Source organism: Cupressus sempervirens, chromosome 2 (assembly GCF_028749045.1).
Source record: "Cupressus sempervirens isolate cs-2001-9-10 chromosome 2, ASM2874904v1, whole genome shotgun sequence".
Taxonomy (NCBI): Eukaryota; Viridiplantae; Streptophyta; class Pinopsida; order Cupressales; family Cupressaceae; genus Cupressus; species Cupressus sempervirens.
The window spans coordinates 76,576,414-76,720,592 of NC_143119.1; the positions used below are offsets into that span (position 1 = coordinate 76,576,414).

General features: G+C 35.2%; 1 protein-coding gene and 2 pseudogenes across 4 annotated transcripts; all 3 read left to right on the top strand.

The window, feature by feature from the left end:
- Positions 1-18,877: 18,877 nt before the first annotated feature.
- LOC149571119 (protein STRICTOSIDINE SYNTHASE-LIKE 7-like) lies at positions 18,878-20,777 on the top strand (annotated as a pseudogene).
- Positions 20,778-20,969: 192 nt separating this feature from the next.
- LOC149571120 (protein STRICTOSIDINE SYNTHASE-LIKE 6-like) lies at positions 20,970-25,435 on the top strand (annotated as a pseudogene).
- LOC149571121 (nucleotidyltransferase) lies at positions 24,530-108,656 on the top strand. Of its 4 annotated transcripts, none has more exons than XM_089812681.1 (11): positions 24,530-24,666; positions 24,801-25,757; positions 28,121-28,309; positions 55,149-55,241; positions 55,379-55,561; positions 55,685-55,787; positions 56,015-56,200; positions 104,270-107,151; positions 107,257-107,584; positions 107,666-107,918; positions 108,080-108,656. In XM_089812681.1, exons 2-11 carry the CDS (start codon positions 25,542-25,544, stop codon positions 108,087-108,089), a joined length of 4,443 nt encoding a protein of 1,480 aa, XP_089668807.1. In that variant the 5' UTR covers positions 24,530-24,666; positions 24,801-25,541; the 3' UTR covers positions 108,090-108,656. The 4 variants fall into 4 exon arrangements, with proteins under 4 accessions (XP_089668807.1, XP_089668805.1, XP_089668806.1 ...); XM_089812679.1 differs by having other exon boundaries at positions 108,102-108,656; XM_089812680.1 differs by having other exon boundaries at positions 107,257-107,918.
- Positions 108,657-144,179: the final 35,523 nt, after the last annotated feature.

A 144,179-nucleotide genomic window follows, 5' to 3' on the forward strand; every position in this document is an offset into this window, starting at 1 on the left:
TTCTGAAGACCACTCAGGTGATATTCTGACACTTGACAACACTGTCAACTTGCCAAGCTCTGACATTCATTTGACACTGGTGCTCGGTCCACATTGATCACTCTGGAGTAGCATGAACTTAGTTAGCATTGGGTGACTTGGTGAATACTGAAGAATTTGGTAGATACTAAAGGGCTTGGTTGACACTAAAGCTCCATCAACAATACTTTCATTCTACTTCATTAACACTGCCAGCTTAGTAGACACTAATAAGCTCAATTAACACTACAAAGCTCAGTTAACACTACCTCCTACATGGTTTGCACTGATGATATCGGTAGACTCTATGAAGCTTGGCAAATACTACTATTTGAATATGAGGCTCGGTAGCAACTGTAAAGCTCAGTAGTAATGTAGCCAACCAAACTGATTAAGTGTTTAGCCACTAATTGAACAATGATTTGACCATCAATCAACAAATGATGCTCACAAACTACATAGTTGAATCTTGATAACAATATCACAATTTATATTTACATATTATATTAAAAATGGTAGACTGAGTGAGAAATATACTTTGAGCAAAAAATGTAGTCAAAGCTAAGAAGGGTGAAAATACATACAATACAAACCCAAAAGTCAGGACATAATATGCGGCCAAAAAATACTATCCAAGAATAAGGGCATGCAACTAGAAATCCTCCCACTAAAGATCAAAAATCAGTTTGAAATCCTAAATAGAGGAAAAACACAAAAATTACTTCGAATTGACCATTAAGGCATATAAAGCCAGACAAAAAGCAATCACCAAGAACACCACAATTGAACATGTATGTGTATAGGATGAAGGAAACTAGAAGCAAGTAACAAGAAGGAAAAATGCCAAAAGTCCCGTTCAGAGAACCATAGCAAGGCCCTTAGAATTTACCTCTGAGGATGAACTCTATAGACAGAAGATCTTCTTTTGTAAAACACGGTGCACTTATAGTAGAAATAAAAGTAGTATATCCCCACAATCGAAGGAATAGGTGAAAATTATTAGGGCTAGCAATAATTTAAAGCTTGATATAATTTAAGAGTCAAATCACATGTCACTGTGTCTTAATCTGTGCAACAAAGAATTCAAAAATAAACAAAAAGCTCCTCCTACAGGATTGCAAAATCAATAGGAACATTTTATTAGAAGCAAAGATTATGACCCCAAAGATCATGACCCCATATCATCCTCATGTACCCCAACTAAACCTAATACCAATAAATCATGTTGGATGCCACAACCAAGTTTTGAACCATTATCCAAGCATATTTTTCAATTTGGCAATTTTCCTAAACAAGATTCCAGTAACCTAGGATCTCCATACAAAATGACAGAATCGAAGTACCAACGATTATTTTTAGCAACAAGGTAAGCAAGCAACTGTGGGCTGATTGTGAGAAGAAAGGGGTTTACACTTTTTGGACTCACCCTAAATCAGCTAACAAGATTTTATCAAAGAAATTAAACTCCCTCATCAGCAAACAAGTAAGTATGACCTCTCTCTCTAGTAATTTATTCTATTTAGAAAGTAAGGAAGCAAAATATAACAGTTCTCTATTAAAAAATCCCCTCTATTTTTTTCTAAGGACATAGCTTAAATTTTATAAAATGGTTTCCAAACTACAATGAAGAATCACTAATCCCCTACAGATTACTAGTATGGATAACATTAGACAATATTCCAGTTGAGCTCATTGATATAAAATTATTCATTAAAAATAGGGATGCTCTTGGTGGTTTATGGGGATATGAAGCCCATAATGACAACACAAATTCAGTTAAACTCTTGGTCTACCTAAAACTCTAATTTTATGGCCAAGATTTCATCAAAATCATCTCTAATCGATCCATTTATAGGATCAATTACTCACTATACAAAGGCTCAATTACTAACATGATGTTCCTCAAAGATAGACTGAAAGCTGCAATGTACACCTCTAATTTCAAAGAAGTGGATGTGGATACCGACATGGCAAAACTATACCTAGACATAGCAATTGAACCATATATTCCACCCCACAAGAGATATATAGAGAACCCAAAAAATGAAATCACAAAGGCTCTAAGCTCAATCATTATCAAGGAAGCACTAGAAGTTGGAGAAGTTACTTAACCTATGATTATGCAAAACTATAAAAAAAAGATCTTAATAGGGCTGAAAATTGTAAACATAGGAGAAGTAAACCAAATGGCTCAAGATAGATATAAAGAAGATTTAGAACTATTGAAAAGCATGGAGCAACAAGTATCAATCTTGAAAGAAGACAAGGATGACATATCAGAAGAGATATTTGAAATAATAGAAAACTTAGCACACATCAAATCTCTAGAGGCAAACCTAGCACTAAAAATAAATAATACTATTGACCAAATAGTACTAGCCTAGCAATGTATTCAAAAGAAGAAGACTGTAAAGGGTCCCAACAGTATTAGTGAACTAAGAAAATTCAATAAGAAGAAAAAGAATTGGAAGAGAAACACCCAGAAACTGGTTACAAACAAGCAGGACTGTCAGATCACAAAAAGTGGATCTCCAAATCAATTAAGGGAAGACACAACTACCATTGAAGAAATTGAGAATGAATGTCTCTTTTTAGCAATAGATCCTACAGAAATAGAGGGAAGGCCTGTTGACTATTTGAATAAAGTTCAAGCAGAAGCAAAACTTTATGAGACTAATACAAGACCATTCATTGAAGAAAAAAGACTTTCAAAATTTTGGCAAACACTTAGGCCAATGATAACAAAGAAGGAAAATACAAAAAATCAAAAGGAGGATGAACTAATGAGGGAGGAAAAATCCACAAGAAAAAGAGATATCAGAAGAAACAAGAGAAAAGATTGATTATTTGGATCAACTAACAGTTGACCTCCATGCTACATTTTGTGCAGAATTGGATGAAGAAGGCATGGATGAACAAAAAGAGGGGTTAGTGCAAAAAATTCTAGAACTTGGAGGTGAAAACTACACTTTTGAAGACTTGAAGAGATATGTTGAAGCTTTTTAGATGGACTCGAATGGTGGCATTGAACAATCAAAACTGACCATTGAAACCCCAAATGTTACAAGGACTTATGAGAAAAGAGCAAGGAAATCTCAATAGGAAATACAAGCCAAAGCAATATTAGCAGAGGGGCAGACTAAGCTAACTGACATTCTCAACATCGGGAAGGGGAAGATCCTTCCCAAAGAGGTATGAAGATTCTATCTTGGAATGTTAGGGACCTAAATGCCCCTAGCAAACAACAACTTTTAAAAATTTGTATTAATAAATTTTATCCAAATTTCCCTATCATTTAAGAAACTAAATTAAGTAACCTAGAACTATAAAAGCTCAAAGCAATAATGGGATGGTGGAAATTAACTGGAGTCCCCTCTGAAGGTGCTTCTAGGGGATTAGCCATCATCTGGAATCCAAAAGATTTCCAAGTAGAAACCTTAAGGGCTGAAAAGTACTAGCTGAACCTAAAAGTAGTGGATTGGAATGACTCTCTTACCTTTAGACTAATCAATATCTATGGACCAACTAACTACTTAGAGAATAGAAAAAACTAGGATGATATTAGCATACATATTCAGCAATAAAAAACCTTATCCATTTTAGGAGGAGACTTCAATGCTATAACATCCCTAAAAGAAAAATTAGGAGGATCAAGGAAATTACCATAGGTAGCAATTGACTTCAATCATTATATCTAAACCAATGCAGTAACTGAAATCCCATCAATAGATAATGCATTTGCTTAGAACAATAAATGACAGGGATGTTACCAAGTTGCTAAGAAATTAGATATATTTTTTTACAATGGTCACCTTCCATCAAACATATCCAAACTTACCTCAGAAACCATCCCTTATTCTAGTTCAGATCACTTTCCCATATGCCTAACAATGGTAGGGGAAGCACTACCTAAAAAGATCTCATTCAGAGTAGAGCAAAAGCGGTTCAAGAATGAAAACCTTTTGGAATAACTAGCACTCTGGTGGAAAACTGCTAAAATAGAAGGTTCAAGAATGTTTAAAATTGTCCAAAAACTTAAAATAACTAAAGCCAACCTGATTTAGTGGAACAAAACCCATTTTGGCAATATATTTGAGGTTAAATGGGATATTGAAAAAGCCTAAGACAATGTTAACCAAGTAGTAATGAGGAACGAGATGACTAAAGAAACATATACCCATGAAAAGAATCTTAGGTTAAAATTTGAGGATATCTTGACTAAAGAAGAAATATATTGGAGAAAATCAAGGGAGGATTAGCTAAGAGAGGGAGACAAGAACACTAATTTTTTTCACAATTGTACCAAAGTTAAGCGATCAATCAATAGTATAACCAAAATCAACTCAAAAGATGGACAAAGCTTAGAAAATAAAGAAGAAATATCTAGAGAAGCTTTGGATTATTTTAAAACCATTCTAAGCGAGGAATCATCCTTTTTGGATCAATCCAAATTTTTATCAACTATTCCCAAGATTATCAGTGACAAGGAAAATAAAATTTTAATGAATAAATTAACAAAGGATGAAGTAACTAAAGCCCTTTCAAAATGAACCCTGATAAAGCCCCATGACCGGATGACTTTCCAACCTTCTTTTTAAAAAAATGGTGGCATTTCATGGGAGAATAAATTACTGAAGCTTTAGAGAGCATGAGGAATTCTAGTAGTTTACTTAAAGAGATCAATAACACCTTCCTGGTGCTCATCCCAAAATCAGAACATTATGAATATTTTGGTAATTATCAACCCATTGCCCTATGCAATACACTCTATAAAATTTTTACCAAAACATTAGCTTCAAGACTCCAAACAATCCTCCCTCAACTCATAAGCAAGGAACAATAAGGATTCATCCAAGGTAGATTGATCTATGATGATATGATCATCGCTCAAGAAATAATTTACTCTTTAAAGCTAGGCAATAATTCGAGCATGCTTGTCAAATTAAACATCAGTAAGGCCTATGACAAAGTCAATTGGAGCTTTTTATATAAGTGCCTACAAGCCTTTGGATTTACAAAAGCATGGATTAACTTAATCTATGAATGTATTTCCACACCCAAAATATTGATCCTTATTAATAGCACACTCGAAGGCTTCTTCTCTCCTTCAAGGGGTATTAGACAGGGTGATCCTATCTCCCCATTTCTTTTTAGCCTACTTTCAGAGGCACTAGGTTGGTCTCTTAGATAGAAAAGGATGGAGTCTTCCCTTAAAGGGCTTAAGATAGCCAATAATAGTAAACCAGAAACTCACCAACAATTTTTAGATGACACCCTGCTTTATGGAGAAGCAAATGAAAAAGAAGTTGAAATCATTAAATCAACACTAATAGACTATTCTAAGGCCTTAGGACAAGAAATTAATAGGGAAAAATCCAAAATTTTCTTTTTTAATATTGAGGAAGCATTACAAAATAGGATTAGTACCATCCTTAACATTTCAATAGGGTCCTTCCCTTGCAAATACCTTGGTTTCCTATTTGATGAATCTTTGAACCAAGCAAGATTATGGGAACCCCTAGTAAAAAAAATTAGAAAGAAAATTCAATCATGGAAGGGAAAATGGCTCTCTCTTGTAGGATGAACAACTATGCTTAAATCAGTTCTATCAAGTTACCTATCTACTAATTATCACTATAAAATCTTCCCATCTATATAGAAAATGCACTAAACAAATCCCTTAAATATTTTTTCTCGCAAGGTACTAGTAGTAAGAGAAAATTTAACCTTTATGGCCTGGAATAAAATCTATCAGGACAAGGAGGAAGGTGGCTTTGGAATTTGGAATATAAAACTACAAACTATGGCTTTAGGGGCTAAATTAATCTAGAGAATGGTTTGTAACCTTGAACTATCTTGGGCTAAAGCTCTCTTTGAAAAATATTTATACTCAGTTGATCCCCTAGGTATCCTAAGAACTAAATCCCCCCCAAAAGGATCAATAGTATGGAATTTCATGTTAAAATGCCAACACATTATTTTCCATAAAGTATCTTGGCAATTTCCAAATGGTAAAAAAGTCAAATTCTGGACTGACTCTTGTTAAGGATTCCCAGCCCTATGTAAACTTGGAAATTTTACCGATGCTCAATTCATTCTCTCAAAAACACTAGGAATCTATTTAGCTGATTACTTGTGTATCACCTAGTTTAGTAGTGTAACATGAAAACTAACTATTAAATGAAAGCTTTAACCATACTAAACATGGAAAAAAATTATGATAGGACCAAAGAAGACATAATTGAGGAAAGTAGACCAAGAATGGTAAACTCCTCAAATGCTTCTCATGATGACGAAGCTATGTCCCTGATGGGAGGGGATGTATGCTCACTTTGTGCTCAAGCTTTCAATAGATGGGGGTTTTTACCAAGTGTGTGTATGGGTGAGGGTTTCAAACAAGGGAGTCATGGAGGTATTTCAGCATTATAATGGTATTTTGGTAGTTTCTAAGCTCTCAAAATAGCATTATAACTTTGCATGAAAAGGTGGATTCTTTTGTGAAGGGAGGAGGTTCAATTTATAGGCCAAGGGTTGGAGAAACGGAAGGCCAAGATGTAAGGATGGCAAGATGGTGAGGGAGGGCTAGGATGCACTCAAAGGGGAGCACATGGATTGTGCTAGTTTAGCACCAATGAGGAGGTGACAAGTGTCACAAGGAGGATGAGTGTGAGAGGATAGGACAAGAGTTGGTCAAAGGCTTGATGAGGGTGGTTGAGTATGTAAGAGTCATGAGTGAAAGTGTAAGAGCCATTAAGAGGAGTGTAAGAGATATTTGAGGGTCATTTATGTTGGAGGGTGAGGGGAAGATATTTGTTGACTTTGGTTTGGGTTGCAAGTCTTAACCCATGTTTATGATTGTGCACATGATTAGAAGAGGTTTAGGATTAGCTTAGAAGGGGGGTTAGGTGTTGAGTGATTTGGCTTTGATGGGATGGGTTAGTTAGGTGGCTAAGTGAGGTTAGGATGGGTTGGATTAGGGGTTAGGAAAGCTTTTGGATTTTAGACATTTTATTAAATGATTTATTCAATAAAATGGGAGTATGGAATTAAATTGAATAGATTTGATGATTTATCCAATTTAATAGAGGTAGTAGGGATTCAATTGATGAATTGATTTTGGGTGATCATTTGATTTTATCAACTGGACTATAGTTAATTAAATTAATTAATTAACTAGGGGATGACGATTAATTAATTAAATAGTAAATATTTAATCAATAATGTCCTAGGAGATGACTAAATATGATTACCTATTGATGTAATCAGATTTAGGTGTCTACAACTTGGAAGAGAATCTAACCACACACAGAGGATAGAAATGGAAAAACTTGGATAGGTTCAACATTCCTAACAATGAACTATCCATTCTCTTTGCAAGATCCTTCACCCTCTCTACTTCTAAGGATAAACTTGTTTGGATCAGCTCCCACACAGGAGAATATAAATCTAAAGAGGGATATAAGTATTTAACTAGTCTCAAATCAAATACAATTTAACTCCTTTCAATTGATCTTTTTTGGAACTCTATATGCCTGCCAAAAGCAGGAACCTTCTCCTGGATAGCAATACAAAACAAAATTCTTACTGCATATAAATTTTAAAAGATGGGCTATGAAGGACCAACTAGATGTATATTATGCAAAAAGGTCAAAGAAGATCCCAACCACCTCCTCCTTCATTGTGACTTTTCGCATAGGATATGGACTTGGTTTTACAAAAAGATGAATTTATCCTTCATCCTACATGAATCCATCTTAAAACACTTCCTATCATGGCCCAAATTCCATTATAAGAATATTTTCAAATGACTATGGGTCATTGTTCCATCTATAATTATATGGTAATTATGGAATGAAATAAATAGATGCATTTTTAAGAATATTGAGATGCCAATAGAGATAGTCATCCTTAACATCGAAAAATATATTATTGAGACCTTAAATAGTAAATTAACTTACACAAGCAAAGCTATGATTAGGATGGATCAATGCGAAATAAATGGATTGGGCTCAAGATCCCTCCATTCAATGGAAAAGGAGGGAATTCTAGTCAATCATAATGAAAAACTTGTGTCTGGACCCTCCTGGATATAGGGTGGGTCAACCTTAATTTTGATGAAGCCTCGAGAGGTAATCCTGGCCCGACAGAAGTTGGTTGTTGCATTAGAAATAGTGAGGAAGGATACTAGTAGAAAGATCAATGAAAATCGAACCAACCACCAACATGGCTGAACTTAAGGTCTTGCTAGAAGGCTTATGGATTTGTTCCCAACTAAAATTCCAATCTATAGCCATTGAAGGTGATTCAACAATCATAATGCCTTACGAAATAGATTCACCCCTAACTGGAAGTTGACCAGCCTACTTAACCAAGGATTAGATCTTATTTCAAAATTTGAAAAAGTCATTATTAATCATATATATAAAGAAGGAAACTTCGTAGCGGACAACTTGGCCAACAAAGGTGCTGATGGTATAGAGACTCTGCTTTACCATGATGGTTACTATCCCTAATGGATAACCTTCTCACTTTCTTAGCATGCATAGCTTTTTAAAAATATCTTAATAATGATATTTTGAATGTTTAATGTAGGTTAAAAATCGTGATTCTTGGTTCAGTTTTCTTGTAGCATTTTAGGCCCTTTGGCACTTTTTCAATCTATTATTCAACATATTTCTAGAGCTATCCTTAATAGTATCAATTAAGTTTCTTGCTTCTTTCAGAATCTTAGCTGGATTTTCTTCTCATTCTTTAAGTTCTTTACTATACTCTCCTATATATGTTGTATGGGCATCAACTAACATATGAACATGGATGCTCTGTTTAAAAAATCTTTCATGTATGTTTTCACTTTGTTTCTACTAATGGAACTTAACACTCCTTTTCATAATCTGTGCATCTAAACTAATGCTTATTCTAGTTTTGCATTTGTTAATCTTGTTAAGGACAAGGTTTCCTTTAACCTTGGCTAAGTATTATATATTAATCTGATTATTTCTAACTAGTTTTACTTCTTATCATGTATTAAGCAACATTATTCTAGCTTGTTCTAACTAGTATATTAGATACTTTCATAGATATCTATGATCTTTTAATTTATCTTTCTAACCCACCATCTCTAGATTAAAGATTTATACTGGTGGCAAAATGTTGGTTTTTTCGGCTTTGTTTTTGTTGACACAGAGTAGAGCATTTACAAATAATACACTTATGGAAGGAGGATTGCATTTCCACACTAGTTCATCTTCATATGCTAGAATTTCCCCTGCAAATGAAATCTGTAACTATACTAAAATATTATAACTGCAAAACCATGTATAACATTTGTATACAATAGTGATTCAATCAAACAAACTGAGGAATGCCCCTTTTAAGTATGTATAATATTGGACCTTGTTTCGAGCTAAACTAGAGGTTTTCTTTCTCCGTTCTTTCCTACCAGTGCCCATTTGAACAAAGCAAAAAAAATGTAAATTTTTATTCATTAATAAAATGTAATTCAAAGGCTTTAGACGTTTACTGATAAAAAAAACAAAACAATATCACAATTTGACTTGATGTGAAAAATATCTCCAAGTTTTCAATTATTTAGAAGTTTTAATCAACTTTGAGTTTGAGAACTTTAAAACACATAACTTCACAAAATCATTGAGCTACTTAAATAAATAAGGAATATTTTCCACAGCAAGCTAAATTGTGATATATCTATTACAATTTAACTATGTATTTTATGAGTCGAACTCATTAACCCATGTTTCTGATGGAGGGCCACACCACCCTTACCCACTCACAATCAAGAATGCAACAATATGGAGACCAAGAGAAATAAAAAAATGCTTCACAAGCAATTTTATTATACTTGAAAATCCTTACAACACCCACAAGATGATATAATAGATATGACTTCTTCAAAAAGAAGTTTACAAATTCTTCAACATAAGAGAAATCCCAAATAAGAGTCTTCACACCAAGAGCTTCACCAAAAAATTATACTTGAAGAGCTAAACCTTTAGAGCTTTCACACCTTGAAGTCTTCACGCCTTCTAGCTTCTACTTCTCAAACTTGATTAGAAATGCTCATATGCCTTGCTTAAATAGGCACTTACCACCCAATACATGACTTATCCACAACCTTCTAGAATTCCTCCACAACCTTCTACAATTTCCATAACTTTCTACAATATCCACAACTTTCTACAATATTCATAACTTTCTAGAATTCTACCCACACACCTCAATAAATGGAATGACAACCATTTATTTTTTAATTTTTTCTATTATGCCACCTATGCACCTCGAAAATAGAAATCTCCTCTTCCTTTCTTTTCTCCTTTTTATTTTTTTATTATTTCTCCTCTAATTTTTGTCACTTTCTCTCTCCTCTTTTTTTTTCTTAAATAATTTTTTTTACATTCAACATGTCTCCCCTTTATTTTGGATGCAAGATTCTCCTGCATCAATTTCATGAGTAGTGATTCGCATGAACCCATCTCTCATGAGAATAAATTGGAAAACTTAACACTCATTAGATCTAAATGATGCTCATTGTGGTGAAACACCAAGACTTTCTAAGAGGTTACGCATGAGTTTAACTAAAAAATTGCATTGTTAAATCATGATAGCAATATCATAATTCAAACCACGAGATTTTTTATTGTGGAACACAATGGTTAGAAAACTATTAGAGACTAAAAAACTATCTAATGCTAGAAATGTGTCTAATATCTGCCAGTCAAAAAAGTATCACATTTTGTAAATTTGTTTTACTCAATGGAGTGGTTGTTCAATTCGAGGAACATGTCTCACCATTTAGTGAGTGGATTTTAAAAGAGGAAAGATTAAAATGAGAAATGTCTACTTACTTGTAATTACTCATAAATTTAGGGAGTGGAGGACAAAGGTGATCATAACCCTTTATATTTAATTGATCCAACCAACCTTTATTTTGAAGTATTCTATTCAGCCGTCATTCTAGATATGGAGGACTGGTTTATAAGGAAGTTGAGAGACTCAAAAGTTGCAGAAGGATGACTTTATAGAGTAGAGGTGGAACTTATGCCAGTCAGCTGCAGAAGGAAAGGCTAACAAGTTGGTGCTCAAAGTCCATTTCCTAGTTCTCATTCTCTTTAGTAGGAATTCATTTCTCCTTTTTTTATGTTTTGACATGCTTTTTGTTTTATTTTTTATTTTCTATCTTTTACCATAAATCCTTAGAGCCTTATTTTTGTGCACTGGTAGTGGATGACAATCATGATCATCACTGACGACTCTAGACATTATGCCCACATAGAAGCAACACTTATTTTGGTGCAATAGTGTTGTGTTTGGTGGCACATGAGTGGTCCAAGCTATAGAGGTGACATTTTTGTGTGGAGGGTGAAACTGAATGGTTTGAGAGTCCTGTATGTTCACCATGAGCCATTCAGACTCAAACATGGATGGGGGTCTTTAGTCATTTGTTATGTTTTATCTTCTTCATGTGGCTTCATCTCATTCTTCACATGTCCATAATGACAAACTACTTGTGTCCCTGAAATCCACCATTTTTTATCCAAATGGGTGGGAAGTGGAAAATTCTAGCCACTATTGTTCCTAGGTTGGGGTTAAATGTGATGATTTTGATCATATCATAGGTCTAGATTGTTGGATACAATTGTCCAATTGTGTGTTGTCTTTGATGTTACATGAATGTCATATAAGTTGGTAGATAGTATCTACTAAGCTCAATTGGACAACAAAGCAAATTTCAGAGCCTATCGAACATTCTTGGAAATTACTCTATGGAAACAGTGTCTACCGAGCTCACTTGGGCATCAAAGGATTTTGTGGCAGAAAGTAGTATTAACCAAGCTCCCATGGTTAATGAAGGAGAGTCAATGTTTACCGAGTTCACTCGGTCTCCAAAGTATTTTGCAGGGTTCACAGTGTTAACTGAGTTTCAGTTGGTTAACATGGGAAATCATTTCTGGAATAGTGTTTACTAAGCAAGGTCGGCTAATGAAGGATTTTGTTAATTTGGAAAATAAAGTTTAATTATTTCAAGTAATGATTGTAGCCGACTGAGGTAATGATATTGGTAATTCTAAATTGTAATTGGGCCGACTTGATAATTTGTAAGGTATAAATAAAAGGTCAAGTTGAGAATTCTAAATCGTAATGACTGAGCATGTAAGTGTGTTGATTGTTTGAAGAGGAAAGTGTGTGCGAACTTTGAAGGATGGTCAGATATCCTTGAGGAGCAACAAAGTTTTATTTGATCAGGAAGGATCTAGTGAAGCAAAACAAAGATCTGCATTAGCAATTCAGTTGTATCTCATTCAGGTCATTTCATTGTTGCTTTCTCACCATTGTAGTAGTGATTCCTAAATCTCTTGACATAGTTGGTCTAACAACCATTTGTAAATCCTCTAACAAGGTGACAGTTCCATTGAATTGTTCTAAAGACCTTTTGCAAGGCCACTCCTGACAGGGTGATTAAATCCTCTAACAAGGTCACACCTAACAATGTGTTTTGTAACCTTTAACTAGGTTGACTCCTAACATGGCTCACTTCAAAAGAGTGAAAATCGGTAGCTAGTTACTTGGTGGTTTTTCCCATATTGGGTTTCCATGTTAAATCTGGTGTCTCATGTGTTCATGTTATTTCTTTTATGGTTGCATGTTAATCATTGCAAATGTTTAGGATTTGTAAAAGTTAACATACACTGCATCTACCGAGTTACAACATTTTTTTGTATGTTTACCGAGTGACAACAGTAACTAGTTTATCAGTTATCTAAGGGATCTATGGATTTATTTTTGTGGTAACTGATTCACCCCCCCTTTGCCTCTTAGTTACTCCATCTATATTTCCAACAATTGGTATCAAAGCTTTTGGTGCTTGTAGGAAGGGTTTCAAGGACCTAAGCTAAAGATCAGAATGTCTTGCAAAAGGGAAATTCCAAGGCTTAACAGAGATAACTTTTCACCATGGCAAGGTCTTGTGAGGATTCATCTGGCTTCCATTGGTGATACAGGATTGAAATACCTTGATGAAGAATACACAACTCCTTCTGGTAAATTATTTGTTAATGACATTGCTGAGAAGAAGACTCATAACACCATGATGATAGGCATTGCATCTGGTCTAAGCTATGAAGAATTTGATGATATCAAGGACTGCAAAACTGCCTTTGCAATGTGGAACAAGCTGAAGGATATCTATGGAGGTGATGACAATGTGAGGAGAGCCAAAGTAGAGAGTCTAAGAGGAAAATTTGATCAAATGAGAATGAGAGAGGACGAAAACATTGCCAAATATGTTGAGAGGGTCAAAGAAAGTGTTAGTGCAATCAAAGCTTTGGAGGGGACATCAGAGAAGAAACAATTGTAAGTAAAGTTCTTAGCATTGCTTCCCATTTATGTAGTTAGAGATCTGCAATTCAAGAAAGATGTGAAGCAAATCATAGGATAAATTTGGATGCCATAGTAGGAAGATTGACTGCATTTGAACTAGATAACTATGACAATTATGTTCTAGCTTCCAAGAACATTGAATTTGCATTTGAAGCCAAGCTTTCACTCAAAGCAAAAGGGAAGAAAATAAAGGACACTTAGTTAGAAAGTGAAGAAGAATCAGAAGAAAGTTTTGATAGTGATCTTGAAGTAGTTGAGGCTCTACTTGCAAGGAAATATTCTAGAGGCAAAGGAAAATACACAGGTAAAGTTTCCCTAATTTGTTTTTCATGTGAGGAAATTGGTCATATTGTAGCTAGGTGCCCAAACAAGCAAAGCAAGGATGAGAAGAAAGGTCATAAGTGCAATGGCAAGAAAGATTTCAAATCATTCAAGGACAAAGGTAAGAAAACATATTTTATGGCTAAAGCCTCTAAAGATTCTGATAATAGTGAAGATGAAATTGTTTACATTGTTGTGAAAGATGAATTTGATAATGATGAGGAAGATAAGATGGCACTTATCTCTCATGTGAGCAAAAATGATACATGGATCATAGACAATGGTTGTTCACATCATATGGCTGGTGACAAAACTAAGTTTGAACATTTTGAAGACTATGATGGTAGTAGTGTAAGGTTTGGTAATAATGAACCTTGTTGCATAAAAGGAAGAGGCCGAATCTCATTAACCAAAGAACTTGTATGTGATAATGCCTATTGGGTTGAAGGACTTAAACATAATCAGTTGAGTGTGACACAAGTAATCAATATTGGATTCAAGGTGGAATTCATGCATGGAAAGGTAAGACTATTGGATGAAAAAGAAAAGCTGATTGGATTTGGCATACAAACAAAAGGAAACTTGTTTTATCTTGATCTTGGTGAGTGCTCGTGTTTTATTGCTCAAGTTGAAGAAAGTTGGTTATGGCACAGAAGGCTATGTCATGTAAACTTTGATAACATGGTAAAGATAAGCAAATTCTGGAAAGTAAGAGACATTCCTAGTATAAAGAAACCTAATGATGGTCTATGCAACAATTGTCAGATTGGTAAGACGGGAAAGACTAGCTTTAAAAGTAAAAACTATTAGTCTGAAGATATTTTGAAAATTGTGTATACTGATTTATGTGGACCTATTGGAATTGAGAGCTATACTAGAGAAAAGTTCTTCATTCTTTTTTTTGATGACTACTCTAGAATGATGACTGTTATGTATCTAAGAGAGAAGTCATAAGCATTTGAGAAGTTCAAATGGTATTTGGCCAGAGTAGAGAAGGAAACAGGGAAAATACTGAAATGCTTAAGGTCAGATAGAGGTGGTGAATTCATTTCCAATGAATTCAATAACTTTTGTATTGAAAGAGGGATCAAAAGACAGGTATTAGCCCCTAGAACTCCTTAGCATAATGGAATAGCTGAAAAGAAGAATAGATCTATCATTGATTGTGTAAGGACTCTAATGATTGAAAAGAACATTGTTATCAAATACTGGAAGGAAGCTATCAACATAGAAGTTAATACCTTGAACTGAGTACAACTAAAGAAGGATAGTTATGGTATGGCAATAAATCCAATGCAAGTTACCTAAAAATATTTAGAAGTAAATGTTACATTTTGAAAGAATCTAGAAAAGGCAAATTTGATGTGCAAGGTGATGAAGGTATATTTTTGGGATATTCTTGCAAGAGTAAGGCATATAGATGTTTGAATTTGTCTACTCACAAAATCATAGAAAGTGCACATGTGAAACTTGATGAGTTTGCAGAAAGGACTGAAGAAGAAAGCAAAAAGGAACCAGAAGATTACAGGAGATTTGTTTTTATTGAACCTGATACCTTGCCAGACACATCTGTCAATCAAGAGACTTCTACTCTTGAGTCTTCATCAGTCATCGAGTTGCAAGAACTCGAGTCACATTCTGAAGCTACAAAGCCAATGCCTACCGAGTCTGAGCATTTAGAACCTGAAGTTGAAGTGCAAGAGGATGACAATGAAATTTATTCAAAATGTAAGGAACCTGTATTGGCCAAGTATGTTAGAAGGCATCATGCACCAGATCAAATTATTAGAGACAAATCAGAAGGTACTATGACAAGAAGTAAGTTAAAAGGTACTTGTTTACTTACTAATTTTGAACCTAGAAATGTCAAAGATGCATTGGAAAATGAAAGTTCGATTGAGGCTATGAATGAAGAGATAGAGCAAATAGAGAAGAACAAAACATGAACTCTTGTACCTAGGCCTAAAGATAAAAATGTGATTGGAACAAAATGGTATTTAGGAATAAGTTGAATGAAGATGGTAAGGTATTAAGAAACAAAGCTAGATCGGTATGTAAGGGCTACTCTCAAGAAGAAGGAATTGATTATGGAGAGACTTTTGCTCCTGTTGCAAGATTGGAAGGTATCAGGACCTTACTTACATATGTTGCATATAAAGGATTTAAGGCATATCAAATGGATGTCAATTCTACATTTCTCAATGATATTCTAGATGAAGAAGTCTACATTGAGCAACCTAAAGGTTTTGTTGATCTAGACAAAAAGGACATGGTCTGCAAATTACAAAAAGCATTGTATGGTTTGAAACAAGCCCCTAGAGCATGGTATGAAAGATTGCATAACTACCTTATTTAGATTGGTTTCTAGAGAACTAATGATAACAACAGTTTGTACATCAAGGAAGGACCAGATAACAAGATTGTTTTGGCAGAAATATTTGTGGATGATATATTGTTTACAGGGAATGATGATCTATGCAAAAAAAATTCAAAGCAAATGAACAAGAAATTTGAAATGTCTATGTTTGCTGAGATTAAATTCTTTGTCAGTCTTTAGATTCAGTAGAGCAAGAATGGTATTTACATCACTCAGTCTAAATACATTAAGGAGATACTCAAGAAGTTTGGTATGGAAGATTCTAAACCAGTTGGAACTCCCATGTGTACTGGACTAAATCTTACCAAAGATGATGATTCAAAAGAGCTAGATTAAACCTTATACAGATCAATGATTGGAAAATTACAATATGTAGTTCATACAAGGCCTAATATTGCTCTTGCAGTTGGTATAGTGGCAAGATTTTCAGAAAAACCCAAAGAAAATCACATGATGGCAATCAAAAGGATCTTGAGATACTTGAAAAGCACTGAAGATTATGGATTGTGGTATAAATTTGGAGGAAATTTGGACTTAAAAGTGTTTACAGATGTTGATTGGGCAGGAAACATTGATGACAGAAAGAGTACAAGTGATGGAGCATTATTTCTAAGAAAAAGGTTGGTATCATGGATAAGCAAAAAACAAAATTGCACATCCCAATCTATAGCAGAAGCAAAATATGTTGCAGTAGCAGTGAACTGTCCTAATATTGTTTGGTTCAAATAGTTGTTGGAAGACATGAAGGTTGAAATCAAAGAACTAGTTGTTATGTTTTGTGATAATACAAGTGCAATTAACATATCAAAGAATCCAGTGATGCATTCCAAAACCAAGCACATTGCTATAAAGTATCACTTTGTCAGAGAATTGGTGTAGGATAAGGAGATAAGGCAGGAATATGTCCATACAAAATAATAGATTGCTAACATATTCACCAAGCCATTACCTAAGGATGCATTCTTGTATCTAAGAGGTAAGTTATGGGTCATTCCCCTATTTGAAGCTCGCTAAAATAAAGTTTTAGTGATGCACCAGCATGAACCAAGTTGAAGATCTATCAGTTGATGCAGCATAGTCATGAGAACATTGCATATGAATTAGTACTCAAGGTACATTGTTACTCATTTGGTATGTGTTGTCTTTGGCATGTGTTGTCAAAGAGGGAGAGTTTACTGTCATATCTTTCTGAAATTTGAATTTGTTTAAGGGAGAGTTTGATGTTTAGAAAAGAAGTTATGTAATTCCTTCACAGAGGGAGATTACTGCATTAGAGAAGTTTGTGGCATCAAATCTAAGAGGAAGACAATTTTCTATCAAAAAAAAAACTTGTTTTCAAATTTCATTGTGCTATGACATGTTGTGTTGCCATCAATGCCAAAGAGGGAGATTGTTGGATACAATTGTCCAATTGTGTGTTGTCTTTGATGCTACACAAATGTCATATTAGTTGGCAAATAGTATCTACCGAGCTTAGTTGGGTAGCAAAGCAAATTTCAGAGTCTACTGAGCATTCTTGGAAATTACTCTATGGAAACAATGTCTATCGAGCTCACTCAGGCATCAAAGGATTTTGTGGTAGAAAGTAGTATTAACTGAGCTCCCATGGTTAATGAAGGAAAGTCAGTGTTTACCGAGTTCAATCGATCTCCAAAGGATTTTGCAGGGTTCACAGTGTTAACCAAGCTTTAGTTGGTTAACACAAGAAATCATTTTTGGAACAATGTTTATCGAGCAGGGTCGACTAATGAAGGATTTTATTAATTTAGGAAATAAAGTTTAATTATTTCAAGTAATGATTATAGTTGACTGAGGTAATGATTATTGGTAATTGTAAATTGTAATTGGGCCGACTTGATAATTTGTAAGGTATAAATAAAAGGTCAAGTTGAGAATTCTAAAGTGTAATGAGGGAGCATGCAAGTGTGTTGATTGTTTGGAGAGGAAAGTGTGAATGAACTTTGAAGGATCGTCAGGTATCCTTGAGGAGCAGCAAAGTTTTATTTGATCAGTAAGGATCTAGTGAAACAGAACAAAGATCTGTATCAACAATTCAGTTGCATCTCATTCAGGTCATTTCATTGTTACTATCTCACCATTGTAGTAGTGATTCCTAAATCTCTTGACAGAGTTGGTCTAACAACCATTTGTAAATCCTCTAACAAGGTGACAATTCCATTGAATTGTTCTAAAGACCTTTTGCAAGGCCATTCCTAACAGGGTGATTAAATCCTTTGACAAGGTCACACCTAATAGTGTGTTTTGTAACCTTTAACCAGGTTGGCTCCTAACAGGGCTCACTTCAGAAGAGTGAAAATCAGTAGCTAGTTACTTGGTTGTTTTTCCCATATTGGGTTTCCATGTTAAATCTGGTGTCTCATGTGTTCATGTTATTTCTTTTATGGTTGCATGTTAATCACTGTGAATGTTTAAGATTCGTAAAAGTTAACATACATTGTATCTACCGAGTTACAATATTTTTTGTATGTTTACCGAGTGACAACAGTAACTAGTTTATCAGTTATCTAAGGGATTTGTGGATTTATTTTTGTGGTAATTGATTCACCACCACCCCCCGCCCACCCCCCACTCCATCTATATTTCCAACAAGATGATTTTGATCATATCATAGGTCTGGATATCTCAAACATTAATATTTTTGGCCAAATTTCGCCCCTACAAATATGTTAGTTTTATAGTCATTTCCAATTTAGTCTTGCAACCAATACCTTTATAGGCTCATTCCCTATAGAAATTACCAATGTCATGGGTCTAAAATTCTTGGACATCTCCAATAATATGTTTGTTGGGTATTTTTCCACCAATCTGTCTAGATTGAAGGCACTGGAGATTCTGGACGATTATACAAACTACTTAATAGGGTCATTGCCTTTGGGCATATGCCAAATTCCTAATCTAAGACATGTTTGGGAGGGAAAATTTTCTGTGAAAGTATGCCTCCAGAGTATGGTGAGTGCGAATGCTTGGAGTACCTTGCAGTTAATGAAAGTGATCTTTAAGGAAAAATACTTGTTGAGCTTGGAAACCTTAGTAAACTTTGTGAGTTCTATGTAGGTTACAATAATGGCTACAATGGTGGAATCCTGACCAAGATAGGGAAGTTAGGAAACCTTGTTATTCTGGGTATGACATCTTGTGGGTTGATCGGTCCTATTCCCCTCGAGCTTGCAAATCTAAAGCGACTCCATGAATTGCACCTATTTGTAAACAACTTATCTAGGCCTATTCTTAGCTCCCTTTACATGGGATTTCCCCAAAACCCAAATTTCAAACTTGTCAAATAATACTTTCACTAGTGGAGTTCCGCAGGAGCTTAGAAAGAATTGTGGATTCCAGGAGAACATTTAGGACTCTTAAACCATTATAAAAAAGCCCTCTAAAACCATAAAGATACAAGCATTCTAAGTCACTCGTCTCAACGCACCCTACATACCCCATCCATTACGAGTTAACCGTGTAGCCGAGGCTAGTGCAGGGATGAATTGGAAATTAGGGGACATTTTAAAACATGAAATTTTATGCAATTAAATTTATGAATTGGACTTTATCTATTGTTGCTTCTTTTTTTAGCCATATTGATCTACTACTCTGCAAACCATGATAAAAATATTTATATATTTAAACATCCATCCTTTGGGGATTGCTTTTAGCCTCCACATAGAGCTATTAGAATGTGAATCTTCCAAGGTTTTTCTCTTGCTCTCCTCCATAACCATTGTCTCGTGGGTAGTTTTATGTTAAGTATAAAATAAGAGTCCAAAATTTATACTGTGGACTGCAGGGACTATTAAATGACATAAGGAAAAGTGGAGCTACTATTTGACAAAGTTGATGGATTATCTCATAGGTAACCATCTTTTAGATTGATAGGTATATTTGTTATTTTGGGGTTATGGAAATATGATGTTTTGGGACTTAAAAAAGGCTCACAGAAGGAGTGGAATTAGAAAAAGATGAGATCGTTTGAATGTAGTAGATATTATTGAGGGTCAACCTTGGGGCCGGTTGCTAAAATACGACCCTGCAACTAAAACTACTGGGTCCTCCTCAAAGATCTATATTTTTCCAATGGAGTTGTGCTCTCCCCCAAGTAGGATTTCATTGTTTTATGTGAAACATCGATGTTAGTACTGATAAACTATTTCACTAGTGATTTTTATAGTATGTGAATATTATATTACTAGGTTTCTATTAAATTATACTTGTGTTTTTTTACTGGAGATTAGAAATGTCAATTGCAGGTTTTGGTGTTAGAAATTCTGGCTTGAAGGGCCTAAAAAAGGAAACATGCAATCATTCATTGAAAATCTTCCTGGAATTCTCGATAACATATGATATGACAGACAAGGAATCTTTTGGATCGGGCTTCCAATGGTACGGTTAAGAGACCATAATAAATTTATTTAGTAACTATGAATACTAAGTCATGGTTGTGATATGGGTATAATTGTAATTATTTTTATAGAGTTGGAACATGTCTGGAAGTGCAATGATAATATATCCTTCTCTGAAGCACGTGGTTCTAGCAATGGCGGGGTTGACGCCATGTGTAATAGATGTGACCCTAATAAATGAATATGGCATTTTGATTGTGAATGAAAATGGGGAGGCAGTTGGTAAAACCATAAAGATACAAGCATTCTGAGTTGCTCATCTCAACGCACCCTTCATACCCCATCCATTACGAGTTAACCGTGTAGCCGAGGCTAGTGCAGGGATGAATTGGAAATTAGGGGACATTTTGAAACATGAAATTTTATGCAATTAAATTTATGAATTGGACTTTATCTATTGTTGCTTCTTTTTTAAGCCACATTGATCTACTACTCTACAAACCATGATAAAAATATTTATATATTTAAACATTCATCCTTTGGGGATTGCTTTTAGCCTCCACATAGAGCTATTAGAATGTGAGTCTTCCAAGGTTTTTCTCTTGCTCTCCTCCATAACCATTGTCTTGTGGGTAGTTTTATCTTAAGTATAAAATAAGAGTCCAAAATTTATATTGTGGACTGCAGGTACTATTAAATGTCATAGGGAAAAGTGGAGCTACTGTTTGACAAAGCTAATGGATTATCTTATAGGTAACCATCTTTTAGATTGATAGGTATATTTGTTGTTTTGGGGTTATGGAAATATGATATTTTGGGAGTTTAAAAAGGCTCATAGAAGGAGTGGAATTAGAAAAAAGATGAGATCATTTGAATGTAGTAGATATTATCGAGGGTAGACCTCAGGGCCGGTTGGTAAAATATGACCCTGCAACTAAAACTACTGGGTCCTCCTTAAAGATCTATATTTTGCCAATGGAGTTGCGCTCTCCCCCAAGTAGGATTTCATTGTTTTATGTGAAACATCGATGTTAGTACTGATAAACTATTTCACTAGTAATTTTTATAGTATGTGAATATTATATTACGAGGTTTCTACAAAATTATACTTGTGTTTTTTACTGGAGATTAGAACTGTCGATTGCAGGTTCTGGTGTCAGAAATTCTAGCTTGAAGGGCGTAAAAAAGGAAACATGCAATCATTCATTGAAAATCTTCCTGGAATTTTCGATAACATATGATATGACAGACAAGGAATCTTTTTGGATCGGGCTTCCAACGATATGGTTAAGAGAACATAATAAATTTATTTAGTAACTATGAATACTAAGTCATGGTTGTGATATGGGTATAATTGTAATTATTTTTATAGAGTTGAACATGTCTGGAAGTACAATGATAATATATCCTTCTCTGAAGCACGTGGTTCTAGCAATGGTGGGGTTGACACCATGTGTAATAGATGCAACCCTAATAAATGAATATGGCATTTTGGTCGTGAATGAAAATGGTGAGGCAGTTGGACTTTTCTCTTATCCTAATGTCACCATGATCACCAAAGGGATAAGAGTTGGATAAATTCTTTACTATGGGTGTCTTCATCTGGATTACATCAGTTGCCTTCATGTCAGAGCAAAACTATGAAAAACAACAATGATCGAGTGCCAAAATAGAACTAAATGAGTGGAGTTGATCTGGTTTATCCTAAAATAGCATCCACATTAAAAATATTAAAAAAAAAAAAATGTTATTGACCACATTGCATGATTCAAAGAGTCAAGAAAATAAAATTGTTCATGTAAATATTTTTGTAAAGCAATAAATTAAGTATATTTAATATATTTAATTATTAAGTAAAAAGTAATTTAGATAAAATTTAACTAATATGAATCATTATGATAAATGTTTAGAAATGAACGCATAAGGATATTTAATTAAATATTCAAGTTATATATTAAATCTCAATTGTTATAGCTTTGATCTAAATTTGAATTGTAACACAAATTCAAATTTAAAATTGTTTTCTATTTAAACTTCATTTTAATCTTTGATATCTCACAAGCTTGGGAAGATTGCAATGTCCAAAGACACATTTGAAGAAATACTTAATCACGCATCAATTTAATTACTCTAAACCATGTAAACCATATGGTATACATATAAATGAGGTTTTAAGAGAGTGTGTGGGTTTTCCTTGGACAAGAATAATATGTTTCACATTAATTGTAAAGCAATAGAAGTATACAAACCAACTAAATAAACATACTTATCGCTATAATCTCCATTCTTTCAAAACAATGATATTGAAAATCTCTCTCTCATATACTATTCAATTTAGCTTTCATATTAAATACATTTTTCTTCTCTATTTAATGTATAAATGACCCTCTCACAAAATATTAAAAAAAATACATTTTAGATACTATGTACAACATAAATGCTTCTATCAACCTAAAGAGTACACCTTATGGTTCAAATGCTAGTTGAATAAGGTTGCAAAACAACTTAGTTCTTGCTTGTTCAAAAAATGAAATAAAAAAAAATTTAGATTAAAAAATATAGATAATATATTTTGCATAAAAAGAATTTAAAATTTCAATGTACAACACAAAAATATTTGATTTATTTTAATTTATAGGAGACATTAGAATTTGTTAAAATTAATATTTTGTTGATGTGGATTTAGAAATATAAAATATTTTGTTAAAAAAGAATTTAAAATTGTAATATATTAAAAAAGTATTAGATTTATTTTAATTTAAAAGACGCACTTGAATTTGTTAAAAATAATATTTTGTTGATATGAACTTTTTTTGTTGTGATTAATTATTATTATCTGTTCAGCTCAAGTAGACTCAAACCCAAGACCTCCCACATAAGAGGCTCACAATAACCTTTCTATTGTAGGTTCTTGCCTAATTCATTGATATGAACTTAGAAATATATGATATTTTGTAAAATAATAAAATAAAATGTGAATGTATTTAAAAATATGTGATTTAAAAAAAAAAATTTGTTTATAAACAATAAAGAACAATTCACATTTAAATAATATTATAATTTAAAAAACTAAAAGAAATTAGCAACTTTCATATTTAAAAATATTATTGACCAATAACACTTGTGATCCAAGCATAATATAGTTAAACTCTAGACATAAATTTAAGATAGTGGATATTGTCAAATCCGTCCTTTAAGCATGACAAATAATTTAAAAAATTAATAATAAAGTTATATATTTTACACCTAACTTTACAAAATACATCAGCTGGATGCCTATATTCTATAGCCTGCAACAAGAACTAATAAATTTCACAAATTGTATATTTAAACATAAATACACATTAACTATTAAAACCCATCCTTTAAGAATGACAAATAATTTAAAAAATTAATAATAAAATTATATATTTTACACCTAACTTTACAAAATATATGAGCTGGATGCCTATATTCTATAGCTTGCAACAAGAACTAATAAATTTCACAAATTACATATTTAAACATAAATACACATAACTATTAAAACCCATTCTTTAAAAATGACAAATAATTTAAATTTTTTAATAAAATTATATATTTTGCATCTAAACTTTACAAAATATATGAATTTGATGCCTATATTCTATAGCCTACAACAAGAACTAATAATAAATTTCACAAATTGCATACTTCAACATAAATATGCATTAACCATTAAAACCCATCTCTTAAAACATGACCGAATCAAAGCAGAGTGAATTGAACAACGTATTAGTGGAGTGCAAAAATTGAATGAAGAGACCGATTGGGAGATTAACGATAAGATAATACTAGCGAGTTGCTATCGAACAGCAAATTGTAGTATTTTCCAACAACAATAATTGCTAAGTCATCTGTTCGTCGAGAGGAGACGTTCGAAGGTCCATTTGTCTGCCAACAGAGCACAATGTCCACGTGTCGGCGCTCCATATGCGGATTGGATAGAGCCGACCCCGTCAGCGTAACGGAGGAAGGCGACCTCCCCACACTCCAAACCCCGTGCTCCTGCCGTTCCGTCAGGCAGGTGGGCAACACCGTTTATGTATAAACAAGACCCTTCTGTGTACTTGCAATCTTCTCTGTTGCCGTTGTTAATGTTTTTTATTATTCCCTCGTAACATCTTACGCGATCTGAGGTGCTATGTTCGTATCTCAGGGTGTTTCAATTCTGTCACTCTGGTAAGTATTTTAATCAACATTATTTTTATGGCATGTCTTATTAGGTTTTTGAGTCGCTCTGGTACTTGTGTTGCTTTTTGGCCACATTGATTAACGCGGCGGCCCCTGGTCGTTGTTTGGCTTGTAATATTTAGAATTGAGGAAGGTGAATGTATATGTAGAGGTGCTCTCCCGCTGCCCCATCGGTATCCTGTCGCTCTCCACAGAGCCCTATACTCTGCTTTTTTTCAGGTGGGGTTACCCTGTTTTCGAACGCTCTGCTTATCTGGTGTTGAAGTGGCTTGGCTATTTTCGAAGCGGTTGGATGATCTGGCGAAGTTAGGGTTTGGTTTGAGTTTCGGACTATGTACAATGAGAGGCTGAAATGAGGGTTTTGGTTCTCTCAAGGAGTTGTTTGTCTCCTTATCTGACGTGTAGCTCTGTTGATAATGCACGAGGCAACGAGCCACTGCTTCGGAGTCCGTTTAGGAAACATTCATCGTGCCATGATATCGAAATTACAGTGCAGGGTTTATCTGGATGAGTTAGCGCACATAAATTTTGTGGCCCGAACGGGCTCCGTTTAAAATTGGTTGCGATTTTGGGGTTCTGGCCATTTTCTCGTAGGATTCTCATTTAGTAATGGCAATTTGTAAATATTGGATTTTATGGAATACTTTGTCGGAGAAGCAGTCTCCTTCGTGGTAGTGAATTGACACAGGTGTTGGAGTTGAAAGCCAGTGCAGCATTGCGGACAGATTTGTTGGAAGGTAAAGCATCTAAAGGCTAGTATTTTGTACAAAGGGTACACCTTAAAACCAGTTTGGCGTGGGCTTTCTCTCTGTTGAGGGAGAGATTAAGAGACGGAAGCACGGGGATAGCTAAGGAGAATTTGCATGGGCGATCATGAAGGCTGGGCACAGCCAAACGGCCTCTTGCCCGGCGAAGCAGCATTTGTCACACGACACTTGGACCCAGAAAGATGGACCAAAGCCGAGGAGAGAACCGCAGAGCTGATTGCATGTATCCAGCCGAATCGACCCTCAGAGGAACGGAGGACAGCTGTTGCAGATTATGTGGAACGCCTTATCCACAAGTGCTTTGAATGCCAGGTGAGAACTGGTAGTTGTTCTTTTGGTTACATTTAGATGCTAGATTATACAATTTAATAATTCAATATGATGGATGTTTCTTGATGCTTGTCGGGGAGCTTGATTCAAATAAAAATAATAAAAATCTGCAGCGTGAAAACTTTTGAATTATCACATGTATTATAATTAGGTTTCAAATTTTCAAACTCAAAGAAACAAACCGTGCTGGATCATGTAAGCACATTCCTGACACTTTGGGCATAATAGATATGCAGATATATCTCACAAGGTACTCTATATTGACAAATATATGTATGAAAGAGAGTGAGAAACATTATTTACATTGCATTAACATTTGATTTGCCTCCTAACGATTTTTTTCGAAGGTAGAACAGGGTTAGGTAAGCTGACATTTTTGGGATTATTACAAACTTTAAATTCAAGGTTGCTGCAAAAGCATGTTATTATATTCACTATGACATTGAGGTTATTCATAAGCTGAAATGTACTCCAAATAATCCCTGGCTAGTTTGTGTCAGTTGGATTCATACAACTTAAAATTATTATCATTGCATTCAACAAATTTTAGACGGTTCTTTTAATTCATTGTCAATTTTCATCCAGGGATTACAGTGGTTCTATAATCCAGTCTGGCTCAGAGGATGGTTTCAGAGCACTTTGGTTTATATCATCTTTACCTAATTTGTGTCTGTTTCCTGAATGGAATTCTAAGCTATAGTAGGGACAAGATATGATATAAAGCACATTTTGGTGGTTGTGTAAGCAGCTTTTTGTATATTTAATCCACACACAGGGCTCTCCAAGTGTGGCTTATTTAAAAATAAATTTGCGCTTTTGAAATGCCATCTTTTGTGAAAAATCCATGCAACCTTGAACGTGAAGAGTTTTTCAATGTTGGTAAGATTAGTAATTCCTTGTATGTTGTTTGGCCTAAATTTTCCTAATTCAGCAATCCCTTTGACAATTCTTATTGACAAATGGAGTAGCTTTGCTTGTTCTCAAAATCAATGAGACAATTTTGAGGTAATGAAGCTAAATTTAATTGAGACAACCCTCCACTTGATCATTCTCTGTTACGCATTTAGACCAAAAATGAATAACAGCATTGACGAAGATAAAGTGGTGACAAATGCCTAATCTCAGAATTGTAGATCTATGCAATTTGAAGAAGTATTTAAATAAGAAAACTGGGCTGTAATGTAAGCTGTGAAGTGCCCAATGGATTGTATCAAAGGTCTTGAAAGGAAAAATAAAGAATTGAAAGGGGCAAATCAATATCATCACAATGTATGAGGAGGGACACAAAAGTCCTGAACAAAACAAATAATTACAGGCATTTCCATTCACAGGAGTTCCTTCGTAATTTGGGTTCTATGATTCTATTTTTGTTTATTTGCTAAATGTTTTATCCACCAAGACAGTATTTTTAAATGAACCTGTTGGGACTGCGATTGAAAGAAATTTGCAACATGCATGTGCAATAAAGCTTGTAAAACAGAAGATAATATAGCTGTCATTGGACCTACTACAGTTGGAGGGGCATGGTTTGTAATTGCAACACTTCTTTTCCCAAATTCAAAATGAGCAAGTTTGTTGTTGCCATCATTAAAACGAGGTGCTGTTATGACACTGGACTAGTTTCACACTCCATTGTCAAATCCGAAACATTTATTTTTTCTTTCAATAGCAGTCTATAATTATGATGCTAATCCTATCGAAGTGTAGTACTATCTGTTAACTACGTTATGCACCTTCTCAGGACCAGTGAACTTGTATAAGAAACAAAGAGCATATGGAAGACATTGCAATAAGATTGCTTTTTAGTATTTGCTTATAAATTTACTAGTTATTTTAGTCAACAAAATACCATTAAACTTTAATCCTTGAATTTTCTCAGAAAATTTTAATGAATAGTAAGAAAAGGAATATTGGACCTTTGACATTATTGATCCTTTTATTATTTTTGTATTTCGATTCCCATTCTGGTTAATGTCATGCCTTGACTTTGCCTGATGAAAAGTTGAAACCTATACAATGTTCTATTAAAGGAATATCTACTTTTTCCTTTTTCTGAATAGTTGAGGCACAATCTGTAAATGAGTATTTGTTAGGCTGTCTTCGTCTGTTCAAAATTGTCATTTTGATTACTTACAAGCAGGTTGTACATAGTATGTATTTATGTATGACATCAAAATTTATCTTAAACCAAAGAGAGTAAAGTTCTCGGATGTTACAATGTTTTGGTACTTTCCATCTACCATTTATCTAATTGTTTCTTTAATCCTTTTGTGGTTTAGAGAAACTATACTGCTTTTATGATTCATATTAAATTGCTTTTAACTGAAACCCTTTTTGTCTTTCAGGTTTTTACTTTTGGTTCAGTTCCACTTAAAACCTATTTACCTGATGGTGACATTGATCTCACTGCATTTAGTTACCATCAAGCTTTGAAGGACACATGGGCCAATGAAGTACGTGATGTGCTTCAGAGTGAAGAAAAAAGTGAGCATGCAAAATTCCGTGTCAAAGAAGTGCAGTATATACAAGCCGAAGTATGTTTATGTTCCTTTTATCCGGATTGATATTAAATTCTTCTGTTTGCCTCTCATTGACACATTCTTATTGTATTGTAAGCATACTATGTTATGGTAAGAACCTTATCAGTTCTGTTAATTTTGCAAATTTTTCTTCTGGAACATAATTGGCTTAGAAACTCACAAGCAGCCTTATCAAGTTAAATGCAGATATTGTAAAATGGGGCTTATTTCTTTCCCAGTAGTTGGATCTTATTAAAAAGTTGTCACAGTCTTTTGCCCCGATCTGAGCAGCAAGTTCGTTTCGAGGACAAATTCCATTTTGCTCATTTCCTTTCTTATTTATGATTTGGATGCCCAAACCGTTGTTTTTGGATTTACGTTTTTTAATATGTTTTGATATTTACGAATTTATATCCCACAAGGGTTGATATGAAGACTATGCTGTAAATATTTTTGATAGAAAAGTCAACTTTTATTCTCCTTAGTACCTACCATCTTATTTTCTTCAATGCACCAATCACACACTTATTTACACACCGATTTCAACTTGTCAACAGCAATGATGATGTGTTCTTATCTGATATAATAATGGTTGTAATTTTTGTCCACATCTGTCCAACTCCTTATACAAGGAGAAATCCCATTCTTAAGGTTATTATATCTCAAGTTTTTCTCAGCCTCTTATACACCATTCATGGTTTCTATATCTCACATGATACATGTTATTTGGTATGCAAAATGCAGTTGGAGGCTGCGAAGGGTTATATTAAGAAATTTACAGTGATTAAATACATAGTCGTCTGGTCCTTGACATGGCTAAATTGACAGCCAAGTGGTGTCAGCAGAATAAAGGCCGATACACAACACATACTCATCTGGCCCTTGATCTAGTTAAATTGATTGCAAAGGGATGCCTGCAGAATAAAGACCCATACACCATTACATTTTCAAAATTACAAAAGGATCCCAATTATGGAGGTTATCAAAACCCACCACCTGATTGTATGAAAACAGAGAAAGCGTATAAAGCACAGGCCTGCATCAGTTGTTGTCAAAATTATGTGGGTTTCAGCCCAAAAGCACCCAAGGCTGAGGATGTGTCAAAAAGCTTGCTGTCAAGCTCACATGCACCTTTGAAGCCAAGAACTGAACCAAGGCACCAGAATGCCAAAATCCCAGAGGATCCGCCCTAATGACTAAAAGATTTACTTTTGAACCCCAGAGATTCAAAAAATACAAAACAGAGAGATAAGGAACTCAAGCCATCTCCCAATAGAATACTTTGTAGCAAACGCTTCGTGCAAATCTGTTTATTGCCCATCTAATCGATGCCCATTAGCTTTTGGAGAAAGTCCCAACTAACTGTTGCTCGCTGCCTATGAGGAGCCAGATCAGGCGTTATCATATGGTACTTTTGATGTTAAGTTTACAGTTGTTTTCTTTGACAAGTTCCTTGTAGAGTAAATATGCATGTACAAATAAAGGGTTGGGATATATTATGAAGAAATAGGAATATTATGTGATCTATGTTCATTTAACTGCACGATAAAAGTGATGATTTTTTTTGTAAGTAGGAAATATCTATTTATGAAAGCCAGGAGGTCTGTTGTCGATGGTTATGAGGGTTAGAGTTGACCATAACTTTTAAGTTACCATATTAATATTATTAATGCCCTTATTGCATTGCTGGGGTTAGTACCCCGAATTTAGGAGTCTACATCTAGAGCATCAGAATGTCTTGTTTGAAGCCCTTGGATGCCAAGGAAGAGTCTTGGTGGTTTGGAGGAGAACATCTTACTAAAAGGGCTTAAAATTGAACTTGATGTTTAAGATGGGGATGTTGTGATAAGATTTCCAAATGATGGACAAGAATCTTTTCTATTGTGATAAGATTTCCAAATGATGGAAGAATTGTTTTTATTGTGGGGCCTATGTGCTTTAAAAGTGGATAATCAAAAGGAATATGTGTTGACAAAGAAGAAATTTGGTTGCTTTTGATAGCATTAATCAGGAGGAGCAAGACATTCTTCTAGAATTGCCAAGCACCATCTTTATAATCCTGGCATCTGGTGATTAATTTTCTTTAATGCGAAGAGATACAACCTCAAGGCACCTGTCATAATTGTTGGTATTATGCTTCACAAATGAAGACAGGAGCCTTGAGGTTGATATCTGTATTTCACAGATGTTTGCATTTATCTCAAGAATACATATTACAGGACATGAATGTCCAAGATTTGATAAGCACACAGAAGTATGAACAAGTTTAAATATGCAAAAGCGTGATCAAGTACAAGCATGCATACGTATATGCAAAAAACTCTTCAGGTTGAGAAAATAATAAAACCTGGAAGCAATATTCTCAATAGTAGGCATTACATAGTAAGCTACATGATGACTAATTGCAATCTTACACTGTATAAGGATTCGTTAACCCTGAAAGCTTTTCAATGTCACTTTGTTAGAACCAAAGAAAATAAGGAATGATTTGACAAATCTGTGATGTACCCATATTTTGATTTTACTTTCTCAATGTACATTTATTTTACATTTATGGTAATCTCAAATTTTGGAATATAAAATGTGTGAGTTCGATGAATCTTCCTTGAACAGTTCTGAATAAAAAATTATTTTCTATGTCATCTTGATAAAAATTTCTTAACAAATGAAATGAGTTATTATCTGTCATTTTAAAAAAAGCTTTGTTACTGATTCGGGCGCAGATGCAGATGCGAGAATTGGGTGTGCGGATGCACGATTTTTTTATTTTATTTTTATTTTTTGGGATTTGGATGAGTATTGTTAATGTTAGTGTAGCTTCAGACGGATAAAACACATTGTATATATATATATATATATATATATATTCTTAATCATGACAATAAGCAAATGTTTTTGATAACTAATGAGAGTTAAAGAGACGTGTCTACGGAGACATGCCTCTTAATATCATATACATATGCACTGAGAAGGTAACTTGAAGCACATATAAAATCTAACAATGCTATTACAAGTTGCATCAGTGACAAATCTATTAAAATCAACATGGTATCAGAGCAGGTTCCTTACCAGGCCTGTGAGACTTCAGAAATCTTAAAATTGAACAAACTGTTGCACCGAAAATTTCATATAATAAGAATAGCTTTGGGAATTGTGGAAGATATGACTGAATAATAATTTCCCTTTAATTTGTGAAACAACATTGTTTTTCTGTGAGAATACAGTTTCACCAATGTGAGACCTGACCTAGATGGGACTTGGAGGGGTCAAATGGATTACCCAGTTAGGACATTTTATGAAGAGTTTACAGAGATTTCAGTGCATAAATCGCTGGAGATATATCTGAGCAGTGATACATTGGCCCGTATCGTATTGATCTCTGAACACCACTAGTATCAAAGTCAAAGTTTCATCATATGGCACAAAGATAGTCGCTACATGGCAACATCCAATATATCAATAATTATTTGTCATTTCTCGATGCCATAGAGATTCTATTTGTCCTTTCTAAAGCCAGAAGATGATACACGTGGTGGAAAAGTAGAATGGTGTAACTTTTACTACCAACTGCACCCTTTTTTTATCAAACGTGTTTATCCCTGATATTGGGCCTGGCCTCCTCTATATGGAGTTTGGCATTAGGTTTTGTCATCTTCTTCATTGTGCTCAGGCCTGGTTCTTTATATATCAGGATGAAAAAATAACAACGCAGAAAAAATATATTATTTCATCAGTATTTGGCTCGACCCATTAATCAAGGTGATGGAATATACAAATACAGAAAAAGATGACAGCTGATTGGTAATTGAACAAATAATGCATGGTGAAGGAATATTTGCAGAATAATATGGTCTGACATTATCATAGAAGGAGATTGAATATTAATGAAGGAATAGCCTTGAATGAAGCAAAAATATAAGTCCACAAGATCATTATTTCCCGACGACACATTTGAGACCGGAAAAGATTATATATAAAACAAAGAATAAGGACCAATCGCATCAAATAGGAAGGAGGAAAGAAGTCCCTGGCAATACCCAACATGCAGTGATGTCAGCAGACTGCCCGATAAACATACGAAGAAATATATATAAAGAAATCATATTTAAAAGAGGGAAGGAGATAGTAAAGTTAATGTGGGCGAATTCCATTGGTTCGAGCTATTGACAACTGATTCATATGATAGACAAAGGTGGGGAAATACACCTTTGTAACCTTGTCTTGAATGCCCATGCAGTGAAAAAGAAAATAAACAATATCGTCTTATAAAAAAGGCAATTAAATATTATTTGGAAGGGTAGCCTCTTTATTGGCCCTAACCCCATATTTATATGTGACACACACTTGACATTTCCATCGTGGGTCCCGAAAAATTTATAAATATGATAATATCCCACTTTCCCTTAGAAGGCACCCATGTGGAAGTAGGGACCACTACTTACGTTTATAAGGTGTATGTATTGAAATTATGGTATTAGTCGATTGAAGGTGGGAATAACCTTAGCTACTTGTTTGGAGGAAATATGAAGAGTAATTTCAATTAAGGATATAGGTTTAACTTGTGGACTCGACGACATTTGAAATTTATTAATTTTATTTGTGATTCACTGCATCACAGTGGTAGAAAAAAAATGTTGGACAAGCTTCCGGCTAGATACTTTATTCAATAGTGTTGGAAGAAGATTTGCCATCGCTATTTTTTTTTTGGAAATTACCCTTGGCAGGCCTTGTGTGGAGACACAAAGAAAATGAAGTCAATAACAGTCTGAACGGATGCATTGAGTTATCATCCCCAAAGGCCTTCTCCTATGATACTTTGTTCTATGACAAATATTTGTTTTTGAGCATGTGAATGTTCTCACAACATATTAGCTTGTGTGATTGGAGAAACTGAATCAGGTGTGCTATGTTTCCAATCTGCATAATCTGGTAATCTCTGTTGTGACCACCATCCCTTCGGGGCGAGGGTGTGTTACACTTTGATTTAAGAATAGGGTGGAGATCTGCGGATATAACCATTGGCTTCCAATGTGAGGACATTTATTGATATGGAGATATTGGCTTCTCTAAACTCCACAAAATATTAACTCAGTGCACACGAGTCATTTCTGAAGACCATTTCCATTCACAGCTTCTATTTATACTATGTGATAGTTTGGAGACTTTTGTTTGAAAGGGGGCTGCAGGATCTTGTAGTCACAAAATCGAGTGCTTCATCACCTGCTTGTTTTTATAGTTTGTCAGGTGGCAGTCCTTAATCAATTTGAGCACAAAATTGACTGTCCTTAAAGGTTTGGGAAAGCATTCAAGCTATACAGAGTTCAATGCATTAAATTATGCAGAGAGACCTAATCTAATGTATACAAAGAGTTTGTAACAAACATTTTAACGAAAAATGTAGTCCAACCACTGTTGGATTGCAGATGGAAATGATTTTGATTATGATAGTGACGTGTTTGTTAACTAGAGCTGAAAGCTTGAAATTGATAACTCCTATTGCGTCCTCCCATAGTGCAAATAGACTATGGCTTCAAGGTCTATTAAACTTAAAGAAGTTTTCTATATTTGATGTGATAGAAAATTGTTCAACGGTATAACAGTGGGAATTTTATATTGTGGGGGGGAATATTAACCAATGTTCCATTCCCATTGTTTGACAAATGTTTATATGGATGAATTTTCTGATTTAATGCATATGAACCTTCATTGGAGCAACTTGTATCAAGGATGCACAGATAAGTATTCATTAGCCTTGAGTATTACATTTATCTACTCACTATATTCTCTCTCTTAATTGTGTTTCTATACCTACTATAAGAGTTATTTGCCTTGATCTTGTCCCTTGTCTTTGGAGATATTCTTGCAGGTCAAGAAGGTTGGTACTTTACACATGCTACCAAATATTGTGTAGAACTCAATCTAATGACAGTAACTCCAAAGAAGTTGTGGTCTAGAATTCATTAGTCATCTGATGATCATATTGGATAAAGTGAGGCTCTTAATGCAAATAGTTTGTTGATTGAGATTATGAGTAGCATTCTATATCAAAGAGGGAGCCTAGTAGTTTATTAGTGGCAACCTTGGACAAAGAGAGGGAGCAGATAGAGGATATGTTTTAGTATCTTAAAGGAGTTTGACATTAGACACTTCATAGAGGTAACTTTGAATGAAGAGCTCAAAAGTTGATATTAGATTTAGAGGGAGTTTTGACACTTTATTAGAAGTAACCTTGACAAGGAGGTCAAAAGGTTAGTGTTTCTTTGTAAAGAAGAAGTTCCAAGTGCAATCCCTCGTAATACATTCTTCTCTATGAGAGATAAGTTTGAGGTGAAAACCTTATTCTGATTTGGTTAATAGTGGATGTCATTGTAAAATCCGGTTTTCCCAGGTCTAATTTATCATTCAACATACTCAAGGAATACACTTACTATTTTGTTTCAAAGGAGGACAATTATATCATTCAGGTTCATGTGAATAAGATTTACCGTTAAAAAAAAACAGTTAAACAAAATTTCTTAACTAAATACTAGAAATACCATCAAATTAAGTTACTACAGAAATTGAAAACCACATAACTTGGAAACCTGGGTTCGAATCAAACTAGGGATGCTTCTGCAACCACCCGAGTTAGTCCAGAAATACACTATAACAATTTCATCTAAAAAAATGCTATCTTATAATCAAATGATAATTACAATTAAATACTTCCATTACTTTTAAATTAGGGCATCATATACCATTGTATTAATTAGGGCATCATTTACCATGGATTCAATTAGGGCTTCCGTGATGATGGGTACAATTTAGGACTTCCGCAACGATGGATTCAATTTAGTGCTTTCGTGACCACGGATTCAACTAGGGCTTTCGATACCACAGATTCAATTAGGGCTTCCAATACCACTATATCTTTTAAGGTTCCAGCTGTCACACAATTAATTGGGGCTTTGGATTTCTTTTCCTTCCGATTACTTGTTTGTGACAGTAACTCAAGATTAGAAAATATACTTATATTCGTTATTCATATATATGAAAGTAAAATGATGATAACAATGAAATATTTCAATTTAATCTTACCTCCTCATAATTAAAAATGATTGTACCTGTTTCTGATAAACAAATTGAATGCATGGCTTATCTTTGTTTGACGCATATCCAACATCTTGAGAGAGGTGAAACATTGTCAGGGGCTTAACCACCCAACCTCGGACCACAATATATCCCCACACGATCTCTAACGAGAAAGGCCCCCCCTAATCGGAATTGATAGGGAACATCATTCCATCCACTGAGCATCATGATATATAACACGCCATACGACTTGGTAGCAGGAGATCATCATAACAGGAATATGCATGAGCTATTAATTAATTCATATTAAATGATAAACATTGAAATGTCTTAATTGATACTGGTTCATATTATTGACGATCACCCATCTTTTTGGCTACACAGCTGGGTGAGTCCCAAGTATCCAGAATTCTCAGACCGAACGGTTTTAACAATTATTCAAGAAGATTACATACAATAATTATTTCACTTTCTGTGATTATATTCTTTAAAGATCTCAAAATTGACAACATTCTTCCTGAGTGAAAACATGCATATAGATATGTTTTATGTTTCAATATATGAATACTAATATCAACCTCTTTACCTCCTTACCCTATTCAGGCCTCCAAGCCGGTGATTCCCAGGGGTAATCAGATTAAAGATCACAAAGATATTTTACAACTTTTTCACCATATACTGGCATCTTCGCCTGGTGAATTACTTGGTTATCGGGTTTCAATATCTTCTCTTAGTTATTTATATTATAACAGGATGTAATTGACTTCTAACTGGGATTATAACTTTCTTGCCATTTACCATGAATGATCCAAAGAAATTATTCATACTCGGAAATAAATATAAATGAAAGAAAACATCAGACTTATTTATAATCAGTGCAGTAATAAAAAGACAATCGACAGACTTTTCAAAGGAGACAACATACTTAATAGGTATACAACAGACTTACAAGAAGAACAACAAACTTTATACGTTATTCACTATCATATTATCTCTATAACAAACTTGTAAATGATAATAATCGACAGGCTTAATCATTAATCAATATCTTCTTATCAAATGCTGATACTTAGAAGGGTTACGACCAAAACTAATGGCATAAGAATGAAATCCAAATTAACGGTTTTGAAGTCTTACAAGAAATACGGTAGACTTATGCATTAAATGGGTTGCATCTAATCTTGCTTTCGTGACCAAATCTGGTATCAATTTGCATTTGATGGAATTCTGCCAACCCCGCTATCAGACCGACGGCAAGAGGAAACAGTCTCTTGTTCATTAGAGAAATTATGCAGAATAGAAATTAGTCACATGATTAATGACCACGAAAAGCCATCCAACAAACGTTACACAATGTCAAGCAAGCATAACTTGAAACGACGTCTTCTTTATAAGGATGAACACTAAATTAATAACTGTCGACTTAAGAAATAATACTGCATTCAAACCTTGCAAGAAATGAATATGAAAGAGGGTACACGGGTTGTGGTAGGGTCTTACGTGACTCTGTCGAAAGTCTAAATAAAAAAATAACCTTGATGTTTGGTATGATTCTGCCTACCAGCCCAAAGGTCTGTGGCGTGAAAGAATTCAATCGTTGGCACACTATGAACTCGGGTTCACTCTGAGAATATCTATCAAGGGTTCGATTGCCAAGAAAAATTGAATTTTGAAAGAGGAAGAAGTAGAATGAATCCGACAGCCAAAGAAAATCCATAATATATAGAGTAAGCCTGTCTCTACGGCCACCTACAGTTACAAGATTCATTTCGAATTCCCCAAAAGTCTAAATGAATTTTAAAAACATAAATATTATTAATCATGCCAAACAATAATCGGTTGAAAGCAAGAATAATAAAGAAGAGAATAGAATTAGAAAATTAAAATTCAAAGATTATAATAATATAATTATTATAATCCAAACATTATTATAAAATACAACTTTTTAAATTATTAAATGATAATAGTGCCAAATCATGGTTATATTTAAATGAGTATTTATAAACAATTATTAAACATACTACAACAAAAGATAATTTAAAATCCTTTAAGATATGTTTTATAAATCATTTAATTATTTTAATTAAAATATTTATTAAACAACTCAATTATTATAATTAAACTATTTATTAAAATAACTCATGTGATTCCACAGATGTATTCTGTTCCAAGTTGCTAGGTCCTCTATCTGTCTGCCGAGTGATGATGACGCCTTGCCTAATTCTTTTCTGACAATGCTTCCACCCCTTCGGCATGCTCCCTGCAAGAATTTTCTTCGTAATTAAATTATAAAGATAATCATAAATAATTATAACAATGAACCTTTCATTTGAATTCCCTGAATTTGCGATTAACGATCAACTAACATGTCATCTTCACTTGAAATCATAATGACTAACTATCTTACCATTTCGCCAGATTATATCAAATTAAATTGCCAACTGACTTCATGTGAACCTCAACGTCTATATTTCAAGCTAGGTCAAAAATTGGGATGTAATAGTCATGACAACATCACGTGACAATATTTGTGGTGACTTCATTTAAACTTTTGATGTCATGTGTGTATGAGCCTGCCCCCTATCTACATCCTGAGGAAGTGACGATTGTCAAATGATTATCACTAGTATTTGCATAAGTTATTGGAAGGGTACAATCTTATAATAACTTAAATCATGATATGCATTTTATATGATGTTGAAACAAATCATGATAGATTAATCTTGTAAATCAAAAACTAAGTGTTAGAAGTCTTTCAATTAACGATCTATGAGTTGTTTGTATAGAATCTAGATATATTAAAGGTCCTTGGTGAATATCGTGTGATATTCAGGAGGCCATTACCTTATCAAGTACTTGGTGAATATCAGGTGTTGATAATCTATAGGCCATTACACAGAGTATTTGGTGAATATCATGGGTTGATATTTAGAAGGCCAATACTCATGATATCAAAATGGTGATTCTGATCAAAGATATCCTCAAAAGTTTGCCATTCCTAATTACCAATGGTGTAATATCTATCCTATATTATCCTCCCTAACTAAGAGGGAGTGTTAATGTGAGTGTAGTTTCAGTTGGATAAAGTCCATTGAAGATATATATATATATATATATATATATATATATATATGTATGTATGTATGTATATCACATTCTTAATCATGATAGTAAGCAAATGTTATTGATAACTAATGAGAGCTAAAGAGACATGTCTCTACAGAGTCATGCCTCTTAATATCATATACATATGTATTGAGAAGGTAACTTGAAACACACAAAATCTAACAAAGCAATTACAAGTTACAACAATGACAAATCTATTAAAAATCAACATGTATATATAGATATTATGTGTGATATAATATGATTCAGGCTGAGTCTAATTTCACAAATTTTGAGCTCTTGAAGAGAACTCGTTTGAAGACGAAGTTTGGCAGTTACGTGAACTATATTGGAGAAGTGGTTGCAAGTATGTTGAATACTACTACTAAAGGTACTTGAAGGGTAACGTTCTTATTTGACAAATTGAAGGGGCAAGAGATACTTATGGTCGAATTGTATCTGGGATGTTGTAGAAATCCCAACAATATGGAAACTTATGACCTACCAATAGTTTGGTGGATTGTCCAATCTAGATAATCCATAGAGACTACCTAGATGCAAATGAATTGACTTTTATACAACTAACAAAATCAATGAGGATGGTGATCTATAAGAAGACAAGACAATATTGGTCGATGACGTGCAAGTACATTCATGTTATGGGTAGATTTGTACAAATCCAATGGTTTCCATGCCCGACTCTTGCAAAAAAGTGACTTTTTTGGACTTTTTTGCTTCTTCGCATGTGAAGGCTTTTGGAAGCACCCAGATGCCTTGTGGGAGTCATTTGGATGCGGCCTTCAGGCATCTGGAAGCGTGGGGATGCCTTCCATCCACAAGGTTTCTGCCTTTGGATCCTTCTGCATTCGGATCGTTATTTGGATGCAGTCGGTTCGCTTCTAGTAATAGGAAGCTTGCATCAGCTACTAAGTTTTTAAGTGTGTCAAACATACCATCTTGTTAAGGCAAAACAGAAACTGTGTGCCACTTCAATGATTGCATGTGCTTTTTTCATTGTTTGTCTCCTCCCACTGTTGGCAAATTGGTCAATTCTAATTAAATCAATCCTGAAACTTGTCTTGTGTTTCACATGTTGTTTGATTCATAGTCAAAAGAACCTTGTGTTCAAGAGAATTGAGTTTTGATTCTGTAATAGTTCAGATTTATTATTATGTTTGCTTATGTTTAAGTGCGTCCAGTTCGCTATAATGTCATCCAAGTACAGTGGATGTCGTCTTGTTGCCCACAGTGCAAACTCCTTGCCTTTCAAGTAACTAAAGAACCTTCGGTATATTTCCTTAGGTATATATGATGGAATTATGGCAACACCACACAACTCATAAACATAAACCAGCTTGCAGAGTTTAAAACCTAAAACCATAGTTCTGATAATAAACACATAACACCAAGATTTTTGACATGGGAATCTTTTTAGGGGAAAAACAACAGTGGAGTTGAAACTTGAAACCCACAAGATGATGTAAAACACTATATCTTGTTAAAGGTATTACAATGGGAATCTACTTGCATTCAGACCAGGCACACTGCCTAGAGCTTGCTGCTCAAATAAAATAAAGGAATCACTGCCTTACAGTTTTATATGGACTACAATCCACACTGGACAACAATCTGCATGTCATGAACTGTCTGATAGCATCTCTTTATGCTAGGTTAGCTCCAGTGAAATACATTAGATCTCTACCTCAGTTATAGATTTTAGTCATACCTCTTTGCACATTCGTCAATATATGCCTTTGTATCTCCCACACGCACCTTCACAATTACAAATTATTACATTTATAAATACAACTCATCACCCTTGAACAAATAAACAAGGTCAGCCTCAAACTAAACACCTAGCTGCAAATATTTAATCAAATGTAATGCAATCTTCAATGTGATCCATTGAATGTCGGGCAATGATCCATATCCTCATCCTTGAACACACAACAACATCAAGAAACATGCCTCGATGCATCACAACACACTATACCATCATGTTGGCCAAGAACATGAAGAACATCAGAGCATTTCTAGAAAATCCTTAAATGTGATCACACTAATCAATGCGATGCAACAACATGAATACAACACGACCATGAAAAATTGACAAGCACCATGAAATACCATAGTAACATCGATAACACCTATCTGCGAATTGGACACCATCTCTAAATTATTCATCAAGAACACTTACAAAAACTATTGTCAATCAAGAAATATAGCTTGCGATCCCCAAAATCATGAACCAATCATGTCAAGGACACAAATCCAAGTCCTGAACAGCCATAAGGTCCACGACCAAAGCTATTGCATACTGATCCACACTAATCTGTTTTCTATCACTCTGTCCTTTCTTGAAAATGCAAAATAGTAGTCTCTGATGTTATAACTCACTGAATTTTCAATGCGTTCCTTCGTAAATTGACATAAGCCAACTACAAACATCCCTCGAACCATCTGTGCGTTTGCTGCACCTGATCGTCAATAGAGTAGCCATAGGGAACAAATCTGTTCTCTGAACATTCCTGCAACATCTCTGCAACAATGTCTCATACAAAGAAATAGGTTGACATTAATGACAACACATCTCTCAAATATCTGATAACATCTTTGACAATATAACAGTTTGGGTTTACACTGGACACATCAAGGCAATAGTGCTTATTGTTTTGGATTAAAGTTATTACCCAACCCCACTGGTATGTGTTGTTTCTAACTGTAAGTTAGCAGAATTGGTATCTTTAATTATCAAATGTTGGTAAAATTTTTTTATATCGGGAGAATAGACAACGGGAATAAAGAGTTTCCCCTTAGTAAGGAAAGATTTGAGTTTGTATACCCTGCAGTCGTTAAAACAATCATGAAGGAGGCTGCATTACCAAAATAAAGAGTTCCCTCTTAGCAAGGAAAGATTTAAGTTTGCTTGCCCTGCAGTCGTTAAAACAATCGTGAAGGAGGTTGCATTACCAGCATACAGATGTAGCTCATTCTGTAAACAAGTTGTTCCAAAATTTCTAATTCAAGAATGATAAGGGTACGTGTTGACTCTAACTGTAAGTTAGCAGCATTGGTATCTTTAATTATCAAATGTTGGTAGAAATTCCTTCTATTGGGAGAACAGACAACGGGAACAAAGAATTTTCCCTTAGTAAGGAAAGATTTGAGTTTGTTTACCCAGCAGTCGTTAAAACAATCATGAAGGAGGCTGCATTACCAGAATAAAGAGTTCCCCCTTAGCAAGGAAAGATTTGAGTTTGCTTACCCTGCAGTTGTTAAAACAATTGTGAAGGAGGCTGCATTACCAGCATACAGATATAGCTCATTCTGTAAACAAGTTGTTCCAAAATTTCTAATTCAAGAATGATTATAAAAAGGTTCATGGAGACAAGTTACCTTACTGGTTGATAAACAACGTTCATTCAAAGAGAATAACCCCTCTTTTAATCACTGAACTCAACAATGGTTAAGGTGCTACGAATGAAACAACAACACTTACCCATTTACTAAGTTCTTTCTGAGAACACAACTTCCCTCTAACAGAACTCCTTAACTAAGGCTTCTTTCGGCCATAAGAAAAACTAATTAAATAAAGCTTATTACTTCTTCAAGGATGGCCACTCAGAAATTTCTTACTGAGAAAAAGAAAAGCAACCACGACACTTTATTTTAAACTTGGCATGATATGCTGAGATAAAAGGGTTCTCTCAGTCGAGCTACGTATAAAATGGAATGCCATTGTTGAAATTATGGTAGCTGTGATAGAAGTTATTCATTATTGATAAATAGGAAGTGGCGTTATGTAACTGCCATTATCCTACTTCATGCTTCGTCAATACCCTCTTGGTCTACTAAAGTCTCATGTGGACAGTCACCGTGGGATTCTTTGAGCAGTATGCATTTATCATAAGTGGTGATTTGTAGCTGATGTCCATGTCTTCCGTGGATGGAACTTAACGTTTTTGGGAAAAGCAATTTAAAGAAGAAAAGATCTGTGCAGGTAATTCTATCTATTGTGAGTATTGATGAATATGTTGCAGTGCAGCAGTATAATTATCGTCTGATTCTTTGTTAAAGCCTTCATTATTTATATATCTCTCAGCAGAGCAGGGGTGAGCTTATTATTTTAAGAGAGATGTTATTATGCCCGTGTCAGGTATCTTGTTATCTGATTTTTACGGAACCATGTGTCACTCCACCATATGTGAAAGGATAGCAAATTATGTGACTGTACAAGGTTGTTAATAGTTATTATCTCTGATAGCAGGTGCTGTGTCTGAATCAGATTTATTTGGTGTATGATCTTGGTGACATTTCACTGTGTATATTATCTTTCTTTTGTCTTGAGTACCTGCGAGGCTGAGTGAAGATGTGATTATTCTGATAAAGCTTGTGAGCTTTGTATTGAGCTCCATTGATTATTTATTAGGTGAAGCTTTTCTGGGCGTGGCTTGGTTTTCCCTTCAAGTTGGAGGGTTTTTGCAGGACAAATAATCAAGACATCTGTATACTTTTCTGAGTTTCTGTTTATTGCTGTTATCATATTCTGGCTCAAAACATTAACATGGTTTCAGTAAAGATCCCAGACCAGAATTATTCTAGCCGTGTTTAGGTGGCAGAAGTATATACCAGATCTTATGTCAGTTATAGCAGTCAGTTTTCAAAGATATATCAGAGGTGGTGATAAATGCTCCATGATCATCTACCAAAACTTAGCATTTCACTCCCAATGGGTCATGGAGATCACCTTGGAGGGAACATTTATAGTGCTAATATGGTGAAAGAGACCATGTTGCTGTTAGCAGGGAAAGATATGGAGATCAAAATCTGAAAAGACAATCAAGAGATAAGTTTTTCATATCCTTGAATATTGATCATGAATTTTATGTAATTAATATAAATATTTGTTACAACTTTGGGAATATTGTATGCTTCTAGCATTGATCTGTATATTTCTCTCAATGATTAGTTTGATTTAATGAACTATTTCTAATCCCCCTAAAAATGCTTCTAGGACGAATCAAGAATCAATAGGATGATGAGAGATTACATGCAAAGTCATATTTGCTATAGAAATTAGGGGAATGTTGCTTGCAATCATGAGACTAAACTGGTGGCACATTAACTTCATTAAAGAGGGAGAACATATACAGATTGTATTTGCATTCAGAGGAAGAAATAAGACTCAGAAGGGAGCTTGTGTGGCAGAGGAAGAGTGCCATGTCCTTTGCAGAGGATCTGTAAGCTTGTGTAGCATGTGACTACCAAAGCCATTTGTTGGACATACACTGGAGCCAATTTCTTGGTATTGTGATAATGAAAGCTATGAGAATGTTGTTCTCAGCTGAGAGGAAGTCTCAACATTCAAATGTTTTTTTTTTTGTGTGTGCTTTAGTGAGTTATTCTTTGTGAGGGAGAAGTTCGAGGTGAAATCCCTTGGTAACGAGTTCTTTTCCGTGAGAGAAGTTTGAGGTGAAGTCTTTGTTAATGAGTTCTTTGTGAGAGAGGTTTGAGTTAAAATCCCTCTTTAATGAGTTCTTCTCTGCAAGAGAAGTTTTAGGTGAAATCCCTTGTTAATGAGTTCTCTGTGAGAGAAGTTCGAAGTGAAATATCTTGTTCCACCCGCTAGGAGTAGCCATGGTGGAAGTCGTGTGTGACTCCATGACTTTATATATATATATATATATATTTTTTTTTATAATTCACCTTCTAGGTTAGCTATGGTGAATATTGTTATGCTGAGGTAACATTTTATATAGAGAAAATCTGCGATGAGATTTTTGTTGACATCTTTTTGGTTGCAGCTCCATTGTGCTTGTTAGAATGAGACTCACTATGACAATGAATATTTCTCTCTTGCTAAGAGGGAGTGTTTACATAATGGTAGCTGTTATAGAAATTATTCATTATTGGGAAATAGGAGCGGTGTTGTTTAACTGCCATCCATCCTACTTCATGCTTCATCAATGTCTCCTTGTCTATTTAAGTCTCTCGTGGACAGTCATGACGAGATTCTTTGAGTGACATTGACTTCCGTGGATGACTCTTCATGTTTTTGGAAAAAGCAATTTTAAGAAGAAAAGATACGTCCAAGTGATTCTATGTACTGTGAGAATTGATGAATATGTTGCTGTGTAGCAGTATAATTACCGTGTGATTCTTTGTTAAAGCCTTCATTATTTATATACTTTTCAGGAGAGTGACATTATTATTTTAAGAGAGAAAGATGTTATTGTGCCCATGTCAGGTTTCTAGTTATCTGATGTTTGCGGAAAATGTGTGACTTTCAACATATGTGAAAGGATAGCAAATTATGCGACTTTACAAGGTTTTTATTATCTATGATAATATGTGACATGTCTGAATCAGATTTATTTGATGTATGATTTGTGTATGGTCCTTTCATTGTGTATGTGTTTTTCTTTTGTCTTGAGTACCTGGGAGGCTTAGTGAACAGGCAATTCTTCTGATAAAACTCGTGACCTTTGAATTGAGTTACATTGATTATTTAATAAAGAGAATCTTTTCTGGGCATGGCTGGGTTTTTCCCTCGCATAGGAGGGTTTTCTCAGGATAAATAATTGAGTCATGTGTTCTTAAATTTTTTTGAATTTCTGTTTAGTGCATGTTATCATATTCTAAATTCAAAACGTTAGCAACCATTTATTTTCTTTAATCCTTACATAAGGAATAAAGCAAAGCTTCCAGCTATACAAACTTAAGCAACATGATCGTTTAAGTCTCTCTTAAATACACAACAACTTATAAACTTTCATATCCTTCCTATTTAATGAGATTACTATGAACTTTTTAAGAATTACAATGGCAGAGAGTTCCCAGTTTTCCTTTCAAACACAAGTGCAGTAAGAAGTGAGAATGGGTGTGACTGGAGTTGACTTTTTTAAGAAACTTAGTTGGTCTGATTCAACTCAACAACCCTGCTCTTCTAGTTTGGTTCTGAGCTGATAAGAAGCTACCCCAAGCGTGTTCTCTATCCTGTCTTCCCTTCCAGCGAAAAAAGCAAAAAATCCAAAACAAAGATAATTTCGCCCTTTTGCCAAGTCTGAAAGACCTTATGCTCATGCAAGAGTGCATCCCTAATCTTGGTGAGTTGGCACTACATCTCTGCCACCTCCCATTGTGACTCAAGAATTATCCGCTCGACTATAATCACTTTTTCTAATGTTTGCTCATCCAAAAAACTATTGAAGTTTTAATTCGAAAAAATCAATGGTAGAATCATACTCCTTTACAGTTCCAGCATACCTCCCGTCTGCACACAAGGTGGCCATATGATCATTTAACCCAAAATTCTCGTCCTTTCTATGGTCAATTAAGGAGCTGGTCGAAGATAAGACATTGACTCAATTTAAGCAGCCAAATTTTAATATAAGCTCATGTACTAATAATTTGATTGAGCTCATTCAAAGTAACAACTTATTCTTAAGTTATTATATTGTACATTTAATGTGAAAAGCCTATGTAAGGGGAGAATGAATTAATGTTTAAGCTATCGAATTTCCTTATCAAGTAGCAATATGCCCATACATGTGCATGTGTAGTTGTAATATTCAACATGTGCATAAATATATACATTTACACGCGTAGATAGTACAATTGTTCAACCCACTGATCTACACTCATTTAATTGCATATTATACCATGACTATACATACATATGTTTATATCATCACTTGATAAAAATTAATATTCAACATGTGCATAAATATATACTTTTACACGTGTAATAGTACAATTATTCATCTCACTGATCTACACATGTAATTTCATATTATACCATGACTATACATACATATGTTTATATAAAAAAATATTTAAGTATTAACAAGGAAGGCCATCATGAAAACTCAACAACGTACCAAGGTAAACACAGTCCTATGAGGTGCAAGTTGGTGGCATTGCCATCCAATGACTATATGGTTATCCCAGTTGAATGAATGCATAAGTGAACACACCCTTTCCAAGTTGCTCTAGGAACCTAGGCTGACAAGGTGACACTAGTCAGTTAGTCTGTACTTACCGGTTCGCTGAAATTCGGTCCATCATTGATCTTATCCATATATTTCCCCCTTTCCCAATGATATATTTTCCCCCTTTCTCAGAGACCAAGTCGATCCTGTATCCACTTGCCAAACAAAAGTGATCAGTTTGTTAACATGGCACCATAACCTCATCAAATATAGATAACGTAAAATAAACAATTATATTCATTCCAGATACAATTGATTACACAGATCAATATTTACTATTAGAATCGAGTGTACCACTTATGCAAAAACCATCTAGGGAACAACTATGCAAAAGCACTATATAATTGAAACCAAAACCATCTAGGGTACAATTATGCAAAACCACTATATAATTGAAAACAAAAGCCATCTAGGGCACAATATTGCAAAATCACCATTTAATTGAAAACCAAAAACCATCTAGGGCACAATTATGCAAAACCACTGTTTAATTGTAAACCAAAATCATCTAAGGCACAAGTATGATTAGATCATTAAAATAAGACAATTAGGAGGGATGCGACATGAACTTTCTCCAGGGTCATATCTCTGCTTGTTCTTAGAAATAGTAGCCTTGAATGCACTCTCAACTTTAGGTAGGACAACTCCAAATTCACGCATCTCAAAAGCAAGCAACTTACCAAACAACATGTCTCTTGTCACCTTAGTCACATTTCTGATTTCTTCAATAGCCGTAACCTTGTGTTTGCAGGAAGGAGATAAGGATCTCAAGAGTTTAGCAACAATCTCATCTTTATCTAAATGTCTACCAGTACATCTGATACTGCAAACAAGTTCAGTTATGTTCTGCATGTAAGAAGTGATATTCTCATCTTCAGTCATCCTCAGGCTCTCATACTTTACTTTTAGGGTCTGCAATCTAGCCATCTTTACCTGGGGATTTCCTTCATGGAAAGTCTCCAACTTTGTCCAGATCTCATTTGCAGTTCAGCTCCATAACATGTGAATATTTTGAATCTGATTGGGCACTCAACAATGCTTCCTTGGCTCTAATGTTATACTCAAATTTCTTCTTCTCAACAACACTGGCATTTGCATGATCATTAGGAGGATTGTAATCTTTTCCGGTGATGTCCCAATAGTCTGGTCCATGGCATCTCAAACGTGTCTCCATGCGATCTCTCCAAAAGGAATAGTTTGTGCCATCAGATCTTAGACTGCCCTTTTGAAGAGCTGCCATCCTGAATCATCTGAAGTTGTTAGGCTTCCCATAGAGGAACTAGGCTCTAGTACCAATTGATGAAACTAAGGCAACACTACACAATTGAGAGGGGGAGGGGGTGAGTTAGTCGCGTCCAAAACTCATAAACATAAACCAATTTGCAAAGTTTAAAATCTTAAACCACAGATCTGATAATTAACAATGCAAGCAAAGATCCACAACTTCACATGAACACAACATTAATATTTTTGATGTGGGAACTTTGTTAGGGGAAAAACCACAGTGTGAATGAAACACACAAGATGATGTACTCTGCTAAAAGCACTATACCTTGATAAAGGTGTTAAGATGGGAATCCACGCATTCAGGCACACTGCTCAAATAAAACAAAGGAAGGCTGGCTGTCTTACAGATTTATATGGACTATGATCCACGGTGGACAACAATAACAAGTGATGAACTGTCTGATAGCATCTTTGTCATCCTGGGTTAGTTCCAATGTAATACATTTGATCAATTGCAGATTCCACTCATACGTCTCCACACATTCATCAATATATTCCTCAGTCTCTTCCCACACACACCTTCACAATTACAAATGATTACATTTATTTATACAATTCATCAATTCACACGAATCCATGCGATCCAAGAAGAATAGAACGTGATCATGAAATGTCAGCAAACACCATGAAATACCATGGTAACATCAATAACAGTTCTATTTCAGAATTTAACACCATCTCTAAACTGTTCTTGAACACCAACATAAATCTCTGTTAATCAAGAAATATAGTTTACAATCCTCAAAATCATGAACCAATCATGTCAAGGACACAAATCCAAGTCCTAAACACGCCATAAGCTCCACAGCCAAAGATATTGTATTACCGATCCACACCTATCCTTTTTCTTTCATCCCGTCTCTTCTTGAACATGCAAAATACCAGTCTCTGATCAATCACCCATTACTCACTGAATTTTGAATGCAATCCTCTGCAAATTTACATAAGACAATTACAGACATCCTTCAAGCCATCTATACCTCTTCAATAGAGTAGCCATACCAACATCTCTACAACATTGTCTCATACAACGAAATATGTTGACACGAATCTCTGAAATATGTGATTGCAACCTTTGAAGCACATATTTGCACATTAGTGCAACAATTTATACATATTGTTACCATGCTACCATATTAAAAATATATATTAGATTTGAGATCGGTAAAATTCAAAATTTAAGGGTTTCAAAAAGGTTTGGGATATATAAAAGCATGCAAAATTTCACATGTCACTATGAATGATCAGAAAGTTGAATTTTATATAAAGTGTGTGTGTATATAGATATATGTGCATGATATATAAAAAAATATCAAAAAGTTGAAAGTGTGTGTATATATATATATATATATGCATTATGTATATAAAAAATACAATATTTAAGACTAGGCTAGACTGCCAAAGTGGCACTCAGTTATTCAATATATATTTAAATTTGTTGTAATGTTTTAAATCATCTTTTTGTTCGATTTGGATTAATTCAATTGCTATTGATATTTAGATTCACGTGTTTTATTTTGTTAATGGTGGGCTTGAATACACACACACACACACACATTTGTGTGAGTCGTATCATTTAATTTTAAATTATATCAAATAGCAGTTTACTAATGGTACTGTTATACCATTTTAGCTGATCTTATAACAGTACCATTAGTGAACTGCAATTTGATATATTATATACACAAATTAATGAAGGGCTTAATTAAGGTTCATCTTTGCTTAAATTGTGGTTCATATATATATGTGTGTGTGTGTGTGTGTGTGTGTGCCATAATAAAATAATAATAAAAATACAAATTTTAGTGTTTTTAACATACTTTTTGGCCTCATGGATTGTGATTCCGCCCACAGTCCAGCTGGATCCCTGCTAGTCTGCGGTGGGTCTAGGCAGGGTCCTCACCATAGACTGTGGGTCCTTGCAGGTCCGCGGACCTACAAAAACCCACAGTTCGTGGCGCGGACCCTGCACAAACCCAGACTCTTACCTGGCTGGGAGGATCTGAACAGCGCAGCATAGATAAAATAAAATATAGAGATCAATGCTAAAAGCATACACTATTCCAAGTGATATAAAAATCCATAGTCCATATTTAGGATATAATCATAGAATACTTATTTAGAAATTCCATCGTCCAATGGTAAGAAAAGGAAATGGAAAATGGTCAACCATGAATTTACAACATCTTTGCCAATGTCCATAAGAACTTCTGAGTCACATTCTTTAAAGTGAATCTCATCAGTACAGTTCAAAAGTTAAATCAACAAGGGTCCTCAGAAAATCAATTATATTTGAAGATTGAAAAATGATACCAAAAACTTATCTGAGACTTCAGAATTAATGAAGATATTCATTGATACCAGCCCTGAGACCAACACGAATACTTACAACATTGTATCAAGGATAAAATAACTGTTCAGAAATCGCCCTGCTGTAATTTAATCATATAAAAAACTTCAGCTGCATAGAACTTATCAACTCTGATGTATCACACTTTCAATGAACACAATGCAGTAATTTCTTCACTTCACAGAAGATACCCAATATAACACTTACAAGAATCAAACTTAGCATAATATAGACTAACAACATCAGCGAATGTCTAAAAAATTATGATATATATATATATATACTGCTCGCACACAATACAGAATAAGACAAGATATTGAAGTTCATATACGAAGACTAGAGAAGAAACGATACAACATTTGCGATATAATTAGTGGGAAGGAAGGTGCAATTATTAGTAAGAATGGTAATATTTAGAAGTGAAGTTTTGCTGATTTTGAGACGTAAGGAAGAGAGAAAGGACGACACTTGTTATAATGACTTTTTTTTTGCACACTTTTTGGGTTATTTTGAGGGTTATTATCACACTTTCAATGAACACAATGCAGTAATTTCTTGACTTCACAGAAGATGCCCAACATAACACATACAAGAATCAGACTTAGCATAATATAGACGAACAGCATCAGTGAATGTCTAAAAAATTACGATATATATATATATATATATATATATATATATACTAGAGAGAGAGAGAGAGAGAGACTCAGAATATATACTGCTTGCACACAATACAGAATAAGACAAGATGTTGAAGTTCATATACGAAGACTAGAGAAGAAATGATACAACATGCATCATGAACGAATTGCATCAATATGATAAATATTTGACTGCGATATAATTAGTGGGAAGGAATGTGCAATTATTAGTAAGAATGGTAATATTTAGAAGTGAAGTTTTGCTGATTTCGAGACATAAGGAAGAGAGAAAGGACGACACTTGTTATAGTGACTCTATTTTTTTGCACAATTTTTGGGTTATTTTGAGGGTTATTGCCATTCAATTGCATTGTTTTGCATGGTTTCTCTGCGATTGCTCGCTGTTTTTCAAGAATCACAGTAAGGACATGGGGGGACAGTGAAGGTATTGTGAAACTTAAAATTGCGACAAATGGAAGAGGCGTATGAACGTCTAGGAAATTTTGGAGAGAGGTGGCCTTACCACTTTCATGGTGAGGCTCCATGGAGGCAATCCGAATGTCATCCAGCTCTTTCTGCGTTAGTGGAATAAGGGCACTCTAAACCTTGGTGGCAGAAATATGACCATTACTGAGGAGCTTATCTCTAAGGTTATGGGACTTCCAATGGTTGGCAGAAAATTTTACAGAGAGCAGAAATTCTCAGATGCGGCCATAGATGACTTTCCTAAGGAGCCGGGTGAGATCGAGGCTTTGGTGAAGCAAGAAGGTAAGACTTACTTCCAGCTTGATTGCTTAAAAAAGTTATTGCGCTTTGTCCTATGGGCTATAATTTACTATGTGACTCTGGAAGGTAGATTCTCAAGGATATGTTTGCACCATTTTGTTTTAATTAATCATTTCAGAGATGTTATTAAGGTTTCCATTCCGTTTTATCTTTTATCTTCTATGTCTTCTAGTATTAATGGGGTAAGGGAGAAAACTAAGGCTAACCCTTTGCTCCATGAGGGCTTAATGCTGCTCATTTATGAGTACATTAAAGTCCATACTATTTGCAAATTCTGTAAGGTGAAAAAGACACAGGATGTTGAAGAGGGTGAGATGGAGGAGTCTCAGGGTCTCTCTGACACTGAAGACAGTGAAGGCTCGCATTCAGAGGATGAGGAGATGGTGCCAAACGTAAAGGGGAAGGGTAAGGGTTCAGTCTGTAAAACCCCTGTCTGGACTTCAAAGAATTTGTTTTCTAAGAAGAAGCAAAAAAAGAAAGTGGAGGAGTCGGATGAGGATTCGTATGAAGAGGAGTCTATGGATACTGACACTGAGGATGTGGGCTATAGTAAGAAAAAGAAAGGTAAGGATTGGATAAGAAGAGGAAGGCAATGCAAACCTTGAAGTATGGTAGGACCCTTGTGCCCAAGAAACAAACTAAGGTTGTCATCTTGTTTGATGAGTATGAGGATGATGGTGATGATATGGACACGGATATTCAGGAAGAGGGTACCAACAAGATTGATAAGAAAAAACAAAATATGGGTAAAGGTGAGTTGAAAGGCAGGCGGAGTTCGGTTTCTCCACTGAATTTTATTAAAAATCGGTATGGGGATGCTTCTTGTCTGGAGGAACATGACATTGTTTCTGTGCCCACCCAGATTTCTAAGGCTAAGGTTGCTGCTGAAGCCTTTGCCCCTCCGAAAGGTAGGAAATTGGCATGGAAAAATATGACTATGGATTTGGTGAGGCTGGGGATTGCGAGGTAGAAGATTGATCTAAAGGTTGGAGAGGTGGAACCAGGCAAAGTGGATCTCCAAGCGCTCATTGATCCTTCTATGATCATTCTTAATGATAATAGCAAGGAGGAGGACACAGACTTACAGAACAATGCTAGGAATAATCTTCTGGATAATTTCAGGTTCATTAAGTGGCTCTTTCATCAGGTCATGGACCTGAAAGAGAGGATGGGGCCAGTGGAAGGGAGAATTGATGGTGACAAGTTCCAGGATGTTGCTAAATGGGACAAACCCCCCATGGGTTCTCCAATTGACATGGCTACTTTCTACAGGCTGGAGGCCCAGGTTTTGGAGCTGGACAATAAAGTGAATAGTATTGAGAGCAACCTCAGGAATACAGCGGATCAAAGCTATAAAATTATCAAAGCCTCTCATGAGCATGTCAAAATTCTCATTAGTAAATTGGAAGGTAGTCCGGGGGAGAGTCATTATCACTATTGCTGAAGATCAAGGCGGTGTTGCTGATAACAAGGGACCAGGAGGAGGCCCAGGGCTAGTACTAGGAAAATGACTCTTGAAGCCTCTTCAGATATTAGCCAGATCAAAGAAGCTATTGTGAAGATGGACCAACTAGAGGAGCAGGCAGCTGAGCTTATCAAGAAAATGGGTTAAGTCCCATCTTTTGTCCTTCTTCCAGCTCTTTTTGTGTCTTTTGGTACTGTCTTTTGTTAGTTTTGCCATCCTTTTGCCAGTTCTTATGTCCTTCTGTAGATGGCTTTGTTTGGGTGCTGGCTCTGTCTCTTTTTGCTATGTTGAATCTCTGGTCTTAATGCTCTATCTGTAGTTTCTTTTGTATAGGGTTTTAGGACCCCTTGAAACCCTATTTTCCTAATAAAAAATAATACGATAAATATCAGATTTCAACATTCCTATATTGTTGTTATCTAACTTGGCTCTGATACCATGTTAATGTTTATCCCAGAAATAACAATAAACAACAATAAAAGGAGAACATAAGACACAATTACTTTATCCTAGGAAAACCCTCCAACTAGAGGGAAAAACCCAACCACACCAGAAAAATTCCATCACACACAAAGCAATCACATATCTATAGAATTAAGAGACTCTTCACAACCAAAGGTCTCTTTAATTTCGAATAACAAGTTTCTTCATATTTTCAAACACGTGACGCTTCACATGTCGCATGTCTCTTCATATAATAAAATCTCAAATATTTAGAGTGTGACACCTAGCACACATTAAATGCCACATTGTGCTCACTTGGAAATATCATCATAATGTTTTCTCAATATAGCAATATCATATAGAAAATTGTGCCACATATAGCAATATCAGAGATAATGATCTCTATCGCAGCTATAATCTTCAACATTTTTAGTTATAATAAATTTGTTGTTTATTATGAAAAGAACTAAAGTCATCACTACTCTTTGAATAAGAATATTCCTTTATATATTTTAGCAAAATATTCCTTAATCTATTGTAACAGATAGTCAAGAAAGATGAACATTTATTTTCCTGTTGCATGATTTGCATAATATCTAATTTTGAAAGAATAAGATGATAATTGAACTAAATAAGACATTTAAAAGCAAGGCACACACACACATTTTTAAAACTTAAAAGCACATTCATTTAAAATAGAAGGGAGTATTATGTTTTCAAAACATCAACTAAGATTTCTTTTAGTTTTTATTCTACGAATGATATGTAAGTTATTTTAAAAGAGATACTATTTTCAAAATCAAGTCATTTTCTTATCAATCTTTCTAATTCACCAACTAAAAGGAATAAGATTCACGGTAAGATCAATGTTGGCTAGCCATTCAATTTCAATCACACATGCATCATTAACTACATGTGCATGTGTGTGTGTGGGCGTGTGCATTTCATCACGCCAACTGCTGCTAGATGGTTAGATGAATCTCAATTATATTCTCGTCTCCACCTTAGTGAATGCACTCAGAAAACTCAAAATTGTATTAGTAGTGTTAGTACCCAAAATTAATAACCCATAATTGAAATCAATTGCATTTTAAAATAAACACATATTAGTTGACATTTAAATGTCATATTTAGGAATGCATTTGAAATCAATACTTAATAGTCAATTATCATGCTAATAATCTCATTCAAGACTCATGTTATCTGTAATAATTATGTACATTGTAAACATGGTTACATATATTATAATTGTTTAAATTTTATGCGCACAGTTAAACATTAATTTTTGGCATGTAAAAGGCATAAATTGTAATTGTTAGAGGGAAGTTGGAGAGCCACCTTGCAAAGTAGGCAGCTGTGGATAGTTTTGTCACAGAGGAGCTTGCTTCAATCATGAATGACCTCCAAAACTTTAAGTGATCTGAAGCAATAATTATTTTGTCTGGATTTGCACAGCTTTGAGCTTACAATATCGTGGACTGTTGTAATTTGTGGTAAATTCAAACACTACTAGTGAACATTCAAAATGAGAAGTCATTACGGCTTGAATTGCAGTTGCCTTAAGGTGTAAGGCTTTACAATTTTTTTGGTTGTAAATTGCCTGTTATCATGTTTATCAAGCTCACGACAGCTTGTTTGAATTTGATTTTAACTTATAAGCCTGTTAGCTGTTAGGTAAGAGAGCTATGTCCTGATCCTCTCTTGGCATATGCAGGTGAAGCTAATCAAGTGCCTTGTGGAGAACATTGTAGTAGACATCTCTTTTAATCAGCTTGGTGGATTGTGTACTTTATGTTTTCTAGAGGAGGTTTGGACAAGATGATGCCATTCTTTTCATTTTTTGATTATTTAGTCACAAAAGGACAAGGTTTTCAACTTTAAATATACCTAAACTGCCCAATCAAGAAGACTCCATAATATATTAATGGGATTCATTTTTTGCAGGTAGATAATTTGATAGGGCAGAATTATTTATTCAAGCGCAGTATCATCCTTGTCAAGGCTTGGTGCTATTATGAAAGTCGTATCTTGGGTGCCCATCATGGGCTTATTTCTACATATGCCTTGGAGACGTTGGTCTTGTACATATTTCATGTGTTCAATAAATCTTTTAGTGGGCCCCTGGAGGTGATATTGCTTTTGGAGCTTCTCATGCTAATAAATTTGTATGACAATCACAAGTAGTCTATTTCATTTGTATTTGAAGTTAGAAATTGCTGTAACTCTTGCCGATTAATTTGAAATGTTCAGGTTCTATATCGATTTTTAGCCTTTTTCAGCAACTTTGATTGGGATAACTATTGTGTTAGCTTGTGGGGTCCAATACCTCTTTCTTCACTTCCAGATATGACAGGTATTATTTTTCCCATGACTTATCTAGTCCATGCATATCAAAATTATTAAAAAAATCGAAACTTTCTGTATATTTTATTTTCAGAATTGTTCATTGCATATATTTGGTTACTGGTACATTTTTTTCTCTGTGCGCTTGTATGAATTTCTCTTTAAATTTTGATCTCCCATCTGATTTGTTTATAAAATGGTTTGTTCACAATGGTCGCTTTTGGATATTCTGCTTAGTGGAACCACCTCGGAAGGATGGAGGCAAGCTGCTTCTTAATAAGGAATTCCTCGATATTTGTCATGCTATATATGCAGTTTACCCTGGTGGTCAGGAGAATCAAGGCCAGTCTTTTGTATCAAAGCATTTCAATGTTGTTGATCCATTACGAATAAGTAACAATCTTGGACGCAGTGTAAGCAAAGGTAGTTTATTTTGATGCTCTTGGCACATAGAAGTGTAGATATGGGGAAATATTAAAGTAACCATGAACCCAGACATAATGTGTAATGCCTTTTTCCTCACATGTTTCTATGGTTTTGGTATTAATCCTTTAATGCTATAACTGATCTCTGGAGTTTAAATTTATTAACATTCTTAACTGTGTAGCTTTGGTAAATTGGCATTTTAAATATCTATTCTATTTAGTACTAGGAAAAAATATATATGTTGCTACTTAATATTGCTTCCATCGTTCTCATTGTTTTAATAAAAAGTATACCTGTAATAGTAAATGTTCTATCAAATTTGGAAAAAACAGCATAAATGCTTACCATTATGAATCAAATATATTGGTTTCATCTCATTGAACCACAGGGACACATCCCAGCCCCCTAAATCCCCATGTTCCTGGGCGAGGATGTTGAGGGGGAAATGGCCCCCTGCTGCACCACCATTGTCGTTGGGATGCCGTCAAGATGACTGGGAAGCCAGGACATTCCAGGGACTCCCAGGGAGCCCTTGACTGTCCTGGGCTCACCTATGAGTCTACCGTGCTCAGTTGTTATAAACACCAACTGAAAACAGGAAAAGGTGATTAAAAATTTTGAAAATGACATTCGTAATGAAAGTTTTGTCAGGTTCTGGAGGCACAAGGGGCCCTGTGCCTAGATTCCCACAAGGGGTTTTCCTCCTTGACCTAGCTGGGGATTCTTCCTCAGCCCCCCAGAAGCTCCAATCGCCATTATTATTATTGTTAATGCGATCATTGTGATGCTCTTTATGTTATTAGTTTAAACCTTGCCTAGCATGCCGGAGTTTCAGTTGCAATTTTTATGCGTATTCTTGGTTTTCTTCTAGAGTTGCAAAACTTTGCCTACTGTGTTAATGCTCAAATTTCAATGCAATCATTGAGATGTTTTTAATTTTAAGTAGTTTAATCTTTACACACTATGCAAAAATTTTATTTGCAATTCTTATACTTATTCCTTACTTTACATATATTTTTATAACTAATTTTCCAAGTACTATTTTATCTACCCTCTATCCTCTTGTTCTTCCCTAATAAATGTCTCCACTGCCTTTTTATGCTGGCTGTGAATGATTGTTACTCAGTCTTGCAGTAATTGTGACGATCCAGTGCTGCATATGTTTATGCTTTTCTTGAGCTTGGCTAACAGACAGTCTAAACAAGTGTGCATCATCCCCTACTATATGGGGTTCCTTGTAGCCATCCTCAAATTTCCACATCAATTTAATACTGGAAACTGGCCCTGTTGCTGCTGGTATTTTTCCATATTATCTCTAAAGATTTGCCTTTCTGTTGTAAAACTGCAGCCCTAAAGGATGGGGTTTTCCAGGAAGCTGTGGCCTCCTCTCTGTGCTTTCCGTAGAAGTAGCAGCTTGCCTGATCTGATTGTTGTTTCATTGGTATTCTGTAGGAAGAGAGGGGATGAGGGACTGGAGATCTTATAGTTCACTGGTAGGAGTTGTGTGGCATTCTCACTTTATAATAATATTATAATAATTCTGGAGGTTTACTGACTAGTTCTTTCTCGTTATGACTTCTCATTGGAGTTATACACATGGTGTGCCATATCGTGGGCTTGTGGCATTTTGAATTGTCAAGGAACCCCTTTAGTTATCTCCAGGGTCATTTCAGCAAACCCAGCGTGCCAACCTTGTACATTGCCGGCAAGTCTAGGCTTTATGGTGTTGATGATATAAAGGTATTTTATTAATTGGATAGAAATCTCTCTCAAAGAAGACCTCTATCAGCTCTCTTTGAAGGCCTGGTAAAGAAGAGAGTCTATGCCTGATGAAGAACTCCAAGATACCTGCTCTGCAGATTCGAGCTGCATATCCATTCATGAAAATTCCTCACTGTGCATGGATGCCTAAATTACCTTAAAGAAAATTTTGGAGCTCCCTACTTAAAATATTTCGTGGTGTAGTTACTCTCTCGAAACCTGCTTTAACTGTGTGCTTCTTATAAGTGCCTTTTTTTGAGAAAGAAAGTAACTGGTATGAAGGCAGATCTGACTGGTCCAGGAAATAAAGGCATTCAATGCAAGTCAGATAAGTGTTGAGATTTGGGGCAAAGTCATTTTATAATCTTTGAAAGTGGAAAGGCTGGTTTTTAAATGTTTCTTGATGTGGGCAAAGTTGGAAACATGTATTCTTACAAGAGCCCGCGTCTAAGACAGATTGTGTTTAGCTCATAGACAGATTTATTACTGCTCCAAGAGATAGAAGGTTAAATGCAATTCAGCTAAGTTTTGAGTTCGAGGCACTACCATTGTTTGATGAATGAACTTGGAAGAGAATGCATGTCATGGGGTATCCTGCTATCCCAAAATTTTGACTAGGGCATGGATGCAATAGATTTAAGTTGAGAATTCAATATGTCAAACAGTTATAGACAAGGGTTTTAACAACCTGACAATCTATTTATTTATTATGGGGGGCATTTCAATATAGTTGAGTCTCAGGGAAAAAGAGGAGAATTGAGTATTAATTTTGAATCTCCCAAGGGTTTTCTGTTATTGATGAGAGTGTCATTCGCTTGAGTTATAGATGTACTGTTCTCGCGAGGTCAGTGTAACAGATGCAAAGGCTGTCATTTTATAGCCAAAAAGCTATGTTGCTTCATGCTCTCTGACAATTGGGTAAATGGTATAGAGCAGATCTCATATTTGAACTGTACTCCACTTTCTCTGCTAAGCAGCCTATCTTGTTAAATATACTCCTATGTGGTCTAGCCTTAAGGCATTCTTTCAAGTTTCAAACTATGTAGCTTTTTCATTTAAAGTGCAAATAAATTTTACAGTTTTGGTGGAATAAAACAACAGATAAGAGCCTATGCTGCAGTCACATTTACTTACAACAAATTGACTCTTTAAACCCTTAGCAGGGCATATACTAGTTAAGAGATCACATGTAAAGTGAAACTGTGACCTACCTACCCTAATTGGATAATTGAAAGTCTCAATCTGTCATAGTTAAACCGCCTCGGGAATGGGGAGACGACGGGACGAGGGGACAAGTTTCCGAGACGGGGGGATAGAGGGGCCTTGATTTGGGGATGGCGGCACAGCACGGGGGGGACAGTGGCGGGGTACTTAAAATGCTAGTTAAGAAAAGATGTACTAAAATTATACAATATAAGACATAAAGATGTAAAAAACTTAAACATTCAACATTGCATTGAAGTTTTCAACTGGAACATCATGATTCATGATCAAATGACAAACAATGAACATTGAACATCAGCAAATGAAAGAGTGTCAAATTATATAATTTTAAATTTATAATATATATCAGATCAATAGTATATCTACTATCTAATAGTAATCAATGATCATTAGAGTCATGACATAAAGATGATTACAATAAGTATCGTGTGCCATGAATCATGATATCAAAATAAGTATACAATGCAAACAAAAACTACAAGTCTCCAAGAGTCCAAATCAAATTATAACAAAAATGGGCCCCACATCCCATTATTACAAAAATAGAAACAAAAAAAAAGTTACAGCAATGCCTTGTTCTTTTATTTTTTAATGTACCCCATCTTGTTGCCGGGGGAGACGTCCTGGCATCCCCCTGCACTTAAAGGGGACGCGGTCGCGCCCCCCACACACATAGGGGGCCCCCAGATGTCTCGGAGACATCTCCAGCGGAGGTGGTGCTCTGAGTGGCGCCGCCCGAGACGCCGAGATGGCATCCCCCTGTCTCGGGTGTGGCCCGGTTTTGGTGGGAGGACGTGTCCCCGTGTTACACTGCAACCCCTTGAAACCTGATTTTGTTTCAAAACAGTCTCTTTATGAGGCAAAACATAAATGGATAATAACAAGAGAATATTCCTAGTGAACTGACTACCCGAGGGTGCCAATTTGTTCTTCAGCTTACTTTTTTCTAAATCCTTGTGGCTTTGGTTTGAAAACTTGTTTTTGGCCTTCAGTTTTGGAAAATGATTGATATACCACCAATATTTAGAGCATTCTCCTAACCATTAGAGGCTCAAATTATCCATGAACTTGATGGAGATATGCCACACTTCAGTATATCGTTTATTGATTCTAAAAGAGATGCTTCTATACTCCCTTTCCATGCATGTAACTACTTCTAAATTTCTAATGGCTTCCTATGACATATGCGCTGAAGCATTTTAAACAAAACTTGCTATAAAAATTAATCGGTGAAACCTTTCAAGTTTCAATGGACAGAGAACTCCAGTAAGAGTGAGCTATGCTTATCATGTCACTAATTTATACTCATACATTTGTATTTGTCACCTCCTGGAATTTATAGAAGCTCTACATCTTGTACCAAGCTCTATTACATCTTTAGATTGACGTAAATATGATAATGAACTGTAGCCTATTTGCAACAGTGGGGAGACGTACAAGAGCTTCATGGATAGCTTTTTTGCCCACTTGCAGTAATCCAGAATTTCATGGCAGCAGTCCCAGATGACTCCATATGTAATTTCTGTTGAAATGAGATGTTGGAAAGGTGCTGTTCTGCCATATTTGCAATGACACGCTTATCTTATCCTCAACAGCCTCTCTTTACCGATCAAACCCAACTCTCCTGTTAGCTTCCTGGCTTCAGCTTTCTGTCTGCAAGTAGTAAGAAAATAAATGCCCGATCTACAGATAAGTCAGATTTAGATTTTAGGGCTATGACTTCATGTCTCAGTTGGAATAAACTGAGTTAGTTCCTAGTTAGCATTGTCATTAACTAATTAAGGAAGTTGTGTTTAGTTATTACCTACATTTAAGGGGTAGCATCTGCCAAAGATAGAATTAACTACAATTGATTGGATGCACCTGCAGTCCCTATTAGTGAATAAGATAGTAACTGGGCAGTTAACTTCCAGAAATTGTGGAAAGATATGTTCAGTCAGTTTTAGCTAGATACTTCCAATAACGGAATTTACTTATATTAATTGTGGATTGCTAGAGCTCGATAATTATATAGGTAATGTTGACAAGTGGAAATGATTGAATTGATCATTTCAACACAAACAGACTTGATTCTGTTTCAGAACTTAGATGCTGCTTCAACAATAGAGAGGAAACCCTTGGGCACGTTGGACTGAATGGCGTGAGTATGGGATTCCTCTGAAACTAAGTTACCGATGCTGGTTCTGATGCTGATGCGGGTGCAGGGTGCTGATGCATGGATTTTTTTTGTTGTTGGGATTTTGGATGCATTTGGGTGCGTCCATATATATATATATACACACACACACATACACATGTAAACTATTATTTATGTATTCAAAGAAATATACAAAAATAAACCATTCATTATCATAATCAAATTGAAATATCTATAATGTCTAATTATTAAATTACTCAAGTTCAAGATTCCAATGCAATTCAAATTACAAAATCAAAACATAGTTCATGGTTCAATGCTGATCAATCAAGAGTCAAGGCTCAAGATTCACAAATCAAATTCAGTGAATCAGAATCATAAGGATTCTCAAAAAAATCCACATTCTCATCATCTACTTTTGCTGCAACACTTGCAAGTTCATTTGAACCAAACATGGTTCCAATTGTGTTAGATGCACGTGCTATGATGTTTTCAACATCATCATCTGTCATCACAGTAAGATTTTGAAGTGTTGCATCCAAGTTTGCACATTTAGGGGCTACATCCCAAAGCTTGGTTGAGCCTTCCTTGTATCCATCCTCCTTACGTGACAAAAGATGCAAGTTGGTATGTATATAAATCAAGTCCTCAGCTTTCTTTGAGCCCAACCCGTTGCGCTTCATTGAATGGATATAGGAGTCTGTACTCCAATTTTGTTCAGCAGCAGAAAAACTTGCAACCTGAATAGTCTTTATAGAATTAAACATACAAATGAAAAGCAAATTAGATAATGGTAAACACTGAAGTGTAGAATACAATTGCTAAATAAATAAATAAATGAGAACTTACTTGTGAGAGGATCTTGATTGCAAGAAGTTATAGATGCTTGAATGGTTGACCATACATGTACCACCATGTGATAGCTCACATGCCATTTTGGTCCTTTATTGCATATGGAGTAAGTTTTGATGCTAAAGCAAATAGGCCAAATTCTAGTCTCACCTTTTTGTACATTTCATCATTTGGGAAGAGTCTTGCAAATGCAATGTAGCACCGAGAAGCAATTTCTTCATCTGCATATGGTGCAATTCTATCCGGCATAGCAAGTATTTCCTAGATATGGTACTGTTGGTTAACAGTTTGTCCTCCTATTAGATTTTATAACCCAACTCTTTGATACCCAATGTTTGGAGAGATAAAAGGATGTTTACCAACAAATGGGTCAGTGTATGTATTTTATCACTACCCTCTGAATTATTATGTACAACTCCCTATGATTTGCAATGAATTTGTTTTTATGAGATCAAACATTTTGACATTATAAGCTCTTAACTTGAGAGCAGTAAAGGATAACCAAACTGTTTGTAGGCACAAACAATTCAGGCAAGATGGATTTGGAAAACCTATCACACTCAATGGAATGACTGTAGTAGATTATCTTGATATTTCTAACCCTTCTGTTGATGTTTAGGGTCAGGAGAAGTAAATCTGAATCTTTTATGATATTATTTATAAATTCATTTAAGAGATATAAGCAATTTGTATTTTGACTCTGATATCTGTCTTACATTTCTAAGAAGTATCCATGCACCATTGTCTGATATACATGACAGAGGCATATCTATACGTACATGTATTCATACTGATGTATGCATACATGTACATATACATACACCCCTGTTATATATATATATATATATATATATATATATATATATATATATATATATATATATATATAAATTATGACAGTAAATCTGCATTATGATCGACTGACTTGAGTGGTCAAACTTCATATTATTCATGACAGACCTTGCTGTCGGTTTTCACATTATACATAGCAGATATCACCGTCGGGTTTCATGTTACCCGTGACTAAGATTAACACTGAGCTTTTTGTTATTCACGACTGATGATATTGTCGAGGTGTTGACTCGCGTTAAGTATGCTTTCTTATGCTGGGTCTCCAACCCTTTTTTTGATGCGATTAATACCATCGTAATTATGCTTAGTATTATCGAGTAAACAAAAGTGTGAACAGTTATGTATTAAGTTAAACATGCCTTTGAAGAGGCATGTGGCCACGTAGGGTCATGACTCTTCAGAGTCATGGTTGTTCATGTATATAATTGAGATCACTCAATCTGCAGTGAACATATACAACAAAACATACAAGTACCCGCAGAGTTATATTCATGTTATAATATTATTGCTATTATCATTCACAATATTTGTCTTACAGTGATCCAGTGAAAGCGATCAGTACTGAGGAAGGAAGAATTCAAGAACCTGCTTCACATATAAAGAAGATAAGTAAAGTTATTCTGCTTATTTGATTCAGAATTTATAAACACATATTTGTAATTGTTTATCTATCAGAGATCCTTCACTTTTAACATGGTATCAGAGCTGCACTGATAAGAAAACCATTGCAAAATATTAAATTCTGAGTATAATTTAAAGGGAAAAGAAATATCTCAAAAGGCATTAAGATGGTGAATCATGTAAGAATTGAAGATAGATTAGATGGAGCTTCTAATTTTTCATCTTGGAAAACTAGGCTATTAATAATTCTAAGAGAGATGGAATTAAAAAATCACATTGAAACTAATTTACTTATGCCTGAAAATGAATCTGAGAAAGCGACATGGAAAAGGCACAATAATAAGGCAATGAAAATAATCATAGATTTAGTTAAAGATCATATACTTCCTTCTATAGCAAATCTCAAAACTGCATTTGATATGTTCTCTACAATTCAAAGTACATTTGAGATTAATAATACAAGTAGATTGCTTACTTCGAAACAAGATCTACTCTACATAAAAATGAAAAATGGAGAATCATTACATCTTATTTCCTTAGAATTACTGAATTAAAGGATCAACTGGCTACTATGCAAAATCAAATAGATGATAAGGACTTAAGTATGATTGCCCTTAGAGGACTTCCACTATCATGGGAAACTTTCATAAGAGGTTTAAGCTCTCGACTTGAACTTCCAAAATTTGATCAGTTTAAGAATGAATGCACTAAAGAGAAGTCCAGATTAGCATCCAGAGGTTTAATTTAAAATCAAGATAGTGACATCCAAGCTTTGTATTCCAAATCAAATAAGAAAAGAAAGTTCAAACACAACAAGAAGGAAAACAATAAAAATCACAAATCTCACAAACATAGAGATTGGTCCAAAGTAAGATGCTTTAAATGTGATAAGCTTGGTCATTCTTACTATGTGTGTCCTGAAAAACAAAAAATTCAAGTAGCATTGGTAGAAGTTAAAGAAGAGAATAATGAGAAAACAGAAAAAGAAAATTATGCATTTATAGTAGCTCTCTCAAGTGAGTTAAGCTCTAATCACAACACCTGGATCATTGACAGTGGAGCTTTTCGCCATATTTCCGGATTTAAAGACAAGTTTGAGACTCTCAAATCATGAATCAGAAGAAGTTACTATTGGAGACAACTCCTCTCATCCAATCAAAGGCATTAGTGCTTGTTCTATTCAACTGAATTTTGATATCACTCTTCAACTAAAGAACATCCTTTATGTGCCAGGGATCAAAAGAAATCTTGTCTCCATTTTTGGACTTGCTGATGAAGGGTACCACATTACATTTCAAGGAGATAAAGTTCTATCCTGGACTAAGAACTCATCTATCAAGAAAGCCATAACCATAGGGGTTAGGGATGAAAGCCTTTATAAACTATGTAATTATCAAAATCCAAAGTTAAACTTAACTCTTAGTAAAGATAAGACAAACTTCATTGAAATTTGGTATAGAAGATTAGGTCCTCTTAATTTTCGAGTCTTAGCATCTATAAGTAAAATTGTAAAAGGTCTTCCAAATCTTAAATCAGATCACTCAAGTATCTGTAAAGGATGTGCCTTAGGGAAAAGCATTAAACACTCCTTTCCCAATAGTGTTCATAAATCTAAAAACATACTTGAGTTGATTCATATAGATCTTTGTGGTCCTATGTCAGTTCCCTCTCTAAATGGATGTCAATTCTATGTAATTTTCATTGATGACTACTCTAGGAGAACTTGGATTTATTTTCTAAAACAAAAGGAGTCTTTTGAAGTCTTATCCAAGTTTAAAGAGTTTAAAGCCCTAGTTGAAAATCAATCAGAACATAAGATCAAAACCCTTAGGTCTGATAATGGGGGTGAATTCACTTATGATATTTTTAAAAGTTTTTGTATTTCTGTTGGGATTAAGAGGGAGTATTTTGTACCTTATATTCCTCAACAGAATGGAATAGCTGAAAGAAAAATAGATCCATTGTTGAGTCAGCCAGGGCCACGCTACATGATCAAAACCTTCATTACTCTTTTTGGGCTGAAGCTTCCAATACAGCTGTCTACATTCAAAACCACTGTCCTCACTCTATATTGGAAAACACTACTCCTGAAGAAGCATTTACCGGAGTTAAACCAGATTTAAGTCATCTAAGAATATTCGGATGTCTAGTCTACATTCACATCCCAAAAGAAAAGAACCAAATTAGAGCCTTCTGGGAAAAAGGGGATTTTCATTGGTTATAGTGAAACTTCAAAAGGGTACAAAATCTACATTCCTGGACAAAGAACAATTGAGATCAGTAGAGATGTCATATTTGAAGAAGACACCCCCTTCAAAATTTCTAGTAATAGTGATGAATCCATCTCAAAAGAAGATCAAGCTACTGAAATTGAGAGGGAGGAAAATTCTAACATCTCTTCCATGTCAAATCATACTGAATCTGAAAGCATCAACCATACCAATAAGAAGAGACCTCTTTGGGCCAGAAAGATGTTAGCCGAAAATCAAGTTGAACCAAATGATGTAATTCAGGAAAGCAAAAGCACTAGAAATCAATCCTGTTATGTTGCTCTGTAATCTGAACTCATTAAATTTGAACCTAACAATGTTAAGGAAGCACTCTCACATCAATCTTGGAAGGAAGCCATGATTGAGGAATATAATTCAATATTGAAAAATGATGTGTGGGACATTGTACCAAGACCTAAAAACAAATTTGTTGTTTCTTCTAAATGGTTCAAGATTAAACATGTTGCAGATGGAAGTATTGAAAAATACAAGGCAAAATTTGTAGCCCAAGGTTTCTTTCAAAAGGAAGACATCGATTATGATGAGACTTTTGCCCCTGTTGCCAGATATACTTTAGTCAGAACAATCCTAGCTATTGCAGCATCTAAAGGATGGAAAGTACATCAAATGGATGTCAAAACAACGTTTCTCAATGGAAAGATTGAAGAAGTTTATGTTGTACAGCCAGAAGGGTTCAATATCTTTGATCGCCAGACTCATGTTTATAAACTGAAGAAGGTACTTTATGGCCTTAAACAGGCTCCTAGACCTTGGTATGAAAGAATAGATAATTATTTACTAAAATTAGAATTTGCCAAAAATGAAGCCGATCCTAATCTATACTTCAAAACAGAAGGTGATGATATGGTTATCTTTGTATTATATGTTGACGATTTACTAATCACAGGTGATGAACACATGATAGAAAAATGTAAACAAGATCTCTCTGTTGAATTTGAAATGAAGGATCTAGGGTTACTTCACTATCTTTTGGGATTAGAAATCTGGCAGCTAGACAATTGTATTATACTAAATCAAGGAAAATATACAGTTGACATATTAACCAAGTTTGGTATGATGGAATGCAAACCGGCTGCTACATCTATGGAGATAAACTTACACAAACTAAAAGATGACATGAATGAATCTGAAGATGTGGATCCTACTTATTACAGACAAATTATTGGATCCTTAATGTACCTGGTTAATACTCGTCCTGACATTTGTTATGCAACTCATACTTTGAGTTAATTCATGTGCACACCTAAGAAGATACATTTGCAAGCAGCTAAATACATAATGAGGTATCTAAAAGGTACTATTGGAATGGGAATCAAATATGACAAAATTAATCTTGAGCTATCTGGATACTCGGATTATGATTGGGCTGGAAGTTCTATTGAGCGCAAAAGTACTTCAAGATACTGTTTTAGTCTTGGATCTGGTATGATCTCTTGGACTAGTCGGAAACAAACTTCTGTGGCCTTGAGTTGTACTGAAGCCGAATACATTGCATCTTCCCTATGTGCCAGAGAAGTGGTATGGCTCCAAAAGTTGCTCTCCGATCTCTTCAAAAGACCGTTGAAGCCCACCATGATCTATTGTGATAATTAGAGTTGTATCAAGCTTTCTTCTAATCCTGTGTTTCACAATCGCTCTAAACATATTGAAATTCCATTCCATTACATCAGAGATATGGTTAATCGAGGAGTTATTCAATTGAAATATATATGTACAAATGATCAAACAATTGATATTCTTACCAAACCTCTTGCTAAAGTGAAATTGAAATATTTCAGGGAAAGACTTGGTATGATTATTTGTAATGGAAATTTTTTGAAATAAAAATTGATTATTTGTTTCTTCTATTTTATATGTAATGAAAGGTGACGATCTTTCATGGACATATTCAGTAATCTAGAATTATTTACAAGTTGACGATCTTGTAAATAGTTGATTTTTGGGCTTATTTAGACATTGCTTAAGTGCAAGTAGAAATTATTTTTGGACTTCTCTAGACATTGCTTAAGTGCAAGTAGAGATTATTTTTGGGCTTCTCTAGACATTGCTTAAGTGCAAGTAGAGATTATTCTTGGCCTACCTCTAGACATTGCTTAAGTGCAAGTACAGGTTATGGTTGTTACCTCTAGACATTGCTTAAGTGCAAGTTGAGGTTGTGTGTGTTATCTCTAGACATTGCTTAAGTGCAAGTGGAGATCAGTTACTGTTCATGCAACATTGCTTATTAAAATGACTCTGACTAATGTTTTTTCTTCTCCCTAGCTAAAGAGGGAGTGTTGATGTTTAGCGTTAGGAGAAGTAAATCTAAATCTTCTATGATATTATTTATAAATTCATTTCAAAGATATAAGCAATTTGTATGCTGACTCTGATATCTGTCTTACATTTCTAAGAAGTATCAATGCACCACTGCCTAATATACATGACAGAGGCATATCTATACGTACATGTATTCATACTGATGTATGCATACATGTACATATACATACACCCCTGTTATGTATATATATATATAAATTATGACAGTAAATCTGCATTATGATCGACTGACTTGAGTGGTCAAACTTCATATTATTCATGACAGACCTTGTTGTCGGGTTTCACATTATACATAGCAGATATCACCATTGGGTTTCATGTTACCCGTGACTATGATTAACACTGAGCTTTTTGTTATTCTCAACTGATGATATTGTTGGGGTGTTAACTCGCATTAAGTATGCTTTCTTATGCCAGGTCTCCAAGCCGTGTTTTGATGCGATTAATACCATCGTAATTATGCCCAGTATTATCGAGTAAACAAAAGTATGAACAGTTATGTATTAAGTTAAACATGTGAAATTGAGATCACTCAATCTGCAGTGAACATATACAACAAAACATACAAGTACTTGTAGAGTTATATTCATGTTATAATATTATTGCTATTATCATTCACAATATTTGTCTTACAGTGATCCAGTAAAAGCAATCAATGCTGAGGAAGGAAGAATTCAAGAACCTGCTTCACATACAAAGAAGATAAGTAAAGTTATTCTGCTTATTTGATTCAAAATTTATAAACACATATTTGTAATTGTTTACCTATCAGAGATCCTTTACTTTTAACACCTTCTATTCTAAATGCAGATTAACATCTAAATGCAGAAGAGGAATGAAGAAGATATGCACATGGGGGCAAATGGAATCACTTTCACTATCAGCCTTGAATGAAATGGAATCCAACGAATAACTAATAGATTCATACACATTTATCTTTCATTTTCCAACGAAACTATCTAACATGTTACGAAACTAACAACAGAAGAAACAAAACCATCTATGAAGAAAGTAAATGGAATCACTATACTGCAAACATCAAAGTGAAATGGAACTCATTTTGTTATTCATAGAATTATACATGATTGTCTTTCAACTTTTAATGTAAAACTACTCTATGCATGGGCCACAAAACATGACAAGCAAATAAGGTAAATGGATTTACAGACCAATTCACCATCAAGTTTGCTAACCTTTGTATTGTTAAATAAGGTTACATTTATAGTTTGTTGTTCTCCTTCAATTTAACAGAGCAACAGTCACAAAATAGAAAAGGAAATAAAATGTGATATTATCCACATGGCATCTTTCCTATCGATCATCGGAATCTATGGTACTATTGAAAACACATGACGACTGTTCAACTTCATGCAATCTTAGGAATCCTGTAGAAAGTCATTTTCTTCATATTCTGTTGTTTCGTGCCAAGTCTGTATAATTCATAATACAACGGTCATTGTAGTTTTGAATTTCCATCTTTGATCTCAAATCAACGATCAAGACTAAATCATTATAAACCTTTTTGTCTCTTCCTTTACATTTTCCTTTGTGGGTCCCTTTGTGTACACTCGTCGAATCATCGTTATGTCACTATAATTAACGTTCGAGAAACTTTCCATAGCAACATAACGATGAGTGTTGATGTCTTTTTGATCTGATGGTGGTAATAAAAGATACTAACTCTTTGTTTTGCTCCGCACTATGGGTCCATTTTCTAGCTATGCACATCGTGGCGAACAAGTGGCACTACTTCATTACCTAGAGGATCTGATGTTGACCTAGTTTTGATTCGTGGCACTTTGTGGAATATAATGGGCCCATCAGGACACACGTCCTTCTTTTGTTATGTTGCTATGATTAACAATCAAGCAACTTTCCATAGCGGCATAATGACAACCCTGGATCTTTCCTAGGATCGATCTTTCCTAAGATCGATGATCTTTGTTATTTTCTTTGATTATTGTGTATGACTCAAAGAAGGTCCCACCTCAGTTGGGTCCTGCAGACAGGTGTCAACTCGTTGCTATGTCGCCATTATTATTCTTCGTGCAACTGTGGAAAGCGACATAGTGACGAGCATAGATCTTTTAAAGATCTGACGATCGTGGAAAAGCTCTTATTTCCAAAGTGACTTGACTATTCAACTTGATGACATGGACGTTTAAATGTGTTTTGGATCATTGATTTGATTTCAACTTAGTTCTCACCACCTTTTACCGTGTTCTTCGCCAATTTTACATCTTTCAGTGTTCACTCTGCATCGAATTCAACCAATATTGTTTTTGGCTTGTTTTCATGATCTTCATATCATCTTTTAGCCTTGGTCTTCGATGTTCTCCACTACCATTTGCTCTGAATATGCCTGTGATCTCTTTTAAATGTATCCATCCTTTAGATAGAAACCTTTGACCAGGTTTTTTCACCATTTCTGATGATTTATTTGCTTCTCCTGCATTCTATCTTGATCATTTGCAATGTATTTCATGAAAACTGCAACATAGCATGAATCTTTGTCTCCAACATGATTAAGAATAAAGAAAGATGGATCATTAAGATATCCAAACCTTCTTCTCATCAGGGAAATGCATAACAAACCCTCTAAAACCTAATCACCTAGCCATTGGATTGGTGCATTGCTCATATGATTTCTCGCATTAGGTTAGCTCAAAGGAACAATGAGAAGAAAGGCCATCCTATGGGCAATTTAGACTCGTACTCAAGACATTGACACTTGATTCAAAACCCTAGAGCAAAAAGATATGAACTGAAACTTGGGCAACAAGTACCTTGGAGATAAGGCATATGCAAGGAGGTGCAATGGAGTAGTCATCTTCTCCCAACGATGATGAATGATATCCTCCACCTTTTTGCACAAAGCTTCACATTCTGTAGGGTTAGTCTCATGTGCTTGTATGGAAAGCTTTACCTTTTCTACCATGGTGTCCATGTTATCGTACACATTGCCCAAGCAAGGTGCATCACAAAGCATAGCATAGTCATCATAGGCTTGGTGAAATCCAATACAAATTGCACATGACCCCAACAATGCTCATCCAAGATCGTACCCCTGACCTTCAAGGCTCTTTCTAAATTTGAAGCCTTCCATACAACCCATTGGTTACAAATAACCATTTGGCCCAATGCTGATTGCACCTTGAGGAGTCGTTTCAGAACAACAATATGAGATGCAAATCTAGTCTCAACAACCTATAAGAAAGTTGACAATGACATCAAATATAAAACAAAGTTATAAAAAAGAAATAATTTGATAATTGAACATGAATATAAAACTTATTAAAATTAAATAAATAAATGAAACTAAGTAATTACAATTTTAAATCTACCTTCAACAATTCTAACTTGGAGAATGATCTGAATATAGATTGTGACATGTGGTGGTTTGTCACAAATATTTGTATCTCCTCTCCCTCTTGGTATATTTGCTTCACCCAATCTATTTGGGTGCCAATTTGTTGCATGACCAAGTTGAGAGGGTGTATGGTGCATGGTGTCCAAAACATATGGTCGTATCGAGACTCAACCAAAGCACTTGTACCCCTATAATTTCTAGCATTATCTTTGGCCACCTGGACCACATTCTCACTATCCACCATCTCTATTGCCTCAATGAGAACTCTAGAAATGAATTGTGAATCCTTAACTTGTCCTTCACAATCAATAACCCTTAAAAACATTGCCCCTTTCGGGGACATTGCAATCACATTTATCAATGGTTGGTTTCTTGCGTCTTTCCATCCATCAGACACAATAGTTATGCTGGAAGTTTTCCAAGATGTCCTAATTGGTTGAAGAGCTTTGCTTATAGAAATGTTTTCTTTTTGCAAAAGAGTAGTACACACCTTTTCAAACTCGAGGCTAATTTAATCAGCTAGTGCTCTAAGGATGGCTGCAATCATTTCCTTCCAATATGGCGATCTTACCAAATTGAAAGGAAGACCATTGGCATAAAGGCAATGTGCAATTGCTTCATCAGCAATCTCTCTTGCCTCCGTTTTGAATGCTTGATCCAACAAACCTCTTTTGCGGGTAATAACTTCTACTTCATTATCTTCCTCTCCCACTTCCAAGAATGGATGTTTGGAGGATGCAACATGATTGATGGGCACATTCACTTTGCTCTTTATAGATGAAGTCTTGTTCAAACTTGTTTTTGATTTGCTCACTAAACGATCAACAACCTCTTGTTCTTTTATAAATTCGGCTAACTGTGCATCACTCAACCTTTTTTCATCTTTACTTCCCTTGCACATTGGTATTCCTTTACCAGTAGGGCCCATGAAATGAGCTTTGACCCGAGAATATCAGCTGTTGAATGGTTTACTATGACATACATTGCATTTCCAAATGTATGATCCACCTCCTGAAACCTGTGATGATCTTGTGGTGTGTCTCCATAATGAGATGCCACATCAATATTGAAGTTATCACTTCGTTCAGTTTGCCTTGCTGCTGAACTTTGACTACCAGTAGTGGCCATTCTTGCACAATAGAAACTATGAATCTAATAAGAAAATAGAAAAAATTAACTTATAAATGTTTTTAAAAACTATGAACATGAAACATACAAGTGCAAATATAAAATACAAAAATACTAAAAAAAGATGGCTAAACTTGTTCCTTCATTTCTTAAAAAAAAGCAAAAATGAAAAATCTTGAAAAAACTCTTCCAAAACTTGAAAAATTCATGAACATCTAAAAAAATCACTAAAAAAGATCATGAAATGGATCAAATGCTTACCTTAGATGCTTAATTGTTCTTTGTGGAAGCTCAATAGACAGCCTACCAATGGTCCTATTCAAAACTAATGACCTTGCTTTCAAAATGCCACAATGGAGACCAAATGAGAAGAGAGCCTAGCTACAAACAAAATGGGAAGAATTGGCAATGAATGGCCTCTTTTAGGGCCATTTTAGGGTTGTGAGGCAAATAGGAGACAAAAGATAATTAAAAAAACTTATTAAACACATGTTTTAATAAGTCACTTAAGTGACCGAGCACTCAAAATGTTTGGATGCTCACGGGATTTATCTGGATGCTCAACAAATTCTTTGGATGCTTCCCAAGCATCTCGTGTGTATCCGCAGAAGGGAAGCATGATTCTTGGCAGCTTCCACGACACATCCTAACACCTCCGAGCATCAAAACACATCTGCACTTGCATCTGCCCTAATCCTAGACACATCAACAACTTAGCTTTGAAACACTTAATATAAGATTGCAACAACGTTGTTCCCAGCCCTAAGCAGTACAAGGCAACAAGAAGAAATATTTTGAGATAGATGACTACATTCAACTATTAATAATTGTATATTTTGGGGGAATATGTATTTTTAGAAAAAAAAATACATACACAATTGAATCCAGAAACTTATGAAAACAAGAATGTGTATTTTTGGAGAGAGAAAACAGAAAATATTTTTATATATAAAAATATTTGCTACTAAGATTATTAATGTTGTAGCTCCAGTTGGATTAAATTGATTTGGAGACAGTCTTTTAATGATTATTGGTTAAACATCATTGCATTTGATTAATCATCAATTAGACAACTCACACAAACAGCTATATATATATATAGTTAATGTTTTAGCTCCAGACGGATTAGATTGATCTAGAGATAATCCTTCAATGATTATTGGTTAAACATCATTGCATTTGATTAATCATCAATTAGACAACTCACACACACAAATATATATATATATATATATATATATATATATATATATATATATATATATAGATATATATATATATATATATATGGGTAATGTTTTAGCTCTAGATAGATTAGATTGATCTAGAGATAATCCTTCAATGATTATTGGTTAAACATCATTGCATTTGATTAATCATCAATTAGACAACTCACACACACACACACACACACACACACACACATATATATATATATATATATATTCAGTTTCGGCAATATCTCGGCTGGCCCCAAAAATGTGAAAATTTCGGAATCGGCCAAAACTCGGCAAAAAATTCGCACTGTTATTGAACATCTGAAAATGTAGAATTCATTAAATTATTCTTAAAAACACACAAATACACAACAAATTTGTAAAAGATATAATGATTTGAGATATCCACCATATATTAATCAAAATTTCCAGTTAAATAGAATTCATACTATAGCAATTAAAACTTAATAGATTAACATAGTGATACAATCATATAGCAAAAAAGGAAGTGATTTATAAATTGTGCTATGATATTAGAAACTAAATATTCAATTATAAAAAAATAGTTAATTTTTCATTGGTACGAAACAATTCACTAATTTTATATAGGTGAATGCAATAATATATTGCCTAAAACAAGTATAATAAAAAATATATTTTTTAAAAATAAAAAATATTTTTCTTAAATCAGTCACCATTATTAAATACTTTTTTAACGAATATTAATATATATGATAATTCTAAATATTATTGGCTAAAAATAGAATGAAACAAAATTAAATATTTAAATTTCTCATTATATTGCATGGTAATTGCCGATACCACTTTAAAAAATGGAAGCACAAGACAATCCATTGCCATCTTTCCTGCCGTCTGTGAAAAAGAAGTTACCGTATTAAGCAATTTTATATGACCGAGTTAAATAAAATTGCTTAATACAGAAACATCTCATAAAAAATCGCTTGTACTGAATGTTTTCATTATATTGTAATGTCCAAACTTTCAATGATTTGGCACACGTGTTTCGTGTGTATTGTGCATTTAGTGAATCTGCAAATAAATGAAACGGTACAAACAATAAAATGTTAATTAAAATAGAATTCAATGTAAATTCACTGACACCTAGCAATGGCAGTCTGAGTTGACTCTTTTCGCAGCCCATTGTTCCTGATTTTTGTCAAACTGAAACTTAGCTGTGTGCCTCCGATATTATATATAATGTTTTATATCTGGTTGACCTTTGAATGTTATTTTACCAATATATCATGCGATAAGGCGTTTTTTCTAAATATATCACTGCAATTTTTGCAAATATTCGGTGCAGAGTTTTGGAGCATTTAATTCGTTGAGGGATTTGATGTGCGATGTATTGTGTTTTTGGCGAAATATCGCCGATTTTTTCATCTATGATATATATGTTTATGTATTGTTGTTGTGTTGTCTAATGGTCATTAAACGTGCAATTACCAATATTGATCAATATTTGGATTCAAACAATATAATCCTTGTATTATATGCACAGATCACTTGGGTTAAACAGTGATCACCATGATAAAGATCACGGGTGTTATTAGCTTGCAGATTGGGTGCGATAAACACAGAGACTACCATTACGAGATCGCATGTAAATCATTAGTATAAAAAACAGTGACTTGTTTATGAAACAGTTATATGAAAGTTAAGACATGTAGTAATGAATAGGCATGTCCCATGTAGGGACATGTTCCTACGTGGTTGAAGCCACATAGAGACATGTCCCTATGTGGGACATGCCTCTTCCTGTCTCATCCATTATATAAATACGAGAGATTGCTGCCTTAAGAACACACATAAATCACAGGCAGTACAATTACTTATCAGTGATCTTCTTCCTTGCATTAAATTCTATTGCTTACCTTTGTAACGTTTACATTCACAGCAGTCATATCTACATTTGCAGATCACTTTGGAGAAAAGGTCAAGGTTACTTACAAGACACCACTCAACATTCATATTAGAACTGCAAGTAATATTGGATCAGATTCATCCTTAATGGAATTAAATGAAAGGACACATTATTTCTGCCTCCAAAGATATAAATAGGCAAACCTATCCATTAAAAAACAAGAAGAAGAAGAACATCTTCGAGAAGCAATAAGCAATTACAAGGAGCAGTAATGAGAATACAATGAGATACAAGGAGGATTAAAGCATTTTTATGCAGTTATGATATACCGAATATTGTTAATAAGTAAAGATCATTTGTACTCATTTTTACAAATTTAATGCATGAGCCGCGTTTTGCTTATTCGTTTTGAAAATTGAAGTTCAGAATATTCTTTCAGATTTATCCCCTGTGATTATTAATTGTAAATTTAATTGCTGCTAAAGTTGAAAATTTGATTCCAATAGAAGTCTTTGATCATCAGAAGTTGCATACAAAATATTGTCTATGTAAGTATTGTCTATTAATTTCAACTACACTAAGATTTGTAACTTTTTATTGCTAATTGAAGCTTTAGTCTATAAAGTAGTGGATGGTGTAGGTACTGTCATCTCAGGGTTGTATATAAGGGTCTGAAAAAGTTTGACTCTATTTGCCCAAGGTGGAATAAGCGATTGGTCTGCATTTTATGTTAAAAAAATGGGTTAACATCTGAAGTCTTGAAGTTCGATATTCTTTCATATCCATAACTCATAAACATTATTATCTTCATTCAAATAATATTCATTTCATAGATAAACACACTAAGCATCCATATAAATTTATTTTCAAATTTTAAGATTTTGCCAACCTAAGAACACCAAGCTTAAATTCGCTATAGAAAAGCCTTGAACTAAGCAATTAGGGGTTAAGGTGAAGTTTTACCTGCCTAGGTGTAGCAAAGCTTAAAGTGCAGGGGAATTTGGATTATTCCCTTTTGTTGACCAAAACTGATTGAGGAATCCTATTCGAGAATGGGCAAAGCTCTTGGATTTCCATCTATGGTTTTGGGAGCCAACAACATATACCGAGAAAATATAAGTATGATGAATATCACGTGGTTGATATTCCTTGTTGAATCATGTTTTCGATGATATCAAAAGATAACATCTAATCGGTGGATTGGTGTTGATGTACTTAAATACACCATTTCCGAGAATATCATATTGAGATGATATCTCTTTGTTTTGCTTGAGAACAAAATGTGTTTTGTGACAACCCTCCCCAGCTAAGAGGGAGTGTAAATGTTGTAGCTTCAGTTGGATTAAATTGATCTAGATTTAATCCTTCAATGGTTATGGGTTAAACATCATTGCATTTGATTAATCATCAATTAGACACTCACACATACCCACACATGCACACAGACACACACACACACACACGTTTATGTTTGTTGTTATGTTGTCTGATGGTCATTAGACTTGAAGCCACTTAGAGACATGTCCCTACATTGGACATGCCTCTCCTCGTCTAATCCATCATATAAATACAAGAGAGACCACTTCCTTAGGAACACACAAAAATCACAAGCAGTGCAATTACTTAGCAATGATCTTCTTTCTTTCATTAAACTATACATTGTTACATTTACATTCACAACAGTCATATCTACATTTGCAGATCACTTTGGAGAAAAGGTTGAGGTTACTTACAAGACACCATTCGACATTAATATTGGAGGTGCAAGTAATATTGGATCAACTCATCCTTAAGGGAATTAAATTGGAAATACATTCAACACATTGAAAGAAGGGAAAAACAAAGTATATCATGATGCAGGAGCATCCTTGGTTGGCTAGCAATCCTGCATGGTGGTGTGGTTTGACCTTGGAGTTGGAGGATTCGGTCAAAGAATGAAGGGAGCTCGGTCAGTGAAGGAACTCAATTATATCTGGTGGAATGCTGACACTCGGCATGGTTTTCTCTAACACTTGGTTTGGTCTTGGTTCCTATGGTGCCCGAGTTGTCAGTGAGGCGATTTTGGCATTTATTTATGTATAGGTATTTAATTTGTGTTGCAACCGACTTGTGGCTCATTAAAATATTTAATGTAAGGGTTTATTTTTATTTATAATGGGCTAGGCCGACTTATGGCTTAGTCAGGTATAAGTAGGGGTGTTTTGTGGAGTCTTAGGAAATGAGATTGTAGATCATCTAGCTTGGAGAAGAGGATGAAGTTTAGGAGCGAACTTTGAGAAGGGCTAGTAGTTGTGGCTTGGTAAATGAGGAGATTGCTTGGAGGGCTTGCGAGCACAAGTTGAGATTTCCTTGAGGTTTTCTACCATAGTGTGGATTTGGACTAGCTGGGATTAGTGTGGAGTTGGATCTTGAGAGATCTTGTAGAACTGTTTTGTAATTGCTTTTTGTATTTTGCCCTATCTCGGAAGGCCTTACAGCCGGGCACATCACATGTAAACAGTCGTTTTATGAATGAAGAGTTGCATTTGGTATCAGATTGTGTATCTTGTTGTTGTGTTTTCGCTGTGTGGTTATTTGTAGGGATTCGGATTACCTCTAGCAAGGGTACCCTGAGATTCTCACTGCATCACATCAGATCCTATATTACTCAACAAAGATCTTTTTTGGGTTTACCGTTTGTGTTTAATTAGTTCAGAGTATCTCAGTGGTATCAGAGCTATGATCTTGCCAGCTTCTTGGAAAACAAAACATATATATTATTGAAAAATTTCAAAGCAAAACTTTCAACATATGTATTATATGTTAAAAAGTGATAGGAAAATTAGGCATTAACATAGAGAACAATGAAAGCAACTGTCAAATGAGGATAAAGATTAGGATTTTTTTTAATATAATAATCAGGTCCCTTAGGGGTATTACAAATGGTACAGGTGATAGGAAACAAAAGCTCAATGAGTTGCTCTCATAGAGTAAGTAGCGGATAGGCAAACCCATTAGACTATACATTGCATGAAGTAGCACATAAAGGGTATCATGATCTGCAAACATGAATTAGAACATCCTAACAAGGTTAATGTATTTTTGCACAAAGTAGTAGTGACGCAGGTTGAAGACTTGTACACATAGTAGGAAGAGAATTTCAATGCGTTGCTTGTAGAATATGGGGTAAAAAGATCATAATTTCGAGTTGCTTTCATCAATTTTTGTACATTGAAGACGGAAAATAGAATAAACTGTAACTAGTACACCTTCAAAAAGACTTTCAAAGGAGGTTGAGATAGTTTGTTGTTCCCTTGTTTGTGAAGTTGTTAAAAACAAAATGAATGTTGTATTAACAATAAAATGTTAAATAGAGTTTACAAGTGCTAATAATTGTGTGATCAAAAGAAGCAAAATTGTCTAAATAAACCTAAATAAAGAATTGAATAAACAAACTAATAAGAAAGCCTATTTGATTTTTAACTATGGTTCCAGAACAATGAGCTAAATATGGCAAGATACTAAAACTGTTAAAAAATATTCTAATGCCCTCCAGTGGTCATTCTATCACTACTCCAAGTTGCCTCTTAAACTTGACAAACTCTTTCTAAGTGTTTGTCCTTAGTGTGTACATACTGCAACATCGCAAATCCATCTTTGACAAGCTGGCAGATGTAGTGACAATGAAGGTGTACATGCTTTGTCGGTTCATGGAAGATTGGATTCTTAGTTAGCTTCAAAACTCCATGATTATCATCGAACATTAGAATAGGGCCTGTTTGAGGCATATGCAAGTTGGCAATCATCCATCGAAGCTAAACTACCTTAAGTGTTCCTTTATACTTATCTTCAGTAACATGTTGCTTCTTGTTGGTCCATGTGATTACCCCTGTGCCCAAACTGAAAACATACTGAGAAGTAGACTTGCACTTGTGCCCAAACTGAAAACATACTGAGAAGTAGACTTCTGATCATCAAAAAAACCTTCCCAATCTGATTTTGAATTTTGCCATAGAGAATGCCAAAATTAGGATCATTTGTAACATATTTCAACACACACTTTGGGAGAACCTAATTCTCAGCCTTGGGGGGTGGTTGTGAGGTGAGAAATATAATTGACAAAAGCTGGTGTAAGGTCTAGTGGCAGTTAGTCATATTATGCTTAATTCTTTTTTGTTTGATGTTTTTAGTGCACACAAGTGTACTATTCTTGGCGTGGAGTCCCAATCATTTGATAAGTAGTATTGTAACAATATTCACCCAAATGTAACCATCTCACCTAGACATGCTGTTATCCTAAATCATAGTTTCTAAGATAGCCCTTAACCCACTTATTCACAATTTTGTTTTGTTCATCTGGCCAAGGATGATAAGTGGTATTGAGAGTCAATTCTTCCCCGACCAAACAAAAAAACTCTTGCCAAAATATCTTGATAAACTTGCTTTCCTTGTTGCTGACAATGGTCTTAGGGAGACTGTTCAATCTGAGCACTTTTTGAAAAAATAAATCAGCAACTTGTGAAGCTGAGTAATATGTCACAATGAGAAAGAAATTGGAATATTTAGCTAGCCTATCCACCGCTACAAATATGCAATCCTTTCCGTGTACTCATGGTAGTCCTGTCATGAAATCCATAGATATACCTTCCCACTTCTGTTCCAAAATGGGTAATGGTTGTAAAAGACTTGCTGGAAGCTCTACCTTATTCTATTCTCATGTTGAACATTCACGGACGTGTTGTAATGCACCGTCTTTAAGTCCCTTCCAAGAGAATCTCTCTCTTAGCTACCTATAAATTTTGAAGAACCCGTGAGTCCAACTAGAGGTGTGTCATGTAATGCCTTCATAATACTCTAGTTTAGACCTAGGTACAAGGTGGATCTTGGTTTTTTAATCATTTCCCTAATTACGGGGTATCTATCATTACATACCTTCCCATCCACTATATCAAAAGCAAAGGAATCTTCAATGTATTCGGACAGCAGTTGTGATTTCCAATCAGTGGAAATTTCTATAAGTGAACAAAGAGTGGGTCTTCTAGAAAGTGCATTAGCAACCAAATTGTTCTTTCCTTTGATATATTCCACATCAAAGTCATATTTCTGAATCTTACTCACCCACTTCTATTGACGTTCATTGAGATCCTTTTGTTCCAAAAAATATTTCAAAGTATTATGATCAATCCTAACATTAAATTTTGCAGGCACTAAATACTATCTAAAATTGGCTAATGCATGGATGATAGTCCATATCTCTTTATCATATGTAGAATTGCAATTTCTATGGATTTTTGAGCTTCTTGCTCTCAAACACAACATGATATCTATGTTGTATATTATCGCTCCATTCCTTGTACTAAAGCATCACATTCAATAAAGGCTTTGTGAAATCAAGGAGTTCTAAGATTGGAGATGTGCTCATGATGTCCTTGAGCTTTTCAAAAATAACTGGAGTCTTTGTAGACAACTGGTAAGCACCCTTCTTTGTAAGGTCAATTAGGGGAGAAGCTAACCGGGGAAAGTTGTTGAAGATTGTAGGTGTGATAGAGATCTTTATATCTGATTTTATGAAATAAAAATATGACCGTTATGGTCATCTTCAGCCGAAGAAGACATTTGTGATAATAGTTTATGTAGAAACATCTATCATGTGAAGAGGCATGCGTATGGAGATATGAAGAGTTATATATTTGGAAATTGAAGTGACCTTCAGTTTGGTAATAAACAATCTCTCTATTCTTTATGTATATTGTATCAAGCAAAATCATTGTACTTGAACATTTTTATTATCAATAAAAGAGATTTTTTTTGTGTGGTTGGGTTTTTCCCTTCAAGTGGAAGGGTTTTCCCAGGATAAATGTCTTGTGTCTTTTGTACCCTTTTTTGTTCTTCCTTATTGTTGTTTATCCTTTTTTTGGGGCTAAACTTTAACATTGTATCAGAGCTTGGTTTTGGATTGCAACAATATAGAAGTGTTGAATTTGTGTAGCTGTGAGAAAGATCAATTCACCTTTGATGGTTGCCTTTGATTCTATTTAAAATTAGTTGGTTCTTCAATTTTTTTTTGGTGTCCCTATGAAATTTCTTTGCATTTTATTTACGAGATTTCATTATTCTTACACAATCAGAGGTATTTTTTATTGAAAACATAGGTGTTAGGCGAAGAGAACGAATTTGGAGGTATCAAATTCAGGAGGACGTTGTTTTCGAAGAAGTTGTAGAATTTCCATGTAGACAAATTGATTTCAAGGTACAACATTCCCTTGGAACTTCGATGCCATTGCTTGGGAATAGCCTTGGAGTCATGAACTGAGTTCGTTGGAGCTTGTTGAACATTGACATGAATAGAATTACAATTAAAACAAGATAGGGTCGGGCTGAGTATTGATGAGCTGGGAGTGGTGACGACTTTTCTTGATTGCTGTCACGAGTTGCATGATGGAGGAGAGGGCAGAAGTTGATTTTTCTAAACATTTGGAATTGAAGCAATTTGAGGCTTTGAATTAAGGCATTGCCTTAAATTTTCAATTCAATCTAAAGCATATTGGAGTGGCCGGATACTCCTAAGTGAAGATATTCAGATTCTCCGTGTAGGCGAAGGTATGAGCTATCTTCTTCACAATCTCGGTTTGCATCAATATCTAGATCTCCATCAAAATCTTATAGTCCTGCAAGGAAGACAAGGAACATCTTCAATTTGGAGGTGGGAAAAATTGAACATTCTGGACATTTTCTTTCTTTTACGTGTTAGTATCATCTATAATTTCTTTTTTTCCAAACTACCGTTGGTTCATATCCTATGTGAGTTTTCTTTAGTTGTCAATTTTGAAACTTGGTTATGTGATCTCTTCACATCAATCGCTCAATAGTTTTTCCGAATATGAGGATTATTGGTAATGTGTGTATTTTCTCAGTAATATCATTGTAACTCCCATTGGCTTCTTCATTTTAATCCTAGCTCCTTGCGTTCTTGTTGGCATGTTGTCTTGTATATATTTTAGACATTTGTATCTTCTTTTATGGCCGACGATTACCTTCTTTTGTAATGTAAGTCTTACCATTCATTACTCTTCCATATTGTGCATCAAATTCTTTTTTTTTGACTGATGACTGGAAATTGTATGTGATATACAATGGTAGTTATATGCTCTCACTGGCTTCTTCATTTTAATCCTACTTCGTGCATTCTTGTTGGCATGTTGTCTTGTATATATTTTTGGCATTTGTATCTTCTTTTATGGCTGACGATTACCTTCTTTTGTAATGTAAGTCTTTTCATATCTATTCGTTAACATATTGTACATCAAATTCTTTTTTTCTGACTGATGATTGGAAATGGTATGTGATATACAATGGTAGTTATATGCTCTGTGAGTTGCAAAGTAATGGTCGATGGAAACTTTTGAGATATGGCATACTACAGAGACCAAAACATAATGTTTTGGGTGATGTGTAGGGACCTAGAATAGGTTGAGGATTAGGATATTGTGTGAGATTGCAATCTTTACAAAACTCGCTGGAGTTCCTTGTCGGTGGTGGAGGTGGCCATGCTGATTTGCCTAACTGTGCAGACAAATTGTGGAATTGTGTAATATCCTTCTAAAGCATCAAGCTGTTTGGAACCAGCTGGAGACTTATTCTAGGTCCTGTATTGCCTCAAGGTTATCGTGATGCATTCTTTCTTGATAGAATAACTATAGCCTGTGATTAAGTAATTTGGAGTACTGCGATCGGGCTGAATGAACGATAAGAGCGAGAAAAACTTGAAATGATTATAAGACAAGGAGAACACAACGCCACCGTTTCACATGTTTTGGGAGATGGTGCAAATAATTCAATATGTCTAGGGTTGATAGAAAGGTAAATGTCGACGTTGTTTGCTTTTAGGTTCTGTTCAATGCATCTTCTTTTCATATGTGTGTTGCTTTTATATATGGTATTAAGTGGAAGTATATTATGTATATTTTCTTCAACACTTCTTGGCACCTATCTTTCACATTCATGATGTTGCAATTTATTTGTTCTTCTTTGTATTTTTTCTCTCGAGTTCAGGGAACATCGTTTTGGGTGGGAAGCAAACATTTTAGTTGCTGCTGTCTGTGTGAGCAAAAACTATTTATTATTAATGTTTGGTACCCAAAATATTTCTATGGTCGGAAGATGATCTATAAGGCAGATGACGACTATGATTATTTGTCAAGGCTCAGTTATGGGACACTACTGGTCAAGAAAGCTTTGGAGGCTTTTACCTTTGCATGCAAAACAAACAGAATTGAGTAGTAAACACTTGCAAATCTGCATGACAACAAGTCTAAGTTAAAGAGATAAGTATCCTATGATTATATCTTGAATATTGAATTTTTGTGACAATACTAAGAAAAGTATTTTCTTTGAGCATTTCTTCGTTATAGTTAATTTTATGTGTTTCTAACATCTCTCCTAGTTGTAGGGCGCAACAAGAAGCAATGAGATGAGTATGTTGCCTTGATGATACATATTGAGAGCGAGATGTTTAGTTTCAAAGGGAGGTCATATTAGCTATTTATTGTGGTGATCAAAGGTGTCCATAGTGAGAGAGAATTCTGTTTGGAGGATTCTCTTTGTCATTCCTATACATGCTAATGACTTTTTTACCCTCTATGACAAGTTAGGTACTGTAGAATTTGACACTCTTGTTGGAGACGGGTCTTAGCTATGATTTCTCTTCTTGTTGATTATGAATTCTTGTTCATGTGAAATTAGTAAAGTTGTAAGGAAACTATGATAACTCTTTCACTTATAAGGGAAATCATAGTGAACATCATGTAGGGAGAGTCCATGATGTCATGTTGATAGATTCCATGTCATCACATTGAGAGAGTTCATGATGTAAGTTGGTTATGATCCTTATGGGCCTTTCATGTTGAGTGATTCAATGATTTCTTTTGCTGAATATTACTATGTTACTTATTCTTTTAATTTCATGTTAAGATAATCCATGATTGATAAATTCAGTGAAAGCCCTTGGGTCCACCTTTTGTGCTAAGGCATGGTGGAATTGCATTCTTCTTTAGATGAAGTTTGAAGTGAAAGCCCTTGTTCCATCCCTCTGCGATGAGGCATGGTGGCAGTCATGTGTATGATTCCATTTTATGTTACTATGATGAATTATGTAATGAGAATCTATGTGACGAGAATTTATCATTGATATCTTTGGTTGCAACTATGTGTCACTACCATACTAAAGATCTCTCTCTTGCTAAGACAGAGTGTTGAAGATTGTAGCTATGATAGAGATCTTTGTAGAGTGGTAATATCACTCAAGTTCATAGATACAAAATAACACAATTGATATACACATGCATAAAACATAGAATGTACCAGTAATATCACAATCCAGTAGGCAAGGAAATAATTTCTTTATTAATACCAGAAAACACACCCCTGTACATTGACAATCATCCAAGTTCTTATAGGAGGGTCAGTTGGTTGGAAACCAACCGACGCATGTCCTTACCACCTAACTACCCAACCTGATAACAAGTACTAACATAATAGTTACTATACTCTGACTACATCTAACCCCCCAAAAAAGAAGTCGTCTTCCAGACGACTGTTGAACAAGAAAACAACAAAAAAGAACATTGACTGCAAGAAGAGGGATGGGAGGACATCCCTATGGTTGGACCAACTTCCTCTATCTTGTAGGCTTCCTCCATGGCCACTTTTTCTGCTTCCCATTGATGAGAGGTGGCAGCCACAACCTGCCAATGCTTTCGCTACCCTTTTCCATTTGACCCTTGCCCTCTGCCATCTCCCTTATTGCTTCTTCTTTAATTGCTTGTATGTGCCACCTATACCAACCGTTCCTATGATGTGACTGCTTGTAACCAACTTCCACAAGATGTTCTGGTTGTCGTACATATTTTTCAGGTACTAGGAATGTCTATGTTTGTCATACCTCTGTCTGCCATTGTAGCCATACCTCTGTTTGCAGTCCTCCAAATTGTTTCTTTACAGGTGTCTTCCCTTGCCGTACAAAACTCCCTCGTACACACCCGTGTCATACGGTTGAAATTCTTGGACTTTGATGCCATACAGATGTGAATGATTGTCGTACAGACACTGAACGTCCTCGTCTGCACCCTTGCCGTACACGTACAGATGAGAAGCTTTCACCTTGATGTACGAATGTAAGTTGTGGCTGTCATACTTCCTCTGATTTCCATACGTGGTAATGCCGTACTCCTTGTTCCCCTCCGTGGTGACACCGAATTTATGCATTGATGCCATACTTTCTGTGGCCCTCATACGGAATTGCTTTGGTGTCCAGCTGTTGTACGGCTTACTTTGGCACCCCTCTGTTTTGTTCGTACGACTGTCCGTACATCCAATCTTTTCTCCCGTTCAGCTATCACAACAATCTTTGCCACTTCTTCCTCTCGGCCACACTCTGCAATTTCCTGGATGTTGTCTCTGGCACTCCTTTCTCTGTCACTCCAGATACTGTTTTGGGAAGTGTTTTGCAACTTTGTCTTTTTATAAGGACTTGGTTCGGTTTTTTCTCTTATTGCCACTTTATTTCGTCCCTCATACGCTTTTAACTTAGACCCATTTACTAGGTCTTTGATAGGTTTATTATCCAAAGTAGATAACTTTACAGCCCCATTCTCTTTATACTTCATGTACTCCTGGGGGTACCTTCCTTCTAGCTGAGAGTCTTGTATTTGTAACATATTACATTCTGTGTGGAAAACTTCATAGTCTCCCATTTGCCAATGGAATAATCCATTAAGGGAATTGGTGTTGTCGTCTGAGCATTCCCCTAGTCTGAGTACCCCTTCCTCATCAGGTTCCATCCCTTCATAGTTTTCTCCTTTAGAGTTTGATGCTAAGTCTTGACTTACTGACTGGTTCCTAAGATCTATGATGTACTTCCTTCCCTCCGATTCAATAGAGACGGTGTTCCGTTTCCAATTGTGATTGGCCTTTGCTACTAGTAGCCATCCTCTCCCTAATAAAGCGTCATATCCTTTCTTTTCTAGGGTAATAACCACAAAGTCTAGAACAAATTGTTGGGTTCCTATTATCACCTTTTGCCCTATCAAGGTGCCAATTGGTTTGATGCCATGCTAGTCTGCCACTATGAGTTGGAACGTGGGCGGCCACAAGGTAGGTTTCCCAATCGCCTTCCAAGTATCTTTTGATAGGACATTCACCCCGAAACCTCCATCAATTATCGTGTTTGAGAGTTTGTACCCCATGATCTACATTTCTACCACTGCTGGTGCTCTCCCTAGTCCTATTTTAAATAAGGTATTTTCTTCCTTTTCCATGGAAGTTTCTTCTTTTTCTACCTGTTCTATTGCTTCTGGTTCCGCTTGGGGACCCTGTTGAGTTGGTAGTGTTCCCTATGTTAATGCAACTTGTAATTGGGGTAGAGTGTCCAGTAACTCCCCAATGGAGACTGGAATGGTAGTTTCTAATACTTTCCTTATGATGTTGGGTACCCCGTTGCTCGTAGGGGTCTTGGCTGGCTTAGCTGTTGTTTCCCCTCTCGACTCATTTTGGATGTTCTACTTTGCCTCCTCAAATCTTGCTTTTTCCACAGTCACCTCTGGGTACATGGCTTTCTTAGTTGCATCCTTGTTATTGCAAGTATCTCACTTTCCGATCCTGCAATATCCAACATGTTCACACCTTTTTGCCTTGGGCAATTCACATCCTCATGGTTGCCAGGCCCACACCATTTGCAGAGCATTCCTCCATTTTGTCCCCCTCCATTTTAACATTCTCGAGCAAAATGGCCCCATTCGTTGCATCTTCGGCATTGGATCATGGGCCGTCCTCAAGAATCATATTGGATTGTCTGTCAGGGTGTGTTCATGTTGTTATTGTTATTACTACTATTGGCACTGCCTCTTCGGTTATTCCTGTACCTCCCTGGTGAAGCTTCTGTATTATTGTTCTTTGGGGGAGTTGCTGGTGCTATAGACTGTTCTCCAGTAAATAGTATCTAGGTGTTCCTTGTTTTTAGGTTATAAGGGCAGTCTTTGATTGCATGACCCGCTATTTGGCAAATCTCGCAAAACATCTTTCTCGGGCATGCTCCTTTGGTATGACCCTCGTTTTCGTAGTCTGTACACCATAGGTCTTTACCTTCCTTCTTCTCATCCTTAGTTCCGGCTACTTCCTTCATTAGCCGTTTGAGGTCCTTCCTCAAGGCTTGGATTGTTTTTGACTCTTCCTCACTCTCGTTTGAACTCTCGCTAGAGCTTCCATGTCGTCTCCTCGTTGAGGTTTTATTTTCACTTTCAATGTCCATGGCACACGTACAAACATCTCCAAAAGTGGATGGTGGGACTATCTTCATTTTTTTTCTTAAGGACGGGGTGAGTCCTTCAATAAACCATCTTTTCTTTAACCCGTCTGCAAGCTTATAAGCCTTCACCGATTCCTTCTTGTCTTGCTTGGTGTTATAGATTTCTGTGACAATTTCATCATCATCTCTTAACAATTTGAATTCCTTCTCAAATGCTCCACGCAGGTTATCCCAAGTGTTCTTCTTGCCAGCATCCAAGTTTGCATACCAATCTATGGCGATCCCTCTTAATGTGGCAGGAAATGCCTTCAACCATTCATTACTATCATTCTCCCCGTTCGCTTGCCATATAGTTATACAGGTTTTGCAATGGCGAGCAGGGTCCTCTAATCCATCCCTTGTAAATTTAGGCAATTTTTGTTTATCTAATGCCATTCTCTTTCCTTGTTGCCTCCTTCCCAATGGAACCCCTCCTCCCGAGGGAACACCACCACCGGATGGAACCTCACTTCCTGATGGAACACCCCTTCTCGATGGAACACCATTTCCCGATGGAACACGACTTCCCGTTGGAACTCCACTTCCTGATGGAAGTTTACTTCCGGTTGGAACCCCACTTCCCGATGGAACACCCCTTCCCGATGGACTAGACTCTTGACTGTTTATCTCCTCTTGACGAAATTCTTGTCGTGCAGGGGTTTCTGGGTTTCTGCACCCAAACTGCCTTCCTGGTGTTTCTGAAATAACCAAATTAGCTAGTTCCTCAATGGTATGTTCAATCCACCCTTCTTGACTTCGGTGGGAATCCCCTTTTGTTCTCAAGTTATGGCATCTCGCTTCTTGTTGTTGGAGACGTAAGGTTCTTAGGGCGACTTCCTTAGTTTCGTCCTCTATTGCTGTCCTCCGGTATTTATTTGGAATCAGAGGCGTGAAGTAATTCAGTGCCTATCTTCCTTTCTTGGCTTATTGGGTTCCTCTAATTTGCGATCTCGCGTCCTCCTCTTGGTAAACTGTTGAAGAACTTGTTGCCTTCTTCGTTCCCTCTCGATCTATGCTCTTTCGTCCTCAATATGTACTAAGTTCCTTGCTCAAAGCCGAGGAATCTGTCCTAGGAGATCATGCACCGCCGGTGGCACAGAGAGTTCGTTGCATACTGTGCTCTTAGGAACTGTCCTCTCATGGGCTTCCCTTTGCACATACTGTTCGACCGCAACTTCCCATGCTGTCACTAGATCACGTGTCAACTGATCCTCCCTGGTTATTTCCACCTCTCCGTCACTATTAGTAATTTGGATGCAAGGTATGAATGTCTTCCCATTAGCCCATCCTGTTTGGTAAAATACCTCCAAATCCGAACTTAGGCAACGACGCCAAAAATGTAGAGTGGTAATATCACTCAAATTCACAAATACTAAATAACACAATTGATATACACATGCATAAAACATAGAATGTACCAGTAATACCACAATCCAGTAGGAAAGGAAATGATTTCTTTATTAATACTAGAAAACCCACCCTTGTACATTGACAATCATCCAAGTTCTTATAGAAGGGTCGGTTGGTTGGAAACCAACCGGTGCATTTCCTTACCACCTAACTACCCAACCTAATAACAATTACTAACATAATAGTTACTATATTCCGACCTAATCTATACCTCTGATTTTATGAACAAGAAATGACCGTTATGGTCCTCTTTAGCTGAAGATGACATTTATGATAATATTTTATGTAGAAACGTGTCATGTGAAGAGGCATGTGTATGGAAATATGAAGAATTGTATATTTGGAAATTGGAGAGAGCTTTACTTGTGTAATAAAGAGTCTCTCTTTTCTTTATATATATTGTATCAAGCGAAAACATTGTACATGAACATTTTTATTATCATCTATCTTAGGTATGGGATATCTATTCTTAATAATTCTTTTGTTCAATGCCTTGTAATCAATACACATACAATGTGCCATCTTTTTCCTTGACCAACACTATTGATGATGCAAAAGGGCCAAAGTTGGGTGTATGTGTCCCATTTTCAGCAAATCCTTAATTGTCTTTTTCAGTCTCCTCTTTGAAGTGATGAGGATGCCTATAAGGAGTGGTTATAACTGGTTTTGAGCCTTCTTCCAGCTCAATCACATGCTCAAATCCCCTATCTAGAGGATGCCTGGAAGCTTAGTCACAGGGTTCGCCGAATTTTCGGCTTCAGGTTCGAAATTCAGCGAACCCCTAAAAAATGAAAAAAAAATCATAAAATTCGTTAAGAAATTCGTACGGCAATATTCACCTTGTCGTTTTGCATAAGGGTCGACGTATCTAATTTGCGTCTGACAGTCAAAAGCATTTCTGAAGGTCCAAACGTTGGCAGTTGTTGTTGTCTGAAGTTTGGCAGTTGTTTATCTAGTTCAACGGCAACGGTTCATCTTTTGCCTCTTGAAATTTCCATTTATCTTTTGTTGTTGTTCGTCTTTGTTTCAGCCTTGGCCAACGATCTCCCACAGCAGCTCCGCCATTTTCAAACTTGCTCAGTCGGCGACAGTCGGGAAGGGAATATCTTTATAAAGTTTTGATTTTATTTTTTAGGTTTCAAGTTTACTAGTGTTTATTAGGATCTCATTCAACATTTTTAATAATATATGGTGTTTTTATATTATATGATATTTTAATTAATTTTTATGAAAGCAAAACATTTTATGTATTGTTTTTAGGAAACATTTATATTATATGGATATTTTATTATTAGTAATATATTAATGTTTTGTGTGTTTATTTATGATTATTAATATATTTTTATTATAATATTTTAAAAATATTTTTATTGTATAACTTTGAAGTTTTATTTTATACTAACATTTAAAAATAAATGACATATACATATTATTTTTTGAAAATTATATAAGACGAATTTAATGTCGAATTTTTTTTTTTTTTTTTTTGCCTTGTCGAATTTCATCCGAACTTCATAGCTGTCGAACTCGAACTTGAACTCGAACCTTGTGACTTAGCCTGGAAGGAAGTATCCAACACTTCGTCATGTTTATCTAACATAGATTGTAAATCATTAAGGAGAGAGGATTCATTTTCTGTAATAGGCATGTTAGAAACAAAGCAATGGGCTGCCCATTCCACATCATTTTCTTTGAGGAAAGCTTCCATCCTTCTAGCTGCCATCCTTGGACCGTCTGCCACAACTTTTAGTGTTTTTTCTTACCTTCAATCATAAACTTCAGCTGTATCTGTTGGAAGTTTTGAACACATCCTATCTAATGATTTGGGCCATTGAAAGCCCAAAATAACATCAACATTGCTGAGACCAAGAACAAAGAAATCACTTGAGAAATTGTAATCCCCATTTAAATATTTAATCCAATTTTATCAGTTAAGGCTGATTTTCCTGAGGTTCTTCCTCACAACTGTCCTCTGGCTCAACCCGATCCTCCTCTTCTGAATGTATTTCAATCAAGTGTAGCTTGCCTCTTGCAAGGTAGAGGTATCCTAGTTCCCACGGTTCTTTACAGGAAAAGTACAATTTCCTTCTAAGTTCATTTCATGTTGCTTGATCAGCTTTTTAAGAAACTTGTGTTTCTTTGCGGATTCAATCCCTTGTCATATTTCAAAGGGCCATTAATTTAATTTAATATATCAATATAACATTCAGTGCCCCACTTCATTAAGTCTTAGGATTATTGCAAAATGTTTCAAGTGGCCTCAATTGATGATTGGAAAATAGGAATCACTTAAGTGACAAAGGACCCACATAATTGTCTCCTTTTATTTCATAAAATTGCCCAAGTTTGGGAGATGCATGACTAGCATCAAACTTAGCAAAGTGTTCATTAAAAGTTTAGTTAAGAGAGGACATTAAAAAAAAATCATAAAATTGATTACAATGAGTAGCATGACATCAAAACAAGTACGAAACATGTAATACATTTATAAATATGAATATTTAGTGTGCATCTGTGTGTAGTAGCATGTTGTTTCTATGTCCTTTCTATCACAAGAATTGCAGCTGCATGTTTTTCTTGTAGAAACCCTGGCAACAAGATCGTGGTAGGAAGGTGGTGGTGGGGGTACTTGGGAATGTCAAGTCCCTAGTCCGGGTGCATGGGGTGGGGGTGGGGAGCCTGCTGTGTTACCTTGATAATAAATTGAACCACATTTGGTGGCCAGATGTAACAAATGGTTTGTCATATCGAAAACAAAGACATTTTAAATAAAGATTACCCAACATTCATTGATAGATAATTGAAAAATCCTATTCATATGACATTAATTGTTTTAACAATCAATTGAAATAACCAGATTTATGATCAACTGAAAATAACTGTATTTATGATCATCTGTAAATAACTAGACCAATGATCAACTGAAAAATAACTGTATTTATGATCAACTGAAAGTAACTGTATTTATGATCAACTGAAAATAACTAGATTAACAATCAACTGAAAGTAATTAAAATTATGATCATCTGTAAATAACTAGATTAACGATCTTCATACAAGTAGGTAAATGGTTAACAAGAAAATAAGAAAAGAACATACAAGAATCATCTGAAGGATCTTTAGCTGGTTGTGCAAGCCTCGGCTTTAGTGAGGGGAGAAGCATTGACATAGGCTTAACCTCCCAACATTGGACAATACTTATTCCCACACAATCTATTAAATTAGAAAGGCCCTCTCTACCTCGGGATCGGACTTGGGATGATCTTAGTCCAGCCACCTGAGCATTCTGGTGTTTAGAATGTCCGCACAATTATGAAACAAACATGCTTGCGTAACTGGCGCCACTGACATCAAGTGATCATTAGATGGCAAGCATGCCTTTTAAACTACCTTGGCCAAGGATTTCTAATGGGTTCAATGACCCGATCACCACCGCTCGACTTGACAACAGGTTACATTATTAGGGACAAGCATGAGCTATTAAGTAAGATTTATTTATTTTGTTTTAAAGTATCAAGTCTGATTTTACTTTCTTATCCTTGTAGGATTTCATCTCACCTCTTCACCTTTTATGTGGCTTAACGGCCGGTGAGTCCTAGGTGTTCGGAATTTCGAAGCATCCTGCTCTTATTGATTCATGAATATTGCAATCTTCCAGCAGTTAACAATCTTGTTTTAAAGAAAGAAACTTGCGTAAATATTTATCAACCGACTTTAAAATTTATTGGCAAATAGTTTATGAATCCATGCTATAACACATCAATATGCTTATTGCTAAGCAACTCTCTAGAGTTATTTAGTTATAAGTGATGGTACACTACAGCTACAGCTATGGAAATCGCTTGTAAAAAGAAATAACATGGGAATAACATGAACTGGAATGGTTTTCACATGACCTGATATAAGTTTGGGTCTGTCTTGAAGTATTTGCAAATCGTCTTGGTAACCAACTCTCCTTCAGTTGTTGTGGATGTATCCAAAATGCAGAGATACTTAGACTTCAATGTGATCAGAACACATACGACAAAGTTTTAAGGGCACTGCTTTTGAATGGAAAGTGCAGATTGGGATAACTGAGAATTCGGCACAAGAAATATATGAAAATCGGTTGTTATGGAGGGCGAAGAGAATATTGGAAAACGTAGCAAAAGATAGATAGTCGAGTGTATGAAATATGATATCCGCCTCTTGTCACGGCTTCCATATTAAAAGAACAAATTGTTACTTCTTGGCTTCCGCAAGTTAAAAGATTATTTGTCAATTTATCATGCTAAGTGTTTAATTGGTTAAAAGCAAAGAAATATTAAAAATGGAAATAGAGTTGGAAGATTATAATTCGAATATCATTATAATTTTATATTTATATATATACATGTAAATATATTAATGAGGTGACATCATTTTATTAAATTATTATAATATAATGGTGCCATTTCATTTTTATATCTATATGTACATATATACATATATATTATAATAATATGGTGAAAGATCATTTAAAATCCTTTGAGGTATGTTTTATATTTTAACTCAATTATTTTATGTTTCTCATATTATTTATTTAAATAGCTCATGTGGGTCCCACAGATGTATTCTATGTTCAAGTCGTTAAGTCCTTACCAAAGAAGTTTAAGGTCATACCTGTCAATCCTATTAACTGAACTAAGCGAGCATCCCATTCCGATGATCCCGTTTAGCAATGCTTGCCCCCCCATCTTCTCCTGCAATCACCCATGAAAACACTTCCACCGTAATAACAATTCTATAATAACTTTCATAAAAACATTTAAAAGACTTTAAATTATTAATCATAATTCCAAAATCAAGCAACTACTAACATCATATAACAATTAATGGTTAATAACCATCTTCATTAACAGTTAATACAATGGATATAAATAACTACCTACTTCACATGATCATGAAAGAAAAATCCGTTAAATCCAACGGTTATGAGTAAGTTTAAAATTAGGTCAAAAATTTGGGATGTAACACCATACATCGTTGACCACCTTGTTAAATAATTCAAGGTTTTTGAACAATGTGGCTGCTGTATATTTAATCCCATCTGACGCATCCATGGATTTCAAAAAGATCATGCTAGTATTAAAAGAGATATGAAAGTTGACGAGAGCTTGGTTCTTTCTATCTGCCCACCTAACATAATTGCACATCCAGTCTTTTGCCTAATTTAATCAAAGTTTGCTAACATATTAAAATCCCATATTGCATTATTGATCATACGAACCCTCAATGCTTCATTGGACAGGGCTTTGAACCCAATACCTACAACTGTAACAATTTCTACAATATCTTGCCAATATGGAGACATAACAACATTGGATGATAGCCTAGAGTAGAGCCAAAAATCTGTGATTGCTTTCTTCACTTGTTCATGGATTTTCTTCTCCATCTTGTATGCTACAAAGTGTTCTGCATTTTTGGTGTAATACGAGGTACAGTGAAATAATTAATGTTTTTCCACTTATGTTGGGCTACATGATATAGAAGCAATTATCATTTGAAAATCCTTCAAAGAATATTGTACACTAGTGCCTCATCGAAAAGCATTCCCTTATGATTTGTAGAATTAGAAGCCACTTTTGTCTCATTGTTATCTTTTTATCCTTACTGTTAGAATATTTGAAGAGTTTGTTGTGTTTGATATTTGACATCTACGAGGCACTTTTCTTGAGAAGCAGTGCCATGTCTTGGTTCCTTCATCAAATGCCATTTGAAGCAATTTAATTCTATTGATATCATTCAACAAAATTCTATTTGACCTTGGTAGTATTTATTAGAATATTATTAGAACTTTAATGCACAATTATGTAATATATTTAATTCTTTATAAATAAGATCGTTTCTACGATCTTCTTAAGTTTCTTATTAGAAATTTTCTATTTTGTACATTTATAGATTCTTTATAGTGATCTCTTCGATCATTTTTTAATACATAAAATATTTTACCAATTATTTTGCGTAACATGATACCAGACCTTATCCATTTTTCGAAAAATTTATAGTTTCTCAAATAAAATTTTGGTCTAAACTTTTTCAAAAATAGTTGTGTTTTTTTTGCAGAATGTTTCAGAACTCGAATAGGGTTTGTCGGTGACATTTTCTCTACAAATTGGGAGCAAGCACAATTCAACTTTGATTTTCTTGACGTAATTTCTGCTCGTTTTTTGCTATTTGGGTGTCATTTTTCTACTTGATGTCAGTATTTTTTTTTGTTTTCCTCTGTTTGAGCTGCTTTGCAAGCTGGTCGACCTATAAATCCTCTGTTTTTTTGCTGCTAAAAATCGTGGATCGATTTTTTTTCCTAGGCGATGTCTCTCTGCTAAGTGCAAACTCTTCCTGCTGTGGCATTTTTTTTCCTGTATTCAGCGAAGGATTTGTTATTGCTGAGGCTCATGTTTTTCTCAAACTCATGCTCACATGACAACCCTTTATGTGAAAACTTTCATTAAAATGACTCTTTTTCTTCTGCAATAGCCATTTTTGGGATATTTTGATCAGGTTTATGGTCGCCGTCTTCTGATCTCAAGCCGTTTAGGGTTTCCAAAGACCCTTAGTCTTTGATCTGCGGCCAAAAGTTTTTGTTTCCACCATTTTTTACAGCTAAATCTGCATTTTTGGGGTTTTTAAAAAAATGGCTAAGGTTTCTTTCTAAACTCTCAGGTTCTTTGTCGTTTTGAAGAACTACTTTCAAATTCTTGGTAGGTTTTTGGAGATCTTATCTGGGTCATCATCAGTTTTTGAGTCTCGTTTTCTGTGTCTCAATTTTTGTTCCAATAGATTTAAATTTCAGTTTTAGATTCTTTTTGGGTTTTTTGCAAGGATTTTTGGATCTTCATCAGATATATTTAGGTTAGCCGGAAAATTTTCTTGGAATTCGTGAGTTGTACTTCATCAAGTCTGTACTTGCAATTGCCTCAATTTTTGCATTGGGATTCGTGTTTTTGAATTTGTGTTATGAGCTCTTATTTATTTCTTCTTTTATATGCATTGGGAAATGTGTAAGTGACGTTATTGACCAACTTGATGTTGGAGGGCAATTTGAGATTTTGTTGGCACAATGTTACTGAGCACACATAGCAGGAAGAGTCTTCCTTTTATGCAATTATGGCTAAAGGACCTACGGACCATGTCAAATCTTATGCTTAGTAATAAGATTCTAGTGCTTCTTAGCATTACACTCACAAGCATGATTGGTTTATAGTTTTTTCTCCCTTTATTGGTTTAGTTAGATTTGGAGGAGGTGGAGAGTATATTGTTGTTGGCAAGGGCAACGTACAAATACAATCTAGTGGGAGAAATCTCATTTTCCTCAATGTATGCTATATTACTAGTATGGAACTTTACCTATTCTCTGTGAGTTAGATCATGTAGTGTTCTCCTTAGGTTGATGTGATACTCAGTTTAGACATGTTCTCGATTGTTGATCGTGCAACACACTACTATTGTTGGTGGTATTGAGGATCATAGTTGCAATATTTGTGATACATCACGATATATCACTTCAAGTTTGTCTGCCTGATTTTATTGCTGAATAAATCGCCAACGATACTTTCTTTGTATTGCAGTGATAATAACTCCACAAAATTGCTAGTTATCATGTTATTTTCTCTTAAATATTGATCAACATTTACGTTTGACTAGTCTGAAAAAATATTAAAAAATTCCAACACATTAGGTTTCAACTTTTCTTTATACCTTTTAGTTGATCTTCGTTTTTGTTAGACGGAGCCTCGATTTTGTACCACAATGTGATTACATTTTGGAGAACAAGGGGATTGAACATGATTGTGTCTGAGAACAAGGCGATGGAACATGATTGTGTATGAGAACAAGGCAATTAATCATAGTCTAAGAAAGAGTCGATTACTAAGTCTGTGTATGCTATATATTCAAACCCAAAATCAGAGAGTTTTTGGAGCTTGTCAGGTTGGAAAGCAGTACAAGACGTTTTTCAAGGATGGCGACTCATGGCGAACGTCTAAGGTACTATGGCTGGTTCATGCTCTGATGTAGCTAGGTCTATGATGGAACACATAACTGTTCCTAAGAAATATTAGGTAGAAGCAGTGTTTACTGCGGTCTATCTCCTTAATAGGTTTCCTATACATGTTGTTAAGGGAAATATTCTTGAGGAAGCCTGGACTGGTTGCAAACCTAGGATCAACCATTTGAATGTTTTTGGCTCTTTAGCATATGTTTGGATTCTAGATGCTTAGCACTCCAAGTTAGATTGCAAGAGCCAAAAGTTCATGTTTATAGGCTACAATGACAACTATAAGGTATACCAACTGATTGATGTAGGCACCGTTCGTCCTATCTTCAGTTGTGATGTTGTCTTTTGACAAAGAACAAGGACCAATCTCTCTTCCTCGTCTGAGTAGAATTCTGAGGATCAACGTCTAAAGGCCTTTGATTTGGGTGTGTCCATCTTCCATTAAGTCCACCTAATGGGAGGGATGATGCAAAATCTGAATTTAATGGTGCACTACGTGGCTTTCCATCGGATGATGCTAATTTTCCACTTGTTGCAAATCTTGTTCTACCTTCAGTTCTAACTCCAGTTACTCCTGACATTGGCACATCTACTTTCTGACCTAAATGGTGGGTTAAGACAAGCAATGATCTTCGTCCTGATGAGCTCATTAAGGGTAGATCTTCTAGAAATAAGGGCAAGCAACCAGATCCAATTAACTTTTCTCTCATGGTCAACCTTCATAGCATTTATGAGCCGCAAACATTTAAAGAGGCCAAAGGGATTCCAAAATGGGAACATGCTATGGATGTGGAATACTAGAGCCTTATGAAGAATTGTACCTAGATTCTCTCTGATCTTCCTCTAGGGAAGAAACTCATTAGTTGCAAATGGGTCTATATGGTCAAGTATCATTCAAATGGTGCCTTTGGAGACTTTTGCTCCTACTGCCAAGATGAGTACAATATGTCTTCTTCTCGCCATTGCATGGTTTATTATCGTGGACCTTAGTTTGGATGGATTATGATCTTCTTAAGTTTATTATTAGAAACTTTCTATTTTGTACATTTGTAAATTCTTTATAATGATCTCTGCAATCATTTGTTAATACATAAAATATTTTTCCAATTACTCTGCGTATTAATATTGGACACTTACATGCAATATACCCAAACAAAGCCCCTGTAGCGTGGCGTGATGGTTAAATCTACAAAAACCTGAATTTAGCAAGGAAACATAGAGGAACATCCCTAGCACGCGAAATTTCCGTTCCCTAGGGGTGTTTTCGAGATGGGGGGACGTCAAGGGTGTATCCCTTTCCTGTCCCTGATTCTTGTAAAGGTGCCCAAAATTGTAGGAAACATCCCATGTGTAGTAGGTAAATTTGCAATTAAGTACTTAACTAGTTGTTAAGAAAAGTTGTACCTATAGTCACATCGGTTGGTATTAGTAACCAACTCATACACTATATGTAGTACGCACATGGAATACTATGGTATGGTAATTTTGGAACTATCTTTGGTACGGGTATGTAACTTGGCTTGGGACAATAAATAAAAGACATATTTTATCATTTTGTGCATTGTTCTAATTACCTAGATAATTGTGATAGTAATGTTATGAACTATTTACTTTGCATAGGTTGTTGGTAGTGTTTTACCATATTGGCATAAATACCATGGCATTTAGGGATGGCTAGTAGCCTCCTACAATTGGGAACCCAATTTTTTTTTAAAATATAGTTGTTTTAATTTTTTTGGTTTGCTTCTGTACTTACGTGAAAATTAAAAGAATATATTCAAATATCAAATTTATCAGAATCAAAACAGCTATTCTAATTTGTTCACAAATATATTCAAAATTTCAATGAAATACACATTAAAAGTTACAGTTATTTAATTTTCTAAGGCATGCTAAGTTTGAGTCTCGATGCATGCTCAAAAAGTTTCATTCTTCAGTTTTGAAATTAAATAAGTGCACTTTTTAATTCTTTGTATGATTGCACGCTGTTTGCTCTGAAAACGTTTATTATTTGGCACCGACCACAATGTTGCCATTAGATGATCCACTTCTGCTAGAGGATGATTATCAAGGTCACCGGGAGACGGGGAGACTTTGAGGTCTCCAGTACTGGTACTGGTACTGGTACGACAATTTTTCAAATAGGAGACGGGGGTACTTGGAGACGGCAATTTTTTTTTTTTTTTAAAATAAATTTTTAATAGTTTAAACTTAAATAGTCTAATACTAAAAGTAAATACAAAATTTCAAAATTTCAAAATAGTAATACCGTAAGACTAAAAGACTAAAGTAAATAACAAATTAATAATACTAGTGTTGTCACATTAAAAATTAAAATAGATTTATAGAGTCAAACTGTCAAAGATTATAATAATAATAAGCGGTCAGATACAGAAGTACATTACTGAAATAGATTTTAAAACCTGACAAATTGGCATTGCTACAAAAAATTTGTGAAAATTATTGAATTATTCAACATTGATGCATGCATAGAGACACACTTAGGATTTCTATTTTCTAACTGAGAGTTAGGATTGCTTAGTTTAAAAGGGAGTAAATCATTTTGTAATAGTGTTTTTTTTCCAGTTACACAGATTCAACTAACAAAGATTCCTATATTGGTACTAGGATATTGCCAACAGCAGATAAACAGGTACGAATAACAAATACGACTTATACATCAAACTGAAACATGATATCCTCTTGAAAAAACAGAAATATGGGACCAAATACATTCATGTTAACATACATAAAACCTCTAGTCTATCACTGTTATCGCTGAGTTTTTATCAGCAAATAGATGCTTGGTTTTCATGAGGAATAATACTATTATCAAGCATTTGCATATCAGATTTTTGTAACATACGTAATACTATCTTCTAATGCACTAACAACAGTTTTTGCACCCTAATTCCTCAGCCGCATAAATTTATGTGATTTGGGATCTTTACTGCAATCCTGTACAGCTTCCAATATGTTGTCTTAGACTTGTATCGTGTTCCTGTAGGTGACGTACATCACCAAGCAGTTTTACGAAATTCATATAGTACCTTAGATTTTTGCATTAAAAACATTTAAATGAGGGCTAAAATATATAAAATTATTTAATATTATATTTTACATTTATATTTTATCAGGAGACTTCGGGGAGACTTCACTTTTTGGATTAGGAGACGGGGAGACTTCAAGAGACTTCGTCATGAAGTCTCCAACCTTTTTTGAGGTCTCTGGAGACGCGAAAAGTCTCCAAGACGCGTCTCGGTCTCCGAGACGCCACTTTTAGGGGGGAGACGGGTCTCCTGGTAACCATGATGATTATTGACTCGGATGGTTCTGAGTCTTTGGATATTGATAGTGCAATTGAAGCGTAGTTTCATAGACTATTGTATTGTAATGTTTGAGACTTTTAGATATTGATAGAACATTCAACATAGTTTAATAATGTTTGAGGCTGCTGTTATTGTCGAACACACTTAAATAATCAACACATTTAAAAGTTCTCTAGATCTGAAATAATATAATTAATAATCAGCAAAAATAAAGTAAAGATTCTAGATAATATACACATAGGAACACCAAATTTACATGGAAAACCAAAGATGGAAAAATCACGGCGAGAAATGGATTCACTATATCTAGATAATTGATAGCAATGTTTGAGGCTAGAAGCCAAGGAACTCACTGTCCTTATCAATTTAGGTACATTGCCAAGGATTACACCAACCCTCAATGAACAATAATAGCAACTCAGATTCAACAAAAATCTAACCGAATTTTCTGATCAATGGTATTGATCTTCCCCTCAGATCCTTTAAAAAACTTCTCAGTTCTGCCTTGTTTGCACGATATAGTTTTCACAATTGAATCACACACACTTCACAATTATTGTCACATTTTCTCATTTCTTTTCATCAAGATATATTGTGAATTGTCCATTGGAAACACAGACAAGGCCGGCCATACAAAATAGGCATTATTAATACAAGGTTGGCGACCTTGAACAGAAATACTCGATGCAGTCCACTTCAGGAAGAAGAGAGGACCCAGTTACATCTCAAATGATCTTTTACAAATGGTATAATTAATTCATAAGCATTGCAACCACCTCCAAAGCTGGACTCAAACATAACATGTGAAAGAGCGTTAAAAACAGGTTACTGATTGGCCTCAAATCATCCTCCAATTCTTGAAACGATATCAAAAGTATGGCACACCATAGCAAAAACATCTTAAGCCTCCTATCTCTCCCCTTGACCTTTGTCTAGACCCAACCAACAAGAATTAAGCGCCAACACAAACAACATAATAGGGAACGTGACAACAAATTTTTATTTGTGGAACAAACCAAAAAGAGATATCTGAAGGGAAACACCAAACAATCTATCTTGACAATTCCACCAACGACATACCTTTAAATTTTTCTGGAGAGCAATGCAAGTCATCTCCAAGCCTGTTTAAATTAGCTTGACAATCGGCTTTACTGTAAGTCAAACAACATATCAAATCTTTGTCAATGATTAGTTTGGGAACCTGTCCACATGACCAATCTTTAAGTCCAGAATCACATGCATCCGTCATTCTTTATCAAGATCTTCAAATACTCTTTCCTGCATATTTTAGTCTTCTGAAAAGTTTCTTTCTTTCTCAATCAGTGTCATAGTTTCAGCAATTTCCATAGTATTTGTTTGAATTCTTCTATCAATTAATGCCATGGCCTCAGTAGATCATCAGTTACATCTTTGTTCCTTGGATGATTTATGGTCCTATGCATTGTTGAAAAACTCGGTTTCGGCAATATCTCGGCTAGCTCAAAATTTTTGAAAAACTCGGAATTGCCAAAAACTCGGCGAAAAAATCGGCAATAAATCAACACTTTTATCAAACATTTGAAAATATATAATTTTTATATATTTATATTAATAAATAATAATGAAGACGATAAATAAATATATTTGGGATACTCAGACAAATTTACATTAAATTTCCAAAAATATTTTCTATAACCTATTGAAGAGCAAAACCATTATGTGTGTATCCTTCAATCGGCACTCCATGTGATGGCATCTTTGAGGCATATTGTCAAAATAGTTCCTATGTAGGAATCTATGCTTCTACATATTCTCAACAGTCTGAATCTGTGTGCCTTAATAGTCCTCAGCAATCGCACCTTTCCTCAGTGGCCATTGCAGCCCTTTTGTTAGCCGTCGCAGCCTGCAGTAAATGAAAATATTCTAAACATTTTAAAGAAAACTTCATTGTTTTTCAAGTGGACTTAATCAGTGATTTTTTGACCCAAAATCTTAAAAACCGTGATTTTTTCATCCCAAATGCGGTGCAATTTTTTCAAAATATCGTTGGCAATTTATGTGGCGATTATATCAGCTGGCAGTTTTGCTTGCAATATCTTGTGATATTAGCGATATATCACAGTTTTTTAAAACTATGGTCCTATGTGCTTTGTACTGTGATCCTTTACGGTTTCATTCTAGCACTTACCTAATTATCTTTATATAATCAATCATGCTATATAATCAATTTTTGGTTTACATTCTATTTTTTTTCATTCTTTATGGCTTGTGCTTTCTTTTGAATGAGAACTTGGATTTGAATCCCCTAGCTTTGGGTGTGCCTAAAGTAGTCAGAACATAGGGATTTTTTTTAATGCTTGAATCTTAATTGTTTAGTTTTCAATGATTAGTTTCAGAACCTGTCCACGTGATAGTGCAAAATTTACAGTGACCAATCATTATGTCCAGAGTCGCATGCATCTGTCATTCTTTATCAAGATCTTCAAATACTCTTTCCTGCATATTGTAGTCTTCTGAAAACTAATATTCTTCCTCAGTCAGTGTCATAGTCTCAGCAATTTCTGTAGTACTGTTATCAGTTCTTCTTTATCAATTAATGCCATGGCCTCAGTAGATCATCAGTTACATCTCTTTTCCTTGGATGATTTATGTCCTATTTGCTTTGTACTGTGATCCTTTACAGTTTCATTCCAGCACTTACCTAATTATCCTTATAGTCAATCATTTTATATAAGGCTAAGCACTGTAGATATCTTGTGACTTTCGATTTACCTTCTAAAGTTTTACATTTGTTATGGCTTATACTTCCTTTTAAAAGAGAACTTGGATTGGAATCCCCTATCTTTGGATCTGTGTATAAACTAGTAATCAGAACATAGGAATTTTTCTTAATCCCTGAATCTTAATTGTTTAAGTGTTACATCTGCAAGGAAGGTGCATGGGTACTATTCAGATAGGGATTAGTAGAAACATTTGCATCTGTTCAAACTGCACTGTATTTAAAACTGGAGAATAATTTTAATTGCATTTGACACAAAATCTGATGTCAATTGCTTTTTATTATGCAGCTTCATCAAATTTTACATGTTTATTTTACATTTATTGTCACATAGCTATATAGCACTCTCATTTCAAAATTCTACCAATATATATAGCCAATATGAACATAATACATGTATTTAACTAATAGTATTCTTAAAATGGTGAACATCAATCTTTTTAAATTAAGAATACTGATTAAAAAACTTTATTTATTTATAGGAAATGTTTGTTTTAATGAATGATTTGACCATCATAGGGACCTTTCTATTGTGTTTTAAATTGAGTAAAATAATTGTTCATTTTATATTTGCAGGGAATTTCTTCAGGATACGCAGTGCTTTCGGCTTTGGTGCTCGGAAGCTAGCACGGATACTGGAATGCCCCAAAGAATGTATTATTTCAGAAATTGATCAGTTCTTTCTGAATACATGGGAGCGGCATGGCAGTGGACAGCGGCCTGATGCACCTAGTCCTGATGTATCGAATCTTCTACCCTCTAGATCAGATTCAAATGATAGTGTTCATAACAACAGAAGCCAGGGCATTTTTAATAATGATGATGAAGAAAACACGGGTAAATGTATTGGACAGTTAAAAATGATTTCTGATCATTTGCATTCATTCAATATAAAAGGGGATGGGAACAAACATATTCAGGGGACTTACAATCCACCAACTGAGCTTGTGACAAATTCTTCCGAAGAAAATAACAATGCTAGTTCATTTGATCAAGAATCTCTGGTAAGCAAGGGTGTGATGACTTATGTTTCCAAACACAGTAATACATCTGAAGTTTCCAAAATCATGACAAATAGATACCATGATCAGCAATCTATTTCAGATATATCATCTAAGTACTCAACCCCTGAAAATAGAAATGCTACAAAAGCTCCTAAGGGGCTGAAGGTAGACACTTCAGGCATTGATTCTGAAGAGAAAAGAAGATTGCACTTCGTTAGACCTCATTCAAGTCCTGAACTCACAGGTGTGCCTAGTGAAATTCCTCGAGCAAGGCGAATCAGAGGGGAAACAACAGATGCTGGTAGAAATCACGCTTCTTCTGTGAGAGTTGAACATAGTGCTGTTGACCGGCGAAGAAAGAATATGAGCTCTGATTCCTCCAGTTCTCTCACATCAAAAGCAACATCGCCAAATGAATCAGTACCGTTGAAATGGAGCTCATCTCAGGAGAATATTGATTCTGATGATTTAAGTCAAAGTGACTCTCCAAATTGTGCCAAAATTTTCTTTACAAGTAATGATAGCCAGGATGCTGGACTTGATGTTCAAAGGCAAGAGGTCACACAACCCAATGGAACAATGGCAGCTCCTATTCTTCCACATAAGAATATGCAGGATCCAGTTAATTTGATGGGTATCCCTCACCCACAGTTTGTTAATAGACAAGCCTCACAAATTCCTATGCCAATGAATTTTGCACCTGTTCCTGTCCCTATTTCTCCCTCTGTTTTTCCTTCAATGGCATATGGTCCTGCCAATCTCTCGGGAATGGTTCATACAAGCCTTTCCATAACTGAGCCAGCTTGGGGACCCGGTGGACAACCAACTTCCTATTCAAATATCCAGTTTCCCCAAGGTACTGTTCCATCTGCATTGCCACCTTATTTAGCAAATGTTGGAATTGGAAATCATGCACATTTAGAAGATTCACCCATGCCTGACAAATTAGGGGTATTGGGATCACATCATGAAGAAGAGGATGTGCATTACGATACTAATTTCTGTCAAAGATTGGAGGACCAGGAATCTCAATGTGGGCATGCTGTACTGGATATGAATAATGGAAGGGGTTTTCATTTAGCTCATTCAGAAACACTGTCCACAAGTCATGAAATGTCTGCTTCTCCTCGGGCACCTGTAGGTACAGCAGCAGGCCCATTTCTGAGAGGGCAGAATAAACTTGCCAAAGATGTCAAAGGGCTCCCTCTAGAGGGACAAACAGATTTCACTTCACTTTACAGTCATCCCACATTTAAACATGACAATGGAGGAGAGCTTAGTCAGAAGGCATTGACGACAAGCAGTCAAGAAATTAGTTCCTCCAGAATGGTTGAAACATGGACTGGGGCAACTGGAAGGTTGCCCAAATTTCATAATAAAAGAGCCAGAGGAAGGGGAAACAACAATGTGGACATTTCAAATTCTAAGCTGAGAGACTTTTCATCTTCTGGGAAATCAAATATCCATTGGCAAGTGGAAAGCAGAATGGATGGAACACGTGCAGGAGATGAGACTAGTAATCAGGATAACCATTTGTTTGGAACTGGAAATCCAAGCTCTCTGAATCATGGAGACCACTCTATGTTACCTTCGCATGGAAGTAGATCAGGCATACAAACAGCAACGTCTGAAACAGCTTTGCCAATCATGGCAAGCAAAAATATTTCTTCAGGACTTAAACATCTTCGACCCTCCACATTGCCTGTTTGTGACTCTGGGCCAGCTGTCTCCTCTGATTCAGTTATCCCTGGTGCTAATTTATCACCTGTCACTATGGGCCAGGGGGCCCGACAAAGACCAATAGATAATATTGGAGTAGCTCCCCTTACGTTTTATCCAACTGGACCTCCTTTTCCAATCTTGGCTATGCTTCCTGTATATAATTTATCTTCAGAGGGGGTAACCAGTGAAGAATCATCAAGTCCATTTGAGGGTGTTGGTCCCAGTGATGATTCCTTTGATAATCGTCTGGATCAACCTGAACACTGTCTTGACAGTTCTTCAACCTATGACTTTGGGGAAAGTTCAGAGCATTCTGATATCTTTACTTGTTCAAACATAGGAGCTGTAGAGGGGTTGCCTGTGGAGAATAGGAATGAGATGAAATCTCATAGTGATATTCTTCAAAGTGACATTCAAAGCCATTTGAGGAATTTGCATTATGGACGCATTTGCCAAAATCCAGGCTTCCCTTCAATGAATTATCCAGCACCAATGCCTCCATACTTGCAGAGTCACTTACAATGGGATGGCTCTGGGCGAAATTTGTCTACTAACTTGAACATGTTCACTCACGTTGTAAACTATGGGCATGGATTTGTTCCTGTTTCCTCGTTGCAGCCCAATTCAAATCGACCCGGTGGAAATGTGCAACATTTCAATGCACCTAACCGATTATTTGGTGAAGAACTGCCTAGATATCGTGGTGGTACTGGAACTTATCTTCCCAATATTGTAAGTGATAATTATGTTGGTTGGTTCATGTTTGTTCATCTAGTTTTTCGTTTGAGCAGAATGAGCTTATTTTTGATAGATTGTAACTTGAACATGTGAATACAGAGACCGTACAGAGAGCGGCAATCATCAGGAGGCAGAGGAAACCGTGTTAATTATGGTCAAGATCGCAATGACCGTGGTAGTTATGGTCAGGACCGCAATGAACATGGAGATCAGGATGCAGGTCCGAAAAATAGGAGTGCTGGACGTGGTCAAAATAAACATGATGCACGTAATCAACCTCAAAAATCAAATTCAAGAGGTGACAGGAACTCTGAGGGAAAGATTGTGGACAGGGTATGGGATTATAATAGGCATGACAGTTTTAGGAGAAGTTCATACCAAGTGCCACATGCTCCTTTTGCATCCGGAAATTCTTCACTAAATACAGGTAACTTCATGACACACGTGTCTGGGGGAATGTATCCTTTGCAGCCTATAAACACAAATGTTAATCTTCAAGCAATTCCAGGAAACGGGCCTGCTGTTTCAACGGTTTACATGCTATATCCGTGTGATAATAATATGGCCTTTATGCCTGAGCCTGTGGAGTTTGGGTCGTTTGGGCCTGGACAATTTGGAGAGGCATATGAAGAGCGGTATAACGATGGTAGTACAAGAATGAATGATGGACATGTTTATCAATCGAAGCACAATTCTTATCAGTCTAACACATCTTCTGGACATTCACCATCAGATCAACCTTCATCTCCTAAACACCAAAGGTAAATTTGACTTTAGGACATGCTATGTGAAATGTTTTCTTAGTTTACAAAGTGGCCCATTTAAGAGTTTGTCAGATCTCAAGGTTGAAAGTACTTTATTTATAGTGGTCTTGTTTTTCTCCAAAGGAATCTGGCATAATATCTCAGCTGCATCTTAACAGGGACCTTTGATTATTTTGCCAGATCACCTACACAACACAGTTATCAACTGACAGACGAAGATTTTCCACCTCTAAAAGGAGGATCCAATAGCTTCAACACAGGAACCAACTCTAACAACAGAGGTTCTCATTACCAGGCATTCTTGGTTACGCCATCTTCCTAAGAAATGGGCTTGTAGAAGAAATGCAGCTGGGTTGTTTTAAATTAAAATCATAGAAATCTAGAAAGCTTGTTGTACATTGAAGTAAATTTATTTTTCCTTTACCATAGTACCTTTTATCATTCATTCAAAAGGCTACTACTTTGTACCCTAACAAATTTAACCTGGTAACATTGCCTATTTTCCAAGGCCATAGCAGCGGGAACATTTATTTTGTACTGTAGGGCTGCCTTGAAAAAGGCACTTTGAGATTTTGTCTAATATTTTTGAAGGCCTCTATCATTTTTTTCAATCCTGTTTTATCTGTAGCATTTAATAAACAAAGAAAAATTAAAATCAGCTTTTCCAAGAAGATGGCTGATAGTACTTGTCCATATTATTAGATGCCAAGTAAATAAATATTTTCCTTGCTGATATTGTATTGGACTTCTTCAGAATTGTAACGGGGTGTTTTCTGTTTCCAACTAGGGTGTATAATTTGCTTAAATTTTTATGTCGAGGAAGAGCATGTCTGGATAGAAAAACATTACCTGCAGCATACCTGCATTAAAGTTTAAATGAAATTCATGGTGGATAAAAGAAAATAATGAACAAGATCCATGATAGATAGGCCAACGTGTTTCAAATGATTTAACTTTTTCTCTTTAAACATATGGGCGCATATTCAATTTTGTCTTAAGCAGAGTAAGCATTGTATTCCAACACTGCAGCTGGTGGTTCCATGCCCCGACAAAATGAACTAGTTTAAAATTCAGGTGAGGGCTTCGTAGAATATTACAATAACTTATGTTTAGGTGATTGCATGTTTATTATGCTGGAGATAATTTTGATGAAAATTCTAGTCCGTGATAAATTTAATTAAAATCCTCAGGATTTAACTGAGATTTTTCCATTAATGTCTTGTATCACTCTCCATGATCCATCATCAGCATTGGAGATAATTTGAGTGTGTTTATTAGGTGATTGCTTGTATATTATGCTTGAGATAATTTGACCCATGTTTGTTTATTTTTGTTTTTTTAGAACAACTTTATATAGGAAAAAATGAAAGTACCTAGGAGATATTAGAGAGAACTCTAATAGAAGAGTGCACAGGAGAAATTCACAATGTAGGGTAGGTTAGTTATGTTACACTAATGTGCTTATACAAAAGAAATTAGGGGAATGAAGGTGGTTACATGCATGATAGACAATTTAAAAAAAATCTTACATATATTTAGGGAGAGAAGGAATCATGTCATAGATGTAGAGATCTTTGTAATTTTTCCTCATCATGTACTTAGCTTACATTTGTTAGTAAGCACACAGTACTAACTAATAATTTGGTTGTTATCTTATCTTCAACTTACACCATCTATCACACTAAAATGCTTTTAGAATGGGACTTTTGAGTTTCATTTAGTCCTTGAGGCTTTCCACCATGTTGGACATTAATGTGCCTATCCTTTAGAAAGTAGCACTTGTAGTGGCGTCCATCATGTTCAAAAGTTTTTTTTGTTCAAACTTTGATGTGGAGAGCACAACTAAGAAGCTTCAAATGGGCTTCCCACTCTTGAAATCAACCAACTAGCTATCAAATCTTTAACCTTATTACAAGGTTTAAGCACACTCCAATCCTCCAATGGATCAAAGAAACACACTCTCCAACTTAACCAAGAATCCAAGGACAAAGAACCAAACTTGTCCATTTTATGGGTTTTGCACCAATCTCCCACAACTAAGTCAATACTAGGAAAACACCCTAGAAGTTTGTCCCAAGGGTTCTAAGAGGTTAAAAGATCTTAGGGCACCTATTTACCATAGACTACACCACTAGTTTGAATCATACACTTGCACAAAGTCTCAAACCCCAATTTGGCCTAGTAGCCCTGTGAGCCCCTTTTGGCCCTCTTGAAATGGTTTTTTGGATCTAACTTTACAAAATTTCAAACAAGACCCAAAACAAATTAGGTTTTTGAATACCCTTTTCAAAGTTACTTCAAACCCCAAAGCATCAAGTTCTAGTCCCACTCCAACATCCTCTTTCCTTCATAAAGCAACACAGACCTAAGTGATCAAGTTGAGCTTGGTTTACAAAGCAACCAGTAGGAAATGGGGTCGCGGAAATGAACTCGATACTCAGGAAGGTTTGGCAACACTAAAATAACTTATTTTCAAATGCTCAGCCCTTCACCAAGTCCCAAACTCTTGCCATTCATAAATCAACACGCTACAAGAGGTCAGATCCTTCATGGTACTTGACCTAGGGCTTGATTGGAAAAATCACAAAACACATCCTTTAGTCTTGAAACCCTAGAATCTTCAAAAGGACCCTACTAACTACCATTTCCCAAGTGGCCATGACATTTCAACCAAGGAAATTGCAGTTAGAGGCCCATTTTTGTTGTGTGCACTAAAATGCTATCCTGAAAACCTAGTTTCACTAAAAATGCAATAACTTGAGTTAGAAAACACGTATAATGATGAGACCACAAGCAAAAGAAAGCTGATTCAAAGCTCTATCTCAAACATCCATCAGATTTGGTTTGATAGTCCGTACAATTCGTGTGACGTGCAAACAATAGTAAAATTGACTCCAAAATTGATTTTTCTTCTTTGCAACTTCTTCCAATCCGTACATTAATGCCCTCCAAACCTCAAAAATGAGGTGTGTGTGTGTGTGTGTGTGTGTGTGTGTGTGTGTGTGTGTGTGTGTATTAATGGTTACAACCAATATTTTAATAGTTATAACTCTTTTCCCACTAAGTTGCAAATTTGAGCAACTTTTATAACTTTCAACAATGCAACTTTGCACGAAAAGTGCAATTTTTGTATGTTTCACTTAATTCCACTTCTAGAACTTGGAAAAGGTTCCAACATACCTAAAACCAACTAAAAACAACTAATCCTAGGCTTTCTTGACCAAAAACATTAAAAATCTCGAATTTGCCTAATGAGCAACTTTTGCTTAGAAATTGCATAAAGTGCCTTAAACATACAAAATGGTGTCTTTCTTTGACAACTATGGATTTTTCATCCAAGGTTTGTTTATTCTAGCCTAAGTAGGTGAAAAAAAAACATGAAAACCGAAATATAAACCAAGTGCCTTGGTGCTCTGCATCATACTCCCTAGGTGAAAAGAAACTCAAGTCTCTTGAGTTGGAATGTCTTCAAGTTTGCTCCCAAGCTTGATGATGTCATTCTTTGAAAGCCAACTTGCATCCTCTATTGGTTTATTTTTCCACTTGACCAAGTGCTCATAATATCATTTCATCGTCTTTTGTGTTTGCCTTTTGCCCAAAATGGCTTCAATGGTAGGTTTAGGCACTTGTGGTAGTTCTTGTAGTAAATCTGATTCTTCTTGTTGCTGCACTGCCTCAACTTCCTCATTATCCTTTGCACCCTTGAATGCATAGATATTTGCCACATTAAAGATAGGAGAGATCCCTAAATCAATAGGCAAGTCAATGTGATAGGCATTGTTGCCACATTTCTTTAGAATTTTGAATGGTCCTCTCTTCTTTATCATTAACTTAGTATACTTTCCCTTGGCATTCTCTCCTTCCTTAGTAATGATAGTATACTTCTCCCTTGGCATTCTCTCCTTCCTTAGTAATGATAGTGTACTTCTCCCTTGGCATTCTCTCCTTCCTTAGGTGAATCATTACTAGGACCTCTACCTGAAAATGTAAGTCCCTTCTCTTCTTATCAGCATGTGTCTTGTACTTGCTTGTTGAAAGGTCCAACTTATCTTGCTGATGGATGTCCTTCATAACCTTTGCAAAATCTTCAGCTTGTGCACTCCTTGTGTCACTATCTTCCAAGTCTTTCAACTCCAAGACTCCTCTTGGATGGCCTCCATATACAATCTGAAATGGAGTGAAACCTGTACTTCTATTCATTGAATCGTTATATGAGAGTTCAGCCTATGGAAGAATAACATCCCAAGCAACTCCATGTTCTTTGGTTAGACATTTCCATAGGTTACCCAATGACCTATTGATAACTTCAGTTTGGCCATCTAATTGGGGATGGTATGCATAAGAAAATGACAGTTGTGTGCCCAGCCTCTTCCATAATGTTCTCCAAAAATGTCCAAGAAATTTAGAATCCCGATCTGACACAATGTTCAAGGGTAATCCATGGAGTCTAACAACTTCCTTAAAAAAGATACCAGCAATGTGAGAAGCATCATGAGTTTGTTTACAAGGTAGAAAGTGAGCCATCTTAGAGAACCTGTCAACAACAACAAATATGCTATCAAATCCACTTTTAGTCCTAGGCAACCCCATGAAAAAGTCCATGCAGACAGAGTACCATGGCTTAGTGGGTGTAGGTAAAGGAGTATACAAGCTAGCATTTGATGATCTCCCTTTGGCCTTTTGACAAATAATGCAACATTCCACAAACGTCCTAATATCTACCTGCATCTTTGGCCAATAAAAAAATCTTCTAACCTGCTCTAAAGTCTTATCAATGCTAAAGTGTCTTGCAAGACTCCCACAATGTTTTTCTTTGACAATGTTCTCCCTAACTGATCCTTTCGGTACACAAAGCTGATTACTTTTAAATAATAATCCATCTTGTAATATAAACTCAAAAAAATCAGTATGATATCTTTCATTCACTATTTGACAACCTCATATGCCTCCTTGAAGTCTTCATCTGTTGCATACATGTTCTTCATGGCTTCAATACCAATACTACTCACTTGAATTTCTTTTACTATCAAATTCCTCCTGCTAAGGGTGTCTACAACTTTGTTTGATGTCCCCTTGTGTTTTATGGAGAATGTGTAAGCTTGGATGAATTCCATCCACTTTATGTTCCTGTGGTTCAACTTTTCTTGTGTATTCAAGAAGCTAAGAGCTTGATTATTAGTAAAAACAATAAATTATTTGGGCAAGAGATAATGCCTCCACTTTCTCAAGGATTGAACCAAAGCATACATTTCTAAATCATAAGTTGAATACTTTTGTTTATCTTCATTTATCTTTTCACTAAAGAAGGCTATAAGCCTCCCTTCTTAGCTTAACACTCCTCCTATTGCCTTGTTACTAGTGTCACATTCCACTGTGAACACCTTGCAGAAATCAGGTAATGCTAAGATTGGTTTCTCTGGAACTCTCCTCTTAAGATACACAAATGACTTATCTGCCTCGTTAGTCCATACAAATTTACATTTTCTCCACCCTTTTATAGTATCAATCATAGGGGCACAAACACCACTAAAGTTCTTCACAAATTTTCTATAAAAACTTGCAAGACCATGAAAACATTTTACCTCTGTGGTTGTCCGAGGTGTAAGCCAATTCAGAATTGTTTCTACCTTGGATGGATCCATCTTTAACTGATTTTTGGAAATGATGAACCCAAGGAACACCAACTCTTCTTGCAAAAATGAACACTTCTCCAAATTTATCTTCAACTGCTCCTTATGTAACCTTTCAAGGACTAACTCCAAATGCTTTAGGTGCTCCTGCCTGCTCCTGTTGAAAACAAGAATGTCATCAAGATAAACAACACAAAATCTGTTAATAAAAGGCTTTAAGACTTCATTCATAAGTCTCATAAATGTGCTAGGTGCATTATATAGGCCAAACGACATCACAAGCCATTCATAGAGTCCCTCATTTGTCTTGAAGGTTGTTTTCCATTCATCACCTTACCTTATCTTGATTTGATGGTAACCACTCTTTTAAGTTCATCTTTGAATAGTGACTCACACATGCCAGACAATCCAAAAGATCTTCAATTCTTGGCATGGGGAACTGATATCTAATAGTTATCTTGTTAATGGCTCTAGAATCCATACATAGCTTCCATGTGCCTTCCTTTTTAGGAGCTAGTATGACAGGTACAACACAAGGACTAACACTCTTCCTTATGAAATCCTTGGCCAACAATTCTTCAATTTGTCTTGCTAATTCTGCATTTTGTTCAGGGGTAAGCTTGTAGGCTGCCTTATTAGGTAATGTAGCACCTGGTATCAAGTCTATGCAATGGCTTATCTCCCTTTGTGGTGGCAAACATTCTAGTTCCCTACCTGCAACGACACTCTTATATTGCTCCAACAACTCCCTGACCTCTCTAGGTCCTACTTGATGTTCCATGCTCTTGGCTCGGGGCATAACTTTAACTTCTTTCTTAGGTTTGACTATGATGGAAAAACATGGTGTTTTATCCTCCTTAATGGTCTCAAAAATTCTTTACCTCCTACCATCATGACACTAATCACCCTATGGCTTCCATCATTAGGAAGTGGCCTCATAGTGTAGGTTTCTCCATCCTTGGTTATACTATACATGTTTTGTTTCCCATCATGCCTAGCATTTACATCATACTGCCAAGGCCTCCCTAAAAGTAAATGGCAAGCATGCATTTCAGTCACATCACATAAATTTTTATCTTTATACTCCCCAATCTGAAATTCTACCCATACTTGTTCACTAATCAAGGCATGTTGCTCCTTGTTCAACCAAGACACTCTATAGGGGCAAGGATGAGGTATCGTTTGCAATCCTAATTTGTCTACCATCTCCTTAGAAGCCAAATTATCAATTGAATCATAATCAACAATAACTTTACAAACTTTACCGCTTACCTTGCATGTGGTTCTAAACAATGACCTTTGTGGTGGCTCCTTATCAGTGGGTACCTTCAAGAGAGTTCTTTTCAGCATGAGGCACTCTCCTATCTCTAGATCTCTTGTCTTGGCATGAGAACTTGTACTTTGTACATCCTCATCTTGCAACAAATTGATTCTTCTTTCACTTGGGCTGCTCACTGATCCTTGCTTCTCTGGACACCTAAAAGATTGGTGACCCACTTGATTGCAATTGTAACACCTTCCTGTAAAAACACTCGTTCCCCTTCCACCGAATCTGCCTCTTTGATTAGGTTTCCTCCCTCTAAAGGAACCTCTGCTGCTGCTATCATTCTCAGCCCCTTGACTGCTACTAGCTTCCCCTTGGTTTCTTGGGTAGTTTTCTCTTCCTTGAAATCTACCTCTTCCTCTACTACTTTGTTCACCTTTTCTTTTTTGTTTCTCCTCAATCCTGAGAGCAAGCTAATAACATTTGTGGTCACCGAGGTTAGTTCATCTTGTATATTATATCTAAGCCCACTAATATACCGTGCAAGCTTTTTCTTTTCATTTTCATACAACTTAGCTCTAAGAGTCAAAGTATGAAATTCTTGAGTATAAGCACTTACTTCCATGTCCTTTTGCTTGAGATTATGCAGCCTTTTCTGGAGCATCACTTCATAGTCCTCTAGAACAAATTGCTTAATGATTTCTATCATCATCTTCTTCCATATGGAAATGGGTTGCTTCTCTTCTTCTATCCTTTCATTTTGGAGAAAGTTCCACCAACTTAGGGCCGGTCCCTTCAACTTGGATTTTGCCACTTTCACCCTCTGATTTGCAGGTATCTCCTCTGCTTCAAAATGGTTTTCAAAAGCCTCTAACCATTCCATGCATGCCTCGGGTTCCAACTTTCCATCAAACATAGGTAAATCCCTTTTGTCTTTTCTTCGTACCCTTTGTAGGGTTGCTACCATGACCTTCTGAATTTTAGGCATGTTAGGCAAGTTATCTTCTTCTTCTTCAAACTCCTCCTAGTCTCCTCTCCGTACTTGCCCTTTCAACTTATCAATTTCTCTTGTCATTGCTCTATTTTCCTCTCTAACTGCCTTACTCTCAACCATTTGTTCTTTCACTATTTTTGCCAACTCGATGTTGGTTAGCCTTAAAGGAATATCTTCTCCTTCTACCATTTTTCTTTCCCAAAAGATACTTAGTGGCTTTGATACCACCTGATGTAGAGAGCACAACTAAGAAGCTTCAAATGGGCTTCCCACTCTTAAAATCAACCAACTGGCTATCAAATCTTTAACCTTATTACAAGTATTCAGCACACTCCAATCCTCCAATGGATCAAAGAAACACGTCTCCAACTTCACCAAGAATCCAAGGACAAAGAACCAAACTTGTCCACTTTACGGGTTTTGCACCAATCTCCCACAACTAGGTCAATACTAGGAAAACACCCTAGAAGTTTGTCCCAAGGGTTCTAAGAGGTTAAATGATCTTAGGGCACCTATTTACCATAGACTTCACCACTGGTTTGAATCATATGTTTGCACAAAGCCTCAAACCCCAATTTGGCCTAGTAGCCCTATGAGCCCATTTTAGCCCTCCTGAAATGGTTTTTTGGATCTAACTTCACAAAGTTTCAAACAAGACCCAAAAAAAAATTAGGTTTTAGAATACCCTTTTCAAAGTTTTTTCAAATCCCAAAGCATCAAGTTCTAGCCCCACTCTAGCATTCCCTTTCCTTCACAAAGCAACACAGACCTAAGTGATCAAGTTAGGCTTGGTTTACAAAGCAACCAGTAGGAAACGAGGTCGTGGAAATGAACTCAATACTCAGGAAGGTTTGACAATACTAAAATAACTTATTTCCAAATGCTCAACCCTTCACCAAGTCCCAAAGGCCTGCCATTCACAAATCAACACGCTACAAAAGGTTAAATCCTTCATGGTTCTTGACCTAGGGCTTGATTGGAAAAATCACAAAACACATCCTCCAGTCTTGAAACCCTAGAATCTTCAAAAGGACCCTACTAACTACCATTTTCCAAGTGGCCATGAAATTTCTACCAAGGAAATTGCAATTATAGGCCCATTTTTGCTGTGTGCACCAAAATGTTATCCTAAAAACCTAGTTTCACTAAAAATGCAATAACTTGAGTTAGAAAACACATAGAATGATGAGACCAGAAGAAAAATAAAGCTGATTCAAAGCTCTATCTCCAACATCCATCAAATCTGGTTTGACAGTTTGTACAATTTGTGCAGCATGCAAACAACAGTGAAAAAGACTCCAAAACTAAATTTTCTTCTTTGCAACTTCTTCCAATCCGTACATTAATACCCTCCAGACCTTTAAAAAAATAAAATTATACATACATACATACATACATACATACATACATACATACATATATATATATATATATATATATATATATACATATACATACATACATATACATATACATATACATATATATCCTATGTCTATTTCAATGGTTACAACCAATATTTTAATAGTTATAACCCCTTTCCCACTAAGTTGCAAATTTGAACAACTTTTACAACTTTCAACAATGCAACTTTGCACAAAAAGTGCAATTTTTACATTTTTCACTTGATTCCACTTCTAGGACTTGGAAAAAGTTCCAACATACTTAAAACCAACTAAAAACAACTAATCCTAGGCTTTCTTGACCAAAAAAATTAAAAATCTCAAATTTGCCTTATGAGCAACTTTTGCTTATAAATTGCATAAAGTGCCTTAAGCATACAAAATGGTGCCTTCTTTGACAACCATGGAAATTCATCCAAGGTTTGTTTGTTCTAGCCTAAGTAGGTGAAAAAAAAAAACATGAAAATCGAAATATAAACCAAGTGCCTTGGTGCTCTGCACCAAACTTAAACACTATTATCTTTGCCAGTGGCAATGGACAACTTAAATGCACCCGTATGCAATGTTCTTGGTCTAAGTGTATTGTATTTACATTGCAAGTGGGTGCATTCTCATTGCACTATAAAGTGCCTTAAGCATACAAAATGGTTTCTTTCATTGATAACGATGGACTTTTCATCCAAGGTTTGTTTATTCTAGCCTAAGTAGGTGAAAAAAAACATGAAAACCAAAATATAAACCAAGTGCCTTGGTGCTCTGCACCAAACTTAAACACTATTATCTTATCTAGTGGAAATGGGCAACTTAAATGCACCTATATGCAATGTTTTTGGTCTAAGTGTATTCTATTTACATTGCAAGTGAGTACGTTCTCATTGCACTATAGACGATACGTCTCTTCACTCGTGTCTATCATCTAAGTATTTGAATGGCAAAAAATGGTGCTCGTATTATGAGCACATAGCAAAACATTGTAGCAATAACATAGAGATAGAGGCAAGCAAAAGTGAGATGCAATGGTAATTAGTGGTTTTAGGCATTATGAAGCTCCAGCTATGCTCACTTTTCAATGAATGATAGCATGTGTAGTTTTCAAGGCATCCACTTTATTATTGTCAAATCTTTGCAAGATTTAATCAACATCGGGGAGGTTTGGATGTTCAAGATCTTGTGGATAGATCACCTATGACATCACCTTGTCTAGATACCTTTTTTAAAGGTGCAAGATTAGGAAGAATGCCACCATAATCAAATACATGTTTCTAACATAAAAAAAAGAACAAAGAGTAGAATGCTAGTTCTCTAATTGTCCTGCATATAGAACAGATGATTGCATCAAACAAATAGACAAACTATACCTTCTCTAATCTATCTTTCTAATTTCATTTTCCAAAAGTAACCCAATCTAGATTCTAGACTACCTTAGAATTTGAACCACATTAAAAAAGTTGATTATGTCTTAGATTCTATATTTAAAAGAAACTACTTAATTATTAGTAAATTAACAAAATATATGAGCATAAATTTAGTTGTTTTTTGTTAGTTTATGATTTGGGGAAACATATTTTCTACACATTTAATTTATATTAACATTTATTTTTTGAAATTTGTTATGCTCTTGGCGTATATGATCAAGTTGTAATGAAACACAAATGATAGATTCAAACAAGTAAATTCAAAACTTTTTCTAATGATCAATTGTCACACTTGATTGAGCCTTGATGCAAGTACATTGAAGTTGTAAGACTTTGAAAAAGCTTCTTAAAGGCTTCTTATTATACCTTAAGAGGGTAGACATCCCCAAAATTTAATGTGAAATAAATAACACGTTGTTGCCCACACTACTGGCATTTGTCATGAAGATTATAAAAATAACTCACATGAGAGACATTGCGAATTTGAGAGAGAATTGATGAATGGGTAATATTGATTTTGAAGATAAATGGATGTAATTTTGCTTCAGAGGTGTAAAACCATGAGGGAGTTCAATATGGCCATTCACAATTGGTGAACAAATTAATTCATAGCACAAAGAAATTTGATGGTGAGTTTTTTCTTAGAAAATGATGGATGTCAAGGATACACAAATGATCTTTTGGGGATACCAATTAATTTTTGAAATATGTGAAGGTTTAAAATCTTCTTTTTGTAGTAGACGAAGGAAGTGCATGATTGGACTTTTTTGAGAAGTGCAAAGCATTAATCAATGTACTTTAACAATTTCTAAAATAATTTCCTTAACTTTTGTTAATTTAATGAAAACTAAATTGGAAACTTAAAACATATGTGAAAATAAAAGCACAAAATATCAAACACTATGAACACAAATGAAAAGAACTATAGAGAGACTAATTCTCATGAATAGAACAACGATTAAGGTGACATCAATATAGGTGATTTTGCAAAAGTCTTACTACTGATTTTCATTAGAAGCGATACTCACTGTCAATTGGGATAACTACCCAAAAGCAAGAAGGTTCACAACCAATATAATATTGCTCACTGCTAGAATGTAAAATGAAAAGAATCTACCGCTAATATCTTTGTCACCAATAAATAGTAACATAGGAATCTTATTATAGCCTGTCATTGATTGCACAAGCTTGCATAGATATTTCCTTTCTGATATTCATATTCACTTTGTATATTGTTTGCATCGCACATTGACCACCAAATAGAATCATTGCTTTCTTCTAGCAAATAGGTTGACCAAATACAATTTGAAATAGGTCACACCAAGCCATTCCCAGGTAGTAAGGATGAAACACGAATCACTTTGTCCAATACAACATGCCTTGCTCATAGCAACATACTAAATAATCACTGAGATCTTGGACAATCTATATGTTATAATAAAAACACATGAATGGAAGCACAATAACCACTTTACTAATATGATTCAACCCAAAGACATATACCTCATTATGTTGCAAGATAAATAGGGCCCAATATGAACTCGACTAAAGATAAATTTTAATGACACATCATCTCTAGTGTAGTTACACTAACTCCTCAAATTACCTATTAATGACAACACAAATGGTAGCAAAAATCACAATCCAACAATCTCCCCCTTAGTCATTGATAACCACCTTCATTAATATGAAAGCAACAACTCTCTATCAAATGATATCAACACCAAAATAACCTCTAATTGAAAAAAAATGTTATTCTCCCCCTTTGAAAACAATGAAAAAGGGCCAAAAACCCCCCTTACAAACTTACTTTGCTCCCGCTAGGAGAAATGCCACCAATCATTGATCCAAAAAAGAATAAACACAAAATGCACTAGATCAGTGCACATAATGATGCATTTATTGAACATTACAGAGGGGCTGAAGAGCCAACTTTCGCTTGAGATACTCAAAGTATCCTTGCACATACAAGAAATGAAAAGAATTCACCACTGATATCTCTATTACCAACAATCAACAATGCATGAATGATATTATTGTTTGGCACCAATTACACAAGCTCCTAGATACATAAATCTTTCCTTTGTCAATTTTATATTCATTTTGCATATTGCTTGCATCCCACACTAAACACCAAACAAAATCATATCTCTTATACCATGCCATGAAAAATAAAAAGTTGACCAAGTACAATTTAAAATAGGTCACACAAAATTGTTCCTGTGGTGATAAGGAATGAAATGGACCACCTTGCCCAGTACAACATGCCTTTCTCACAAAATAATGTTGTATAATCATTGAAATCTTCAAAACTAAGATATAGGATCTACATTTTACAATGAAAACACTTGAACTGAAGCATAATGACCACTTTTCAGATAATACTAAACCTAAATACATAAGCCTTATTATGATGCAAGATAAAGGAGGCCCAACATGAACATGACTAAAGATAAATCTTACCAACACATCATCCATAACATAGTTACATTGGAAAACCAAATTAATTAAACTACATCCAAGAAGGACAAGTTAACATCAATGACAAGTATTAATGATAAAAAAAATGGTAGAAGTATTATAATCAAACAATCTCACCCTTTGTCATTGATGCCAACATTCATCAATAAAAAATCAGCAAATCACTGCCAAAATGATAGCGACAATAGAAACAACCTCTAATTAGCAACTTTGTTCTTCTCTCCCTTACCCCCCCCCCCCCCCCCCCCCACCAAACTCACTTTGGTACACCCGGAGTGGAAGCTTACCAAGATTTGATCCAAAAAAGAATAAACATAAAATGCAATGGACCAATGTATTTACTTAACACAAGGGGCAAAACCTGTAGTTTTCATCTAAGTTACTTGAAACTATCCTTGCACAATGGTTTCATAAATATATTTGTAACCTTGTGGTACATATTCAAGTTTGACCTCATTTTCCAACACCTATCTAGAGAAATTATAGCTAATAGATATGCATTTTGCTATGGAATGCTACATTGGATTCTCACAAATATAAACACTAGTGTTGTGACACATAATTGAGATCAATTCATCAAATGTTATACCAATAGTCTTTAAGGTTTTTTTCATCCACAAAACATGAGTACAACACAAGGATGGTGCAATGTATTTTGATTCAACAATAGATAATGTTACTTAATCCTACTTCTTTCTTGACCAAGTGACCAACTGGAAAAAAAGAAAGTAAGGTCCACCATCAGCCCTTTGCTGGTGATCAAGACATTCGACAACCAACATCAATATAAGTCATCAAAGTAAAATATGAACCAAAATCTGTTGTACTCTACAAGTATCGAAAAGTTCTCTTTTCTACCATAGTATGTTACTTTTGATTCTCACTAAAACTTGGTTACTAAGAAAATGACATACATAATATATGGTCTTGTACTGATCAAATATAATAGTCCTCCAATCATTGATCTATACTTGCATTAAATTTTGATGAATCATCTTCTTTAGTCATCTTACATATGGTAATAATGGGTGTACATACATGTTTTGAATTCTCCATTTCAAACTTTTGAATAACTTTGGTACACTTTGAATAAGAAATACATATTTATTTAATCATCTGATTTACTTGTAGCGCAAGGAAAAAAATCAGCACACCAATCATAGACATCTCCAATTCTTTCTGCATCTCTTAACAAATCCTCAACACAAATAATATTTTCCTCGATAAATTATGTCATCAACATTAACCACAACAATCAAATTTTGATATAAATAAACTATGTAATATAAATTAATGCCAACACATTCCTTTTGAAATCCTTGTGTAATATACTATACCAAGCTCTAGGTGTCTGCTTCAATCCACACAATGCTTTCTTCAACCCTGCAAACAACATTTGAATCCTTTATGGACTTGAATCCCTTTGGTTGTTCAATGTTGACTTCTTTCAACTCTCCATTCAAAGTTATTACATCCATACAATTGCTAAAAATATCAAACACCTCCATATGAGCAATATGGACATAAGTTTGATTCAAATTAATACCTTAATTCTGAGTTCAAACCTTGGAAATCAATCTATCTTTGTTTCTCATTACCTTTTTTGTTTTCATCCAATTTGTTTGAAAATACTCACTTTGTACCAATCACATTATTATCAATTGATCTATACACAAGTTCTAATTCTTATTTTTCTCTATATGATAAAGGCTTTCCATTGCTCCTATCTAGTTCTGATCATTGCGTGTTGTATTGCATAAAAATGTAATCAAGGAAATAACACTAAGCAACTAATGCATATTCCTACATGATTATGTAAGCCTCAAAATATGCAAGATAACATGTAAACACAAATAACATGAAATAAAAAGAGCATAAACTATTCAAAATAACACATATGCAAGCCTCATTAAATCATCAAGTGTAGATGATTTCATTGTTGTGGGATGTGGTTGCTCACAAATCCTGTAGCATAACAATAGGCTAGATAGTGCTTGTTGAAAATGAGGAGAGGGCTCTCCTTTTATAGGAAAAGAGGTGCAATGGACGGCTGAGATTGAATACAAGATGAATGGCTAGGATCCCTCAGGATCAATGAGGTGTCCATGAGGTGGAGGACAAGTAGACTCCATGTGGATTAGGGTTTTGACCATTCAAAGGGAGAAAGATGCTCACACATGTGTGAGCAACCTTTGATGTGACATGTCTATGACATGTGTAAGAGGGCTGGAGGCTCAAGGTTTCTCACACATGTGTGAGACACCTTTTTTTCACATGTGAAGGGGGACAAGGTTATAAGTGTGTAAGAGTCACATGTCACATGTGACTAGGGTTTGATAATCCTTTGATTAGGATTGTGCAAATGATTAGTGATGTAATTAGATGAGAAACTACGATTAATTAGTGGGTAAGTGGATTGACCTAGGTTAGAAGGATGGGTTAGGTTAGGAAAGTGAGGTTAGGTGAGGGTTAAAGTTAGGAGCCATGTGCTCAAATAGGATTAAATTTAATATTTAATTCCAAGTGGGATTAGGAAAGGGATTAATTAAGTAAATGAAATACTTAATTAAAGTGAATGGGTTAGGATTTAAATAAACCTTAGTTCATTTAAATCAAGGAAAGGAAAACATAATTAAATAGATGTAAAATTTATTTAATTAAAGGTAAGGGAATTAAATAAATAATAAATATTTATTTAATTGGTCAAGACATGTGATTTGGACAAATTTAGGTGTCTACACATGCTTCTTCCACAGTCTTAGGTTCAATCTCAAAAAAGTAAACACAAAAATACTTTTTTTCTTGCACTCTTCTTTTTGTAATGATTTGTTTTAATGATCTCTTATAATTTGATTCTTTGAATTATTTTTTTGCTATAAAATCTTGGGGTTTTAGTTGTAGATGCCAAAGTTTTCTTCTTCTTCTTTCCTACCTTCCTATCTTTTATGCTTTATTTAGAATTCATATTTACTGTTGTTGTCTTTTATCTTTTATCTTACAAATGGTAACAATGGGTGTACATAAATTTTTTAAATTCTCCATTTCAAACTTTTGAATAACTTTGGCACACTTGGAATAAGAAATACATATTTATTTAATCATCTAATCTACTTGTAGCGCAAGGAAAAAAATTCAACGCACTAGTCATAGACATCTCCAATTCTTTTTGCATCTCTTAACAAATCTCCAACACAAATAATATTTTCCTTGATAAATTATGTCATCAATATTAACCACAACAATCAAATTTTGATTTAAATAAACTATGTAATATAAATTAACGCCAACACATTCCTTTTGAAATCCTTGTGTAATATACTATACCAAGCTCTAGGTGTCTGCTCCAATCCACACAATGCTTTCGTCAACCTGCAAACAACATCTAAATCCTTTATGGACTTGAATCCCTTTGGTTGTTCAATGTTGATTTCTTTCAAATCTCCATTCAAATTTTTTACATCCATACAATTGCTAAAAATATCAAACACCTCCATATGAGCAATATGGGCATAAGTTTGATTCAAATTAATACATCAATTTTGAGTCCAACCCTCTGAAATCAATCTATCTTTGTTTCTCATTACCTTTTTATTTTCATCCAATTTGTTTGAAAATACTCACTTTGTACCAATCACATTCTTATCAATTGATCTATACACAAGTTCCAATTCTTATTTTTCTCTATATGATAAAGGCTTTCCATTGCTCCTATCTAGTTCTGATCATTGCATGTTTCTTCCACAGTCTTAGGTTCAATCTCAAAAAGTAAACACAAAAATAATTTTTTTCTTGTACTCTGCTTTTTGTAATGATTTTTTTTAATTATCTTTTATAATTTTATTCTTTGAATGATTTTTTTCCTATAAAATCTTGGGGTTTTAGTTGTAGATGCCAAAGTTTCTTCTTCTTCTTCTTTCCTACGTTCTTGTCTTTTATCCTTTATTTAGCATTCATATTTACTGTGCTTTTTGGGATATCTTTGTATTTCTTCATTAACCTTCATATTCATGCTTTCATTTTTTTATATTTAGTCTCTTGGCATAACAATGATATGTGTCACTCTTTTTACAATATCCCTAAAATATGTTAGAATAAAATATTTTAACGTAATTGTTTTATTAAGTTACCTTTTATGCCTTCTTAGGATTTCACTTTATGTAGTGTTCACATTTAATAATTGTTTTAGTTAATATTTTCCCTTTGGGGTTGCTTGATCTCATTTATAAGGATTGATCCTTTACATTCTGTAATCTAATTCCATTATCCGTGAAATAGATCTTTCCTATTTTTAGAGCCATTTTATTTTCTTTTGCTCCATTATTTCTTTTGATAGGTTATTTTGCATGCAAGTGTTCTTTAGGTTCTGTGAAGTTGTATTTTTCAACTTCTACATGGTATCAAATCTTTGAATTGTTGTTACCTATTTTTGTTTTGAAGAATTTTTTGGATTTTCAAGAGTTTGATGATTTCAAAGGCTTTTTGATTTGGAAATGGATGTGAGCCATTTTTTGGAGCACCTTGGACCCAAATGGACCTCCATGTTGTATCACTACAACATTTGGGGTCAAAGTGCGATGACAGTGTTATTTGTTTGTGACTTTTATGTTTTTTTTGCAAGTTTCCCCGACTCCATCATTATACTGATGTTGATGTCACAATTGCATGGTCCACATGATTATTAAAAAAAAAGCACAATATTAATCATTTCCCATGTGATCGATCATAGAGAGTTGTGCACAAAGAAGTGTAGAGAGCTCTAAACGAGGGTGGAGAGATCTGAATGTTGGTGGAGATTAGTTGCGAGAGTGTGGATCTAGGATTTTATTGTTGTGCCCTTGTGATCTCTACATTTTTTTGTCATGCCCGTCTAATCTCTGTGCCCTTGCTCTGTGATTTCATTGTCATGTTATGCCCTTGTGATCTCTGTGCCCTTGCTCTATAATTTTCTACAAGGGGAGAAGAGGTACCTATGTAAATGTTCATTTCTTTTCCTTTTAAAAATGTACTTCTTTATATTTCCCCTAGCAGGTGATTAGAGAAGCTTTTCTTTCACTTGAGGCCCTAAGTCAAAGATTTTTTCTAGAGCCACCATTCCCTTGGGGATGTTGTTGGTAGGGAGATTGAGGATTCCATCCTTAGCATCATTCTTCTTGGTGTCATCTTAATATTAATATTATATTCAAACACCCCAATGTTAGCTAGAAAATTAAGGATGTGTCAATAATCTTCAAATACTTGGAGGTCGGTGATATTGTTTAGGATGGAGGGCATTGGGACCATCTTGACAAAGATCACTTAGGAATTTTTATTCTCATATTGGTTTTGACAAGTGAATGTCTACACACTTAAGTCATTTACTTAGTTCATGTCGAACAAGTAACATATGTTGAGCACAACATATAAGTTAGAGCATGTCGAGTAAACAATGAGTGTCGAGCCACTCAAGTGCTAAGTCACTCAGATGCCAAGAAAATAATATGTGCCAAGTGATTCAGGTATTGAGTAAGCAATGCATGCTGAGTCATTCAGATGTCGAGCGACAACATTGAAGTTACAGTTAGTGCCAAGTACCAGGGACTTCAAATGTCAAGTAATACAGTTTTGATATAGTTGTTTGTATTGTCACAAACTACTATGTAAACTATTTTTAAGCTGACTTAAGGATTGATTTATGATCTTTTGTTGATAAGGACGAATCTTAAGTGTGAATCCCTATGTATTACATGCACCCAATCAATAAAAAGGAAGGTTTAAGTGGAAATATGGGTGAATCACATCTATTGATTCATACCTAATCCTAAGTCACCTAGGTCTTCTTAAGGAGGACAAACCCTAAATGTTCTAACTGTAAAGAAGGAGAATTTGTATGCGTAAACTAGACATTCATGGTGACCAATGTATTATGGTTTGAGTTTCATTGTAGAATTAGTTAAAGGAGAACATAGGAAAGGAAAAATTGGACAATAGAGAGACATATGATTAGAAAGGATCAAGTACAATTCAATATAGAGGTGATTTGACATCAAGCAACAGAGTGCTAATCACAAGATCATTGCCGAGACATTCTAACAGGTGAACCAGTTAAATCTCTTAACAGAGTAGTCTTAACAGACTGTATTGAAATCCTCTAACAAGGTGCTTACTTAATTATGAGTTAAAGTCCTTTAATTAGGCACATTTCTAACAAGGTGTTGAAATCCTTTTACAATGTAAGACCTAACAATCTTTGTAAGCTTTTAACAAGGCAAACCTTTCACAAGGTAGATCATGTTTCATGATCAAACATTGTAACCTTCATTGGATACACTTTATTACTATAGTAGTGAAGATTTGTGGGTGTCATCCCCACCCCAATTTTACCTTCTCATTGGAGGGTTTTTGGGTAATCATATCTTGTATCATACATGTGTGAATTCTTACTTATTTACATACTTTAGATGTATATGCATTATATGGTATTTCAGTTTACTTGTTGAATTGTGAGATGGATGTATGGTGAATGTTTTATGGGTAAAATCTTGAAACACTAATTCACTCCCCTTCTCATAGTTTACCTTTCCCATTGTAATTCCAACAATTGGTATAAGATCTAAGTCCTTTGAAAGTAAAGCATTGCAACCTTGAAGAATTTTTTTGGAAATGGAAGTCTATAAGCTAGGAAAAAATATTAAGAACCAGGAGATTGAAATACAACTCATTCTACATCAGTTTAATGAAGCAAGAGATGATCTAAAGAAATCATTGAGAAGAAGGAAGGAAATTGTTATTGAAGCAAATGATACACAATATCAAGAGATGAACAGTACTAAACTATTTGCAAATGGAAACTCAAATGAATTTGATGCAGGAGTTGTAGATCTAATTGAAAAAAGTAGTACCCTAGCTAAAGAGATCAGAAATCTAAAGCTAGAGAAAGAATCACAAGCCCTATTGCTATGTGAGGTGACCAAACAGAAAAAGAAAGCTATGGAAGACAAAGTCATGATTGATGATGACAAAAGATTTTTGACTAGCAGAATTGAAGAGAAATCATCAGAGATAAATAGGATTGCTCACATGTAATTCGAAACAATGAATCAAGTTATGATTGATAATCATGAAACAAATAGTAAAGACATTGAGGTCACAACACTAAAGTTGTAGAATGAAAAATTGAGCAATGATCTAAAAAGGGAAAATGAGTTTGCTAAAAGTTTCAATAAACCTAGTGAAGCCAACCAGTACTTTGAACAATTGATGAGATCCCCAAGATCTAACATTGATACTTCTGGATTGGGATACACTAGTACTAAAGAAGGAGAATCATCTAAAAGAGGTGAAGAAAGAAGTAACAAAGGTAAGAACTCCAAACCTTCTTGTCATAATTTTGGTAAGATAGGTCATACTGCTAATGTTTGCAGGAGAATGACTGTAAATCTGGATGTTAAGCATAAGAACATGTGTCACTACCACAAGTGTAACAAACAAGATCTTCAGGCACATGAATATAGAACTAGGACCATGCACACTCAAATATTTGAAGGATACTTCTATAACTATCAAAAGTATGGACATAGAGCTTTTGAATGCAGATCCAAACCCAAATGGTCATCAAACAAGCAGACAAAGGTAAAGAACAATGGAAACTCTTATAATTGGGATTATAACACAAGGTATAGTTGTCACTACTATCAAGAGTATGGACATATTCCTAAAAATTGTATTAGAACACATTTTAGAAGTGATTTAAAAAGTTGGTTGAGTCAAACCACATGTTTTAGATGTTTGAAGACTAGTCACATAAGTAAAAATTGTTCAACAATGTCAAAGGCATCAAGTTTTGAGTTCAACAAAGGCAAAGGAAAGATAGATATTGAGAATTTCAAAGATGAGATGAACAAAACATGGAGGAGAAAGGAAGATTGCAAAATATCAAGTGTAGATGGGATCACTTCAACCAATGGGTTAGGTAATCACACCTTCTGAAATTAAGCAATCAGGAGGTACATGGGACTGATATTTAAAAGGATAAAATATACATTAGTTCCAAGGATTTAGTTTTGAAAATATTACATATGCATGAATAAAGATGCAAAGTTTTGTTAAGAATCAAGAATAAATCTTTAAGTTATGTCATTTTTCATGTTATTGCTGAGCATGAAAATTTTCACTATGGTTGCCAAGTGAAATGTTAGTGGATGCCAAGCTAGCAAAGTTATTAGTGAAGGTTGAGCTCATAGTAGTTATCGAGTGTATGGAAAAACACATGGATACCGAGTGAGCTATAAATTCAATTGAATCCAAGGCACTTAGCATTAAATACAATGTTTTAAGGGCTATTTGGTTGATTTCTGGTCATTTGACATCATTCAAATTTGAAGTAGAGTACAAAGAGCCAAAGACTATCTAAAGAAACTAATCTGAGCATTTGCAAGAGATTTAGAAGTTGTTCAACACCATTCCAACAGGATTCACAAGGTATTATCGTGTGTCGAGCTATGCAATTTTAAATTTTACAAACCCTAGTTTCATGTAATGGCATCTAGTTATTCAACAACCAAAGTTGTAGAGGGAAAAAAGGTTTTAAATGTGCAATTGATAAGAAATGAAATCAAACAATCTAACTTTAGCACTATCCTAGATATAGCATACAAACAGGATCCCTCCGGTGCATCATCCATGATACCACCGCAAGTTTTGATGATACAAGATGTCAAAAACTATTATACATGAAAAATTGGAAGTATAGGTGCTATGGAAATCAAGGAGACATATGAAAACTATGTGAGAATGGAGTTTTGAAGGAAGAATTTAAAGTTTTTGAGAAGAAAGTGTTTACCCATGCCCTAGATTTCTCCAACATATTCAAAATAGAGTGGATAAAAATTATTTTGAGTAGAATTCTTGACAACTTTGTATGGCTAGAGAATGGATTGGTGAAAGTCACCAAGAAGATTGTACACAAAGTCACAGGGTATCCAACCCTAGATCAACCCAAGACAATGAGAAGTGAAGCTAATAAAATAATTGAAAGAAACATAGGGGCTGTGTGGAATAAATGAGGGATGACAATTGATATAATCACAAACCCCCTAATAGATTTTGCAGTAAGGATTATAACGGATAAGTTTTATCAATATAGCGGTTTAAACAGTGTACCTTGCATTGCAATTGATGTGGGTTACAAAATAGTGAAGAAGGATCATACTTATGATCTTTCCAAGTTGTAGTTACAACAATTGATTGAGAATTTGGGAGCTATAAGGAAAAGAAAATTGCAAAATGTAAATTCTGATCTATTCTTGTATGTATTTTCTTTTATGTATAGAATGCATTTTCCAATTTGGTAAAGTTGCATGGAAAGTAAACAAATATATTGCAGCTCAAATAGGTGAATTTATTGAGCAACTAGGTGATAACTTTGTATCTGTCATGACAAGTTATTTTGAAGATTTCAAACAATCAATGAAGAAAATACTGAGGATACCAATCCAACTAGTGAAGAAACATTTTGATGATAATTTCTTCCTAGTTGACACTAACTTACATATGTTCAGGCAGCAATTCCTAGAGTGAGATGGTTAAGGCCATTAGGATATGAAATAAATGTTGATGAGGCCTCTACAACAATCACACCATTACTTGTAGAAGAAGTGGACAAAGAAGCCACAACATTTGGAAACTTTGACATGGCCAAATCAAAGATTACAATGGAACTGAAGACTGCTGCAATGATTGGGAAGAAGAATAAATTGGTTAAGAAGTTGAAAGAAAGATTTAGTGAAGGAGAAGATGAAGAGGAAGAGGAAGATGACGAAGAAGAAGAGGAAACACAAGCTCAAGCACCATTAGCATTAAAGCATAGTCAGGGAGAAGACCAAAAAGAAGAAGAAGTGGAAATTATAGAAGGTGCGGAGGAAGAAGAAGTTGGTGAAGCACTTGTAGCTACTAAGAAGAAAAAGAGAAAAGAAAAGATACAAGCAGTGAACAAACCAAAGAAGGTTGTTAAACCTACTTAGCCTAAGCCTATAACACCTACCACAAGGGCTAGCACTAGAGTCACTACACAAAAGGCTAAAGAAGTAGCCAAGCCAAAGGAGAGGAAAGTTTAAGCACAGAAGAGACCGAAGAGGAAATATGTTGCTCAAGCTGGCTATGATGAAGAGAAGACTGAATTGGATGATAACAACCAATTTCAAGTGGTAATTCATAATCCCTCTTCAGATTTAGACAATCTATGTGAGAATAATGGGAGCAATGTTGACTTATCAGGATTCTCTCATATTGAGTTTGATAATCTTGGGAAGATTGAAAAGAACCAAGTTGAAGAAATGGTATATTCCATGGTGGAAATATTCAACAAGACTCCTCTAGAACTTGCCAACTCCGTACCTAAAATCTCCTATGATAGAGTTGAGCAAAAGTGGCATTATTGTTTAGATACCAAGAAACAAATTGGGGAGACAACTCTTGCCCAAGTTATGCTAGAACTTAGTAAGGCTGACATGACTAAAGCCATTAAGAAGTATACTACAAGATTTGTGTCAAAATATAGGGCATTCAACATACTGCAAAACAAGATTGAGGATGTTGTACAGAAGTCCAAGCAAATGTGGAAAATAACATATGGACTGTCAACATCTAGGGAAACTGAGTAGACACCTATTGAGGTAGGTGAGGATGAAGAATGTGACACTAAACAAGGAACAATTGAGGGAGGCACAAATATGAGCATTGACACCTAGGCACCAGGTGAAGAAGAGTAGCAAACAGAACAAAGTGTACAAGATACACTAGTGCTAACTACCAGCGCTCCATAGGAGACAAGTGCAAACATTGAAATTTTCAAAGTTAAGGATGTCTCTGAGACTATTAGTTAGAACATCGATCCCCTTATAGAGGATGATTTGAAAAAGATAATTATTAAAACTACTATCCAGGCCAAACTATTTGACAACCCTATACTAGTAAGTGTAGATGAAATTCAGAAAATAGATACAATAGCTTTAGGGAAGGAAGTGAAAATGCCGGACACACCTATTGTCACTTCTCAAGTCAGAAGTGTACAACCTTCACTACCTATAGTGGTATATCAAAGGAAGGAAACAACAAGTTCTACTGTCAGTACACTTATGCTAGAACTCCAGTCTTAGTGAATATGCAAGAAACTGAAAATGATAAGGATGAGATAGTTGGAGAAGAAAAGGTAGAGACACAAGAGAAAGAAGGCACTCAAGGAAAAATAGGTTAGGTAGATGCATATGCACCTCCAACACAAGATCAAGGTGCAACTAGAACTACAGAGGAAGAGAAGGAAAAGATTGAAGAGTTAAGTTTGACATCAAAGCCAGAGGAGCAAACAACAATTCAAACACTGGTGACATTACCAAAATCTACTACTCCTTCTAGTTAAGCTCTTCAGAACCCAAGTACAGATGCTACACCATTTCAATTTTCAAAGCTGAGTCCTAGCTCATCTAAGGAAGAAGACGTAACTACATATGATAATGTTAGCCTAGATGAAGAGATTGTATTTCCTAAATTTGATTTGGCAGCAATCACAAGTAAGAAAATGTGTATATTACAAGAGGCCTTAGCAAAGAAGAAAAATCAAGAATTGCTAAGAAGAGAGCATAGGTAGAAGAAAGCTTTGATTGCCTCAAAGAGATTTTCCTAGATGCATTCAGTTTGTCAAGTCTAGATGAGAAAAATCCCATCATTGAACAATTAACCAATATAGTGGAAAGGGTTAATGACACAAACTTGGATACAAATGTAAAACTACTTGAATGGTCTGAGAGGATGTTGCAAACTAAGGTAAATGAGAAGATATCAAGTGCTATTGCACTAACACATGTTGAGCTAGTAACCAAGATAGAGAGTATGAAGAAGGTACTAGAGAATATTTTCTCTTTGTACACCAAATTGTGTAATCCTATACTCTTCACACAAGAAATAAGGAATCACACCCTAAGCTTGGAGAGCCATATATAGTCATCTGGCGCTACTTTTCCCAAGTCTCTAGCTCAAAGTGAGAAACACTTCAAGAACCTCTTGTAATCCCAAAGTTAGTTAGCATCTTTACAAAAAGATGAAGCCAACATAAGAGCTAAACTGATTAACATCTGGTCAACATTGACTCCACGCATGGAGATATTTCACAAGGAACTTGGCTATGCTAAAAATATTATGAAGAAAGATCCTCATCTTTCTACACTAGAAGGCTTAGTCCACCTTGCTATCAAACTAGCCATCCAAATCAAGTCCTTGGGGGTAGCTTTTGATAATTGGGATGTAGCTCTAAAGATCATACTTGAGGTCCATAAATAATTTTTGGACAAATACACTATTAGTGTATATCCCATTGTCAAAAAGGGGGAGTAAGAGTAATGGGGGAGCAAGCAGAGAAAGCAAGCAAAGAAAAAAGGGAGAAAAACCCAAAGGGGAGTAAGTGAATAGAGCAACAAAATTGAATAATATCAGCTCAGACAGAAACAATGACAGAGTACAAAATAGAACAATCAACTCATGGGGAGTTATGAAATTTCGAGATATAATTGGTAAGTCATGTATTGCAAAATTTTGATATTTTGAAATTTTATATAGAAGCCAAATAGATATCTATGTTATGCTCGTAAGGATAAGATCATTAATGCATGACCAAGTATTTTTGACACTCATTTCAAAGGGGGAGATTGTTAATCTCGGATTGGTTTTGACAAGTGAGTGTTGATGCACTTAAGTTATTACTTAGTTCATGATGAACAAGTAACATATGCTGAGAAAAACATATAAGTTAGAGCATGTTGAGTAAATAGTGAATGTCGAGCCACTCAAGTGCCAAGTCACTTAGATGTCAATCAGATAGTATGTGTCAAGTGATTTAGGTGTTGAGCAAGTAGTGCATACTGAGTCATTTAGATGTTGAGTGACAATATTGAAGTTATAGTTAATGCTAAGCACCAGGGACTTCAGATGTTGAGTAACACAATTTTGATATGGTTGTTTGTATTGGCACAAACTACTATGTAAACCATTTTAAAGATGACTTAAGGATTGATTTATGATCTTTTGCTGATAAGGACAAATCTTAAGTGTGAATCCCTATGTATTACATGCATCTAATCATTAAAAGGGAAGATTTAAGCATCAATATGGGTGAATCATAGCCACTGATTCATACCTAATCCTTAGTCACTTAGGTCTTCTTAAGGAGGATGAACCCTAAATGTTCTAAGAGTAGAGAAGGAGAGTTTGTATGCGCAAACTAGACATTCATGGTGACCAAGGTATTATAATTTCAGATCCATTGTAGAATTAGTTAAAGAAGAACAAAGGAAAATAAATAGTGGATAGTAGAGAGACATCTGATCAGAAAGGATCAAGTACACATCAATATAGAGGTGATCTAACATCAAGCAATAGAGTACTAATCACAAGATCATTGCTGAGACATTCTAATAGGTGAATTAGTTAAATCTCTTAACAGAGTAGTCCCAATAGGCTATATTGAAATCCTCTAATAGGTGCTTACTTAGTTGTGAGTTAAAGTTCTTTAATCAAGCACACTTCTAATAGGGTGTTGAAATCTTTTTACACGGTAATGTTAGAATTCTTTAGAATAACTGAGAGGGGGGGGGTGAATTAGTTATTCAAGGTCCAATAATGTCCAATCCAAATTTTCTAATAAAATGAGAGTGAATCATAAGTACTTTCCTTTTTGCTTTCTTATCATGCATGCAATTAAACATTAAACAATCATGAAAAGTAAACATGCATCACACCATAACACAAAGGATTTTGGTGACCCAAAAACCCTCCAAGAATAAGAAGGTAAAACTGGGGTGGGGATGACACCCACAAAATAACTGCGCAATTGATTTCAACCACTTCTGACAGTTTGCCTTGTTAAAGGCTTTACACACTGTTAAATGTGACCCTGTTAAAGGATTTCTACACCCTATTAGGAGTGTTCCCTATTAGAGGACTTAAGAAAATTCAACTTAGAATGCCACCCTATTAAGGGATTTACATAGAGCTATTAGGCTCACCCAAGTCCATGGGATTTACAGTCACCTTCTTAAAAGAATCTTTTATCCCTCTCTAAGGATATCTTATCCTTCTCTTGAGGATCTCTTATCCTTCTCCTAAGGATCTTTTATCCTTTTCCTGAGGCTTATCCACCTAACAGTTAAGCTAACCTAGCAATGTAGGATTTCAATGTCTAATACAATGGTAAGAGAGTATTAGAAAGGTTTTGACCTGATAAAGATTGCAACTTTAACCTTGCAGATTTCATATCACTCTTCAGTTCTTTTCTTTGCTTGGCTTTTCTCCCTTGCAGTGTTGACAGCTTGTTCACCCTTCAAGATCTATCTCCTTGAGTTCTTCCACTCGTTATGCCAATGCACTCTATGGTCACTTGATCAACTCATAGTCTTGATGCTCTGTGCTTACTCCTCACTATGTCCTTCTTCTTCTTTTTTGACACTTCACACTAGCCTTCTCTTGGCTTCTTTGCACAACCACACTTATGACCAACTCCCTCTCACATGCACGCTTGATCTCTGACCTATAACTCCTTATAAAGAAGTTATGTTCTTCATTTCCCGCTCAAATCTTCCCACTCATCAATTTGACTTAATCTTGAGAAAACGATATTGTTTTCCCTCCAAATTGTTTCTTCTAGAAACTTCATGATAAATCCATCAGCATTCGCCTTGAATTGGTTTGCATGGTTTACATAAAATTCTATGACATCTACTCATCATCCTTATCATCCAACTAATTCACAAAATTCAATGTAACAAACTTATCGTTACTAATATGGTGAATCTTTTGACTTAACAAATAATGCAGCAACTTGGCATCATTGGTTTACTGATGCTCGACACCTTCTATGTTACTCGGCTTCTACTACATTTACTGATGCTCAACACCTGAAGAAATTTGCTTGGCATCCATTACCTTTTTTTGATGCTCGGCACCTGAACAATCTTGAGTTACTCGACACTTGAAGCTTTCTTATATTTCTTGGCTTCTACTATTTTCTTGAATCACTAGGCACTTGAAGGATTGCTCGGCACACACTGAAGTTGAACTTGCTCGGCTTCAACTAAGAATTTGCTTAGCAATAACTAGCTTGCTCAGCTCTCTCTAATGAACTTAGTTAGGCTTTACAAATGACTTGGTTAATCCTCACATATTTGATGTGTCTTAGTGTGTCCATCCTCTTAGAGTATGTCATCAATACACTATTTCATCAATGGCTTAGCTGATCCTTATACTTCATTACAACATCATAACTTCAACCTTTCTCTAGGTGCTCTAGTTACATCTTATTGATTGCCTCCTCCTTGTCAATCAACTAATTGATAGTAGTTGGATCACTAAAGTAGTTGTCATTCTTGCAAGTAGCAAGTTTGACATCAATGACAAAACAATGATTGAAAACATTCTTTACCAGTTTCATTATTCTTCATTCATGATCTTTTCAATCATTTCCAACAAGTAAGACCTAACAACCTTTGTAAGCTTTTAACATGGAAAACCTTTCACAAGGTAGATCATGTTTCACAATCAAACATTGTAACCTTCATTGGATACACTTTATTATTGTAGTAGTGAAGATTTATGGGTGTCATCCCCACCCCAGTTTTACCTTCTCATCGAAGGGTTTCTGGGTAATCATATCTTGTGTCATACATGTGTGAATGCTTACTTGTTTACATACTTTAGATGTATATGAATTATATAATATTTTAGTTTACTTGTTGATGAGAGGGATGTATGGTGAATGTTTTATGGGTAAAAGTTTGAAGCACTAATTCACCCCTCCCCCCCTCCCCCTCAACGTTTACCTTTCCTATTGTAATTCCAACAAGGAACGTTCATATTTGAAAATGGCATAAAAATGTAGCACAATAAACGATATCCACATCATAAATATTATTTTAGCCTCCAAATCAAATAGTCGTAACAAACATGTTACATTAAGCCACAAAAAATCCAAGAACCATGAGTTTGGCTAACATAGTTGAGCAGCACACTAAAGCAATTTATGATTTTCATTTGCAATTGCAAGAATATTGTAGATATACACTTTGAATAGTTTTGTGATAAATTTAAGTGGCTCAACTCTTTAAAGAGTGTTCCTGGGGTTTCTAGATTTTGTAAATAGAAAAATTATAAATTTCAATCAACTTCTCAATAGTCTAGAGTCCCAACTTTATATAATTAGCTACAAAATTCATAATAGTAAAGAACAAAGTGAACTTTTCATTACAAATCTCATGATTGTTGGCAAATATTTTTAGTTGTAGTTTTGTTTATGTAAAGAGCTATATTCTAAAACTGATGTAATCCTTTAGGCTTTATGTGTACTATAAATATGTGATCAATTCCAAAGGCCTCAGTTGTAGCTCTTTGTCAGGTTTTCTAGCAAAGTTTTTGTCAATTTGTGGTGCCAATAGAGTTTCATGTGTTTGGTTGAATTAAACTAAAACTTTAGTGTTTGGAGATAATTTTGAGCCTTTGATTTTAGTTATGTTTAATCAAACCCCTAAGCATTAATTATCTGTTCACTAATTGAAATAAAAATTGAGGTTAATGAAGTTGTCCACACAAATATTTAGGGATTAATTTGTACAATTTCTATGAATAGTATCAAACTTGAGTCACAAAGATTGTTTGGTTGTTCTTCTATTGATCAAGTTTTCAGTTACCTTCAAAGGATCTAGATATTTCATAGTAGGAGCTACCAAACATTTAAGAAAGTAATGCTCTATGATCTCCATGCGCTTGCTCTGCATTGCGTTGGAGTGGAAGAGGAGTAAGTGTTATCTATACCTCAATGAAAAAGTAAGAAAGTATATATCTATAATAACATAGTGTTTGTGTTTGCATCATTTCTAACAATTGTAATAGAAAAAAGGTGTGACCAACTCCATTTTCTTGTATATCAATTTACTAAGCTTCATCAAACACTGCCACTCTGAATCATATAAAATTAAGGTTTTAGTAAGCTTGATGCAATCTCTATCAAAGATCTTTACCAACTAGATAATAACTACAATAAGAGGCAAGGGAATTTGTTAGTCTATGGAAATAACTAGGATGAAATTTGGTTTTGGCTTACTGGAAACACTAGTACAGGAATATCCAAGAAGGGAATTTATTCTAGCAAAAACACTTTTACTTTTATTGTTTCTATAAGTAATACAAAATGCTATGAGCATAAGTAATGCTTCCTCCATGCCCCCCCCCCTTCCCATGCATAGTTCCAAAGTATTGGTGCTCTGCCAAACTCATTTGGCATAATATCCTTCTCTTTAACATATTTACAATACATTGGCAGTCAACCTAATTTTGAAAAGATTTTGACATAACAAGAACAAGAACATTTTACCTTCCATATTTAAGTTTCTAAATTTCTAAGAGTTATAAAGAAATCATCCAACTAACAATTTTGATCCAAAGAGAATACCCATTTTAATACCAAAAGATGGGGTCAAAATGTAGGTGGCTTTTTCTTGCTATTAGAATTCGGTCATTTTACCAAATCTATACTTCATATTAAATAATTTCAAATTTATTGAAAATATAACCTCCAAAACATTTAGGCATTTGTTTAGTTAGATCCAACCCTCTAGAAAAAAAAATCACTTAACTACATTTTTGAAACACAAGTGACACTATTTGTTACTTATACTAACACATCTTATGGTGGATTCTAAATCATTTTATGAATAAAACTAACTTCATTAATCCAAAACCTATAGCATCTCAATATCATCACAACAAAGGTACAACCACATGATTCAAAAACTTGTAACTAAACCCAAATACCTCATCTTCAATAGTCTAGTGATTTAGATTTATTCTCATCAAAATATCAATGCTTTGAATATTCTACTTCTGCAGAGGTACGCCCAAAATAATATATCTCCACATACAACTCACTCAAATACTTTATGAGTTATATAGAGCATGTTCATAACAATAATTTGGAGCTCTTAAAACATAGAATATGATTTCTAGCTACAATTCAACTATTTTCCTTAGCACACGGTGATGCTAATTCAACTTAATTATCTCTCACCATGCTAATTTATCTCTTCAAAGAAAAAAAATCTAGACTTTCAATTAATCTTCAAGTTCAACATTATTCTACATTTGGAATGCATGCATCTAATGCAACAATGTACTCATCCAATACTTATAACTAACACTTTAAATTGATACTAGTTATAATGAATCCAATCTGGGTGTATCATCAAACCATTAATATACATTTGAAATTATCAAATTCTAAATGATCACATACTAGTAATCTCCTATGCATTCAATACCAAAAACATCACACAAGTTGATCTCAAAGGTGATTTCCTTGTCAATATCACCTCCACATCAACCAACAATAATACCACTTATCTCATAAATCTAATAAATGTCTTCCACCTCTTCTCTAACAATATGAAACTTTGGCTCTAATATCAAATCATTGGGAGATAGATCATGTAGAATAGTTAAGTAGATAAAATATAAAAGGTGTTTCCTTCAAAATATTTTCATTGCACTTACTTCTCATTCATTGATAATATTTGGTTTGATACATAATATTTTCTCTTGGCCACTCACATGCTATGACAAAGGGTAACACCACCTTTACCAACTCATAACCAAAAACATAACAATGTGGAGATAACAAGAAGATAAAATATTTTACAAAGAATACATTAATACTTGAAAATTCTTACAATTTCTCCAAGATGAGAGAACTCTAACTTCTTACATTATGAGAAAGCTTCCAATATAAGATCTTAGTAAATGAAATGGCCCTTTTCTCTTTTTTTCCCTTCCACTTTTCATCACTTTCTCTGCATCATATTGTTACTCAGTCTCTCTATGCCTCTCCTACATAGGATTACAATGACTAAATATAACTAATTCGGAAACAAAACATTTTTGTTTCATATACTAAAATCTCTCTAGCTAATCCTATTTAAATATTACTACGATTGAATCCTAGAATCTCACAAGTGTTTAACAAGATAAATTCATTACAACCAACTCTATCCATCTAGAGCTATGACTCATCCTCTCTATAAATTATTCATCAAAATAGAAAACACAATTATTTACATCATGAAATTAGAATTCCTCATAAATGCCAAGACCAAATTTTTAGAGCTTTTCCCTCCAAAATATTGTTCACTTGGAAGCTGGGATGCTCTTGCATTACATAGACGATCATCCTACCATTTATTTTATTTCTCAAGTTTTTGAAGGCCATTTTCTTTTTATGTGGAATGGTGGTTGAACATATTCAAACATGAATTAGGGCCTTCTCAAGAATGTCGTGATTTCCCTTCTTTCTACTTAAGTTGTGGAGAAAATGGAATCGATAAGCTTATGTAAATTGAAGCCAGATTGATTTTTTAACAAATGCATATAAAGATTGAAGTTTAGAAGGAATGTAGAATATCATTTTTCTTTTCTATTTTTAATTAATGTTAGGAGATTTCAGAAATTTATATACATACACACATGTATACATACATACACACACACACATATATATATGTATATATATACACACATGTATATATATGGGTGTATGTGTATATATACATACATACACACATATGTGTGTGTCTATCTATGTATGTGTGTATATATGCAAAGAGGTCTTTTTAAAGGTGCTTATTACATCTTAGCACAATAGAAAAATTGATCTAGCTGCATAGACATTTTAGAATCCAAATAATAAAACAATAAAACTTGCTCAACTCGTGCTAAGTGACTTACCTCAAGATCTTTCACAAAAATAATGCAGACTAGGAAAAATGGGTAGAGTTCACAAGAAATTTTATAAAAAAATATCATAGCAAATGTTTTTAGAAACAAACAAGCCACAACCCAATTAAATTAGTCTAGTTGTTGATTAGATAGGTTGATGAAAAATTCTTGTAGAACTGTCATCAGATTAGGTACAATAAAATGAATAATCAGTTGTTCCTAGTTAGCAAGATCAACTATAGTTCTCCAAGGTGATAAAATTGCATATGTAGATGCATCACTTGCATGCCAGGCATGAAGCACATTCCCCAACTTATATCGAATGGTTGGATATAAAGGCTCCATAGATTGGTCCAACAATGGAAGCCAATGATGTAACCATGCATGTATTGGCACATTCTCCTTGTGAGAATCCCAAGCATCTAATGTTGTTGTTAATTTGGGCATCACTAGATGATCCATAATCTTATGAAGTACTGAAGCTGATATTAACTTGTCCCATGTCTCCAAAAAGTGTAGCATAGTTTCAGGGTCCCTTGGCTCCCAAGAATTTGTAGCATCTATTCTCACTACTGCAAGAATAACTTTAGTGAAGATTTTAGTGTAAGGAGTTGAAGAAGCAAGTTCTACTTCTAATGTAAGAGCATCCTAGGCTTGTTGGAAATCCTACAGGATGGTATGGTTTGGCTTTGGAGTTGAGGAACTCGGTCAAAGAAAGATGTGTAAATTGATCAAAGAAGGAAGAGGTACTTGGTTATCAAAGACACTCGACATGCACTAGAGCTTGACGATGCTAGTTGTAGTGTTGAACAAGTAGCTTGGTCATTGAAGGGACTCAATCACCAAAGGAGGAACTCAACTTATATTGTGGCTTGATTTGTATTGGGAACTTGATATTAGTGTTTCCCAAGTTGGCTTGGTTGATAAAGGGATCGGTTATGCTTGGGAGAGTTGTTGATGCTCGGTGGTGGTTTCTGACACTTGGTCATGTCTTAGTCTATGGTGGCTAAGTTGTCTATAGTGTGGTCTGACCCTGGCATTTAATATTTTTATATGTATTTAATTTGTGTTGCTGCCGACTTATGGCTTGCATGGGCATTTAATGTAAGGGTTTATTTTAAATTGTATTGGGTTAGGCCAACCTATGGCTTAGTTGGGTATAAGTTGGGCTATTTGTGGAGTCTTAAGTCATTAAGAGAATCATCCAGCTTGTAGAAGAGGATGTGGAAGAAGAATTTATTTTGAGAAGGGCTAGTAGCCGAGGCTTAGGAAATAAGGAGATTGCTTGGTGGGCTTCCAAGAACAAGTTGAGATCTTCCTTGGAGGTTGCTACCAAAGCATGGATTTGGACTAGCTAAGTGTTGAGTTCAATCTTGAGGGATCTTGCATAACTATTTTTGTTGTAATTACTATTGTATTTTCCTATAACCCAGAAGGCCTTACAATTGGGCACATTGCATGTAAATAGTTTCTATATGAATAAAGTGTTGAGAATTGGTATCAGATCTTGCATTGTTGTTGTGTTTTCATTCTGCGGTTATTTGTAGGGATCCAGATCAACTCCAGTAGGGTTACCCTTGAATTCTCTCTACATTAGGTGGTATCAAAGCTCATTTATTCCTAAGTGTGTTAGACCAAGCACCAAAGTTGAGGCAGTTTACACCAGGACTTAGGTAAAGGCTCGAAGTGAAGGTTAATCTTCTAGAGATGATTGATCTTCTGGATTTGTGGATTTATTGCTTTAGGTTTGCAAAGGATCTTGGAAGATGCCTCCAAGAAGATTGGACCCTAGGGAAATTGATGATCTTAGTGATGTTGTGGAAGAAACGATCTTAGAGAAGATTAAAGGAGAATTTAGATCTAAGATGGCATTAATGAAGAGTGATATGATAGCTAAGATCATAAGTGCTATAGGTGGTGTACCTCAACATGTGGGTATTGAAGATGGTTATGAGGAGGTTTTTGAATACTTTGAAGCTACTAGATCGAGTGGTGAGGACAAAATTGATTGTCTGGAGAGACCTATGGAAAATAGGGCTAGTCAATTTGCTAGACTTTGATCTTAGTTGAAGTTAAAGCATAAGATGGAGGATTCTAATTTATTATTTACTTTGAATCCTAAAGACTTGATTGATTGGATTGGTGAATTGGAAGACTACTTTGAGCTAGAGGATATTGAGGATCCGCTCAAAGTTAGGTTGACACAAACTAAGCTGAAAGGACATGCTCCTCTTTGGTGGAAAGAAATGCAAAGAGACATAGAGGAGGAAGGTGAAATGAAGATCAGTAGATGAAGGTTGATGGTAACTAAGTTGAAGGCTAAGTTCATTCCCATTGATTATGAACTTGAGTTGTTCAAGAGGTTACAAAATTTGAAACATAAAGATATTACTATGAAAGATTATATCGAGGAGTTCTACAATTTGACTATTTAGTTTGGGCATAGAGAATTGTCAAAGGAGAAGGTATCTTGGTACATTAGTAGTTTGAGATTCAATATCCAATATGAGGTTGACATGTTGAAGATTGATTCGGTTGAGGATGCTTATTAGTATGCCCTAAAGGTGGAAGATAAATTCAAGAGGAAAAGTCAAGGTAATTCTAGAGGGAAGGAGAGGCAAGATAGCTTGGAAAAAGTTGAATCGAGTACTGAAGATGAACCAAAACTTGTTGATCAGAACTGAAGGATAGGTAGACATGAGTTTAAGGGTACTTTCTACAGATGTGGTAAAGTAGGACACAAATCTTATGAATGTCCTAAGGCTAGTGAAAAAAGAGTCACTATTGTGAATGAGGTTGAGGAACATGACAATCAACCTAAGAAAAGAGAGAATTTACTAGCTCAGTGAGTACTAATTAGTCAAAGGACTAGTTTGTTTAGGACTTGGTGTAAGTCTGGTGGTAAAGTTTGCAATGTGATTGTGGATGGTGGTAGTACTAACAACCTTGTTGCTAAGGAGATGGTTTAGAAACTTGGTTTGAAAAGAATGAGACATCCTTGTCCTTATAGGATTGGTTGGTTGCAAGGTGAGCATGCTTTGGAAGTAAGGGAGTAGTGCCTTGTTGATTTCTAGATTGGGCAGTATAAGGATCAAGTGTTGTGTGATATTATGGACATGAGTAGTTGTCATCTACTGCTTGCTAGACCTTGGAAGTATGATTGTAGGGTTGTGCATGATTGTGTCAAGAATGTGTTTACAATTGTGAAAGGTGGCAGGAAGAATTCCATGATTCCTTTGTAGAATGAAGAGCTTGGTAGGAGGAACCTGATTATCGATAGCTGAGTTGAGTT

Coding starts and splice junctions, on each gene's coding strand:
- LOC149571121 (XM_089812678.1), top strand. CDS start 25,542: ATGGGCGATCATGAAGGCTGGGCACAGCCAAACGGCCTCTTGCCCGGC. Junction 55,788..56,014: donor TTCACTTCCAGATATGACAG/GTATTATTTTTC, acceptor TATTCTGCTTAG/TGGAACCACCTCGGAAGGAT. Junction 107,919..108,101: donor TCATCTCCTAAACACCAAAG/GTAAATTTGACT, acceptor TTATTTTGCCAG/ATCACCTACACAACACAGTT.